Source organism: Heloderma suspectum, chromosome 4, assembly GCF_057233095.1.
Source record: "Heloderma suspectum isolate Gila_16-S chromosome 4, 16-S_ref, whole genome shotgun sequence".
In the NCBI taxonomy this organism is placed as follows: domain Eukaryota; kingdom Metazoa; phylum Chordata; class Lepidosauria; order Squamata; family Helodermatidae; genus Heloderma; species Heloderma suspectum.
In genome coordinates, this window is record NC_139461.1 from 312,931,259 (window position 1) to 313,037,395 (window position 106,137).

The 106,137-nt window shown below is 47.7% G+C and overlaps 3 protein-coding genes across 4 annotated transcripts; 1 reads left to right on the forward strand and 2 right to left on the reverse strand.

Moving 5' to 3' along the window:
- Positions 1-410: 410 nt before the first annotated feature.
- Positions 411-761, reverse strand: LOC146349072 (uncharacterized). The gene has a single exon (XM_084851823.1). It carries the CDS (start codon positions 759-761, stop codon positions 411-413), a length of 351 nt encoding a protein of 116 aa, XP_084707949.1.
- A 3,450-nt stretch (positions 762-4,211) lies between these two features.
- Positions 4,212-49,904, forward strand: BPIFB2 (BPI fold containing family B member 2). Of its 2 annotated transcripts, XM_084854858.1 has the most exons (18): positions 4,212-4,580; positions 16,986-17,069; positions 18,026-18,161; positions 19,457-19,516; positions 19,772-19,877; positions 23,578-23,682; positions 24,920-25,066; positions 31,564-31,621; positions 32,712-32,772; positions 34,622-34,713; positions 34,820-35,008; positions 35,439-35,492; positions 36,656-36,832; positions 37,367-37,434; positions 38,362-38,407; positions 44,899-44,962; positions 45,330-45,406; positions 49,533-49,904. In XM_084854858.1, the coding sequence occupies exons 7-18, from the start codon at positions 24,978-24,980 to the stop codon at positions 49,572-49,574; spliced, it is 1,017 nt and encodes a 338-aa protein (XP_084710984.1). In that variant the 5' UTR covers positions 4,212-4,580; positions 16,986-17,069; positions 18,026-18,161; positions 19,457-19,516; positions 19,772-19,877; positions 23,578-23,682; positions 24,920-24,977; the 3' UTR covers positions 49,575-49,904. The 2 variants fall into 2 exon arrangements, with proteins under 2 accessions (XP_084710984.1, XP_084710985.1); XM_084854859.1 differs by lacking the exons at positions 4,212-4,580; positions 16,986-17,069; positions 18,026-18,161; ... (4 more) ...; positions 31,564-31,621; positions 32,712-32,772 and adding an exon at positions 34,186-34,499.
- A 3,676-nt stretch (positions 49,905-53,580) lies between these two features.
- On the reverse strand, positions 53,581-77,790 carry LOC146349074 (BPI fold-containing family B member 4-like). The gene is made up of 15 exons (XM_084851824.1): positions 77,694-77,790; positions 76,876-76,981; positions 74,639-74,743; positions 72,797-72,952; positions 70,109-70,172; positions 69,014-69,077; positions 68,394-68,485; positions 67,252-67,428; positions 64,969-65,025; positions 62,567-62,734; positions 62,352-62,419; positions 61,591-61,633; positions 60,200-60,263; positions 58,245-58,321; positions 53,581-54,552 (listed from the first exon to the last, which is right to left on the reverse strand). Exons 1-15 carry the CDS (start codon positions 77,788-77,790, stop codon positions 54,529-54,531), a joined length of 1,362 nt encoding a protein of 453 aa, XP_084707950.1. The 3' UTR covers positions 53,581-54,528.
- Positions 77,791-106,137: the final 28,347 nt, after the last annotated feature.

Below are 106,137 nucleotides of genomic sequence, written 5' to 3' on the forward strand. Positions count from 1 at the left end.
AATCCCACGCCCATCAGGTGGCGCTGGTGCAGTTCCCCCAGCAGGGGCTTTGTCAGCACATCTGCCACCATTTCTTCAGTCGGGCAATACTTCAGTTCAGTCGCCTCTTGCTTTACTAGGTCCCTTATCAGGTGATGCCTCAGGTCAGTGTGCTTCATCTGTGGCCTCAGTTTCTCGCTTGATGCCAGCTTTAGGCACCCCTGATTGTCTTCATGTAGCACTGTGGCTTGTGTGTTATCCAGTCCCATGTCAGTGAATAATTGCCTAAGCCAAATCACTTCCTGACAACACGCACTGGCTGTTGCCACATACTCCGCTTCTGTGGAAGACATGGCCACAACTGCCTGCTTCTTACTGGCCCAACTGATAGTCCCGCCATGATATGGGAACAGGTTCCCTGATATGGACTCTCAGTTTGACTCGTCGCCCACCCAGTCTGCATCCACAAACCTGACCAGCCCTGCACGTGTGCTGCTGAGCAGTTTGAGCATTTTGTGTGTGGTACCCTTCAAGTAGTACATCACATGCTTCACTCCATTACAGACTCGTTGAGATGGCTTGGCCACTTTCCTGCTCAGGATGTCCACAGCTGCAGCTGTGTCTGGTCTGGTAACTGTTGCAATGAAGAGCAGCTTACCAATGGCCCTTTGATACTGCTGATTATACGGCAGTGGGGCATCGTCATCTCGCCCCTTCAGGTGATCCGTGGTCATGGGAGTCGTGACCCCCTTTGCCTCTGCCATTCCAAACTCCAGCAGCATCTCCTCAATCTTTGGTCTTTTATTTATTTATTTATTTCATTTCTATGCCGCCTAATAGCCGAAGCTCTCTGGGCAGTTCACAAAAATTAAAACCAAACAGCACACAATAAAACAATTAAAAATATCTTTGACTAAGGAGGAAGCTCCCACTGTCCCTCTTCTCGATCTGTATAATCAAATAGTGTGCTATTGGACCCAGGTCCTTGATGTCAAAGTTCTGCTTCAGTCTGAGCATAATTTCCATGCCATTGCTTTCCCGCTCATAGCTCAGGACCAAATCGTCCGCATACACTAGTATGTATGCCCACCTGCCCCTCTCTGTCGGGTATAGAGGCAGGACTCTGCTTTCCCCTTGCTGAAGCCCAGATTTACTAGGACTCCATTAATTGTCTCATTCCAGGCCCTGGCAACCTGCTTCAGTCCATAAATGCTTTTGTGCAGTCTGCACACTTTCCTTGCCCCTTCTGGATCTACAAACCCTTGTGGTTGCTTCATGTACAGATCTTCCTCTATTTCACTGTACAGGAATGCTGTTTTGACGTCTAGATGTCTAACTTGCATCTCTCTGCTGGCTGCTACACTCAGCATTGCTCTAACGGTGGTGTGCTTTACCTCCAGGGCAAATGTTTCATTGTAGTCCTCCCCATACGTTTGAGACTATCCCTTTGCTACTAACCTGGCCTTGTAGCATTCTACTTCACCATCTGTGTTGCACTTCACTTTGAAGGTCCACTTGCAGCCAATTGCCTTGCGATTGGGGGGAAGTTCAGTCAGGGTCCAGGCCCCTTTTGGTGTAATGAGTCCATCTTTTTCTGTGCTGCCTTCTCCACCTGTCTTCCTCATCCTTGGGCAAGGAGGCATCCCCACTAGGGATGGCATGGGTACCCGATTCAGTCTGGGAATCTGGTGGACTTGTTCCTGCCCGCACCCCCAAGCCCTGCTCACTGAGCCTCTGCTCGCTCCCTGCCCGCGCTCGGTGAATGGCCTGCACTCACCCCGGCAGCCTTGTTGAGCTTCACGGTCACCATTTTCTGAGAAATAAAATGGCAATCGCAAAAATGTGCAAATTTGTGCACAAGGGGAAATGCACATTTTGCGAATGCGCATATTTGTGTATGCACGAAAATACGTATTTTATTAAAAATGCACATTTTCGTACACACACTAATGTGTGCCTTTGCAAAAATGCACATTTCACACATGAGAATATGCACATTTGCAAAAATACACATTTCTGCGCATACAAAAACATGCCCATTTTTGCAATTGCCATTTTATTTTTTTAGAAATGGCAACCATGGAGCTCAACGAGGCCACTGGGGTGAGTGGGGCCACTCGCCGAGAATGGGAGGGGCTTGAGTGCAGTCCAGGTACCAGCAAGAGGGGGCAGGGGCTGGGCAAGGGTCCAGAAAACCCAGATGGGGATGCGTTCACACATCCCTACTCCCAACTCGCTGGGAGTATGCCAGCAAAGAGTAGGGACGCAAATGGTGTCCACTATGCCATTTGTGTTGCTACTCTTTTTGGGCCTAGACTCAGTAATGGGCTGGATGAGGGCCAATAAACTGAAGCTGAATCCTGGCAAGACAGAAGCCCTGTGGCTGAGTGGTTCCCGGGTTTGGGAGATAGGCTCATTGCCTGTTCTGGATGGGGTTGCACTCCCTCTGAAAGATCAGGTCCGTAGTCTGGGGGTGCTCCTGGATCCATCCCTGTTGCTGGAGGCCCAGAGGGCTGCTGTGGCTCGGAGTGCCTTTTACCAGCTTCAGCTGGTTCACCAGCTACGGCCTCTCCTGGACAGGACAGCTTGACCACAGCGGTACAGGCATTAGTAACCTCAAGACTGGATTACTGCAATGCGCTGTATGTGGGGCTGCCCTTAAGGCTGGTCCGGAAGCTGGAGCTAGTGCAGAATGCAGCAGCTCGGCTGTTGTCGGGAGCTGCTCCTTTTCAGTGTGCAACTCCTTTGCTGAGGGAACTGCACTGGCTGCCTATTGTATTATACTAGTGTACAAAGCCCTAAACAACTTCGGACCAGGATACCTGAGAGAGCGCCTCCTTCCCTACCAACCTGCCCGGTCACCGAGGTCATTGGAGGGTTTGCTCCTGGTGGTTCCACACGGACCTATGGCCCGGTTGGAGTCCACCAGGAGAAGAGCCTTCAGTGTGGTGGGCCCCTTCCTGTGGAACTCCCTGCCTTTGGAGGTCAGGCAGGCGCCAACATTGTGTTCCTTCTGGTGCCTCCTGAAGATATTCGTTCAAGAGGCCTTCCTTGCATGACCTGCTGTGGTTTGTTAAACTCCACTTTGTTGGGGTTTGTCTTTTTAAAAAAAAATGTTTTAACTCTTTTAACCAATGTTTTATTTTTTTATCATGCTGTTCACTGCTCTGAAATCTTCTGAAGAGGAGCGGTATATAAATATTGTAAATAAATAAATAAATTAATTAATATTAACCCTTCAAGTTCAGGTTAAGTGACTCATGCTCTGAGTCCCTCCAGCGTATGCATTTCGATGCAAACCACCCTTCCTGGACTTATGTGCCAATTGGAACACGTAGATCCAGTGAATTTTGTATGTCCTTGGATTTTGTGATGCAGCTCAAAGAAGTGCCAAAAGGCATATAAAAACTGTAGATTGGATAAAATACATCTAGAAATGCATATTTTGTGAGAAGATATTTTCCAGAATACATATGCCAGTGTGGTGTAGTGGTGAGAGTGTTGGACAAGGACTCAGGAGGTGCAGGCTCTAGTCCCCACTCAGCCATGAAGCTCACAGGGTGACTTTGGGCCAGTCACTGACTCTCAGCCCAACCTACCTCACAGGGTTGTTGTGAGGATAAAAAGGCAGAGGAGGAGGACCAATGTGAGCCACTTTGGGATCCTGGCAAGAGGGAAAAAGGTAGGATATAAATGTAATACTGCTACTACTTTTAAAATATATTTGAATATGCATTTTCCTACAGTTTTTTTTAAGTCAAAGATAAATGCAGAAATGAGATGTGTTCATTTGTTCATTTATGAATGAACATGTGTGAAACTGACATGGACCAGAAATAGACTGAACCTACATGCAAGATACGAGTGCCATGTATCGAAATGTCGTAGTCTGATTGCTATTGCCATGTGTGCACTTTTTGGAGGAGGTAGGTTTTACCCATGATCTAAAAGGCCTCAAGACCAGAGCAGCTCCCAACCTCATTGGGGTGATCTGCCCATAGCCTTGGAGCAGCTGTGGTGTTCCTTTTGGCAACAACATGGCCATAACTACAAAAGTTTTGTTGTTGTTGTTCAGTCGTTCAGTTCCCGAAATGAGTTGGTTGTCCAGAGATTATGTCCCTCTTGCCTGCCAGTGACCTCAGTAAAGGCACGCTAATGACTCACCAAACCAGGTTTGCCCATGTACAGGAAGGGAAACAAAGCCTCTTGTTTGCCTTCAGTGTAAACACTCTGAGTTGAACATTTGCCCCTGTTGCTGTGTTCACACCCTGTCAGAAAGGAGCTGTGGTTTTTAAGTGCTTTGTGCTTACTAAAGCAAGAAAGGACCGGCTGTCCCATCCCACCCTCGATTTGAATGGAGCAGATAGTCCAAGGAATTTTAGCGAGGGTCAATTCACACAGCCAAAATGGTGTCATGAAAAGATGAGTTGGAGAACTTGGAATACCTCTCCCCAACACATGGCATGAGCATTATGAAGACAACATCCATTTCCTGCTTGGTTGCGCAACCCAGTTCCGGCACCTGCAACTTGACCAGCTTGGCACTTGTTGTGAGGGAAACTGGCGCTCAGATTGGGTCTCTCATGGCCTGAGGCTAAGAGGTTGGTCTAGTGAATGTCCTAGGACTGTATGTGCTCAGTCCCTTCAACCCTCTTTATGCACACAATGGAATTCGAGTATGGAACATCAGCCCTTGCAACTGGCAAAGATGTATCAGGGCTCTGGCTTGGGAGTCCTGGTATAAATATGAGGAGTTTCTCTGCCCATTCACTGACAGGTTAGTAGGTGACATGGCTGGCCTTATGTAGCTAAATAATACTTTTCGTGAGAATGAGATGGGAAACAGCTCTGAAAGCAAATAAACTGTTTATTATAAATAGATGCTGAATGTCTCATGAACTCATGCTAAGAGGTAAGTGGGTTGCAGGAAGCCCAGGGGGCCGCCCTTTATCCTTCTGATTGGCTGTGAGCTCACCAGGTGCTTCTGAGAGCTCCAACTGAATTGGGGAGGGGGTGGCCTGAGTACTCCCAGCAGCTGACTGGGCGGGAAGCTTCAGTCTGTTTCCCGCCTCCCAGCTGAGCAGAGCAGAGCAGAGCAGGCTGCTCCAGCTGGTCTAGGGACTACAGAAGCAGGCAAGCTCCCAGAGAGCGAGCGAGCAGAGCGAGCGAACAGGGGGAGCAAACAGGAGTTGGCCAGGGGAGTTGCAGTGGTTGAAGAGACAAAGGAGACAAAGGAGACAGAGGCTAAGAGGTAAGTGGGTTGCAGGAAGCCCAGGGGGCCGCCCTTTATCCTTCTGATTGGCTGTGAGCTCACCAGGTGCTTCTGAGAGCTCCAACTGAATTGGAGGGGTGTGGCCTGAGTACTCCCAGCAGCTGACTGGGCAGGAAGCTTCAGTCTGTTTCCCGCCTCCCAGCTGAGCAGAGCAGAGCAGAGCAAGCTGCTCCAGCTGGTCCAGGGACTACAGAAGCAAACAAGCTCCCAGAGAGCGAGCGACCAGGGAGAGCGAACAGGGGGAGCAAACAGGAGTTGGCCAGGGGAGTTCAGCAGGGGAGGTCAAGGGGGAGGCCCCTAACATTTTTTTAAAATTATTTTTATTTTTTATTTTAACTAACTTTTTTCCATTTATTTGTCTTGTAACACACACTTTCACACCGGTGGGACTCTGCTTTTAACCTCTACTGAGTAGAGGAGCAGGCACAGGCTAGTCTAGAACAATCACAAAGCTAGACACAAAAAGGGAAAAGAGGCTATGGAAGGACAAGACTCTCCAGTGGTGGTGACCTGCAAGGTGTGTGCAATGTTTGTTTTCTTGCCTGAGAACAACATGGCCTACACCTGCAACAAGTGCAAGTTGATCACGCTGCTGGAGGAAAAAGTAAGTGGACTAGAGCGGCGACTGTCGACCCTCCGGGGAATAAGAGAACACGAAGAGTTCTTGGACAGAATGGGGGAACTACAGCAGCAAAGGGCAGACCAGAACTTGAAGAGCAACAGCAAGATGAGGCAGTGGAAAATGCTGAGGTGAAGAAAAATGGAATAGAGGATACTCCTTGGAAAAGGGTGACAGTTAGGAGAAGGACTAGACGCCACTCTGCACCAGTGGAAGCAGTGGAGCTGTGGAACCGATTCCAGGTACTTGCGGATGAGACTGGAGGACAGCCTGCAGAGGAAGAATCACAGGGGAACCTGCATGAGAGTGAGCAAGAGGCTAAAGGTCAGTCAAACAGAGGCGATGAAACCCAGACCTAAAAGAAGAAGAAGAGTGGTAGTAGTGGGAGACTCCTTGCTGCGTGGGATCGAGACCCAAATATGTCGCAAAGACCCATGGACTCGCCAGGTATGTTGTCTCCCGGGAGGACGAATTAGAGACGTGACTGAAAGGTTGCCTGCACTCATAAAGCCCACTGACAGGTATCCCTTTCTTCTCATCCATGTGAGAACAAATGATACCGCCAAGCGGAGCTACGAAGAGATCACGTCAGACTTTGAAGCTTTGGGAAGGAAACTCAAGAACTTTGGGGCCCAGATAGTTTTCTCATCCATCCTTCCAGTAGTTAGAAGAGGGATAGAAAGGGAACGAAAAATACTCCGGGTGAATGACTGGCTACGAAGGTGGTGCCGACGAGAGAGATTTGGATTCTGGGACCACGGGCTATACTTCCTGGAAGATGGGCTGTTGGCTAGGGATGGGTTGCACCTCACAAAGGATGGGAAGACTGTGTTTGGCCACAGCATGAAGAACTTCATCAGGAGGGCTTTAAACTGAATCCTATGGGGAAGGGAGATGTAATGTTGGGGGTAACAATGGACATAGGCGCATGCACTGCAATGGAAAGAACAGCTCTGATAGCGCCCAATAATAGTCTTCAGACACATGTAGGAAGAAAGCCAGACTATGAAGCACATGGTCTTCGATGTCCATATACTGATGCCTAGAGTATGGGAAACAAACAGAACAAACTTGAACTCTTAATACAAGAGGGAAATTATGACTTGATAGGTATAACTGAGACTTGGTGGGATGACTCTCATGACTGCAATACAGCAATTGAAGGATATAACTTGTTCAAAAAGAACAGGAGGAACAGAAAGGGAGGTGGGGTTGCACTGTATGTGAAAAATACATACCTCTGCACAGAAATACAGGAGGATGAGCTTGGTAGCCCCATCGAGAGCATCTGGGTTGAAATAAATGGAGCAAAGAATAAAAGGAACCTGGTGGTCAGAGTCCACCCAATCAAGGAGAAGACAAGGATGAAACTTTTGAAAAGCAAATAGCCAATGTTTTAAGGAAGCATGATGTAGTAGTAATGGGGGACTTCAATTTCCCCGATATTTGTTGGGAGACAAATTCTGCAAAACATGGCCCCTCCAGGAAATTCCTGACTTGTGTGGCGGATAACTTCCTCCTACAGAAAGTAGAGGAAGGAACTAGAGGATCGGCTATCCTTGACTTGATCCTAACCAACAGAGATGACTTAGTGGATAAAGTAGCAGTTACAGGAACTCTGGGGGAAAGCGACCATGTTGTACTTGAGTTCTTGGTTCTAAGGGAAGCAAAAGCTGAGTGTAGTGAAACGTATACCCTGGATTTTAGGAAAGCTGATTTTCATAAACTCAGAACAATGATCAGTAAAGTCCCATGGCAAGCGATGCTAGCGAGAAAAGGAGTCCAAGATGGGTGGGAGCTTTTAAAAAAGGAAATTCTCAAGGCACAATCACAAGCAATTCCAACAAGAAGAAAAGGTGGAAGACAACAGATGAAGCCAATGTGGCTTCACAAAAAGCTTAGGGATGACCTGAAAACAAAAAAGGACACATATAGGAAGTGGAAAGAAGGCCAAGTAACAAAGGAAGAGTACAGGCAGGTACCACAGAATTGCAGGGATGGCGTCAGGAAGGCTAAAGCTGAGAATGAGCTGAGGTTAGCGAGGGATGTTAAAAACAACAAAAAGGCTTTCTTCAGCTACGTGCATAGTAAAAGGCAGAGGAAAGAAATGGTGGTTCAGCAATTAAATAAGGATGGCAAAATGATAACAGAGGACAAAGAAAAGGCAGAGGTGCTCAATTCCTACTTTGGCTCAGTCTTCTCCCAAAAGAGGGTCTATGACCCCGCTGGCAAAGGCGAAGTACAAGCTGAAGGGGCAGGATTGCATCTTGAGATCGACAGGCATATGGTCAAGGAACACCTCATTACTTTGAATGAGTTCAGATCTCCTGGGCCAGATGAACTGCATCCTAGAGTCATAAAGGAACTGGCAGAAGAACTCTCAGAACCGCTGTCTATTCTCTTTGAGAAATCATGGAGGACGGGGAAGTGCCAGATGACTGGAGGAGGGCTAACGTTGTCCCTATCTTCAAAAAGGGTAAAAAGGAGGAACCTGGGAACTACAGACCAGTCAGTCTGACATCAATCCCTGGGAAAATTCTGGAGCAGATGATAAAGCAATCCATCTGGAAGCACCTTGACAACAATGCCGTGATTACTCGAAGCCAACATGGATTTGTCAAAAACAAGTCCTGCCAGACAAATCTGATCTCATTTTTTGATCAAGTAACCTCCCTTGTAGACCATGGGAATGCTGTAGACATCATATACCTCGACTTCAGCAAAGCTTTCGACAATGTGCCCCATGATATCCTGATGAGCAAACTAGCTCAAAGTGGGCTAGATGAAACAACGATCCGGTGGATCCACAGTTGGCTACAGAATCGGACTCAAAGAGTGCTTATCAATGGGACCTTCTCAAGCTGGGGAGAGGTAACGAGTGGGGTACCGCAGGGTTCAGTCCTGGGCCCAGTGCTCTTCAACATTTTTATGAATGACTTGGAGGAGGAGGTGCAGGGAATGCTGATCAAATTTGCAGATGACACAAAATTGGGAGGGATAGCTAATACTTTGGAAGAAAGAAACAAAATTCAAAGTGATCTTGATAGACTGGAGCACTGGGCAGAAAACAACAGAATGACATTTAATACGGTCAAATGCCAAGTTCTGCACCTAGGAAAAAGAAACCAAATGCACAGTGACAAGATGGGGGATACGTGGCTCAACTACACTACAAGCGAGAAGGATCTTGGAATTGTTGTAGATCACAAGCTGAATATGAGCCAACAATGTGATGTGGCTGCAAAAAAAGGCAAATGCTATTTTGGGCTGCATTCATAGAACCATCGCTTCCACTAGTTCCCCTCTACTCAGCACTGGTTAGGCCTCATCTGGAGTACTGTGTCCAGTTCTGGGCACCACACTTTAAGAAGGATGCAGACAAACTGGAGAGGGTTCAGAGGAGGGCAACAAAGATGATCAGGGGACTGGAAACAAAGCCCTATGAGAGACTGAAAGAACTGGGCATGTTTAGCCTTGAGAAGAGAAGACTGAGGGGAGATATGATAGCACTCTTCAAGTACTTGAAAGGTTGTCCCAGAGAAGAAGGCCAGGATCTCTTCTTGATCATCCCAGAGTGCAGGACACGGAATAATGGGCTCAAGTTACAGGAAGCCAGATTCCGGCTGAACATCAGGAAAAACGTCCTGACTGTAAGAGCAATACGACAATGGAACCAATTACCTGGGGAGGTGGTGGGCTCTCCCACACTGGAGGCCTTCAAGACGAGGCTGGACAGCCATTTGTCAGGGATGCTCTGACTTGGATTCCTGCATTGAGCAGGGGGTTGGACTCGATGGCCTTGTAGGCCCCTTCCAACCCTACTATTCTATGATTCTATGATTCTATTCTAACTCAGTGGGAAGAATGTGTACAAAGGAACACACTATTCTTGCAACTGCATCTGGGCTTCCCAGCGTATCTCAGAAATCATCAGCTAACCACCTTCCTCATAATTCCCAGGCTTGCATATAGGATTGCACCTTAATTCATGTGACCAGGCATGTCATATGACACACACACACCCTTGCTCTGCTTTGAGAAGGTTGTTTTGAAAATAAACTGAGTTTTAGCTATGTCTGTCCCATCCTGCCATTTGCTTTTTCTACCTTCTGCCGGAAAGCATGACCTTTCTGTGCTAAGAAATTCAGATTTATACAACAGTGGGGTTTGGCATAGACATGTTCATTGCTGGATGACTGCAACATTTACAGTGCAATCCAACAACTGTCTTGTTGTTGTTGTTCAGTCGTTCAGTCGTGTCCGACTCTTCGTGACCCCATGGACCATAGCACGCCAGGCCTTCCTGTCCTGCGCTCTCTCCCGGAGCGTGCTCAAGTTCATATTCATTGCATCCGTGATGCTATCTAGCCATCTCATCCTCTGCCGTCCCCTTCTCCTTTTGCCTTCAGTCTTTCCCAGCATCAGGGTCTTTTCCAGGGAGTTTTCTCTTCGCATTAGGTGGCCAAAATATTGGAGCTTCAGCTTCAGTATCTGGCCTTCCAATGAGCACTCAGGGTTGATTTCCTTTTGGATGGACTGATTTGACCTCCTTGCAGTCCAGGGGACTCGTAAGAGTCTTCTCCAGCACCACAGTTCGAAAGCATCAATTCTTCGGCGCTCAGCCTTCCTTATAGTCCAGCTCTCACAGCCATACATTACTACTGGGAAAACCATAGCTTTGATTAGACGGACCTTTGTCGGCAAGGTGATGTCTCTGCTTCTTACTATGCTGTCTAGGTTGGCCATAGCTTTCCTCCCAAGGAGCAAGCGTCTTTTAATTTCATGGCTACAGTCACCATCTGTGGTGATCTTGGAGCCCAAGAAAGTAAAATCTGTCACTGCTTCCATTTCTTCCCCTTCTATATGCCAGGAAGTGATGGGGCCAGATGCCATGATCTTAGTTTTTTTAATGTTGAGTTTCAAACCAGCTTTTGCACTCTCCTCTTTCACCCTCAACAAGAGGCTCTTGAGATCCTCTTCGCTTTCTGCCATTAGGGTGGTATCGTCTGCATATCGGAGGTTGTTGATAATTCTCCCGGCAATCTTAATTCCGACCTCTGATTCATCCAACCCGGCATTTCTCATGATGTACTCTGCATATAAGTTAAATAAGCAGGGTGACAATATGCAGCCTTGTCGTACTCCTTTCCCAATTTTGAACCAATCGGTTGTTCCATGTCTGGTTCTTACTGTTGCTTCTTGACCCTCGTACAGGTTTCTCAGGAGACAGGTAAGGTGGTCTGGTACTCCCATCACTTTAAGAATTTGCCACAGTTTGTTGTGATCCACACAATCAAAGGCTTTAGCGTAGTCAATGAAGCAGAAATAGACGTTTTTCTGGAATTCTCTTGCTTTCTCCATGATGCAGCGAATGTTGGCGATTTGATCTCTAGTTCCTCTGCCTCTTCTAAACCCAGCTTGTACTTCCGGTAGTTCTCGGTTCGCATACTGCTGAAGCCTAGCTTGTAGGATTTTGAGCATCACCTTGCTGGCATGTGAAATGAGCACAATGGTGCGGTAGTTTGAACACTCTTTGGCGTTGCCCTTCTTTGGAATTGGAATGTAAACTGACCTTTTCCAGTCTTGTGGCCACTGTTGAGTGTTCCAGATTTGTTGGCATATTGAATGCAGCACTATAACAGCATCATCTTTTAGGATTTTAAATAGCTCGGCTGGAATACTGTCATCTCCGCTAGCTTTATTGTTACTAATGCTTCCTAAGGCCCACTTGACTTCACTCTCTAGGATGTCCGGCTCGAGTTCAGTGACCGCACTATCATGGCTATCAGGGACATTCAGATCTTTCCTGTATAGTTCTTCTGTGTATTCTTGCCACCTCTTCTTAATCTCATCTGCTTCTGTTAGGTCCCTGCCTTCTTTGTCCTTTATCATGCCCATCTTTGCACAAAACGTTCCCTTGAGATCTCCAATTTTCTTGAAGAGATCTCTAGTCTTTCCCATTATGTTGTTTTCCTCGATTTCTTTGCATTGTTCACTTAAGAAGGCCTTCTTGTCTCTCCTTGCTATTCTCTGGAACTCTGCATTCAGTTGGGTATATCTTCCCCTTTCTCCCTTGCTTTTCGCTTCCCTTCTTTCCTCAGCTCCTTGTAAAGCCTCATCAGACAGCCACTTCGCTTTCTTGCATTTCTTTTTCTTTGGGATGGATTTCGTTGCTACCTCCTGAACAGTGTTATGGACCTCCGTCCATAGTTCCTCAGGCACTCTGTCTATCAGGTCTAATCCCTGAAATCTATTCCTCACCTCCACTGTATATTCATCAGGGATATGATTTAGGTCATACCTGAACGGTTTAGTGGTTTTCCCGACTTTCTTCAATTTAAGCCGAAATTTTGCAAGAAGCAGCTCATGATCTGAGCCACAGTCAGCTCCAGGTCTTGTTTTTACTGACTGTATGGAGCTTCTCCATCTTTGGCTGCAAAGGACATAATCAATCTGATTTCGATATTGACCATCTGGTGACGTCCATGTGTAGAGTCGCCTCTTGTGCTGTTGGAAAAGAGTGTTTGCTATGATCAGCATGTTCTCTTGGCAAAACTCTATTAGCTTTTGTCCTGCTTCATTTTGTACACCAAGGCCATGCCTGCCTGTTATCCCGGTGATTTCTTGACTTCCTACTTTAGCATTCCAATCCCCTATGATGAAGAGGACATCTTTTTTGGGTGTTAGTTCTAGAAGGTGTTGTAGGTCTTCATAGAACCGATCAACCTCAGCTTCTTCGGCATCAGTGGTTGGGGCATAGACTTGAATTACTGTGATGTTGAATGGTTTGCCTTGGATTCGTACTGAGATCATTCTATCGTTTTTAAGATTGTACCCCAGTACTGCTTTTCCCACCCTTTTGTTGACTATGAGTGCTACTCCATTTCTTCTAAGGGATTCTTGCCCACAATAGTAGATATGATGGTCACCTGAATTAAATTCGCCCATGCTTGTCCATTTTAGTTCGCTGATTCCCAAGATGTCGATGTTCAATCTTGCCATCTCATGTTTGACCACCTCCAGCTTACCTTGATTCATTGATCTGACATTCCAGGTTCCTAAACAATATTGTTCTTTACAGCATCGGATTTTCTTTTCACCGCCAGACACATCCACAGCTGAGTGTCCTTTTGGGTTTGGCCCAGCCGCTTCACTCTTTCTGGCGCTACTTGGAAATACCCTCTGCTCTTCCCCAGTAGCATATTGGACACCTTCCGACCTGAGGGGCTCATCTTCCGGCGTCATATCTTTTAGCCTTGTGATACGTTCCATGGGGTTTTCTTGGCAAGAATACTGGAGTGGGTTGCCATTTCCTTCTCCAGTGGACCACATTTTGTCAGAACTCTCTGCCATGACCTGTCCGTCTTGGGTGGCCCTGCACGGCATAGCTTATGGCTTCACTGAGTTACGCAAGCCCCTTCGCCACAACAAGGCAGTGATCCATGAAGGGGAACAACTGTCTCTCTGTTGACAACAACTGTCTACTCAGAAGTAAGTTCCATTGAGTTCAAAGGGGCCTATTCCCAGATATGTGGGTACATGACTGAAATGTAAATGATGGGATGTATGTTTGAAGGGGCCATCACAGACATAATGCAACAGAGAGAAGTTGTATATGATTTCAAGCACCACGCTTTTCAATGGCCTTCACGCACACTTAGTGGCGGATCATCAAGGGCTGCATCACACATCCATGTACACCTCTAGTTTTCTCAGCAGTTCTGTGTATATTGTAGCATAGCTGTGATGGCCCATTGACACATTTATTTATTTATTATTTTATTTATTTGTGACACTTATATACCTCTGAATATAATAAAATCTCGCAGCGGGTCACAATAAATATTAAAATCACATTTAAAACACAGAATTAAAAACACAACATTAGAACCCTTCCAACTAAAATAAAAAAGCAATTCAAGGAGCAGTAAAACGGAGCGGCAGGATTCTTTTAATTACAGCCCAGGGAAAGCCCGTGTGAACAAGTGTGTTTTCAGGAGGCACTTAAAAGACGCCACATTTTCTTTCCGTGGAACTGCACGGGGAGGGTTTTCCAGAGGGCGGGTGCTGCTAGAGAAGGCCTGCTGCTGTTGGGGTTCTTCGTGGAGACATCTTGGAATGACCAGCAAGGCCTCCTCTGATGATCTCCAAGGTCACCTGGGTGTGGATAAGGACATGCAGGACACTGCTGGATGCAGCAATAACCAAGTAATGTGTGGGCCAGGCCTAGTGTGCTTTCATCAAATGCTCTGCGTACAGAAGCCAGTGCGATCCCTTGGAAAGGGGTCTTTTGGCAGCTTCACTCAAAACTTGCCTCTGCCACAGACTCCATGTGCAGATCTCCAGCATGCCACTGTGACTCAGCCTCAGTTTGCCTTCTGTGAAACGGGAATCATATTGATCCATGTCGTTCGGGCAAACACAATCAGAGTTGTAACGTAGCCTAGTGGAGAATGACTGTGGTGGAATGCCGAAGAGGTTGCCCTGAACTCACTCAGTGCAAATCAGTCTCTCTCAGACTCAGTCCTCCATTTGCAATGTTGTTGTTCAGTCGTTCAGTCATGTCCGACTCTTCGTGACCCCATGGACCAGAGCACGCCAGGCCTTCCTGTCCTGCGCTCTCTCCCGGAGTGTGCTCAAGTTCATATTCATTGCATCGGTGATGCTATCTAGCCATCTCATCCTCTGTCGTCCCCTTCTCCTTTTGCCTTCAGTCTTTCCCAGCATCAGGGTCTTTTCCGGTGACTTTTCTCTTCGCATTAGGTGGCCAAAATATTTGAGCTTCAGCTTCAGTATCTGTCCTTCCAATGAGCACTCAGGGTTGATTTCCTCTAGGATTGACTGATTTGACCTCCTTGCAGTCCAGGGGACTCGTAAGAGTCGCCTCTTGTGCTGTTGGAAAAGAGTGTTTGCTATGATCAGCGTGTTCTCTTGGCAAAACTCTATTAGCTTTTGTCCTGCTTCATTTTGTACACCAAGGCCATGCCTGCCTGTTATCCCGGTGATTTCTTGACTTCCTACTTTAGCATTCCAATCCCCTATGATGAAGAGGACATCTTTTTGTGGTGTTAGTTCTAGAAGGTGTTGTAGGTCTTCATAGAACCGATCAACCTCAGCTTCTTCGGCATCAGTGGTTGGGGCATAGACTTGAATTACTGTGATGTTGAATGGTTTGCCTTGGATTCGTACTGAGATCATTCTATCGTTTTTAAGATTGTACCCCAGTACTGCTTTTCCCACCCTTTTGTTGACTATGAGTGCTACTCCATTTCTTCTAAGGGATTCTTGCCCACAGTAGTAGATATGATGGTCACCTGAATTAAATTCGCCCATGCCTGTCCATTTTAGTTCGCTGATTCCCAAGATGTCAATGTTCAATCTTGCCATCTCATGTTTGACCACCTCTAGCTTACCTTGATTCACTGATCTGACATTCCAGGTTCCTAAACAATATTGTTCTTTACAGCATCGGATTTTCTTTTTACCACCAGACACATCCACAGCTGAGTGTCCTTTTGGCTTTGGCCCAGCGCTTCACTCTTTCTGGCGCTACTTGGAAATACCCTCTGCTCTTCCCCAGTAGTATATTGGACACCTTCCGACCTGAGGGGCTCATCTTCCAGCGTCATATCTTTTAGCCTTGTGATACGTTCCATGGGGTTTTCTTGGCAGGAATACTGGAGTGGGTTGCAATTTCCTTCTCCAGTGGACCACATTTTGTCAGAACTCTCTGCCATGACCTGTCCGTCTTGGGTGGCCCTGCACGGCATAGCTTATGGCTTCTCTGAGTTACGCAAGCCCCTTCGCCACAACAAGGCAGTGATCCATGAAGGGGTAATTTGCAATTGTTATTACCCATTTTGTAATTTGCAATGGTAATTACCCATTTGCAATAGGAGGACAATAATACTGTCCTACATCTCAGAGGCAGTGTGAGACAGCATCATGTAGTGGTTAGACTATACAGTTAGATCTAGGGAGACCCAGGTTCAAATCCACACAGCTATGATGCTCACTGGTGACCTTGAGTCTGCCACTTGCTCTCTGCCCAACCTACCTCACAGGGGTGTTGTGAGGAAAAAACAGGGGAGGGAGCCTAGAGTGGCCAAGTGGAAAGAGGGCAGGGCTCCTGCAACTTTAACAGTTGTGTAAAAGAGGGAAATTCAGTAGGGGCAGGTTGCCATGTGGACCTCACTTGCTGAAATCCCCCCCACTGCACAGCTGCTACGCTGCAGCAGCCCCAACCTCCTTTTTATCTGGCTGCCCTTTAAGTCAGCGGTCGACAACGTGTGACCCTCCAGAACCCTTGGCATACAGTTCCCATCAGCCCCAGCCAACATAGCCCATGGTGAGGTATGATGGGATGGGAGTTGTGGGCCAACACATCTGGAGGGCTACAAGCTGCTCACCCCCGCTTTAGGTCCTTCGAGGAGAGCCGGGACATCAATGTAATGTGTAAAAATGCTGCAAGGGTTGCCAACATAACGCACATGAAGCGATCTGAATGCTCCAGCATGCGGAGACCTGTCATTCCAGTACTTTGCAAACTAAAAATGTTCTACCAGTTATGTGCACTCTTTCCTGGATCCTGACCTTTGGCTTGATGGTGTCATCCTGGTGTTCTTGTCACCTTGGGCCACCCTAAGAGCAGGAAATTGATACTATTGTTATTTTTCACATTTCTATACCGTCCCATAGCTGAAGCTCTCTGGGCAGTTTACAGAAGTTAAAACATTAAAATACAATATACACAATTTAAAAGCCATTTACATAAAAGCAGCCAGACAATGTACACAAACAACATATAACCAAAACCAATTTTGAAGTGTCAATCATAACTAAGGACACATCCGGGACCGATTAAAGCTCATCATGTGCTGCCAAAAGCCTTTATGCATTTTGTCCGGCAGAATGGCTTTATGACAACAATTATTTGCACCCCAAATGTACATTGAGGATTGTGTGCAGAAGAACCCTGCCCATTTTCCCAGGATGTTCTGAACCACAAGTAAATGCTCTACACCCTTGTTAAACCTGAGCATGTCATCTCTCCTGATCTCCAGCTTTTTGTCCATCCCAGTGAGCTGTATAAAGTCACAGTTCTTTCCCCCACAGTGGCTAGCCCAAGGAAAGGAGTCGGGCCAGACGGTACCACCACCAATAACTCTGGGCCCTGCCATCGCATAGCAACAGAGTAAGGTAAGCTCAGCAGCCGTCTTGGTTTTTCTAAGCCACTGCATGGGCGATGGAGCCATGTTGTTCTCTTAGTGTGGTGAGACTGTAGCTGACAAAGGTTGCATTTTGGGCCTTCAGTCCAGTAAAGTAGACAAAGGAGTAGCTCATGAGATAGGCAAGAAGCTTGACATGGAGCAAGCTAATCAGGTGACCTCGACAGATGCAGCTGTGACTGAAACCCACAAATCTGCACATTGTACATTCATAGGAAGATGCCTCGTACTGAGCCAGACCCTTGGCCCACCTGGCCTGGAGTTGTCTGCTTGACCAGCATGAGCTCCACTATGTCTCAGGCAGAGTCTTTCCCAGCCCTTCTGGCTTTAACTGGAGAGTCCAGGGACTGAACATGGATGGGATCCTCTGCATGAGAAGCATCTCTGCTTTCACTGAATGGTGGGCCTTCGGTTCAGATCAACACATTATAGTTCCCTGGTGGTCTAGTGGTCAGGATTCAATGCTCTCACCGGCATAGCTCGCAGTTGTGAACAGCCCAGAGAGCTTTGGCTACTGGGCAGTGTAGACATGTAATAAATAAATAAATGATGATGCTACAGCCCAATGCAAATGATCCATCAAAAACCTGTTCTCACCCTTTATCTGCCCCTTAAACAATTGTGCTTAACATGCACATCTATTTGCAAGCAATTTTCCTAACATAATGCATTTTAAAGTTATTTTCATGAATGTATGCATTTCTGTGTGCACTATCCTTTAATATACACATTTTTGGATGCAACTGTATTAGAGGTCTCCACTGCAAAATTCGGAGACCTGCAAACGTTGAAGGATAACTGAGTTTCGGTTTGCATATTGGTTCGAAAGTGTGAAATTACGTAAGTTTGCATTAAAATGCAAACCTAATGAACATCTGCCCCACCCCTACTGACACTTGCCCTTTCTTCTCTTTCTCTCTTTCCAAGCTGCCCAACGGCTCTGCAGTAACACAGAAGATGCTCAAGGTTTGTACTTTGAGCATCCTGCTTTGCCTCCTTGTCCCTTCGCAGGCGACCATCCCAGGGACTGTGGTAAGGGTTAATCAAGAAGCACTTGAGTATGGTAAGTGTGCACGACTCCAGCCTTTGCATCTCTTCGAGGTCTGGACTAAATATTAGCTAATTTTTAATCTGATTTCAAAATGAGCATATTTGATCCAGCTTAGCAGCCTCCAGCTCTGGATTTCCTGCCTTGCAGTTGGACTAGATGGTCTATAAAAGCAGTGGGTGGAAAGTAGATCTCCAGATGTTTTGGATTTCAACCCCCACCCACCTGACCATTGGCCATGCTGGCAGGGGCTTCAGGGTGTTGAAGCCCCAAACATCTGGATATCTATCTTCTGCCCACCCCTGGCCTGCAAAGCCCCTCCAGCTCTTTGATTCTACAATCTGGTTTTCTACATGCAGAGAATGGTTTTGTCTGCTTGTTTGTATGGAGTTGTATTCAGTCACATGGGAACCACTGTGCAGTCCAAAGTGGTACCCTCTGGAGAAAAGGTTTATCGCTTGATTTGCCATTTCAGTGATCCAGGTTGACAATGATGACAATGACGATGGTCATTATTAGCATTTGCATTTTATGCCTTACTACCTATCAAAGAGAAATGCATGGGCTGCTGCAGACCCATCCTTCTCCAGGAATGCTCAGTCAGCTCTCTGGTCATCTGTAGTAGCTCTTAGCAATGCAGAGGTTAGCTTCATGTTCGTACCTAAAGGGTTGCCATACAGAGGAGGGCCGCAACCTGTGTTCTATCATTTAAGACTGTAGGACACGAAATAACAGGAAGGCAGTTTACAGGAAGGCAGATTTAGGCTGAACAGCAGGAAAAACCTCCTAAAGCAGTCAGATAATGGAACCAGCTGCCTAGGGAGGCGGTGGGCTCTCTGTCGCTGGAGGGCTCCACGCAGAGGCTGGACGGCCACCTGGCAGGGAGGCTTTAAAATGGACTCCTGCACTGAGCAGGGGGCTGCACTCAATGGCCTAAATGGCCCCTTCCAACTCTAGCATTCTATGATGCCATTCGTTTAGTTTATATCCCACCTTCTTGCCAAAAATGGCACTAACAATAAAATACGGATTAGAAACAAAATCTTAATGGGAACATAATATAAAAACAAATAAATTAAAAAAAATAAATTAAAAACACAGTTTCTTCTCTTAATAGTAATACTTGGCATTGATAAATCCCCTACAAATGTTCACAGTGTTTTAGGTACATTGCCTGGACTCCAGGCCACAAAAGTTTATGCCTTAATAACTGCATTCATCTTTAAGGTACCACAAGACTCTTTCTTTCTTTCTTTCTTTCTTTCTTTCTTTCTTTCTTTCTTTCTTTCTTTCTTTCTTTGATACAACAGACTAACTTGGCAGCCCCTCTGGACAGTACCTTTGTGTAACTCTTACAACAACCCTGTGAGGTCAGTCAGGGTTGATATTCCCATGTCGCGGAGGGTGTATGTGCGGGGGGGGGGGGCTTTCCTGGTGAAATCTTACCTTTCATGGCAAAGGTAAGATTTGAACTCGGCATTTCCTGATTTGTAACTCAGTCTCTCAGCTAGTACAATGCAGCAATGCGCCCGATGCTCAGACCACAGGGAAGATGGCCAGGCCAGCCCTTCTTGGCACAGCTGGAGGAGGCTCCTGCTGAAGCAACCCATGTCCTTTCTCCACAGTATGCCAGGAAGGGAGACCATCCCTACTGCGAGGCCTCAGTATCATCAAGATCCCACAATTTGTGGGCAGTGGAAATATTTTCCAACCAATTCTGAATGCCGTGGGGTAAGTCACATCTCCTGCTCAGTGCAGACTTGGGTGGGCAGCCGGGTGGCAGTGCATTCTGTTTGGCCAAGGTGCGTGCATGTGTAAGAAAGGGCTGGTTCACCTTCCCAGTTCTTGCACTGCCCAACCCGCTGCATGTTTACTGGAAGGACACCCCACTGTCTTCAGTGGGGCTGACTCCCATGTAAGTGTGCACAGAACTGCAGACTTTCAGTCGGTGGTGGAGTGGGTGGGGTGGCGGAGGCAGTGCATCTCTGGGACTCTTGTTCAGAGCAGGAGCAATGATGCCATGATGCTGGGGCACTTGGGTAATAGTGGACCCTTCTTGCTCTGGCCAGTGAATGAAGGCTTTTGAGCTTAGCAAGGCTTATAGCAAGGCTTTCGAGCTTAGCTATATTGTCTGGTGCAGAGAATGAGGGGCATAATCAAGTTGAGGCTGGGTCCTGCCTTCCTTTTCTTTGATGGGGTTTCTGCTTCTCACCAGCAGTTTAAGCGCTAATGCTTCTTTGTAAGATGGCTCGCCTTTCTGCCTGAAAGCTAAAGGTTGCCTTTCAGCTGGCTGAAGAGCTTTTGTTCAATGTGTTTTCCAAGCTGAACCTCTGCAGCTGAAAGGAAGCACCCCTGAGTTCAATGGCACTTACTCCCAGGTAACTGTGCATAGGGTTGCAGTCATGCCCATCAAATTGTGAGTCTTGATCAGTGGCTTGCTTGTGTAGTTGTTCATTTTGGATGTCTGAGTATTATGGTTACGTTTTTAACCAGAGTATTACCTCCACTGAGTATAAATAATAGAAAAGCTGTCTGTCTGTCTGTCTGTCTGTCTGTGGGCAGGGATGTAGCGATGGGCAGGGCCAGCGTCAAGGGTCGGCCTGGTCAGGCATCTTCCGAGGGCCACCCGCAGGCAGGGGCCGCTGACAAGTCCCCCCTGGAGTTGCTCCTCCTCCTCTTCCCCATGGCAACCTCCCTCTCCCTCTGGTCCAGACAGCGGTGGCGGCTTTGAGAAGGAGGAGCAGGAGATGCCACACTGCTGGCTCCCTGCCCCTCAAGCAGGCAAGTGGGACCCATGATGAGAAAGAGGACGACGAGCAAGGGCAGCTGGGGACCCTGGCGGCGAGAAGGGCGACTTGCGGAGGGAGGGGCCCACAGAGCGGGTCTCACTCCAGGGCCCCCAAAACCTGGAGCCGGCCCTGGCTCTGGCGGCAGTCATGATGAGCTCCTGCACTTCAGAGCTGACCAGCACCCTCCTGCTTGCAATGCGATCCATGCATGTTTACTTGGAAGTAATTTCCTCTGAGCTGAATGGGGCAACACGCAAGCAAGTATGCTTAGGACTGCAGCCTCCCCAAGCTTACACAGTAAGAGGAAGAAGCCTTTTAAGCCCTTCTCGGTCAGGGTGACTCCCCACCCTTGTTCTTTTCTTCTTTTTAAATACTTAGCTTTCCCATTAAATGAGATGTTGACTGCCTTTTAATGGAAAGGGACTTTTCCTTTGGTGACCCGCTCCCCCCCCCCCGCTTTTTACCACCTTTGTCAAATACACTAATGAACAGCACAATCCTGTGCACGTCTACTCAGAAGTCAGTCCCACTGACTTCACTGGGATGCACTCCCGGGTAAGTGGGTATAAGGCTGCAGCCCTGGCAGCTCCCCAAGCTGTGACACAAACTGTTCTTCTAACAGAGAAGGGTTGGGCACTGTCCAATCTTTTGCCACATTGAGTGTGGCAAAAGACTGATTTGCCACAGCTATCAGTAAGTTTATCACCAGACCCTTATCTGTCTTCCTTATTTGTGTTCTTAACTATTCCACGGCAACCATTAAAACAAACAAACCCAAACCAAGACAGAGTAGGCAGAGTGAGCTCCACAGAATACAGTGGGACTTGATTCTGAGTATACACATATGGGATTGCACTGTACAGAGACCAAAAAATAGGTCTGCTGAACTGCACTATACAAACCCTCTGTGGCCTCAATCCTACATATGATCAGAGTAGGGATGTACGAAGGTTCCGCCACAGATCTCAGGGAGGCCAAATGCCAGCGCATTCGGCCCCCCGAAATCAGTGGTGGAATGGCCCGCCCCCCGCCCCCCCCCCCCAGGACAGGACTTACCTTGGGCGGATCTTCGTGGCGGCAGCGGCTCCGGCGGCGGTTTGGCAGCTGCGGCGGCTGCAGCAGCTGGTCTTCTGACTGGCCGCCACCGCCACCATTTCTAGGTTAAAAAACACACAAAAAAAACGTGATAGGCTGTGTAAAGATTTACATAGCCTATCATGGCTAGATTTAAAAAAAACACCGTGGTAGGCAACGTAAATGTTTACATAGCCTATCACGGCTGACTTAAAAAAAACAACAACAACCGCGTGTACGCAAATGGCAGCGGCCATGGCCGCTGCCATTTGCGTTCCTTATTTTGGCATGTCTTAGTTTACGTAAACATTTACCTAGACTAAGACGGTGAAAATAAGGGGAACGCAAATAGCGTAGATGCTATGCTATTTGCGTTCCCCTTATTTTCGCCGTCTTAGTCTACGTAAATGTTTACGTAGACTAAGATGTGCCAAAATAAGGAAAGCGAATGGCGGTGGCCATGGCCGCCGCCATTTACATACGCACTTTTTTTTGTTTGTTTGTTTAAATCAGCCGTGATAGGCTATGTAAACATTTACGTAGCCTATCACGGCTGACTGCAGGGACGCAAACGGCGGCGGCTACAGCCGCTGCCGTTTGCGTCCCTGCTAGCCAGCAGCTGGCTGTCTGGCTGCTGGCGGAGCCAGCCAGCGGCTCCGCAGAATCGCTGCAGAGCACAGCCGGCTGGCCAGGATTCCGGAGGGGGGGGGGAGGAACGCCTCCCCCCCCACCATCAGCATAATCCCCAAAAGGTAAGTGATTTTCGTACATCCCTAGATCAGTGAGAAAAAGTACTACATTCCCAGCCTACCCCAACCAACCATGCTGGGAGTTGTATTTTTCTTTCCTTCTAAACTAAGGAAGTCAGAGAATTCCGCGATGGATCTTGGTGAGGCCGAATGCACTGGCATTCCGAAATAACATTCTGTTATTGAGTTTCATTACCTCAGCAGTTTTGATTTGGGGACTTTCTGAATTGTAGCTCGTTCTCTCAGCCATTGTGCTGCACCAGCCCACAGATAGCGCCTTGTTTCCAAGAATTGGAGCAAAGGCAATAAATTGCTACTGATCTTCACAGTTACGCAGGCTGCACAGTATGGCGAATGGCTTTTGAAACGGGATTTTCAAAGCAGTTTGGGTTAGGGGGCGTTGTGGGGGTGGGGGGGGAATGGTGGTTTGCTATTCAAAGAAAGAGAGACAACATGCCCTCTGGTTGCACGCAAGTTCTTGAGCACTGCTGAAGTTGTCCCTTGGATGCCAGGCACTGGGCCAGACTAAATGTGCCATGGGAGGCCCATGAGGCATCTCCCAAGACTTGTTGGCTTTGCACGTAGAGGCAGCCTTGGAGGGAGGCTTAGAATTGGATCAGAGCAGCAGTGGAGTGGCGATCAACCCCTTCCTCATTTTTTCTGATCAAACTCACACCCACTCCAGCTGCATTTCTCCTCTCAGGGGAGAAGATCCGTGGGGCCCAGTTTTACTTTCAAGTGCTGTCATTTGCGTGCATCGTTGACACACAAGAGCATTGACTGCCATGCCATTATTCCTTCCCCCACCCATTTCTGCAGGATCAGCATTCTGAAGGTGGAGCTTCCTCATCTCTCCGTGAAACTTATACCCCAAACGGGCATCCAGCTGTCACTCGGCAGCCAGTTCCACATCAGAGTCAACCTGTGAGTGAGTGAGCGGCTTGTTTTGGCCTGATGTGGCGCAGGGGTGGGGGATACGAGGGGGCACTGTGGGATACCCCACTGCACAACAGATACCCATCCCATCCAGTGCCAAATTCGAGCATTCAGAGATTCAGAGAATTTTCACTATGGACATTCGAAGGAAGGGAAGCTGAGGAGGAATTTGGGGAGCAAATTCATTTCAGCTGTACAATGTCCCCGTTCTTCCTTTTGACTTGTCTCTTTGGAGGGACAATTAAAAACAAAAACAGGCTCATAGCATGGGCATCCCTTTCAACCAGGAAGAGTTGTGAGGCAGTGCCTCTGGCCACTCAGTAGCAGGCATGGGTGAGAATTGTGTTTGTGTGTGGTTTGCATTTTGATGCGAAGTTACCTGATTTGCACTAGGGATGTACAGATCGGGTAAAATCTGTTCCGTCGGTGATTCACAGAGTGTCAGGCACCTGTTGTTCTGTTATCCGTCTATCATTGGAATCGGATTTTTTTAACAGTTTCCAAATTTGCACAAATTCACTTGTGCAAAAATGTGCAAATTACCCCCAAATGTGCAAATTCCCCCCCAAATGCACATTTTCATGCTTTAGCATATGGGGGAAATGCACATTTTTGCCCAGGTTTTGTGTGTGTATTTTTCTACAACAAAATGTATGCAAAATTCCCACAGATTAGAGAAATGGTCCACAAATCTGTGGAATCTGCGCAACAGGGGAAAAGTTAGTCCACTCTGGAATCCGTGGGTCAGACTCATAAAAATCTGAACCCATTTGGTTCCACTGCAGATTTCTCTGACATCCCTAAGTTGCACCCCCTGGACTTATAAAATGAACCACAGCACAGGTGCACTCCAAAATCGTCACATTTCCAAACACTGTGATCAGGTTTGCCAATTAAAAAATGTGCTTCTTAGGAAAAGTGGTCACAAATGCCCATATGAGGAGGAAGTGTGCACAAAATGACTCTGTACTATGAGTGTGGGGGTGGAATTCTATACATTTTTTAAAAATCGTGCAAAATCATATATATTGGGACTGGAAGAAATGAGCACACACACAAATAACATGTATACATTTTCACGATGGTTTTCTAAAACTAACTTTTTGCAAATTGATGTGGAAGGGACAGAATGAAGTTAATGGTGAAAATCTGACACACTGAACAAAAGCAAAACCTTTGACTATCCCTAGCTCTCAGTTGTTGACTTCCTTGCCCCTGTATGTAGTGTGCTTGCACCCTTGGAGCTGAAGTTGGGATCCTCTATCGTGCTTGATGTCCGTGTCATGCGCAGTTCACATGGCTTCCCGGTCTTGAGAATAACAGCTTGCAAGTCCCTTCTAGGAGATGCGCAAATTATATTTCGTGGAAACAAGTAGGTGGCAGATAGCTTTGTGCATGTTTGAGGTTCACTAATGTTTTGATATAAGTGGATGACATGTAATATTGCCAAATGTCACTTTCCTTCCACCAAAAATAGGGTTTTATTCACCAGTCTGGATCATAGAATCATAGAATAGTAGGGTTGGAAGGGGCCTATAAGACCATCGAGTCCAACCTCCTACTCAAAGCAGGAATCCAGCATCCCTGACAGATGGCTGTCCAGCCTCGTCTTGAACGCCTCCAGTGTGGGAGAGCCCACCACCTCCCTAGGGAATTGGTTCCATTGTCATATTGCTCTAACCGTCAGGAGGTTTTTCCTGATGTTCAGCCGGAATCTGGCTTCCTGTCACTTGAGCCTATTCTTCCATGTCCTGCACTCTGGGATGATCGAGAAGAGATCCTGGCCATCCCCTCTGTGACAACCTTTCAAGTACTTGAAAAGTGCTATCATATCTCCCCTCAGTCTTCTCTTCTCAAGGCTAAACATGCCCAGTTCTTTCAGCCTCTCCTCATTAGGCTTTGTTTCCAGTCCCCTGACCATCTTTGTTGCTCTCTTCTGAACCCTCCCCAGTTTGTCTGCGTCCTTCTTAAAATGTGGTGCCCAGAACTGGACACAGTACTCCAGATGAGGCCTCACCAGTGCTGAGTAGAGGGGAACTAGTACTTCCTGGGATTTGGAAGCTATGCTTCTATTAATGCAGCCCAAAAGAGCATTTGCCTCTTTTGCAGCCACATCACATTGTTGGCTCATATTCAGCTTGTGATTAGGGATATATGAATCCCCTACCTGCCAGTCTGGGGGAGGGATCCGCGGGGGGGGGGAGGCAATCCGTTCCTCCCCCCAGAATCCTCGCTGGCTGGCTGGCTCCGCTCTGTGGCAACTCCACAAAGCCACCAGCTAGGTCAGTATAGCAAGCGATATGGCAGCCATTGCCATGCCATATCGTTGAGCACTCACTGCAGGAAGGGATTCAGACGCAAATGGTGTCTGCTACGCCATTTGCGTCCCTGTTTTTTCACACGATAAGCTACGCATTTCTATTTACACAAATATAAATGCTTAGCCTATCGTGTAAAAAAACAGGGGTGCAAATGGCATAGTGGACGCCATTTGCGGCCGTAAAGCTGTTAGATTGACCTAAATGCAGCCATTCACAGCTGCATTTAGCTTAATCTAAGAACTTTACGGCAACAAATGGTGTAGCAGACACCATTTGCGTCGGGATCTTTTCCTGCAGTGGATAGGGATGTACGAATCCCTTACCTGGTTCCGTTCCAGGGTGTCTGCGGTGTGGGGGAAGCAATCCGTCCCTCTCCCCAGAATCCTCCCCAGCTGGCTTTGCTCCAAAGCAAGGCTGCGGAGCCGCCGGCTGGGGCCAGCCGGGGCCGGCCGTCCAGCTGCTGCCGGGCTGCTGTGGCCACAAATGGCCGCTGTCATAGCAGCTGCTATTTGCGTCCTTGCATTAGGCCGTGGGCTACATAAGTATTTACGTAGCTTATCACAGCAAAAGGCAGGGGCGCAAATGGCGGCCACTACACCATTTGCGTCTCTGCCTTTTGCCATGATAGGCTACGTAAATACTTACATAGCCTATCATGGCAAAGAGCAGAGGCGCAAATGGCGTAGCAGCTGCCATTTGCGTCCCTGCTCTTTGCTGTGATAGGCTACGTAAGTATTTACGTAGCGTATCATGGCCTAATGCAGGCACGCAAATGGCGGCCACTACGACGGCCGCCATTTGCAGCCGTAGCAGCCCAGCAGCGGCTGGAAGACGAGCCGCATCCACCGCATCTGCCGCCAGGTAGGTCCATCCTGGGGGCTTTGGGGGGGTGGCAGTGGGGGGGTAGTCCTTTCCGCCATGGATTCTGGGGGGCCAGATTCCAAAGAATCCAGCCTCACTGGAGTCCGTGGTGGATTTCTCCAACATCCCTAGCAGTGAGTGCTCAGTGATACGGCACGGCAATGTCGGCCATATCGCTTGCTGTACGGAGCCGGTCAGTGAGGAGGATCCGGCTCCGTGCAGGTCCGGTGGCAGGTGGAGGTAGGAGGACCCGTTCCACCACGGACTCTGGAGGCTGGATTCAAAAGAATCCGGCCTCAATGGAGTCCGTGGTGGAATTCTCGGACATCCCTACTTGTGATCGACAACAATTCCAAGATCCTTCTCACTTGAAGTATTGTTGAGCCAAGTATTACCCATCTTGTAACTGTGCGTTTGGTTTCTTTTTCCTCGGTGCAGAACTTGGATTTATCCCTATTAAATTTTATTCTGTTGTTTTCTGCCCAGCTCTCCAGCCTATCAAGATCACTTTGAATTTTGGTTCTGTCTTCCAGGGTATTAGCTATCCTGCCCAATTCTGTGTCACCTGCAAATTTGATCAGCATTCCCTGCACCTCCTCATCCAAGTCATTAATACACATGTTGAAGAGCACTGGGCCCAGGACTGAGCCCTGCGGTAACCCGCTCGTCACCTCTCCCCAGTTTGAAAAGATCCCATTGATAAGCACTCTTTGAGTCCGATTCTGTAGCCAACTGTGGATCCACCTGATCGTTGCTTCATCTAGCCCACTTTTTGCTAGTTTGCTCATCAGGGTATCATGGGGCACTTTTCGAAAGCTTTGCTGAAGTCGAGGTATATGATGTCCACAGCATTCCCACAGTCCACAAGGGAGGTTACCGGATCAAAAAACTAAGATCAGATTCATCTGGCAGGATTTGTTCTTGACAAATCCATGTTGGCTTCGAGTAATCACTACATTGTTTTCAAGGTGCTTACAGATTGATCGCTTTATCATCTGCTGCAGAATTTTCCCAGGGATTGATATCAGACTGACTGGTCTGTAGTTCCCAGGTTCCTCCTGTTTTCCCTTTGTGAAGATAGGGGCAACATTAGCCCTCCTCCAGTTATCTTGCACTTCACCCGTCCTCCGTGATTTCTCAAAGATAATAGACAGTGGTTCTGAGAGCTCTTCTGCCAGTTCCTTTATTACTCTAGGATGCATTTCATCTGGCTCTGGACATCTGAACTCATTCAAAGAAAGTAGGTGTTCCTTGACCATATCCCTATCGATCTCAAGCTGCAATCCTGCCCCTGCAGCCAGTACTTCGCCTTTGCCAGGGGGGTCATAGACCCTCTTTTGGGAGAAGACTGAGCTGAAGTAGGAACTGAGCACTTCTGCCTTTCCCTTGTCATCTGTTATCATTTTGCCATCCTTATTTAATAGCTGAACCACCATTTCTTTCCTCTGCCTTTTACTATGCACGTAGCTGAAGAAAGCCTTTTTGATGCTTTTAGCATCTCTCGCTAACCTCAGCTGATTTTCAGCTTTAGCCTTCCTGATGCCATCCCTGAAATTCTGTGCTACCTTCCTGTACTCTTCCTTTTAGCTTGGACTTCCTCCCACTTCCTAATACGTCCTTTTTTTGTTTTCAGGTCTTCTCTAAGCTTTTTGTGAAGCCACATTGACTTCTTCTGTTGTCTTCCGCCTTTTTTTCTTGTTGGAATAGTTTGTAATTGTGCCTTGAGAATTTCCTTTTTTAAAAGCTCCCACCCATCTTGGACTCCTTTTCTCGTTAGCGTCGCTTGCCATGGGACCTTCCTTATCATTGTTCTGACTGTATTAAAATCAGCTTTCCTAAAATCCAGGGTACGCGTTTGGCTACACTTGGCTTTTGCTTACTTTAGAACCAATAACTAAAGTACAACATGGTCGCTTTCCCCCAGAGTTCCTGTAACTGCTACTTTATCCACTAAGTCATCTCTGTTGGTTAGGATCAAATCAAGGATAGCCGATCCTCTAGTTCCTTCCTCTACTTTCTGTAGGAGGAAGTTATCTGCCACACAAGTCAGGAATCTCTTGGAGGGGCTATGTTTTGCAGAATTTGTCTCCCGACAAATATCGGGGAAATCGAAGTCCCCCATCACTACTACACAGTTCTTCATGCTGTGGCCAAACGCATTCTTCCCAGCCCTTGTGAGGTGCAACCCATCCCTTGCCAACAATCCATCTTCCAGGAAGTATAGCTTCCTCTGCTCTGCTCAGCTAGGGCTCTTTTCTCACCCTCACTGTCAGGAACCTTGAGGTCCCTCCAAGAGAATTCTCATCATCTACACAAACATTTGACAATGGGACCTTACAACCCAACATTCCAGTCTCTTCCCAGGCTGTAAGGGTGCCTGCCAACCTGGAACAGCACCTTATACTGTTATTTGGGGATCATATTGGGACCAGATGCTGGAGGGGAAAGCAAAATACTCCTTTTTTCATTCCAACCCTCCTGAAACCTTCCTCTGCTAAGCTCTAAAGCTCTAAAGGGCTTGGCTTTGGGACCAGCTGCAATCCCCAAACTGGGGAATATTATTACTATATGCCAGAGGAGGGAGGTGGTTTCTGAAGCATGGATAAGATGTACTTCCTTTGCCTTCCCCTGCACTTGCTCTCAAGGATCTTATTGGTCAGGACTCAGTTTTGGAGAAGAATTCCAAACTTTCCGAAGGATGGAGGGGGGTGGAGGAAGAGGCACAAATGCCAGGAAGCCAGGAAATGACCGGTGGGTGGTCAGGGGAACATTGTTGGGGCCAGGGGAAGGGGGACGCCCAGGTGGCTGGATCAGGACCCCAGGTAGGCCAGGTTTGGCCCCTGGACCTGGGGTTCCACCACTGCGATCAATGGCTGTCAGTGGTGATGGTGCAGTGGAGCCTCCGGGTGCCGCGTGGTTTGCCCCTCAATATCCGATGCTGGGAGGGGGGCAGCAGGGGAGGGCTCCTGATCTCATGCACTGCTGAGGGGCTGCTGGGGGCCTCTGAGTGGCCACTGTTGGAAAGAGGGTGCTGGGCAAGAGGGAGCCTTCAAATCTGAGCCAGTAGGGCTGTGCTGAGGGCCTTATGGGGAGGGGAAGTGGCATGAAAGGAGATGGCTTGAAGGTGGAGAAAAGAGGTGCTGTGGGATCTGGGAGCTGGCTGAGTTTTCCCGTGTGCTCTAGCCCTCCAGCCAGGGTTCCCTCTCTCTCTTCTGCATCCTCATCTTAGATGTCCTTCAGGTGTACCAGAAGTTGCGTAGCAGTCGCTCTTTGCATACTGTATGAAGTCCTGGCAGACCCAATGTGAGTGGGGCCAATTGTATGGATCCTTCCTACCTGGTCCTGCATGGGCCTGATTGCGTGAGAAGAACTGATGTGCTGGTCCACAGTCCCATGTCCCATGTGTACAGGACCATCACATCAGTTGGTGATGAATCCATGGCCAAGGGGCTTGCATGCTGCTGCTGCAACATCTGCAGGTCAGCTGGCTGAGACATCTCAGGGCAGCTTCAGAGGAAGGCCAGAGCTGCCCAGGGAAGTGTGTGCCTGCTCTTCAACATTTTTATTAATGACTTGGAGGAGGAGGTGCAGGGAATGCTGATAAAATTTACAGCTGACACAAAACTGGCCGGGATAGCTAATACTTTGGAAGACAGAAACAGAAATCAAAGTGATCTTGATAGACTGGAGTGCTGGGCAGAGAACGACAGAATGAAATTTAATAGGGATAAATGCCAAGTTCTGCACCGAGGAAAAAGAAACCAAATGCACAGTTACAAGGTGGGGGATACTTGGCTCAACCACACTACAAGCGAGAAGGATCTTGGAATTGTTGTCGATCACAAGCTGAATATGAGCCAACAATGGGATGTGGCTGCAAAAAAGGCAAGTGCTCGTTTGGGCTGCATTCATAGAACCATCACTTCCAAATCCCGGGAAGTACTAGTTCCCCTCTACTCAGCACTGGTTAGGCCTCATCTGGAGTACTGTGTCCAGTTCTGGGCACCACATTTTAAGAAGGATGCAGACAAACTGGAGAGGGTTCAGAGGAGGGCAACAAAGATGATCAGGGGACTGGAAACAAAGCCCTATGAGGAGAGACTGAAAGAACTGGGCATGTTTAGCCTTGAGAAGAGAAGACTGAGGGGAGATATGATAGCACTCTTCAAGTACTTGAAAGGTTGTCACAAGAGAGGAAAGCCAGGATCTCTTATCAATCATCCCAGAGTGCAGGACATGGAATAACGGGCTCAAGTTACAGGCAGCCAGATTCCGGCTGAACATCAGGAGAAATGTCCTGACTGCTAGAGCAATACGACAATGGAACCAACTACCTGGGGGGGGGGGGGGCTTTCCCACGCTGAAGGCATTCAAGACGAGGCTGGACAGCCATCTGTCAGGAATACTGTGACTTGGATTCCTGCATTGAGTGGGGGGTTGGACCCGATGGTCTTATAGCTCCTTCCAGCCCTACTACTATTCTATGATTCTATGATTCTAAGGCTGCCTTGGGGATCTGATACCATAGCTTAGGACAGGGGTGGCTAGGATCACCCCATGGGAGCTGTTCCAGCTTTGTTCTCTTTCTTAGTACACATATCAAAGCTGCATTAATGGAGGAAAATGGAAGGTGTTCTCTTACATTTGCCCTTGTTGATCTTGTCTCTTTGTGTCCGGCCTTCCTCAGCTTGCTTGGTATCCCGAAACTCATTCAGGACCACATCCGTGCAGTCTTGATGAACAAGGTAAAGTGTCCCAGAAGTGTTTTCTTTGCCCAGAGAATGTTCCCGCCCTCTTCTTTATGAGGAGTGCTTGCAGTTGAGCCTTGCGAGTGCAATGCAATCACGATTGGGGAATGTTTTTCCAGTTGTTTTGTCAATAGGCAGTGGCTCTTTTTGAATATTCAGAGGCAATGAACACATCAGTGGGTGAAGGAAAGACGTTTATTGAGCTAAAACAGGCTAATAAAGCAAGACAAAGCAAGGCAATACATTCAAAACATAAAGCATGCATTCCTTCAGTCACTGGAAATCCCATCCTCTTATCAGAGATCAGCAAATCAGATGAGAGCCGTGACGAATGGCTCCAATTGCCTGACCTGCAACACCGGTCTTGGCCTATGGTGAAGTTCTGAACTGGGAGGGTCCGAGGGAATCATACTCTCCCCTTGGTCCCTCCCATCCTGGACATGGTCCAACCCTTCAGACTGCTTCATACATTCTTGGAGATTGGAAAACAACCAGCCTCAACGATTAGCAGGCAGGCAACCCAACACAGAGAGCTCCCATCTCCGCTCTCAGCTGGCCTCGACAGTCTGCCAAAAGCCTTATCTACAAGCCCTGAATATAGCATCAATGAATGATTCTCTGGGAACTCAACAAACAGGCACAATGGCACTCTAGACATGGGCAAGAGAACTGGAGCACTGCTAACTCCTCGAAATACAGTGGTCTTCTGCATTTCCACTTCAGGGAGGGGCCATAGCTAAGTAGTAGCTTTGCATGCAGGAGGTCCCAGATTCAATCGCCAGCAACATCTCCAGGTAGGGCTGGAAAGACCCCTGCCCGAAACCCTGGAACAGCTGCTGCCGGTCGGTGTTGGCAATACCGGGCTGGGTGGGCCAAGAGTCTGACTCGGTGTAAGTCAGCTCCCTATGTTCTTGTGATCTGCACTGCTGCCCTCATCACTCTTTGTGTTGGCATGAGAGAGAGAACAGTGCGGGACAGACGGGTTCTCAGACTAGTTTCCAGAGCAGGTGCAGTCTGGCTGCTTCATTCGGCCCACTGTCGCTCTCCACCGACCCGTCTCCCCTCCTCTTTCTGTGCACCCGTGCAGATGTGTCTGAGCATCTCCAACATGGTCTTGGGACTGAACGTCAAGCTGGGCACTTTGGTTGGTAAGTTGCAGCTTGAAGGTGTGGGTGACCTGGGGTCTCAGTCAGGACCACCCCAGTCAGGTAGTGCAACTGGGGAATTGCTCCAAACCGCTCTACTCCCTTGGCTGCTTCTTGGGGGTTTCACTGCTTTTAACCAGAGCATTCTCAGAGCAGCATTCACAGTTATGCACCATGCTGGGCACATAACTGTGGACAGGCACCATGAAAATTTTGTTATGAACCACACTAATAACAACGTCAAAGTAGAACAAGATCCCCACCTGCAGAGGGTTAAAGAAATAGCCATATAAAGCATTTCAGTGCATTTTAGCCTGTCCTGTTCACTCCAGTGCACTATGGGAGCAACCCTAGTCATGGGACTCCTTCACACTAAGCCTTCATCCTGTGATTGAGATGGCTCCTTCATGGAAGTTTGTGGGCTCTTTACATGACGCTGTGATCGTTCAAAGTGTCTCCTGCGCTAAATGACCTTTGTTCCATTTTGAAATAGATTGCAGATTAGGGATGTCATGAGCGTCTGTTTGGGGGCTCGAGCTTGGCGGGTTCCCACCAGTTCAGACCCCCAGACACCAGTCTGAGACTTCCTGCTCTTGCCCGACTCAGCACATGCCAAGTCGGGCAAGCACAGTGGCCCCCGCTCCTTGCCCAAATGGCTATGGTAGGATGGGAAGCCTTCCCATCCTGCCGCTGAGAGCAACTGCGCCCCTCTCTGCTGGCGCTCAGCAGTTGCTCATGGCATTGACAGCAGTCGCTAGGCCCCTGTGAACCACTAGCCAGCTCACATCCCAGCACGGTCCGGGTCCAGCAGCGGGCAGGGTTCCAGCGAATGGGTCGTGGGGCGGACTCATGTGAGTTCACACAACCCTTCTGCAGATAATGAGCTATCGAATTACCCGTTGTGTTCCGCTTCAGTTCCCTCTGTGAAAAGAGGAAAAGCGGCAAGAAGAGGAGCGAGGCCCATGAAAGACAACGGAAGACTCAGATACGGGGAGAAGTGGGGGGGAGGAAGTGCGTGTAAAGGGAGTCAGTTGTGACCCTGCATTTAAAATGGAAGCAGAAAGCCCCGTTTTAAATGCAGGATTTGGAGCTGGTGTAGAGATAGATGCCCATGGTGGTGTCAGACTTGCTTGCTTAAAACCAGACTTTTTCAGGCACATATGTGACAGGGAGGGCATCCCTACACCAGCCTAAAATCCTGAGCCAAGGGAACCCATCCATTTAAATAGGGACCAATGTATGGGCTCATTCCACCTGTGTGGAGCAGCTCACTTCCTTGTACGGAGCAGCAGAGTGCCAGGAGTGGGAGGGAAATGGAAAGGCGAGTAGCCGTCGCTTTGCTGGACTTGGTTGCAAGGGCTGGGCGGAGAAATCTACCCACCAACAGGTCTGGGGGGAACCTGCAGTGTTGGTGCAAGACAGATATCAGTATATTTCTTTTCAAGAAGGTCCAGAGCCCTAGAAGGACATCCCACTTTGCTATTCTGGGGAGTCAAGTGTTTGCCTTGCATGGCCCGATCGTTGCTGTGCACTGTTGTTTCTTGACCTCTTTTCATGGGAAAGTTAAATATACTTTAGAGGCTGCAGAAGGAAGAAGATCAATATTCTCCAGCCTCTGCTGAGTCAACAGAAGAGAAGATGGCGCTTCCTTCCACAAGAACCAGGAGCGGAGGCATCAAGGGATGCCTTGATGGAAGCTGAGGCGTGTGGCCAGCCGCTTCGGAAAGAGTGTGTGTGTGTGTGTGTGAGAGAGAGAGAGAGAGAGCGAGCGAGCAAGCATGTGTTTGCAAACTGAAGTATGCCTGTCTGAAATACTGATGTGCTCTTTTGGATATTATTTTACCCCCTGCAGGCCTGAGTACCATCAACCCCATGTCCCACCTCCAGTACTCCATGTTGGAACCTCCTGAAATCACCAGCGAATACATTGATCTGGATTTGAATGTAAGCCCCCCACCCCACCCCCAATCTTACAAAGTTCTGACCAGGGATCTGTGGGGCTAAGGGTCCAATATGACATGTTCTTCCTCTCTCTTTAACATCCCCGCAGGCTGCTTTTGCACTGATGGGGAAGCCAATAGACGTGCCCAGCCCAGCCCCCCCTTTTTCCCTGCCACCGCAGGCGATGGCTTCTGAAGGCTCCATGGTGAACCTGGGCATCTCGGAACATCTGTTCACCAATCTGTTTGCCACCCTGGAACAATCCAGAGCCCTCAATCTCAACATCGGAGGCCAGGCGGTCAGTGGGGTGGGGTGGGGTGGGGAGGTTCTTCTACCCAGTCCATTTCCCCTGTGCATGATTTGCACAAAAATGCTCCCATGGCAAATCTTGCTTGTCCCCACTGTTCACAGCCGAACTCCTGATTGCCCATGGACATGCCATGCAGGAGAGGGAACAGGCTCAGGGCTACGAGTCATGATAGCTTTACGCTACCTCCAACCAGGATCAGAGGAAGCTGGTCTCTGAACACCAGCCGCTCAGAGACTACAGCAGGAGGAGACTATTGCCCTCTTCATGGGCTGCTCATAGGCTTTTGTGGGCATCTGGTTGTCCACTGTGGGAAGCAGGACGCTGGACCTGAGACCCTTTGGTCAGATCCAGCAGGTTCTTATGTTCATTCATGGCCATTGCCAAGGACCCAAACGGAGGATTCTTTCCTTCTTTTCAGAGTTCTGGAGGGTACCACCTCACCACGGCCATGCTGGAATCTGCTATCCCCTCAGTAAGTGATGCCCATTTGGGGGTTCTCCTCTGTGACTAATCCACTGAGTGTGCAAAGCTGGCTTCAGATATTTTAGCACCCTCAGGTGAAATATTATTAGTTACTACATGTGTGTCCTGTTCTTGATCCAAAGTGGAGCATTAGCTTCACAATGTCCCTGTGAAGTAGGTTTAGTGGAGAGGTTGTGACCCCCTCCCCCAAACCATCCAGGAAACTTCAGAGCTGAGTGGGGGCTTGAACCTGGATTTTCCACATCCAGACCTTCCCGCTCACTCATGCCAGTGCCTGGATTTTAATCCCAGGGCCATGGCTCGGGGACAAAGTGCGCCCCTTGCATGTAGAACATGCCATGCTCAGACCCTGAATTCTCCGGTTCACAGGATCAGGAGTAGCTCTGGGAAAAGGCCCGTCTCTGCCTGAGACCTGGGCGAGATGGAACAGTGGTCTGACGGGCAGTCCAGCAGCTTCGCAAACCTCAGCCATTGTGTCACACACACTGACCGATGCCTGGGGTTCCCTTCACCTTGTCCCCTGCAGCTGTTATGTGCAGTTCTCTGTCTCATGCACATCTTTGGCCAGCTGCATCCCAGGCAGGTTTTAGCTGTGATGCCCACACATGCTTGATAGGATTTAGCCCCTTGGACATTTTGCCCAGTCTGTTTTTGTCAGCAAAAGTAACCCAGTCTTGCATGAAGGTAGCACAATGCAAATGTCTTCCACAAACATCTTGCTAGGCGAACAGGCAGCCTGTTCTCTTTCTGGCCCATCTGGGTTCTTGTTGAGGCAAAGTGAAAGGTTGCAGGATTGATGTCTGCTTCTTCTAGTGCAGCCTTCCCCAACCTGGTGCTCTCCAGATTGTGTTGGTCTACAACTCCCATGCTGGCTGGGGATGCTGAGAGTTGTAGTCCAACATAATCTGGAGAGCACCAGGTTAGGGAAGGCTGCTCTAGAAAGAAAGAAAGAAAGAAAGAAAGAAAGAAAGAAAGAAAGAAAGAAAGAAAGAAAGAAAGGAAGGTGGAGAGCCACTGCCAGTCACCATGGGCAATAACTGGCTCAATGGACCAGAGGTATGATTCAGTATAAGGCAACTTCGGATGTTCCGTGGCCTCAACGGTCCAACGAACCACCCTCCTTTTTCTCACTTCTTCCATTCCTTCGTACAGATTGCACAACAGTATCCACAGGATGTTGTCTTCGGGCTCAACGTGGCCTTCAGTAGACACCCCATCGTTAGCTTGCAGGAGGGCGGTGCGCTCCTGCGCCTCAGCCCAACTGTCCGGGTGGTCACGGCTGATTCAGGATCTTCCTCGCAGGCTCAGCCCCTCTGCACTCTGGGTGTGGTGAGTAAAAATGTGCTGCTTACTCCCCTTGCCTTTTCTCCTTGTTCTGCTGCTGCAGTGCTCTGCCTCTGGGAGAAAAGGGGGGGGACTCCCCAGGCTGACAGCTGGATGGTGGCGCTCTCATCCTGCACTTGCCATCATGCTCTGTTTCATCTCAGGGGGGCTCGAATGGATGCTGCAGTGCAAATGCACATCTCCGGGCAAAGCTGCATTCCCATTGGCCACACATGCCGGAGGATACTTCTATATATGGGTCTCCCATACAGGATCAGGCCATTTTTCTTCATACACCCCAACTGCTCTGTAAAACAGTTCCTTTGGGTGGGTGGGTGACTAGTTTCAAGCCCTGCCCACTTTGGCTCTGGCTGTGCCCACTGCTGGAATACAGCCCCCAGCAAGTTCCACCTGATGTAATGTGGACCTCAACAGGAAAGCAGTCTCCACTCCTGCCTTGTGGCACAGCTCAAAAAGCCAGAGCCTCTAGAGGCCACCTCCTCCTAGCAGCATCACAACCTCCCCGACTTCTTTTTGCAGGACCTGAGCTTAGCTCTCAAGTTGGATGTCAAAGCAACAAGCCTGAAGGTCTCGGTTGCCTTGCAAGGGTGAGTTCAGTCAGGACCAGCCCTCAGGTATTTTGCTATCCGAAGGAGAGCCCAAATGCCACCCCCTTGTTCGGCCCCGAAGTGGAAGTGGTTTCACTGCACTATTGAGAAGCCAATTCCGCCCTCATCCATCGCCTCATCACGATGCTGCTGGGAGCAGGTGGCTTCACCTTGCTGCCAAAACTGTCTCGATCCATTGTGTGTGCTCCAGGCATCTTGTGGGGGCTCCAAGTGCCCGCTGCCACCTTCACAGCTGCCTTTCTGCCCACAGCGGACTGCTAAACTTACCTGGGACAGGAGAAGGGGAGGTGGCGGTGGTGAAGCAGGTGGTGAGGAGCTCCAGCTCCTCAGTGGAGCCTCCTGTTCCCACCGAGGAAGGCCCAGGCCCAGCTGTCTCTGTTATTTAATTTTGAACAGAATGGAACAAGAGCAGATAGAGAGAGCAGGATTTTTTTAAAAAAAATCAGGAGCTTTACTGAGCAATATGAGCAGCAGCAACCCCAAGATGAACCGGAAGTGGGACGATAAGCAAAAGCAAAATGAAAACATCGTCTTACCATGAAGAGCAGAAGCACAACATGAAACAAGGAGCAGACACAGAAATGTAGGCCAGCCTTCCCCTAGTTGGAGCCCTGTGTGGGAATGCAGCTCCCATCCTCCCCAGCCAGGGAAAGCTGACATAGGCTGAGGGCACAATTTAGCAGGCCGTTTTCTGCACCAGCCAGAGAGAGCTGAGGAGCAGCCATGTCTGCGTCAAGGTATCAGAGCAGGGCTGAAGAGAACGCCCCAAGGTACACCTCTAGATTCTAACCTGCTCTGCCTCTCTGGTTACATGTGGGCCTCCTGAAGGACCTATTTGACTCATTTTTTTCCAAGCTGTTGGGGTCTTAATAGCAAGTGCTCATGTCATCCTGGTTTCTCTTGCAGAGAGATTGGCCTGGAGGTGGTTTCTTCCAGTGTGGAAATAGCAGAGGTAAATGTCTCTTGCTCCCCCTTCTTTCCAGAAATCGCAGCTGTCTGGACCATGTTTATGCTCATGGGGAGGCCAGGTTTCCACAGCATCACAAACAGATGCCAAATCTATGGCAAGGTCATGTAAAGCCAGACTCTTTATTCCTGCAGAGATTTCCACCTTCTTGCATGCTGGCATTGCATGTTTGGGACACTTAAGGGCCAAGCCTATGCATGTTCAGATGGAAAAAGTCCCACAGGTCTTCACATGCCCCAGCTCCCAGGATGCTGTGGCATGCTTGGATTTGACACAGTTATCTGAAAAAGTGAATATGCAGTTTTTGCAGTGGAGAACCAAATAGTTCTTTGTATGCATTTTCGTTAGGGATGGACGAAAGGGACTTACCTTGTCCCGCAGCTTGCTTCACGGTGGGGGGGAGGCGCTTCGGTTCTCCCCCCGAAGTTCAGGCAAGGGGGGGAGGCGCCCTGCCTCGCCCGGCCAAAATTCAGGCCGGGGGGGGGGAGGCGCCCCATCCCTCGCCGGCGAAATTCAGGCCGGGGAGGAGCACCCCGTCTCCCCGGCCGCGAAAAAAAAAGTAAACAAAAACCAAAAAACACACACCCGTGATAGGCTACGTAACGATTTGCGTAGCCTATCACGGCTAGATTTCCAAAGTCAGCCGTGACAGGCTACGTAAATCGTCACGTAGCTTATCACGGGTGACTTTGGGGGGGGGGAAAAAAAGCGCGTACGCAAATGACGGTGCTCCATGGGCGCCGCCATTTGCGTTCCTTATTTTGGCACGTCTAGTCTACGTAAAGTCTGTTTCCCGCCTCCCAGCTGAGCAGAGCAGAGCAGAGCAGAGCAAGCTGCTCCAGCTGGTCCAGGGACTACAGAAGCAGGCAAGCTCCCAGAGAGCGAGCGAACAGGGGGAGCAAACAGGAGTTGGCCAGGGGAGTTGCAGTGGTTGAAGAGACAAAGGAGACAAAGGAGACAGAGGCTAAGAGGTAAGTGGGTTGCAGGAAGCCCAGGGCGCTGCCCTTTATCCTTCTGACTGGCTGTGAGCTCACCAGGAGCTTCTGAGAGCTCCAACTGAATTGGAGGGGTGTGGCCTGAGTACTCCCAGCAGCTGACTGGGCGGGAAGCTTCAGTCTGTTTCCCGCCTCCCAGCTGAGCAGAGCAGAGCAGAGCAGAGCAAGCTGCTCCAGCTGGTCCAGGGACTACAGAAGCAGGCAAGCTCCCAGAGAGCGAGCGAACAGAGCGAGTGAACAGGGGGAGCAAACAGGAGTTGGCCAGGGGAGTTCGGCAGGGGAGGTCAAGGGGGAGGCCCCTAACATTTTTTTTTATTTGTTTTTACTAACTTTTTTTCATTTATTTGTCTTGTAACACACACTTCCACACCAGTGGGACTCTGCTTTTAACCTCTACTGAGTAGAGGAGCAGGCACAGGCTAGTCTAGAACAATCACAAAGCTAGACACAAAAAGGGAAAAGAGGCTATGGAAGGACAAGACTCTCCAGTGGTGGTGACCTGCAAGGTGTGTGCAATGTTTGTTTTCTTGCCTGAGAACAACATGGCCTACACCTGCAACAAGTGCAAGTTGATCACGCTGCTGGAGGAAAAAGTAAGTGGACTGGAGCGGCGACTGTCAACCCTCCGGGGAATAAGAGAACACGAAGAGTTCTTGGACAGAATGGGGGAACTACAGCAGCAAAGGGCAGACCAGAAGCTTGAAGAGCAACAGCAAGATGAGGCAGAAGTGGGAAATGCTGAGGAGAAGAAAAATGGAGTAGAGGATACTCCTTGGAAAACGGTGACAGTTAGGAGAAGAAGAACTAGACGCCACTCTGCACCAGTGGAAGCGGTGGAGCTGTGGAACCGATTCCAGGTACTTGCAGATGAGACTGGAGGACAGCCTGCAGAGGAAGAATCACAGGGGAACCTGCATGAGAGTGAGCAAGAGGCTAAAGGTCAGTCAAACAGAGGCGATGAAACCCAGGCCTACAAGAAGAAGAAGAGAAGAGTGGTAGTAGTGGGAGACTCCTTGCTGCGTGGGATCGAGACCCAAGTATGTCGCGAAGACCCGTGGACTCGCCAGGTATGTTGTCTCCCGGGAGGACAGATTAGAGACGTGACTGAAAGGTTGCCTGCACTCATAAAGCCCACTGACAGGTATCCCTTTCTTCTCATCCATGTGGGAACAAATGATACCGCCAAGCAGAGCTACGAAGAGATCACGTCAGACTTTGAAGCTTTGGGAAGGAAACTCAAGAACTTTGGGGCCCAGATAGTTTTCTCATCCATCCTTCCAGTAGTTAGAAGAGGGATAGAAAGGGAACGAAAAATACTCCGGGTGAATGACTGGCTACGAAGGTGGTGCCGACGAGAGAGATTTGGATTCTGGGACCACGGGCTATACTTACTGGAAGATGGGCTGTTGGCTAGGGATGGGTTGCACCTCACAAAGGCTGGGAAGAATGTGTTTGGCCACAGCATGAAGAACTTCATCAGGAGGGCTTTAAACTGAATCCTACGGGGAAGGGAGATGTAATGTTGGGGGTAACAATGGACGTAGGCGCATGCACTGCAATGGAGAGAACAGCGCTGATAGCGTCCAATAATAGTCTTCAGACACATGTAGGAAGAAAGCCAGACTATGAAGCACATGGTCTTCGATGTCTATATACTAATGCCCAGAGTATGGGAAACAAACAGAACGAACTTGAACTCTTAATACAGGAGGGAAATTATGACTTGATAGGTATAACTGAGACTTGGTGGGATGACTCTCATGACTGGAATACAGCAGTTGAAGGATATAACTTGTTCAAAAAGAACAGGAGGAACAGAAAGGGAGGCGGGGTTGCACTGTATGTGAAAAATACATATCTCTGCACAGAAATACAGGAGGAGGAGCTTGGTAGCCCCATCGAGAGCATCTGGGTTGAAATAAATGGAGCAAAGAATAAAAGGAACCTGGTGGTTGGAGTCTACTACCGGCCACCCAATCAAGGAGAAGACAAGGATGAAACTTTTGAAAATCAAATAGCCAATGTTTTAAGGAGGCATGATGTAGTAGTAATGGGGGACTTCAATTTCCCCGATATTTGTTGGGAGACAAATTCTGCAAAACATGGCCCCTCCAGGAAATTCCTGACTTGTGTGGCGGATAACTTCCTCCTACAGAAAGTAGAGGAAGGAACTAGAGGATCGGCTATCCTTGACTTGATCCTAACCAACAGAGATGACTTAGTGGATAAAGTAGCAGTTACAGGAACTCTGGGGGAAAGCGACCATGTTGTACTTGAGTTCTTGGTTCTAAGGGAAGCAAAAGCCGAGTGTACTCAAACGCGTACCCTGGATTTTAGGAAAGCTGATTTTAATAAACTCAGAACAATGATCAGTAAGGTCCCATGGCAAGCAATGCTAGCGAGAAAAGGAGTCCAAGATGGGTGGGAACTTTTAAAAAAGGAAATTCTCAAGGCACAATCACAAACAATTCCAACAAGAAGAAAAGGTGGAAGACAACAGAAGAAGCCAATGTGGCTTCACAAAAAGCTTAGGGATGACCTGAAAACAAAAAAGGACACATATAGGAAGTGGAAAGAAGGCCAAGTAACAAAGGAAGAGTACAGGCAGGTAGCACAGAATTGCAAGGATGGCGTCAGGAAGGCTAAAGCGGAGAACGAGGTGAGGTTAGCGAGGGATGCTAAAAACAACAAAAAGGCTTTCTTCAGCTACGTGCATAGTAAAAGGCAGAGGAAAGAAATGGTTGTTCAGCTATTAAATAAGGATGGCAAAATGATAACAGAGGACAAAGAAAAGGCAGAGGTGCTCAATTCCTACTTTGGCTCAGTCTTCTCCCAAAAGAGGGTCTATGACCCCCCTGGCAAAGGCGAAGTACAGGCTGAAGGGGCAGGATTGCAGCTTGAGATCGACAGGCATATGGTCAAGGAACACCTCATTACTTTGAATGAGTTCAAATCTCCAGGGCCAGATGAACTGCATCCTAGAGTCATAAAGGAACTGGCAGAAGAGCTCTCAGAACCGCTGTCTATTCTCTTTGAGAAATCATGGAGGACCGGGGAAGTGCCAGATGACTGGAGGAGGGCTAACGTTGTCCCTATCTTCAAAAAGGGTAAAAAGGAGGAACCTGGGAACTACAGACCAGTCAGTCTGACATCAATCCCTGGGAAAATTCTGGAGCAGATCATAAAGCAATCCATCTGGAAGCACCTTGACAACAATGCAGTGATTACTCGAAGCCAACATGGATTTGTCAAAAACAAGTCCTGCCAGACAAATCTGATCTCATTTTTTGATCAAGTCACCTCCCTTGTAGACCGTGGGAATGCTGTAGACATCATATACCTCGACTTCAGCAAAGCTTTCGACAAAGTGCCCCATGATATCCTGATGAGCAAACTAGCTCGAAGTGGGCTAGATGAAACAACGATCATGTGGATCCACAGTTGGCTACAGAATCGGACCCAAAGAGTGCTTATTAATGGGACCTTCTCAAGCTGGGGAGAGGTAACGAGTGGGGTACCGCAGGGCTCAGTCCTGGGCCCAGTGCTCTTCAATATTTTTATTAATGACTTGGAGGAGGAGGTGCAGGGAATGCTGATCAAATTTGCAGATGACACAAAATTGGGAGGGATAGCTAATACTTTGGAAGACAGAAACAAAATTCAAAGTGATCTGGATAGACTGGAGTGCTGGGCAGAAAACAACAGAATGGCATTTAATAGGGACAAATGCCAAGTTCTGCACCTAGGAAAAAGAAACCAAATGCACAGTTACAAGATGGGGGATACGTGGCTCAACCACACTACGAGCGAGAAGGATCTTGGAATTGTCGTCGATCACAAGCTGAATATGAGCCAACAATGTGATGTGGCTGCAAAAAAGGCAAATGCTATTTTGGGCTGCATTCATAGAAGCATCGCTTCCAAATCCCGGGAAGTACTAGTTCCCCTCTACTCAGCACTGGTTAGGCCTCATCTGGAGTACTGTGTCCAGTTCTGGGCACCACACTTTAAGAAGGATGCAGACAAGCTGGAGAGGGTTCAAAGGAGGGCAACAAAGATGATCAGGGGACTGGAAACAAAGCCCTATGAAGAGAGACTGAAAGAACTGGGCATGTTTAGCCTTGAGAAGAGAAGACTGAGGGGAGATATGATAGCGCTCTTCAAGTACTTGAAAGGTTGTCACAGAGAAGAAGGCCAGGATCTCTTCTCGATCATCCCAGAGTGCAGGACACGGAATAATGGGCTCAAGTTACAGGAAGCCAGATTCCGACTGAACATCAGGAAAAACTTCCTGAGTGTCAGAGCAATACGGCAATGGAACCAATTACCTGGGGAGGTGGTGGGCTCTCCCACACTGGAGGCCTTCAAGACGAGGCTGGACAGCCATTTGTCAGGGATGCTCTGACTTGGATTCCTGCATTGAGCAGGGGGTTGGACTCGATGGCCTTGTAGGCCCCTTCCAACCCTACTATACTATTCTATGATTCTATAAAGATTTACGTAGACTACGGCGAAAATAAGGGCAACGCAAATAGTGTTCCCTTATTTTCGCCGTAGTCTACGTAAATCTTTACGTAGACTAGACGTGCCAAAATAAGGAACGCAAATGGCGGCGCCCATGGAGCGCCGCCATTTGCGTACGCGCTTTTTTTTTTTCCAAAGTCACCCGTGATAAGCTACGTGACGATTTACGTAGCCTGTCACGGCTGACTTTGGAAATCTAGCCGTGATAGACTACGTAAATCGTCACATAGCCTATCACGGGTTTTTTTTTTTTTTAACTTTATTTTGTAATGGCGGTGGTGGCAGCCGGTTGGGAGACCGGCCGCCGCCCCCGCCCTCGCCGAAACGCCACCGAAACGCCGCCGGGACCCGCCGCCGGGAGGGACATTCGCTGAAGTTAAGTCCCATCCCGGGGGGGGTGGGGGGGCCGATGGAGAATTTCCCCAGCACTTTCGGGGGGCCGAATGCGTCGGCACTCGGCCTCCCAAAGATTCGTGGAGAAATTCTCCGCCATCCCTAAATTTTTCATATCCATAATTGGCTGAATTGTTTATCATCTTGCACATCCAGTTGCCGTTTTCTCTTTTTAGTGGATCTGATGACAACATTCTTAAATTTGCTGTCTGTTTGGGGTATTGATCCACAACAGTGGTTTTTTGCATCAGGAAGGGGAAATCATTGATATTGTTCACATCTCTTATCTAGGGCAAAAAGTCATCTTTGCTGTTGTTTGGGTCTCGGTTTCTTTCCTCTTTTCCCCTTTGGTCTGTTGTCCTGTTGTAAATTGGTTCCCTGGCTGTTTTACTCTCCATCATGAAATGGAGCTTCTCTTGGAAGAAGGTTGTTTCTTTCCGGCGTGTCCATCTTCCTGTACTCATATGCTTGGTATCAGTGGGCTGAATAGCTCAAGCCTCCCTCCCTTCCTCATGTCACGATCCTCTACGTACCACAAAGGCCTTGCTTCTTCTCCTCTGGCAGGTCTCCCAGCTGAGAATGGTGGTTGCCTCCGTGCTGGAGAAGGCGCTCCTGGCTCACCTGAATGGTAAGGAAGGCAAACGTGCCTTCGAATCAGACCCTGTAGCATGGTCCACTCCCCATCTGACGGTACAGTCCCAGTTCTCTGTGAATCAATTCAACCACTGATTGGCTCACAGATGCAGGGCTTCTCCGTCCTGGATAGGATTCCCACCCAGGGCAGGGCTTGACGCAGCTGCTGCCGCCAGTGTGCATAAGCGCCTCCCCACGTGGGTCGGCATTGTCACAACAAGTGTCTCTACAGCAGGTAGATTCTTTGGGTGACAGCAGCAAGGATCCATGGGAGAGTTCTAGTGTGTGCAGAAGAGGCCCCGTGGTCTACACATGCCATGCAGGGGAGGGAATGCTGACTGCGGTGCTGTTTCCCTTTCCAGCCGTTCTGAGTGTCGGGATTTCTCTTCCCAAGCTGAGCAACGTGCAGTACGTCGATCCCCAGATAGAGATTCATGAGGTGAGACTCTTGACAGAGCTGCTCCCTTCTCCTCCTCCAGCTCCATCCGTGCCCACATCTCTCCTTTGGGGAATGGCTCTGCCGATCTCTCTAGGCCACACCTTCGCTCGCTCCTCCACCACCAGGTGCCCCTCCCCAAGCCCAGCCTTGCTGCACCTGTGCCAGTCTCGCTTCTTCCTGGACTTCTGTGCAAATGCTAGAAGCCCCCGAGCCAAAATGGGAGGGTTGGGGTGCTTGCTTTTAAAGGAAAACCTGAATATAGTGGGCATTACAGAAACCTGGTGGAGCGGAGAGAACCAGGGGGATACGGTCATCTCTGGATGTGAACTCTATAGGAAGGACGGGGAAGGGTGTACTGGGGGAGGTGTTGCCCTGTACGTCAAAGAGGGCATAGTGTCGAGCAGACTAGAACACCTTAAAGAAGTAGGCTGTTCCACAGAAGCACTGTGGGTGACAGTACCAGGCTCCAAAACTAATTTAGTGCTAGGAACATGCTATCATCCCCCAGACCAGAATGCTCAGAGCGACCTTGAGATGGAAAACAAAATGAGGGAGGCCTCCAAACGAGGAAGTGTTGTAATAATGGGCGACTTCAATTATCCCCACATTGGTTAGATGAATTCATGTTCCAGCAACGACAAAGGGGTTAAATTTCTCAATGCCCTAAACAATTGTTCCCTAGAACAGTTGGTCATGGAACCGACCAGACAGGAGGCGACCTTGGATTTAATCCTAAGTGGTGTCGCCCAGGACCTAGTACAAGATGTAAATGTTGTTGAACCAGTTGGAAACAGTGATCACAGTGCTATCAGATTTAATATATATTTAAGTGGAAAATTGCCCAGGAAGTCCAACACAGTCACATTTGACTTCAAAAGAGGAGACTTCTCTAAAATGAGGGAACTGGTGAAAAGGAAGTTAAAAGGGGGAGGCAAGAGGATTAAATCCCTTCAAAATGCTTGGAGGTTACTCAAAACCACAATAATAGAAGCCCAGCTAGAATGTATACCACAGATTAGGAAAGGTAGCACCAAGTCATAGAGGTAACCGGCTTGGGTAACAAGCAGTGTTAAGGGAACTATTAGAGAAAAGAGGGCTTCCATCAGAAAATGGAAGTCTTGCCCAAGTGAGGAAAACAAAACACAGCACAAGCTTGCACAAAGGTGATGCAAGCAGACAATAAGAGATGCAATAATAATAATAATTGAAGATCATATCACTAACAACCTCAAGGCCAACAATAAAGAATTCTTTAAATACATTAGAAGCAGAAAACCATCCAGGCAGGCAGATGAACCATTGGATGACAATGGAGTTAAAGAAATACTGAAGGAGGACAAGGAGATTGCAGAGCAGCTGAATGAATTGGTTTCATCCATCTTTACAGAAGAAGATATAGGACAGATACCTGTGCCTGAACTGATGTTTTCAGGAAGGGAGTCTGAGGAACTGAGGCAAAAAGTGGCGTCAAAAGATGGAGTTCTCAACCTGATTGATAAATTGAAAGCAAATAAATCACCGGGGCCAGATGGTATCCATCACAGAGTTCTCAAAGAGCTCAAATCTGAAATTGCTAATCTTCTAATCAAAATATGCAACATGTCCCTAAGATCAGCCTCTGTACCAGTGGCCAATGTAACACTAATTTTCAAAATTGGATCCAGGGGGGATCTGGAAAATTACACGCTGGTTAGTTTAATGTCTTGTTCCAGTTAAATTGGTTGAAGGCATTATTAAAGGTAAAATTAGTAAACATATAGAAGGACAAGCCCTGCTGAAAAAGAATCAACATGGCTTCCACAAAGGTAAGTCTCGTCTCACTAACCTTTTAGAGTTCTTTGAGACTGTCAGTAAACATGTAGACAGGGGTGATCATTGTTTACTTGGAGTTCCAAAAGGCTTTTGACAAGTCCCTCATCAAAGTCTCCTGAGCAAATTTAGCAGTCATGGAATAAGAGGACAGGTCCTCTTACGGATCAGTAACTGGTTAAAGAACAGAAAGAAGACAGCAGGAATAAATGGTAAATTCTCCCAATGGAGGGATGTAAATAATGGAGTCACAGGGATCTGTATTAGGACCAGTGCTTTTCAACCTGTTCATAAATGATCTGGAATTAGGAGTGAATAGTGAAGTAGCTAGGTTTGCTGATGACATCAAATTATTTAGGGTGGTTAAAACAAAAGGGGATTGTGAAGAGCTCCAAAAGGATCTCTCCAAACCGGGAGAATGGATGTCTAAATGGCAAATGCAGTTCAGTGTAAGCAAGTGTAAAATGATGCATGTTGGAGCAAAAAATCCCATCTTCAAGTATCGTCTGGTAGGATCTGAGCTAGCAGTGACCAACCAGGAAAGAGATCTTGGGGTTGTGGTGGACAGCTCAATGAAGATGTCAACCCAGGGGGTAGCTGCTGTAAAAAAAAAGCAGACTCCATGTCAAGTATAATTAGAAAAGGAATTGAGAATAAAACTGCCAATATCACAAGGTCCCTATACAAATCTATGGTGTGACCACACTTGGGATATTGTGCACAGTTCTGATCACCACATCTAAAAAAAGATACTGTAGAGCTAGAAAAAGTGCAGAAAAGGGCAACTAAAATGATCAAGTGGCTGGAGCATCTCCCTATGAGAGAAGGTTACAACAGCTGGGATTGTTTAGCTTGGAAAAAAGGAGGATAAGGGGAGACATGATAGAGGTCTACAAAATTATATATGATGTGGAGAATGTGAATAGGGAAACATTTTTCTCCCTCTCTCAAAATGCTAGAACCCCGGGGCCATCCTATGAAGCTGATTGGTGGGAGATTCAGGACAGAGAGATCCAAGACAGATAAAAGGAAGTCCTCCTTCATACAGCACATAGTTAAGCTATGGAATTCGCTACCACAGGATGTAGTAACGGCCACCAATTTGGATGGCTTTAAAAAGGGGTTGGACAAATTCCTGGAGGAAGAGGCTATCGATGGCTACTAGTCCTCCTTATGACTCTGTGCCACCTCTAGTACCAGAGGCAGTGAGCCTATGCACACCAGTTGCTGGGGAACATGGGTGGGAGGGTGTTGTTGTGCTCATGCCCTGATTATGGGTTCCTGGTCGACAGCTGGTTGGCCACTGTGTGAAGAGAATGCTGGGCCCTTAGTCTGATCGAGCAGGGCTCTTCTTATGTTCTTATATTCTTCCCTGTTTATTGTAAGCATGAGTATATCAACATGTCTTTTGGGCAGTTGGGGCTAAAACCATGTTAAGGGGTTGTGAAGATTTGAGCCTACAGAGGCAAAGGGAAAAAAGGTGAGGCTTAGAGGCCTGAGGTTTTTTGTTGCGAAGGGGTATCCCTGAGAGGAGTAGTTTCATTTCCCTGGTTAAGTTTCACTTTCATTTCCCCAGTTAAGTGTCATTTCTTCAGGTATGAATCAGTACTTTCAGTTTTGAGGGAGGAGGGCATATAAAGAGAATGCGAGAGCCAATAAGAGCAGAGTCAGAGAGACCAGAGCCTGAAGAGGGAGCAGGAAGAAGCAGCCTGGAAAAACCTAAGTGCAACTAGGGCAAAGGAACTGCGATTTGCAACTTTTATTTTCTCTTAATATCTTTTGTATCACTCCACTTTAATGTGTAAATACCTTTAGTTGTGATTTGCTTGCTTTAATTTACCAGTGAACTGTTGTGGTTAAACCCTGTGTCCAGAGTGTCAATCACCCCATGCCTACAGCCTAAAGCCCCACGTTACTGGGAAGGGGAAGTTTAAAAGAAGAAAGGTGGGACTCTTAAGGAGGCAAGAGATCTTTACAGAGTTGCTCAAGGGGTCCATGTCCTAAGGTGAACCCTGACAGGGGCAATCGCTCTCTGTATTACAGGAGCAAATCTTCTGGGTTCTCCTGTTTTTCCAGTGAAGTTGTTCTGGTGGTGCATTGGCCCATGGACTGAAAGTTGATGCTCTCGTCTAATGTGAGGCCATAGATTCCCTGCACTGCCTTCAGGGACCCACACCCAGCCCCCTGGCCTCCAGAAATAAACTGCTGCTGCACAGGATAATTTGAGCACCCTTCCATCACTCCACCCCAGATCCCTCTAGGCAGGAGCATGGATGGATTGTGACCATTTTTCTTCTGTTGTCTTTTAAACTTCCAGGGTTATGCTGAGGTCAGCTGTGACCTTGACTACTTGCCTTGAGCTGAAGAGAGGAGCACAGAGTGGGTTTAGCCGGCCCTCTTGTGAGAGGCACAGTGACTGCTCTATGCATCTGCAAATTCTGTGACAAAGTATGAAGGGGAGCCACCATTTCTTTGCTGCATGGAACAAGAGGTGTGCTGGGTGCTTTAGCTGCAGGCTGTGAATGTGGATGTAAGATCTGGAATTCATTTAATCAGAAGTAAGGCCCGTTGATTTCAAGGCACTTGCACCTTAGCTTGGAGTTTTGCCTTCTCATTCTTTTCTTGTAAATGTTGTCACGTCAATAAATACACAGCAATCTAGGCTGTGTTTCCACCAGCGATTTACTCCAACCTGGCTGCACAGTGAGGTCTCTGTGTTTCCATGACATCATGGCTATTCAGCCCCAGCACCGCAGTTTATCGCAGAAAAACCGCTTCTTCTGAGACGGCTTATAGTCCAATATTTCCTGCATACTTCGGCTCCATTACTGAGCTGTTTCCACAACTGCACTGGGTTTGGTATCGTAGTCCTGCCCCTGGGGCGTGTCGCCCGGCCCTTGTGGGCATGTCGCTCACCTGCCCCTGTCCGCACCAGAGGCAGCTGGGTGTGAAGGAGTGGGGGAGAGGATCCTGGAGGGAGCAGCCAGGCAGAGATGAAGATGAAGAGATGACTCATAGCCCCCACGGCATACAAGTGCAGTGTCCACCCACCTGGCCCATCCTGGGCGTCCCTATGAAGCTCCCAGTACAGGTGGGGGCAGGGGAATCAGGACAGCTGCGAAAACGGCTTCGTGGAGAGTAGGGATGGCGGAGAAATACGCCACGGACTCCAATCAGGTCGGATTCTTTAGAATCCACCCCCCCCCCGTCCATGGTGGAACGGACTACCCCCCCGCCACCCCGCGACATTTTCCCGGGTCGGACCCTACCTGCCGCTGGCCGGTCCGGGTCTGTCTGCTGCCATCCATTGCCCCGGTCTGCAGACGCAAATAGCATCCAGCATAGCAGCCGCCATTTGTGTCCCTGCTTTAGCCGTGATAGGCTACGTAAATCTTTACGTAGCCTATCTCGGCAAAGAGCAGGGACGCAAATGGCATCCGCTACGCCATTTGTGTCGCTAATCTTTTTATGACAGGCTACGTAAATATTTACGTAGCCTATCACAGCTAAAGAAGGGACGCAAATGGCGTAGCGGATGCCATTTGCGGGATGCCATTTGTGGCCGCAGACCGGCATTGGACGGAAGTCCGGCTGCAGATGGGTCTGGCCAGCGGCTCCGCGGACTCGCTGTGGAGCAGAGCCGGCCGGGGAGGATTCTGAGGGGAGGGACAGATTGCCTCCCCCCCCAGGAGACGCCCCAACCGGACAGGTGAGTGTGTTTCGTACACCCTTAGCAGAGAGACATTGCGAGTCATTAAGTTGTTAAGCTGCAACCCCGCTTTAGGGGAAGACAGTGTTTAAAAGGGGAGGAGATGCTGCACACAGCTTTTTCGCTCCTTTGTTAAAGTGAAAGCGCGCTATAAAACTCACTTTAAAGGAAAAAAGAAACAAAAGGGCTGGAGCGGAGCAGAAGGTGGGGTGAGGGAGGCAGAGATGAAGAGATGCACAATTAGTATGACATCCACTTTGTCCCACTGTGTGTGGGCATGTGCTAGGGGGTGTTACTTCTGAGTACACTTATTGGCTGTACGGCTTTCCTTTACTGGGAGTAAGTGCCATTGAAATCTGTGTGGCTTGCTTCTGGGTAGGCATGCATAGGAGGGCATCCCCTTCAATACATTTACTTGGGGTCTCCCTTCTCAGCCACACAGGAGAAAGGCTTGACAGTTAGGATTTCAATGGGTATTAAAACTGCCTTTGATTGGGAAGTCAGCCAGCCACTACTACTTCTAGCCCACCTTGCAGGGTCGTTGGGAAGCCAGAATAAGGGGGGAGAGCAACAACAGGAGAGGGGGGAGGCAGCCACTATCTGGAGCAGAGCACAAGGGGGCGAGGGAGGGGGAATCGGCAAGAGGAGGAGGCAGGAACACGGATGAGGTAATCAGACCCAACCCAGACTGCACCTAGACGCCACCCAGCCATCAACAACATAATTTGATTAGAGCTCAGTGGAAACAGCACAGAGCCCCACGCCACTGCGATAAGCCAGGTCTTTAAGGACTGTGGAAACAGGACAAGGAGAAGAAGTGATTGGGGAAACATCCCAACAAAGCGGCAAACAAAGTGAAGCCGAAAGCATGGAAACACTCTGCCAGCCAAAGCAACGCACCCTGATTTCAGTGGAATGCTCAGTTCTCTTGCAGGAATTAGTGGAATTTACAAGTGCTTCGCTTGAGCTGTTTCCTGCCCACCATGTGTCATTCATCCACCATCTTTGCCTTATTCAAACGCTCTTTCTGTTCTAAATTGCCTGGAGTGAATGACTGGGGTTGTAGGTGTTTTCCAAGTGGAATACTGCGTCACCCTGAGCAGTCCAGCAGTTTCCCCACAGGTCTGCACAATCCCACATCCAGGATCCAAGGCCTTTGGTGGCCTCAGCAGGGAACAGTCCAAGAGGTGGATCCTCCATTCCCTTGCAGTTCTGCAGAGGATGCTCAGAGGCGGCTCTTGGGTTGAGCATAGCCCCGCGTGATCCCCAAGTCGTATCCCAGCACCAGTTTATGTTCCACGTGGAACTCGTTCTCTCCATATATCCATCTATCCCCCTGCCCCCTTGTCACCTTTAAAAAGCACAAGACAGCATTTTTATTCCCCAGATGTTTAAGGGGGTTCAGACCTTTCCCCCGTTAACTTCTAGCATTTTTTACTGTAGGCTTTGGCCAGATCTACACCTGGTGTCATCTCATTACCATCCCATCATGTTAACACTATATCCCTCTTGTGCATTTAGACTTCGTAGGACACACAATGACATTTGTCGCGGTATTTTGGATAACATGGAATAAAAAGCAGGAAAGAACGCTACAGGTCAAGATCTTTTTCCTCTCCCTGTACTTTAGCATTTTAGCTTCCTAGTCTTTTAGCTTTGGTGTTTTAATCTGTATTTTAAACCTCTGCATTGCTGCTAGATTTTATTCTGGTTGTACTGTTATATTGCGGTTTTAATGCTTTCATATTTTAAATTGTTTTATCGTGTGCTCTTTGGTTTTAATTTTTGTGAACCGCCCAGAGAGCTTCGGCTATTGGGCGGTATAGAAATAAAATAAATAAATAAATACAAAATGGTATATTGAATGTGTAATGTGTCCCAGCAGTTATCAGTGCACTTCATACCACTATAAAGCAGTAGTGTAGATCATAGAAACATTGAACAGTAGGGTTGGAAGGGGCCTATAAGACCATCAAGTCCAACCCCGAGATCTAGGGTCCCTTTACATTAAAGAAAAAACCCACAGAGCTACCGTTGTGGAGCCTTTCCTCATTTGCAGTGGGCTCCCAGATGGCGACCACGTGATTGCTGAGAGAGGAAGTTTAAAATTTTTCAGGTTCCATAGAACTCAATGGAACACTGACATCTAGTGGCTGTTTTAATAGCACAACAATCCAAGAAATTTTGATACTTCGTTTTCTCCAGATCTTTTTAACATGGAATAACTGGGAAATACCTCTGGATGTGCCCTGGAGGTTGACAATGTCATGAAAAGGACCCACAAACTTCCATGTGTGAGCAATCTCAATAGCAGGATAAAATCTCTATGTGAAGAAGCCCTTAGCCTTTATTTAACCAATGTGTGTGCCAACTGTTGATGGAAGGACTAGATAGATAGAGAGATAGATAAATAGATAAATAGATAAAATATTATTAGTAATATTGTATTAAGTATAGCAAAGGGAGTTTGTAGTTTAATACCCCCTGGAGTCACTAGTTGGGCGTGTAGCTCTTCACAGAGGCCTGAAGCAGATGCTTCATCGATACCTGATAGCACCAGCCCAGAATACTGAATCACGCTCTTGTTGCTGCCTGACCAGAGCAACTGCAAGGGATCATGGGAAGTACCACAAAATGGACACACCCTCTGGCTGTTGAGAAAGCAAACATGTTTATTGTGAAGAGAGTTACCATGAGCATAAAATGTCACCCATACTCTAAAAAAGCACCTACATTTGTACAGCCCACCATGGGACAGAGAAGCTTACTTAACAACCCATTTGAATAAGGTCATTTATTTGGTGCATATTAAACTATTGTTTTTCCTCTCAGGGCCAATTTATACAATCAGCAGGCATGTGTGCTAAAGCTTTTGCTGGATTTTATCTCAGGCTGCAGGTGGAGGGTTGCATTTTTGAATACTTCCCCCTACAGCAACACACCTCCCTGCCTGCACATAGAAATATAGCATGCCAGGAAGAAGGAGAAACTGACCTCTTCTCCAAAATATGCTCTATTTCGATGCCTAGAGAGTTACTGGGTTTTTTTTTTCCATAGGGGAACACTCAAATATGAGATTGTCTGCCTACAGGCTGAAGTGGTATAGTGTAGGAAAAGTCTTACCACTTGATTCTGGTAACTGTATAGACCAGTCCTTGGACTCATGTTCAATCTTATGCTGCTTCTCATGGTCTCTATCCCTGCAGCCTAACACAGTAAAGCACATTCAGCCACTGAATTCTAATGATAGAACTGAAGTTCAGAATTGCGGGTGGGGGCTTATAATGACAAACTTCAGAGTCCTCCCCCTTATAATCATACCTATTTATTTGCACACACACCCATTACATTAAAAAGGAAACACCCAAGGCCCAACTAGTCACGGACTATCCAAATACTCCCATCTCCCTCTCTGCTATTTGTACTTGTGCAAATTATGCCTAACTTGCCCCCAGACCTGAGACAAAGTGTTAAATCAAGTTAGGAAAATAAAGGATCATATAGATGTTGATTCTTCTTTCTTGCTAAGACATTCCTCTTGACTTCCTCCTGCTGCAGCTGCAATCAGCCAGAGCGTGTTCGGCCGTGAGGTCCCCTTCATCTCTCACACGCATAACACGAGCATCCCCTGCAGAAATAAAGAAGTGAAAAGTCTAGTGCCTTGGCTTCCATCAGGTGTCAGCATCATTGCCACTGTGAGGCCTGCGTCTCATAGGAAGAAGTGAGGGGCTGGAGGGAGTTCCAGGCAGGGAGTGACATGGCCACAGCTAGTAATGGCCATGCCCTTATTTTAATCCCCAAGCAGGGAGTGACATGGCCACAGCTAGTAATGGCCATGCCCTTATTTTAATCCTCTCTCTGCTGGAACTGAGCTGTGTTACGTCTGGTGGTAGACCTACAAGGGTGCTTCTACTGAAATCCAAAGGCCTTTCTATGCAGATAGACTGCTCCTACTAGCAGCTGTTTGTAAAATGCTTGTTGCTTAAAACAGCATGCTCAGGGCAGCATTTCAGGAGCAAGGGGGCCTGGGGCACGTGGTTCCATTGACATCTACGTCTGTTCTACGTACTTCCTTGGCAGCTATATTTCCCAGGGTCCTTGGCACCTGCATGCAGGGTCCAAGGCCTCAGGGAAGGAGGGAGCCCTCACAGAGGCAGCTCCCGTTAGGCCTCCTTACTGCTGCACTCATCATTGGATAAGTGGGATGAGGAGGGGTGGCTATGATGAAGGAACATGATGGGGCTAATGAATGACGGGCCTGAATTCTATCTAGGGATGTACAAAAGTCACTTACCTTTCTGCAGATTATGTTGATGGTGTGGGGGAGGCGTTCTGTCCCTCCCCCCGGAATCAACGGGGGGGGGGAGGCGCTCCATTCCTCCCCCCCCGGAATCCTCCACGGCCGGCTGTGCTCCACGGCAGCTCTGCGGAGCAGCCGGCAAGGCCCAGCCAGGCCAGAGCCATCCGCAGTCGGATTCCCGGCTGCGGAGGGCTCTGGGAAAAAACAAAACTGCGTAAGCAAATGGCGGCGGCTATGGCCGCCGCCATTTGCGTTCCTTATTTTTGGCCGTCTTAATCTACGTAAATATTTGCGTAGACTATGATGGCGAAAATAAAGGGGAACGCAAATAGCGTAGTGGGAGCTATTTGCATCCCTTTCTGATTCACCATTTTAGCCTACGTAAATATTTACGTAGGCTAAAACGGCAAATCAAAAAGGGACGCAAATCTTTACGTAGCCTATCACGTCTTTTTTTTTTTTTAACCCAGCCATGATAGGCTACCTAAATCTTTACGTAGCCTATCACGTCGTTTGTTTTTTTTTACAAGAGACTGTAAATGGCGGCGGCGGCAGCTGGTCGGAAGACCAGCCGCTGCCACCGCCGCCACCACCAAAGCCGCCGCCGGAGCCGCTGCCGCCCAGAAGATCCGCCCCAGGTAAGTCTCATCCCAGGGGGGATCCGCGGGGGGGCGGGGGGGGCAGGCCGTTCCGCCACGGAGTTTGGGGGGCCGAATGCACTGGCATTTGGCCTCACCGAGATCCATGGTGGAATTCTCTGACATCCCTAATTCTATCGTACTTTGGGCTCAGCTTGTAAAGAGTATTTTTGCAGGGGGGAGGGTCTCTTACTTTTAGCGTTATGAACACCTCAGTTCTGAACTTGGCAGTATTATTAAAATGCAGCGGCCGGATGAGCTTTAGGCTCAGGGACAGTGAGAAACTGTGGTGATGCCGCTCTGCCTGACCGGCGCCTCAGTTAAGCCTCTGAGCAGACAGATATCTGGCTCTTCACCTGCCATCTTATACATGGTGTGAACAAAGTAGATAGAGTGTGTTTTTTCTCCCTCTCTCTCATCATACTAGAATCTGGAGTCCTCCAATAAACCTGAATGGAGGGAGATTCAGAACAGGCAACAGCAAGTACTTCTTCACACTGAATAAATGAGCTATGAGAAACGCCGGGCTGGATGAATCACAGGTCGGAATTAAGATTGCCGGGAGAATGATCAACAACCTCAGATACGCAGACGATACCACCCTAATGGCAGAAAGCGAAGAGGATCTAAAGAGCCTCTTGTTGAGGGTGAAAGAGGAGAGTGCAAAAGCTGGTCTGAAACTCAACATTAAAAAAACTAAGATCATGGCATCTGGCCCCATCACTTCCTGGCAAACAGAAGAGGAAGAAATGGAAGCAGTGACAGATTTTATTTTCTTGGGTTCCAAGATCACCGCAGACGGTGACTGCCGCCATGAAATTAAAAGACCCTTGCTCCTTGGGAGGAAAGCTATGGCAAACCTAGACAGCACAGTAAGAAGCAGAGACATCACCTTGCCGACAAAGGTCTGTATGATCAAAGCTATGGTTTGCCAGTAGCAACGTATGGCTGTGAGAGCTGGACTATACAGAAGGCTGAGTGCCGAAGAATTGATGCTTTCGAACTGTGGTTCTGGAGAAGACTCTTACGAGTCCCCTGGACTGCAAGAAGGTCAAATCGGTCAATCCTAAAGGAAATCAACTCTGACTGCTCATTGGAAGGACAGATACTGAAGCTGAAGCTCCAATATTTTGGCCACCTAATGCGAAGAGAAAACTCCCTGGAAAAGACCCTGATGCTGGGAAAGATCGAAGGCAAAAGGAGAAGGGGACGGCAGAGGATGAGATGGCTAGACAGCATCACCGATGCAATGAGTATGAACTTGAGCACACTCCGGGAGAGAGCGGAGGACAGGAAGGCCTGGCGTGCTATGGTCCATGGGGTCACGAAGAGTTGGACACGACTTAATGATTGAACAACAAATGAGCTATGGGATTTGCTGGATGCGCCTGATCTCGTCTGATCTCGGAAGCTAAGCAGGGTCAGCCCTGGTTAGTACTTGGATGGGAGACCACCTCGGAATCAGGCTTCCTGCACTGAGCAGGGGGTTGGACTTGATGGTCTTGTAGGCCCCTTCCAGCCCTATGATTCTATCTATGGTTGCCAACTTGGGCGGCTTTAAAATAGGACTTGACAAATTTATGGAGGATAAGGCTATGAAGGGCTACTAGTCCTGATGGCTCTGTGCGATCTCCAGTGTGAGAGACAGTAGGCCTCTCAATACCATTTGCTGTGGAACATGGGCGGGAGGGTGCTGTTGCACTGATATCCTGCCTGTGGGCTTCCCATTGGGGCATCTGGTTCACCGCTATGGGAAACAGGATGCTGGACTGGATGGACCCACCTCGGTCTGACCCAGCACAGCTGCTCTTGTCTTGGAAACATACTTAATTATTCCATGGTGAAAAGAAAACATTGCATAGATTAACGTTGTTATTTGTCAATACACATACACTGCATTTACTGCCCATTTGGTGCCCATATCCAGGGCAGGTAATTGTGCTTCTGGTACTGAAGGTTTATCTAGGAAGGAGATCTGCCTGGAGAAGCACCCTGCCACGCATCTCTTTGGCACAGCTGCAAGGGCACATTGCAGTCTGCGGTGCGATGCTCACTCAAGACCCATGGAAACGTCTGGCTGTGCCTTTTGATATGTCTGGGCAGGTGCCAGAGCTACCACGCCCAACTAGTTTTCCAAATCTCAAGCTCGAGCTACGCTTTCCGGAACGATACCCTCCAGGGGAGCTTTGCATGAAGAAAATTACTCTTGGAAAGAAAACTGGGCGGGCAGTCGTGGTCCAGCTGTTCTGGCCCTAGCATGCAGAACGCCCTTAAAAGAGCGTCTTACGTGTGGGACATGCTAGCAGGTACAAAAAAACCGGGCAGAGGGAGCAGACAAATGTGGAGGGCTGGAAGGCAGCATTGTTTCACCGGAGGTCTTACCTGCATAATCTGAATCACTGGGTAAGCCATGGTGATGTGCAGGATAGAAGGCAGCGGGATTCCGACACTCAGACATTCTGAAACAGGGAAAGAGAGCAGGCAGCAAAGAGTGTAGCACTGTGTCTGGTGATGGCGTTGTCCGACCGCTGAGTCCTGCCCAGGCTGAGGTCTCTCATTTGCAGTGACCTGACTTACTTTGGAGAATTGGCTCATATTGCCCAAAGCATCAGAGAAGGAACTGAATATCCTGGGAGTCCACGTCCCCTGACCTCCAGACACCCGACCCCTCTAGCGCAGGGGCGCACAACATTTTTGGCCGTGCGGGCCACGTGTGGCATTGGTTGCCCACATGCACACAAGGACGCGCTTACGAGCATGCTCACATCCGCCCCCCACCCTACACACGCATGTCTCCCCACCGCCACACACTTTCCCTTGAAACCCGGAAGCCGCCCTGTGCTAATTCCGGGAGCGTCCTCCGGGGAGCCGGCCCGCTTGGTGTCCGCGGCAGGTGGCAGTTCTGGCCTGGGGAGCCACAGGCTGTGCTCCTCTGAGCTAGAGCTTTGCAGCGCCAGGCAAGGAGAGCCAGGCGGCTGTGTGCTTCTGGATAGCGTGCTTCAGCTAGGTGGCAGAGGCTTCATTGGCTGCACCACCGCTGGAAGTCCTCAAGACACCTTATGGCGCAGCCCTGTCCTCAGACAAGCCCTTTTAACACAGCCCTGCTCCGCAAGCAGCAGGCCAGGGAGCAGAACACCCAGCTCCTCTTCTTCTCTGGTCACTTTCTGGCTTCTGCACCAGACTTCCCCAAGCCGCCGCCCTCCAGACGCGTTGGAGTGCACTGCCCCTCATCCCCAGCCAGTGGGCCTCACCGGCTGGGAACGATGAGCATTGCAGTCCAATGCATCTGGAGGGTGGCGGCTTCGGGAAGGCCATTCTGAGCCTTGAATTCCCTTTAGGATATCCAGTAGCGAGGGGCATGGGGATGCCAGCTACAGAATGGGGTGAGCAGCCTTCAGGGGACGCTTGTAGTGGGGCCATGCCTGCTTGCTCCCAGCCCCACTCCCCTCCACGTTTCTACCGCATTCGTAGGAGGGGCCCCAGCGTAAAGGGCGATCACTGCTTTGCATGTAGAGCATCCCAGGTTCAACCCCTGACACCTCCAGTTAAAGGAGCAGATAGGAGGCGATGGGACCTCTGGTTGCAGCAGCAGTCAGAGCAGCAGACCACGCTGGGCTAGATGGGCCAAAGGCCTCACTTGGAATAAGGGCAGCTTCAGATGTTTCCAGTGCCGGGAAGTCCAAGCAACGGCTCCACTGTGTCACCCGAGATCCCCTGCATGCCTCACTAGCTGAGGGGACGCCTCACCTGCCACCTCGCTCACCAAATCCCAGCATCCCGTGAGGCCCACCAGGACTGCCTCTGGGTCAATTGCTATTACTTTTTTCTATCTGAGATCCTCTTTGGACATAAAGATTAACACAAGTGTTCTCCTAAACATATAAAGTGTAGATGAAAATATGCATGTTTGAGGCCTCATAGTAGGTGAGCTGGTCCCAACTCAATAGGAGAAAAATCCAGAAAGGTGGGAAGAAAATAAAGGGACAGAGTCTCTGTGTTGGGAAAAATATACACGGACCAGCTACTAAGGCCCCTTGAATTTGGCCAGCCAGTTGCATGTGTCCAACTCATGCCTGACCATTCCAGCATTAGCATGACAGACACTTGACCATTTTCTCCTTCCATACCCCATGTGTTTTAGAGCAGATTCACATAGTGGTTTGCTCAGTGGCTCACAGCTGAATTCCCCGAGAAGCTGAAAATCTCTGCAAAAATAAAATTTTACAAAATATACCCTGGAGAGGGTGGATTGGTAAAAGAGGATTCTGGGGGAAAGGAAAAGATCTGAGATGCTCTAAGAATGGGGTTCTCCAGAGATGGCAATTCACTGGCCTTACCATTGACATGTGGCACAAAGGTTTCCACTATAAGCCTCTGTATCAGCTTCACAAGACCAGAGATCTGAAAGATAAAGTAGGGTGATCCAGTAAGGAAAATGGCAGAAGATGTACAGTATGTGCCTGGATCTGGATCATGCTCCACAGGGGTATTTTAACAGGCAGAAGTCTGTCCATGCACAGCACAGATGCTTCCTGTGGGTCATGCTCTATGTCAGTGAATGGGTTCTCTTTCATTGCTCCAATACCTGTGGAGAGGCAGGGCCACCTCTGAAGGGTGAGCTGAGATGTGCCTCTTATGAAGGACAAGATGTAGTGATGGCTCTCAACATGGATGGCTTTAAAAGCAGATGGGAAGAATTCATGGAGGATGGCAACAGCCACTAGTCAGGATGGCTATATATCACCTCCTGTAGCGGAGGCAGCATGCCTCTGCATGCCAGCTGCTGGGGAACATCAACAGGAAGCATCCATTTCCTGGTTGTGGGTTTCCAGAAGCCTCTGGCTGGCCACTGTGGGAACAGGATGCTGGGCTAGAAAGGCCTTTGGTCTGATCCAGCACGGCTCTTCTTATGTTCTTATGCATGCAAGAGGAAGTAAATGAGCTGCTTGAGGGTTGCTTCTTGAGTTGGGTTGATTAATTAGGACCTGATCTCCATGGAGGATGCAAGTCCTTTATTGTTTGCTATCTGGAAGCCAACACTTTTCAAGTAGATATGTACTGTAGCAAACAAAGGTCTCCGCTGGAGGTAATTCTGGGAAAGCAGCTTTACCATCCATGCCTTTGTAACCTTGATGGTAGGCTGCTGAAACGCACTGTTAGTGGGTCCACGCTGGAAGGCTGTTCTTTGGCTGGTGGTGGGTTGCTGTGAATGTCTTACACCAGTGGGACAGAGTCACCATTGTCTTCCAGGCACAAATCAATGTTATTTTTAAGCTAGAACACTCCGAAGGCCTTGGCCTCTTCCTACCCTATGCCCCATTACAATTTCTTTCTGTGAAGTTCAAGCAACCCTGGGGTTAAAGAGAGACTTTCTCAAAGGCAGCCCCATGCCCCAGGTCGACCCAGGATATCAATGGGAGAGCTGTGTCCCAGCATCCTTTGCAATACTGCAAAGGATCCTGAGGTGTGCCTCTGCATTGGCACCCCTATAACTATTCCCCTCCTAGGAAACCACTTGTTTCATGTTGCCCGGCATGGCTGTGGAACTCTCATGGCCCCACCTTTCTATCTTGGCTGGCTTTCAAGGGATGAGATGAAGCTCTCTTTCAGGAGTCTCCTGTTTTGTCATACAAATAAATGTTATTTTAATATTATACTCTACTCTTGTCCTGATGGATGGGGGAAGCTTACAATCAACGAACCAACCACTGAGCCAAAAGGAACTTACTTCAATAGGCCCAACGTCTGAAGAAAGCAGGAGCAGTTCAAGGCTGTGGAAAGAGATAATGGACATTAGGGTCAAGACATTAGAACACCCTAAGCTACGTGCTGATGGGAGGATTCATGGGCAAACATTCATGAGAAGGACCTCTCTTTTGCATGGAAGGAGAAAGGCCCAGGCCAATGCCTGGGTGCCTAGACGACTGGGCCATTCATCCATGTTCATTGAATGGCCTGAAGAAGAGATGGTGGTGAAACTCAGTGGGACTGGGCCCAGCTACAAGCTTTGGGGATTTGTAATGCTTATTGCATACATTTCCTGAGGGCCACTGGGGCCTTTCTTCCTGGAATCCTGACAACATGCTGGAGAGGAAGGGAAGGAGAGGTCAGGCCTCCCCTCTTCCTTCAGCTGAAGGGGTACCTCTTCTGCCCTGGGAGGGGAGCACTAAAGAGAATGGGGTAAGAGGGCTTTAAGGACTGGGTAGGGGGCCGGCAGTGGCACCTTCTGAAGTCAGATTGGCTACGGAATATATGCCAATGTCTGTCAAATTGGTGTGTGTGTGAGGGAATAGCTCTGCTTATTTTCCAAAACAATCAGAAGTAAGCCAGGTGGAAGCTGCCCATCTCTAGATGGAAGCAGCTCCTGAGGCAGAAGCATCCATTGCCTGGTTCAAAAAAAGGGTTATTTAAATTTGTGCCATTTCTTTCTCCTCCGTAACATCTAGCCTTCCCCAGAGCGACACATCATGTAACAGCAAAGTGTGATACCTGGTCAGTTTTGCGGAGAAGATCAGTTTGCAATCGTGAACAGAGGCCTGGATACTCAGTTTTAAGTTCTGCAATCAGACAATGGGGAAGATGTCTCAGGGGAGGCTGGATTGAAAAGGGCCCCAGCTGTTCCCCTTCACACACACGCCCCCAGCAGCCGCCATTCAGAAGTCTTGAAAACAAGCCATTCAGAAACCCCTTGTTTCAGTACTTACAGCTTTCAGGACGAAGAGGCCCGTGAGGGCCCCAGATGGGCCCTTTGCTAATATCGCAATCTCAATGGAAAGCTCAAGGATGGCCCTCTTGGGCTCCAGCGTGATCCTCTTTGCTCCAACCAAAGTGATGGTGATTTTCAGTGGCGACTTCCCAGGACACTTGGGGCACTGTAAGAGTTGAGGACACAAAGACGGAGCTCAGACATCGCCCTGTATCTCTGTCTGCCCCAGGGACAGAATGTCACGGTTTCATGTTGAGGGATCAGAGGAAGGAAAATAGATTCCCCATCCATCTAGTGGCCCCAAATTGGCAAACAGCAGCCTCCTCTTGTATCTACCCCATATGCACTGTGTTCAGCACCTGAAGTCCTGTTCCCCCCGCTCCTTCTAGACAGAGTGGGTAGACAGAAACAGCAGCGCCTTCTTAGAGCTTCTCCACACAGAGGCTTTTTATTCTGTGGCTTTACTGGGGCTTCTGCTTCTGTATTCTTTGTGGGATTAAGGTCACCCCTTTTCATGCACTTCCGCCTCCCCCCCCCGCACATCTCCCCCGGCTCCCCCCCGGGCCGTTCCTTTATCTGCAAGCTCTATATGTTTCATCATACAGGCAGTAGATGGTGCTGTATTGCGGAATGCATTGCATTCTGGGGGAATTAAAATTGCAGCAGTGTGCAGAGGGGGCTCACACGTCTGCTCCGCTGTTGGGCCCTCTGCCCCACTGCACTGCCACCGCCGCCACGTCCTCTTTTCACGGATAAATTCAACTCAGCATATTTAAACAGCTCATTATCCATGGTCTTAATGAAACCAGGATAAAGGTCAGAAAGCATGGGAGAGGCCCTGGAGCTTGATGACATCATGTAAAGGACCAGCAAACTTTTGTGAGTAACCAATCTCGATTGCAGGATAAAAGCCCCGTGGGGACAAGTCCTCCGTCATGGCACCAACCTTACGGAACGCTCTCCACAGGGAGGCCTACACAGCTCCTCGTTGCATTCTTTCACAGGCCTGGTGCCAGCACATGTCATAGTTGGGAAAACGATTGCCCACGGTTACAGACCCTGGGCCTGGTGCAGGCCCCTCCTTCCACATTTCCCCGTGCAGAGAGGAGCACGAGGTGCACGCAGCTGGACCTGTCCTGCCACTTTTTAATTTCTCCAGAATGCAATGCATTGCATTCTGGGGGGATTAAAATGGCAGCAGTGTGCAGAGGGGGACACAGGTCTGCTCTGCTCTGCTGTTGGGCCCTCTGCCCCACTGCACTGCCGCCGCCAATGAGCCGCCTGCTTGACAGGCACAATCCGGCAGTAGCAATAGTGGCCGCAGCGGGTGTCCAGCAGTGCAGACGGGAGCGCCGGGTCCGTGCAAGTGCACCTCCTCCCTGTGCCATTTCCCCAGGGGCTCATCCTGGTAGCTCTGCTGGACGCTTGATGCCGCTGGGCCGCTCACTCCCCCCAGAGCAGGAACAAAGGGTACTTTGCCCAGGGCCTCCTCCTCACACCTGGAGGCAGGCCTTCTTTTCAAATGCCTGGCAAAGATGTGGCTGAGTGTTTCAGCCTCTGGGGTGGGCTGAGGGTGGATTTGCAGGGAGCCCCCCCCCCCCCCGCTGCTGTGGCGTGGCTATGCCCTTCATGGATTCCTGCGCGGTTTCTTTCTTTTCCTTTGAAGAATAGGTCACACCTGCTAACAGCCAAGCATATTGTTCTACCTCACTGGGAAACAAATGAAACCCCAAATATGCACAGTTGGATTCAAGATCTATTAACCGTGGCAGCCCATGAAAAGGTGTATCATGCCAAATTGCCTAAAGGTAATACATTCAAATTAATTTGGGGACTTTCTCTTGAATTGTATGCAGAGTCATGCGCTCCACTGTAGTTGCAGTTCAGGCCAGCAAAAAGACAAGCCTGACACAAGCCTTTTGTTCCTGAGGGCACAACCCTATGCATGTTCAGACAGAAAAAATGGCTGGCTGGGGAATGCTGGGATTGTAGGACTTTTTTCTGTCTAAACATGCATAGGATTGCTCCCGTAATTTATTTTTTCTATGTAACTATTAATTTATCCAATTTCTGCTTAATGATTCTACTTACAGACATGAAACCTTTATTCTTTAAATACTGGATGATATGAAGTAGGGAAGGGGAAACTTAAAAGGGAGCATGAGTGAGGGAAGGGTTTACTGTTTGTATTGTATTGGGAAATGAAAAATAATCTAATAAACTGTTAATCACAGCACCAACGAATGTATTATGGCTGCTAGATGTCGCTTGGTTGCAGTGTTATTTTATTGTGCCATTTGTATTTTAATGTTCATGTTTTGTTTTTCTTGTTAGCTGCTTTGGTTTCTTTTGGAACCTAAAAGGGGATATACATTTCTTAAAAACAGACAAAACACTCACCTTCTGATGCGAAAGAAGACCTGCGATGGCGTCTGTGAGCTCAACAGCACCAGAGAACTGTTGGGACAAAATGTTACTGAGTTGGAAATCACAGGTCTGGTTTCTTTAAAAGCAAGTCTGGAGGATGCATTTCATCGCCCTTGTCGCCCCGCCACCCCACCCCCTGGCCTCTCCCACTCAGTCTGGCTCTTTAGCGGGTGGGGTGGCTTGTGGGCTTTGGTGTGCCAGAAATTCCCACCCCAGACAGCCCGGATATGACCCAATCTCTTTCTTGCCGCTAAGGGCCCAGGAGAGAATTTTCCAAGTCGCAAGGCCGTATTCCAGTCTGGGCACATTCCCCTGACTTTGGCAGAGCACCGAAACAGTGGGCCAGCAGCACCACACCCGTGGTTACTCTATAAGATCGTCATGTGCCCCCCAGCCCACCCAAGTGGAATTTGCTCTGTTGGGGTGGGGCGGGGCTGTTACCTGTCTGACTTATTTCCAAGTTTACGCTTTTCACAAACACAAGCATACACACACATTTACAGCAGGAAACAAATAGCAGCTCCTGCGTTTTATGGTTTTTATGAGATGTTGATCGAAACTGGGATGGAGCAAGTTGCTAATTTTGTGAGTTAGGCTGTATTTCCTTGAGGGATATCAATTGGTGCCACAGGCACTGCTTTTCCAAAGGGGCTTCCGGGCCGTTTCTTTATAGTGCCTCTGCCATTGTCCCATTCATGGAATTGTGTGCGCACGCATGCGTGTGTGTCCACATAATGTTGTCTTCCACATAATGTTGTAACTCCCCCTAGGTTTTCCCACTACTTCTTCTGTCATTTCACTAACCGCAGAAAGTCAGAAAAAGACTGAAAAGCTGAACAGCGCCTTCTCTGTGTTGGCACCAGGAGACTTCCAGCTGGAAGCACCCCAGGGGATCCCAAGAACACATTTTTCTGTGCAGGATAGGTGGGCTAGGAATAGTCCCCATATCTATGTACATGCAACCCAGATATTCATCCCCTGTTTCACCCTGCTGCCAGCTTTCTCCACTTTTTCTGTTGTCTTCCTATGTCAAGGTTTAGAGTTTAATCTCCTCAGGGCAGGGACCTGGCCTCTGGTTGTGGAGTGCCGTGCATAACAACAACAGCAACAGCAACAACAAATATTATTATTATTATTAGTGGTAATAATAGCAGTCTCTAAATAATTGTTGATACCCACACCAAACAATAGTTTGTTTATTGCTATAATTACTTATATCCTGCTTTTTAAGGATTCAAAGCCTTCCAAGGTGATCAGCAAGAAAAATCAAAACGCAATAGTTCCCAGGACTGCTTGTGGGAAGCCATGACAGTTAAACTGGAATACGGCTGCAGTGTTACACCTAGAGGGTATCTACATGGGGCTTTTACTCCAGTCTTACTTCGCTCCCAAGAAAATCGTGTCAGATGCTGCATGCCCCTCCCCGTAGCTAATGCGGTGTTTCTTGGTGTTCCTAAATCTGTTTTTTTTCCCCTTCCTAAATTCATTTTGTGACAGATTTTATTGCCACAGCGGCTTCAGTGCAGTTTGGGAGTCTGTGTGACCTCAGCTGGCTTCGGCGCAGGCTGCTGGAAGTGGCGCTAAATGGCGGAAGGGAAAGTTGCATGGGGTGTGGTGACAGAAGACTAAACATGTCTACCCAAATGTAACTCATTGCCTTCAATTGCACTTTGCTGAGTACAGGAGCAGAGAGTCGGGAGAATTCCTTTGCCTGTTGTTGGAACGCGGGGGCGGGGGGCAGCCCTTTTCTTTAAAACTGCTCTGTGCCGTTAGCCCCATGCAACCACGTTTTTTTAAAACAAATGTGTACACCGCACTACTGACTACCGTTTGCCCCAGGAGGAGCTAACCTGATTTCATGAAAATCAGTATTTCAACAGAATCGCTTCAACAACCGTCTCTGTGTAGATTTGGCCCTCCTTAGCTGGGAGTGAACTCCATGGAATTCAGTGGGGACTTACTTCCCATCAAGCATGCACAGGATTCTGTTACGTTAAGCCAATCTAAATCTGCACAATCAGCTGTCCTTTGGTTGCTTGCTTCTTACAAAGTGTGGAGTCTATCGGCATTCTGACATCCAGGAAAGCCCACATGGGCCTTGCCTATAGTGAGGTTCAGAGACACAGGAGCATCCTGAGGTTCTAAGTACTGAGGAACTTGACATGGTGACGTTGTCTTGGGCCCCTACCTGTAAATTATGATAAGCCAAACTGGCATGCAGTTCTTCTCTATGAGACATGCATCACCTCCACTCACCACAGCAGGTGTGCAAATGAATTCTTGCACGTGAATCTGGACCAGAACAGATAAGATGGTGTTTAGGCTGTTCTGAGTGATGCCCAGACTAATAGCGTTGTCCCGCAGTGAAGGCACAGGGGCTGGGACATTGCTGACAGGAACGCTAATGAATCGGCTTCCGGCTCGGAGAATAATCTTGAAAGAGAAATGGAAATACAGAGTGGAAAACACAGTGTTCTTCTTGTTAATAATAACAACAATAATAATGTTAATAGTAATAATAATAATAGTAGTAGTAGTAGTAGGTTCTTTATAGCGCTTTATGCTGCACACTTACGGCCTATTGAACTTATGGGACTTACACCTGAGTAAATGTGCATAGGGTGTTAAAAGTGGAACATATAATGTTATTTCAGTAAGCTGTGCAATAACCTGCTAGGCCAGGTGTCAGCATTATTTGCACTCTGTGGACAGCATGTTGGGCTTGGAGCAGGGAGATGTGATGGGTTCAAATCCCTGCTCATCCAAGAAGCTCTTTTTGTGACATTTGGGTCAGTTGCTGCCTTTCAGCTTATTTCACAGGGCCACACCATGTGTGCCTAGCCTACCTTGAACTCCTTGGAGGGAGAGTGGTTTAAAAATGGAACACTAGCCCCCATGTTGTAGAGTGGGTGAGGGGGAGGGTTCAGGCTGAGAGAAAGGTTGATTGACTGAAGCCCATTTTGGAGGTGCTCCACCAACCCCCAGCCTAGGTGTGCACAACAGGTTTTGAGCCCATGGGAGTATTTGAGCCTGAGAGAAGAGAGTCCTCACTCTGGAAGGTCCTAATTGCAATGTGTAATGAGCAATGAATTCCACAGATTAGTTCTACATTGAGTGAAGGGTGGTCTATTCCGTGCATAGTTCTCCTCTTTGATCAGCCTTCATTCAGGGAGAACAAATTCCCTTGAGGATTGTTTGATAGACTCCAGGCTGGTTATAGGGTTTGTGGTCAAATATTTGATTGATTGATTGATTGATTGACTGAAGACGTTTCTCTGACCCCCTCCATCTACAAGGGAGCCCAGAGCAGTGTGCATATTATTCTTATATTAAAAAACCCAAGCATGTCACAAAACCAGTGCCAATTGATGCAATACGAGAAGAGTGATGCTGCTTACATGGGATTCCAGTGCCACGTAGCCTGAACCAATCAATGGCAGAGTGGCCAGCTGATACTGGATAGTTGCTACTGTGCCAATGGAGACAAGCACTGTAAGGGAAAACACACAGCCGTGTCACTGTAGCATCACAAATGCATGCACACACACACACGCACGCACGCACGCACGGACACATACAGGCAGCCTTCCCCCCACTCATTCTCACACTCATATGCACACGCACACACGCCATCACACATGCCCACTCAGCCTTCCCTCCCTCCCCAGTGTCAAAAAGCTGAGCGATGGGAGGGACAGAGGGGCCTGCAGGCCTCATGGAAGCCGGCTGAGTGCTGCATGGAGTCCGCAGGCTGCCCAGAAGTGCCCTAGAGCCGTCTGTCCGTCTGTCTATTGATTGCTGCCTTGCAAACTTCATTTACGCAGCTCACCAGATAAGTTATTGGGAAGGGAAGCTTCTGTCGCAACAAGCACTGAGTGCCCAAGGTTTCTTTGTGGCTGCTCTTCCAGAGGAAAGAAGGGGACAAGGATGATCAAGAACAAGATTCCAGGGAAGGGACCAGGACCCAGGTGGAGAGGGATGGCTTGAGAGCTACCAACAGCTCATCAAAGAAACTCACCATTTGTCGTATATAGAATATCGACCCTGGCCAGCCTACCGACCAGCTGCACCACTGCACACAGCTGGAATGCAAGAGAAGAGGAGCTAAAGTGGAAATGCGGCCCAGTAATTGTGGGTAAAGCTGATCTACGGGGGCCACCCTCCCCAGCCTGCTGCCCTCCAATTGCCTTGGACTGCAACTCCCCCCATCCTCAGCCTTGGCCGTGCTGGCTGAGGACTGTGGGAGTTGTAGTCCAGCACATCTGGAGGGCACCAAGTTGGAGAAGGGTGTGCGGAGACACCTCTTGTGAAATAGAGGACCCAACCAGAGAAAGGAACAGGTAGTGCCTCCACGCGAACCCTTTTCTTCAGCATTTGCACTTCACCCTCCGAGCCAAATTGCACATGAAGCAGGAGATCTGTGAATGGATTTTCCAGCACCTTTTCCTTTTGCTAAAAGTGGATCTAACCCTTCCCTCCCACCCCACAACTGTGGTCCAAATCACCTCATGATTGAAATCACTCTTAAAAGAAGCTGAGAGGAAAACACAATGCTGCTTGTACTACACCTGGATGTTTTCCGCTCCCCAGGTAATGGCAGCTTGGGCAGGAGATTAAATCAGGGAAATAGCACAGGGAAAGGGTTAACCCTCTCCCTCAACACCATGCCCCCTGCCCCGTCCTGCTACCTTTAACCAAAGAAAAAAAGATGTTGGTAAATCAAATGTCAGTTGTTTATTCCTGAGAAGCCAGATGACATTTCTTCTCCACATGTCTCCCCTTACTCACCATTTTTCTAAGCTAAACAGTTCCAAGCTTTGTAACCTTTCCCCATCAGGGAGTTGCCCCAGCTCCCCAGTCATTTTGCTTGCCCTTTTCTGCATCTTTTCTAGCTCTACAATATCCCTTTTTAGAGGGGCCAACGAGAACGAAAACGAGTATTCCAAATATGGCTGCACTGATGATTTATATGAAGTACAATACTGGCTGGCAGTTTTGCTTTTGAACCCTTTCATACGAATTCCCAAGGCTGATTCTGGGTTTTTCATTGCTGCCACACTTTGGCATTTTAAGCTGGCATTTTCACTGCACTTAATTTTTGCCAGTGACTCACCGACTTGGGCAGTGATGCTGCAAGGACGGTTGTTACAATGGGCCTCACTTTGTTCACCAGCAAGCTGCAGAAACAGGCAAAGAAGAAGAAAAGTATTGAAAGAAAGAAAGAAAGAAAGAAAGAAAGAAAGAAAGAAAGAAAGAAAGAAAGAGTCATCCCCATGGCCATCTGGGTAAGGCAACAAAGAGAGATTTCCCACCAAGCACTATAACACCTCCTGAACAGCAAAGGTGATATGCAGCTTTCCCTACAGAGCCATGACATCTGATACTGTGTGAAATGGTCCATAATGAACACACACCCAAGGTGCTATTTGCATCAGAGGCGAAGTCTCCACTAGAGATGTTGGAGGAATCCATTGGGGGGCGGGGGGAGTTTGATGAGCTTTCATCAGCTCGGCCACCAGATTTCGTTCTGTTTTCTACTAACTGGCCTGACTCAGTCTGCAGACTGAGGTCAGTTAGTGGATTTTCCATCTTTTTGAACTTGTGCAAATTATGGCCCCAATTTGTGCAAATGTCAGCCACAATTTGCATAATTTTGGCCGCAATTTGCATAAGTTGTTCAAATTCTGCTACAATTTGTGCAAATTTTGGCTGTAATTTATGAAAATTCTGGCTGCGATTTGCACAAAATATGCAAATTTGCACAACATTCAGCTGCAATTCACACAAATCTCTATATGCACAAATTGCAGCCCTGATTTTTTTTTAAAAAGCCACAAAAGTCCCTGGGGTTCAGGGAAAACCCATGGCTTAGCTCACAAATGCAAGCTGAGTTGGGTGGGTAGCAGAAATCTGTCAAGCCCAAAAAAGGGACAGATTTCCAAACGACGGACATCATTAGTCTCCACTGGTGCCAATGGCCAGTTGGGAAAGTGGGCATGAGTGTGAAAGGGTTAAACTGTCCCTCCCTCCAGCATTCCTGATGCTTGGCCCTTGGATCTAGGGCCAACTTTGGCCCTTAGTCTGCTGCAGCAGAAACCACAAAGGTACCACAAGTTGCTGGGTTGTTTCCAGGCTTAGTCCTACTTAGATTAGACCCATTCAATTCAGTTTTCCACTGAACCAGGGCAAATGCTCCATAGCATCAGCAGCTCCCCTGCTGTCAGGGGAAGGATGATTAAGTCCCACTGATTTCAGTTTATTTATTGATTTGATTTATACTCCACCTTTCCAACAAAAAATGGCACTCAATGTGGCTAAAAATAAAGCCAAGATTAAAACAAACAATTAAAACAATGATAAAACAAATACATCAAAAGCACAGTTAGAAGCTCAGCAATAAAGAAATAAACAACACCCAACCCAAATGAACCCCCTTACCCCCCAAAGCCCTGCCTGAACAGAAATGTCCTTGCCTGTTGGAAGAAGGATAACAGAGAGGGGGCGCCAACCTGGCTTCCCTCAGCAGGGAGTTCCAAAGCCACTGAGAAGGCCCTGTCTCACGTCCCCACCAAATGTGCCTCTGATAATGGCATGACTGAGAGAAGGGCCTCCCGGAAGGACATGACAACGCGGCAGGCTTGTATGAAAGAAGGCGGTCTTTCAGATAGCCTGGTCCCAACTTGTATAGGGCTTTATAGGTCCTAACCAGCATTTTGATCAGTAGCTGGTGAAGCTGTTGTAATACGGGAGTCATGTGCTCCCTGTCAACAGTCTGGCTGCAGCATTCTGGATCAGCTAAAGCTTCCAAAAATTTCAGTGGTCTGCTCTAAGTATGACTAAATCTGCTTCCAGCCCATAGCAATCTTACCACATACCTATCACGTGGGAGAAGCAATATCCCAAGAAAGAGACCCCAAAAGCCATTTTTCTGTGGCCAAAATAGTGATCCATGACCAATAGTATCTATGTAATAATCCCAAACTCAGAGGGATTGTGCAGTGCTATTGCAGAGTACTTTCCATAATCATAGGTTATGAATATGATGTCAAATTAAAGCACAGGACATGTAGATTTATCAATAAGAATGATTTTGCAGTAGACACACACACACACACACACACACTTAAAAAAAAGGACAAAAGCTGAGGCAAAACAAACTTGCTGTTACACACCTTTCTGAAACCCTCCCAAAGTTGTGACTGAGCTACTGAAATGACATAGAAATCTGAAACCAGAATTCTGGCTTCCAATTATTGAAATGAGACGATGTGAATTCTAGGCATGCCCAGCTGAAGCAAAGCGTGAGAGTTCCAAGCTGAGGGAGACCCAGGATGTAGAATTCATCATGCCTCAAAAATTATACTCAAAGGTTTGAAGCACTTTGAAAAGAACAGCATGTTGAATGAAATAGATTGTTTCATCCACCTGTTCTGTGCCTCTATGGACCAGCACAGGTGGAGACGCCTTTACCATGTTCAGTGGTAACATTATTTGTGTCTTGAATAGAAGGAAAACCTAAGTAACCAGAGTTTGGAAGTTCAAGTGGGAAGATGTTCATAACCCCCACCACATGCATAGCTCTAATGCTCCCTTCTCATGACCTCCTTGTGCCATTTTTGCACCACTGGGAATGTCAATATGTTTCCACCTGATGGTGCTATAATACCACCTTTTGGCAGTGAATCTTATCTCAGGCACTTGTGATGTGGCTGGGAAGGAGTTTGATTTCCTGAATGTATTCTGGTCTGGGGCCATGTTTGGCAGTTATGTACACGTGTGGATTTAAGGAATACGCACTTACTGTGAAGGGCAGACTATCTTCACAATTTTGAATTCACTCTTGCATGTCTCAAACTTGATATCAATGATACCCACGAAAAAGTCTACAAATCTGAATTCTGTTTTTAGGTCCACATCCACAATGATATCAATCCGTTCAAAGTGTTTGCCAAAATAGCTAAAAGAAAAATATGCGTTAATCAGAACAACTTTGATACTTCCCCACCGTGCTCTAAAGTATTTATACTATCTTTTATCACTACTCACACCAGTGTACTTCTGGAGAGAAACAGATTTTTACTGGGGGAAAGGAGAAATCTTCTTTTTTTAAAGCCAGCAGAGAGCCTCAATAATTTGTTTTCTGTAGTTTGAGTCCAAACCTTCCAACAGTCAGATAAAACTGCCTTAGGCTGAACCCGGAACTTTCTTCATAAAATGTATGTGCTCTGCTACTAAGCTATGTCCCCTACTTCCCAAATAATTGTCACCCAATTAAATGTGTTCAACCAATTTAGCTTGGACCTCAGAGGCAGTATATCCCTGAATACCAGATGCTGGAGACAGACAATGGCCCTGTTCAGACATAACGCTAAGCCATGATGGTTACGTATTTTGAGCTAACTATGATGGCTTAGCATGTTGTCTGTGGGGCATTTTTCCTAACCATGGTGGCTACATAACCATGGTGTAGCCACGCTCACTAACCACACGCTGCAGTAGGGTTAGCAGCCTCTACTGTGGCTTTGCATGTTGTCTGTCAGCCCCATGGTTAACTGAGTGCTACCATACAGCTCTGTGGCAAGAGTAGCCCCAAATGGCCCCACCGCTCCTGCCAGTGCACAAGATTTCCATGGTCAAAATCAGCCTAGCAACACATGGCGGGCAGCCAAGAGCCAGCCTCCCTGCTCTCTGTCCTCGCCCACAGTACAAAATTGGAGAAGCACAGGGGAACAAAGATGTTTTCGATCCCAGCACAGTGACCTCGAGGGCTCCACACTGCAGAGGGCAAAAACATCCCCGCCCACCCAGCCGATGGCCAAGCAGCAGCATCCTTGCCTCAAAGCCCCCCAAGCTGCAGACCCCCCACTGCCAGCAAGGCCAAGCCCCAGTATGCGCCCGGGCCCTACACACTGCAACCCAGTGAAGGAATGGCTGCTGCAGTGCCAGCCCAAGATGGCCACCCAGGGCAGCCCCAAGATGGCCGCTTGCTCCACTGAGGCCACGTGTGGTGGCCTGGCCAGAGGACTGTGGGGTTTTGTGGGGCGGGGTGTGGTTGGGGAGTGGTTAGGCTAACCACGCTGCAGGCTGTGGATCTGTGCACATGTGGCACGGCGTGGTTAGTGGTAACCACCATGCACTGTGATTAGCCTAATCATCCTTCCCCAAGTTATGTCTGAACAGGGCCAGTGTGAGAGGACTGACACATCCTGTTCTGCATGTGAACTTCTCCAAAACAGCTAGCTAGCCACCATGGGAAACCAAATGCTGAAATAGATGGGCTTTGGTCTGCTCAATCAGGGCTCTCTTTTTGGCCGTCTGTCCCTTGTGTCTATGGCACGTTCCCCAGCATGGATAAGATGCTTGCTTGCAGCTATGAGCATGTGAGTATTATGCCCCCGTCTGAATGGAGAGAATGCCATTTGGAAAGAGCACTTCCCTTCTTTTTTTGGCAGGGGAATAATGTTGAACAAATTCCTACAAACCCTTTTGTTCCATTCTGCAGCTAATATAAACACATTGGACCCACAGTTTCTTCCAGCCCTTCCCTACAATATCCACAGAGGTCAACCTTAATTTGGGGGGATGTCCCTGAAACCAAGTCATCTGATATTCCTGTGACAGCCAAAAGTGCCCAGGGACTCACAATTTAGCACTGAAATGTAGTCTGGCTTTGATACACAGTATGGCAAATCCGTTCTCTTGCAGCTCCAAACTGATGGTAGGAACGAAGACCTTCACAATGTGCAATCTGAAGATTGAAAAGCAGGAGCAGAGAGACATTAGGTGGGCTTTGGATGGTCAAGCCTACATATGCTAGAGCTGAAATAAATCTATGGGGAACGGATGCTCCTCACTCAGATTTGGGATGTGCATAAGACAATCTGCTTTACTGCCTGGGGTGAGCTGAACAGCTGCTGCAGTCCTCCAGCCAGGGCTCTGGCCACTATTTCCCTGCCCTACACAGGCAGCATTGCCTTTGTGCTTCAGGGAAATGCAAATAAATCCCATGCAGGGAGCCACAGAAGAGCCGTCTTTGCACTAGGATCTGTCCTTCCCTTCCTGGGCAGTTGAGGGAAAGCACAGGTCTGAATCTGACCAACCACCAGCCCCTCCAAGAAGACACTGATTGTGATCTTGCTCAATTATGCTCAGGAGGAAAACACAGCTGAAAAAAGAGCTCCAGATTATTTTTTTGTACTGCTGTCAACCTCATAATTGCCCTTAAAGCATGTCATGAAATCTGAGATCAAAGAGAGTTTGGGCTTGGGAGAAATGATTGTGTACACAAGACCTAAAGGGATCCTTTATTTCAGGCAGGAAGTTCTGTGCCAAGTTCTGAGTGTACCACAGGTCAGATTAACCCCTTCAGGAGCCCAGGGCTGGGCAGCTCTTTCCTTATCTTATCTTTGTGGCGTGGCAGTCCGTGAGCCCCTGGAGATATGTGATGGTCCTTGGGTGGCCTTTGAGGCCACGATGAAAATAGAGAGAAATAGTCAAGGCCTTTTCCAGATCAGATAGTAGCATGTGCTGGATTGAACTCCACCCTTTCTGCACTTTAATGCAACTGTGTTGAACATGTGCAATGAAGGGAACAGGTGAAGGATTGCTTGGGCTGAAGCGACATGACCTGAGTTTTCTAAAACTGTGCAAAGTGTGGAGAAAATGGATTGCAACACATTTTTCTCACTCTCCTATAATGCTAGAACATGGGGTGGCCCAATGAAACTGATTGGCAGCAGATTCATGACAGGCAAGAAATATATCCACCATATGCGTCATACAAGGCACCAGTAACTGACAGAACTGGCCTGCCACACATCGCCGTGAGGCCCCTGCTGAGATGGCCTTAAAGGGGAATCAGACACATCCATGGGGGACAAATCTTGCCAACTGTTTTTCGTTCATTGCAGATGGAACCTCCGGTATTAGAAGTGGTCAGCCACTGAATACCAGACTGGGGGTGTGGAGGGCAAAGAGTGGGGAACAGACATCGCCTGCAATTTAGTGGAGCGATGGGAATTCAACAAACCTAAGGACAGAGTGGAAGACAGAATCCTTTCCATGCCAAGAAATTTCATGAATTGGGGGTGGGGCAATACATACTGTCTAAGACAGCTTTCCCCAACCTGGTGCCCTCTAGATGTCCTGGACTTCAACCAACTCCCGTTATCCCCAACCAGTGCAAATGAATGACAAAGAAGAAAATAAATCATGATCAGCCCTGGGCTGGGCTGGGCTACAATTTTCATCAGGACCATCACATGGGGAGGGGCAGGGTTAAATCTCCTTGCTGCCCCCTGCAGTCCCAGTCCTGATCAGCCCCTCCCTGCAGCCGCTGCTGGCATTTCTTAAAACACTTTAGAGTCACGAGGAGTTTGTGGCATTTAGAGTCACGTGGAGTTTGGTCCTTAAGCATAGGTTTCTCTGGGCCACATTCAACATGAACCATTGCATCATTCATAATGTGAGCCCAGTGATGTCAGACCACATTTATCTTGAGGGTTGTCTCCTGTATTTTTTTATGGATGATGTGTGTGTCTGTTTCTTTGGCCGTTAAAGGTCATTTTAGATATCTGCAGTGTCCCTTTTGGTCATTGCCTAGTGTTGAGCCTGTGCTAATAAAAGCCAAGCAAGATTAAGGAGGCAGGTGGTCAAACAAAAACACCCATACCCAACTCTGGCAAGTGCAGTTCGAAGCCAGCCAAGAACCCAATGTGATTATCTTTAAAATGATGGGATGTTCCCTGCTGCAACACCAGGTGAGATAAAAGCCCGCTTGGAACCAAGACAAAGCATCCTTTGGATCCAGCTCCTTTCCTTGACTCCTCCAGTGGTGGGGTGGGAGTGGGGAAAGCAGCAAATGCATCTTCTTTTACTTACCTCTTGATCCAGTTTTCAGGGTGTCCTTTGTGAGGGGAATCTGGGAACTGAATGGCCAGGATGTGACTTTGGAGAAGGCCATGGCGAAGAAGTGTGGTGGCAACATCTGAAAGACAAATGAAATGAATGATGAAATGAATGATGAAATGAATGATGGAATTAAATTATGTACAGCGTGGAGAATGTGGGTAGGAAAACATGTTTCTCCCTCTCTCATAATACTAGAACCCAGAGTCATCCCATGAAGCTGACTGGTCGGAGATTCAGGACAGATAACAGGAAGTCCTTCTTCACACATTGCAGAGTTAAACTACGGAATTCGCTACCATAAGATGTAGTGAAGGACACTAATATGGGTGGCTTTAAAAGGGGGTTAGACAAATTCCTGGAGGAGAAGGCTATCAAGGGCTACTAGGTTCTGTGCTACCTCCAGTATCAGAGGCAGTGAGCCTATGTACACTGGTTGCTGGGGAACATGGGCGGGAGGGTGGTGTTGCGCTTGTGTCCTGCTTGTGGTTTTCCATGGGCCCCTGGTTGGCCACTGTGTGAACAGAATGCTGGACTAGATGGGCCCTTGGTCTGATCCAGCAGGGCTCTTCTTATGTTCTTATGGCACTCACCATAGCTCAGTGGTAATGCTCATGCTTTGCATATTGAAGGTACCAAGTTCAACCCTGGCATCTCAAAAAGATCAGATAGCAGGTGATGTGAAAGACTCTCTCTCTCTCTCTCTGCCTAAGACCCCAAGAGAGCCACTACCAGTCAAGGCAGACAGGATTCATTTCATCTGATCTGGCATAAGGCAACTTCTTATGCACCTGCAGAGACCTGGTTTGGTATATACGTTTGTCCAGCTTGCAGTGTTTGGCTGTAAAGTGAATCAAGTGCCATTGCTCTTGGAGGTTCTTCTAACATGGAGCATTTAATGATATTCTACACATGCAAAACCTACTGCTTTGTAGGCATATGCACAGCAGTTCTTCAGTTTTAATCCCTTAGTCTCAATGAAACTATTGTAGGTTGCTGAGAAATTACACAAACTGATAAAATTGTTCACCACAACTTCAGTTACACCTGTGGCACCCAACCTCTTATAGTTTCCAGGGAACAGTGCAGTAATGCGGATGTGCATGATGATGTATGTGCCGACATGACAAGCTGGGACTGAGAATGCTAGAAAACCTTTGAGCATTTTGTTGCTGCTTGCCAAGAAAGCTGGTAAATACTGAGCTGATTGTATATCCGGCCAACCCATCATGATGTGAGACCGTGAAATGAAAACCCTCCTCTGACATTATGGTGGATTGCAGGGCTATGTGAGATGCCACACCATGTCGGCCATGGCATCCCCATTGCCCAGCCTCACTGGAACAGTTTTCCCAGAGGTGCATTTGACTTGCTTGTAACTCTTTTTGACATGACAAAGCCTCACAACTTTTGTCATTCCTTCTTCACTTCTCAGTCTGTCTCTTCCAGATGCAAGAAGCAGAACACTCTAAGAGTAATCAGAGCCATCCCCAAATGACCTTTGTAGGCAGGCCCAGCCAAAGGCACTTTGCTGCCTGAGGGGGACAAGATGGCGCCTCCGCACCATTCCATGTACAGAAAGTGACAGGATGGGCATCGAATCCTGCTTCAACACCGGCAGTGGGACAGCATCTTCTGCTGCGCCCACAGGCTAGCTTAGGAAGCGCACGGCCATCCACATGGCCCACATGTGTGTCCTCCAACACCTTACTACCGCTCCCCTCCCCTGGGACCTGCCAGTTCATGCAGTTGCCTCCCTCTGTCTAATGGTAGGGTCAGCCTGTTTGTAGGGCTGGACTGAAATGCCCCCCCTCCCCCCCCCATTCTCAGCCCCATTCCATAGAGGTTGTTGGCTCTGATTTCAGCAGGGCTGTGAATCCATTCTGGGTTTCAGTCAGAACCAGCAGGAACTCTAAAGGAGCTATCCAACATGCTGAAACCTATCCCCAAACAGGTTCAGCACCCTGAGTAGCTCCTTTAGAGTTCTCACTGATTCTGACTGAAACCCAAACTGGATGGACAGCCCCACCAAAATCAGAGCCACCAGCCTCCACTGGTCCCATCCTCAGGTCCATGACATTGGTGTGTTCTGGCACAAAATGGGGTGCTTCCTGGAGCCTCTTCACTCCAGTTGGCCGGTGTCTGCCATCGTTCCCTCCCCAAGTGCCCCATTCTGAGGGGAATTATAGGGGAGAAATGGTGTCTACCCCCCTCCCAAAAAATCATGTACCCTAGCCCCAAAATGTGAAAGAGGGGAGGCAACCCAAAATTTCAGCTGAACTTTCAACAGTCTCAAAGTTTGGTCCAACCTAGCAATGCTTTAGGGCCAAGAACATGCTTTCAGCTACAGGCCTAGTTTCCTTCTCTTCCTCTGCCATAACTTAGCACCAAGCAAGGCAAGCTGTTGGAGATCTGTGACTGGCTCGTTCCATCTCTTTACGTTTAGTTTATTTATTTATTTATTTATTTCATTTATATCCTGCCTTTTTTCCTCCAAGGAACTCAAGGCAGCATACATAATCCTCCTCCTTCTTCCATTTTATCCTCACAACAATAACCCTGTGAGGTAGGTTGGGCTGAGAGTCTGTGACTGGCCCAGAGTCACCCAATGGGCTTCCATGGCTGAGTGGGGACTAGAACCCGGACCTCCCGACTCCCAGTCCAGCACTCCAGCCACTACACCACACTGGCTCTCTAACCAGTTCTAAAAACGTTCCTTTTAAAGGCAACCACAGAGTATCCAGACATTTCCTTTAACAGGGCAAACAGCAGCTTTTTTTTGATAGTGTGGTGGTGGGGAGATTTACACTGGGAAAACAGTGCAGGGGAAAAGATTAACCCCCTTTCCTCCAACACTGCACTCCCTACCCCCATTTTTTTTAAAAGAAATGTGAAATGTCATCATGGACTTCCACATCTTACCTAGTTTTGCCTTTACTGATATACTAAGGGCTTTTCTAACCTGCCACTTTACCATGGCTTCTGCTTCTAGATTCTTTGTGGGATTAAGATTGGATCTTAATCTTAAATCTTGGATCCTGGATCTTAAAAAACACATGTTTTTTTGTGGCGTTTTTCCTTCTCTGCCTTTCTATATGTTCTGCTATAAATAAAGAAAATATATAAATTCTGCTACGTAACTGCTAGGTAGCACTGTGGCATAGCAGAATTGTGCAACTACACTAGCATTTCATTCCACCATCCCCCCAAATACTGGACTTTCTCCAATCAAAAAACTCCCGCAAAAAAGTTTGGAATGCACGGGAGAGGTCCTGGAGGATGATGTCATCTAAAGCACCCGTAAACTGCCATGAGTGAGGAATCACGAGAGCACAATAAATGCCTCCTCTAGAAAAGCTCTTAGGCTCCAGGACTGATTTCATGGTTGTTTACCTTCGATTGCAGGGGTGGTGAATCCTCTTTCCTGTCATAGGCTGCATTCCCTTGGGGATAATCGGTTGGAAGCCACATTCTGGTGGTGAGTAGGGCCAAAGCCAGCAGTGGGCAGCGCCAGAAAGAAAAGTGAGCTGGACCATCCCTTCTCTTCCTCTCTTTCTGCCAGTCACTTCTCTCCCCCCCGCTCCCCCCACTCTTGCTGGGTCTGAACTGATCCCTTGGCAGAGGGCTTTTTAAATTAGGCTGGGGCTGCAGGTTGCCTTTCCCTGCTCAGTTGAATCCATATGACTCACTACATACCAAGAAACAAACACTCCAATACCAATTTGGGGGCTGGAAAGGCCAAATGCAGAACATTTCTGCAGCCATATCTTAACATTCAGAGGAGGAGGAGTAATAATGCTGTTGTTGATGTTACTTTGATTTGTATGCTGCTTCCCTACACAGGTGTGTTCAAAGTTGCTGACAACACGACCCATATACACAGCACTCATATTATTTAGAATCATAGAATGGTAGGGCTGGAAGGGGCCTACAAGGCCATCGAGTCCAACCCCCTGCTCAGTGCAGGAATCCAAGTCAGAGCATCCCTGACAGATGGACAGAATCATAGAACAGTAGGGTTGGAAGGGGCCTACAGGGCCATTTGCTGAATTGTTCCTACTTCCAAATGCACTGTTTGCTTGGCAGTGTCAGGGCAGGGGGCCATTCAGATGCAGCATTTCTACTCGCAGACTTGACCTCTGGAGGGACTGTGTGTGGAGTGGAAAAGGCTGGGTTGGCATGGGTTGTTTTTGCTATGTAGCTACTCCCGCAAGAACTTTAACATTTTAAATTTTACTTACTGATATTTTTAATACCACTTCCTACCACCAAAGCAACACCTAAATCAGAATTTTCCTTACAGGTTCATCAAAGAAAATGTGAAATGGATCATTCATCTTGGGCTAGATCTGCACCAAGTGCTTTTTATCCATATTGACATGTGCTGATAACTATCAGGGCACATTATGCATTCTGTTTACCATTTTTCTAGGGTTATTTCCCACTTTTTATTCCATATTATGCAAAGTACCGCAACAGATGTCACTGTGTGCACGATGAGGTATGACTGTGCTAGAGGGATGCCATCACCATGATGGGATGGTATCAAAATGACACAAGGTGTAGATCTGGCCCTGATCACGATGTCACTTTCCCATAAGTTAATGCTCATGGCAGCACCTCAGACCCAACGTGTAGTCAGGAGACCTGGGAGAGTGATGAAGGTTCATTGGCTTCTTCCTTGTTTTAGGCATAGGTTGCTGAGCTGGCAGATGATGTGGTAGAGGCATTTTGGCAGTGAACACTGGGGGCAGAGGGGACGGGAGGACAAATGGAGGGGGTGGGGAACAGACACTTCTGGCTCCCAGCATGATCCTATCCACATCTACCCAGGAGTATAGCAGTGGTGCAGAATCCCCTGCCTGCAGGGCAAATCTGGCACACCCACCTCCCCCATCTGGCCCATGGAGACTCCTGGGGTTCTTCCAGAGGTGAAACTTGGCCTCCAAGCCCCACCTCCTGGATCCCCCCCCCCAGAATCCCCCATGTTATTTCCACTCTGAGGTCAGAGATTCCCCTGCATACTGGCCCCTGGACAGCGGGGGACAGCTGGCCCTGGGAAGAGCAGTCACTCTTCCCAGTGGTGGATGAGCTTTCCTTTGTGCACCTCTCACCACTCCTGATGGGGACATTGAGGGGCATGGAGGAGATAACTGACTTGGCTGACACTGAAGAAGGCTACTCCTCTCAGTTCGCACGCCACTCCCATCCCCATCAGGACTGCAAGGGGCACAGGAACCTGGGGACTCGAGCCACGCTGGGTGGAGCAGCTGCTCTTGAAAGTGCCAGCCAAGTTGGGATGTCCATCGCTGGGAAATCCAGCCCTTTGGGGGCTTGCTGGACTTCTGAGGCGTGCCCAACTCAGCTTGCATTTGCAAGCTGAGCTGCGTGTTTTCCCCAAATTCCAGGGACTTTTTATGCATCTTTTTTTTGGTCTCAGCCATAATTTGCACAAATAAGAGATTTGTGCAAATTACGACTGCCATTTGTGCAATTTTGCATAATCTGCACAAATTACAGCTGTAAGTTGCGTGATTTGTGGAAATTATGGCCGCAAATCGTGCAGTTTGCTCCTGTAATTTGGGTAAATTCAAAACCACCAAAATCTGCTAGCTGGTCTGACTCATTGCAGATCAAGCTGGGCCAGCTAGCAGAAGACAAACAGAAGTCTCGGGGGCTGAGCCAATGAAAACTCATTGAGCTCCACCCCCCAACCAGATTCCTCCAACTTCCCTATAGACAAGCTCTTTCTCCATCATGAGGGAGGCATGGAACATCTCGCCGCTCCTCAGCACAGAAGATGTGGAAATAGGTGGGGGAAGGGGTGTGTGATGGCCTCAGTGTGTGTGCCCAGCCCACTGACACCATCTGGCCCAGACAGGGCCTGGTGGGGGCCATTTGGTTCTCCCACCAAAGATTACTTCTGTGCCCCTGGTGTAAATGCTGCTGCAGCTGCAAGAATTACGTAGGAAAGCATTCATTGCTCAAGCTATGTGATGGCCCTCCTTAAATCCTCACTGGCTTTCCTGTCCATTCCTGCACCAGCACAAATGCAAAATGGTGCATAGCATTCCTCACTCCCTATATCCCTCTGCTCTCAGGTCCCCAAACATTCCTTCCCTCCCTGTGATGCTTACTTGTTCAGCTCAACCAAACTCAGCCATCTGAAGATCTCTTGTACTCTCAAGTGACTTGGCCCTTTCCTCCAGTTGACCTTTTCCCTGGAACCGCCTCCCAGAACACACCTCTCTGACTTCCTTCAAATCCCACCTCATGGCTCACCTTTTCCATGAAGGCTTTGGCTTAACCCCATAGTCCTTTTCGTTGTTCTTCTGTCAAGTGCCATGCATATCGATGGCGCTAAGAAAGTCAGTGACAACCACAGGCAGGAAACACCCCCTTCCTGACCACACCAATTGACGCATCCCTTTGAACATCACAAGGTTTCTTTTGTATGTTTTGATGTGGGTCCAGAGTAAGTGGGACAATGAGGCAAAAGGGAGTGCCCCTTTCATGTCCTTATCGACAGGTCATGGAGCAGTGCAAATCCAAGCCAAGAAACATTCTTACACTTGCTAGCGGCTGCTTGGCTAATGACAGCCACGATTCCCGGCGAAGTTTCTTTTGCAATTCCTTGCAGGCAAGCCAGGCTGCAGAACACCATCAGACCCAGGAACGTCCACATATTTCAGCCCGGAGACCTGCTGGGAAAGTTGCATCATGTTGTCAACACCGTGCAAGCAAAGCAGTAGGGCAAAACCGCCTGCTGAGAGAGAGGCAGACATTTTGGGCCAAATCCTAGACTCTTTCCTTTTGCAGCATTGAAGTAATTGAAGATTTGATTTGTGCAAAGGCAGATTTAAAAATTGAGGCCAAAATAGGTCAGATCAGAAGTTTAATTATTTTTGTGTGAGAAGAACCCCTCCTTTCCCAAAGCATTTTAGAGACAGTCCTGACAAACTGTTAATTAGTCGGATATAGACAAAATAATGCCTCTTTTGTCAATAAGCTCTTCAGTCAATAGCCCTTTTCAGATGAACAGCTTGTGACACAGGCTCTGCCCCGCAACCTATGTGCATTCATTTGAACAGGGATCCCCAATTTGGGGGGCCAGTGGGCACATTTGGTATTTTGAGAGCACGTTACATGCATTCTTATAAAATGGCTGCCATGGTGGGTGTGACCAGTCACAAAACGCCTATTTCCCAGAAGACAAACAGGTGAGGCTAAAAGACAAGTAACTCGCCAAATAGTCTAAGTACAAGGCACAGGTTTTGAACCAATGGTTTTCTGCTCCAACAGCCATTTCACAGAAGGAAAACCGTCCTTTGGCTAAGAAGCTGAGTACAGGATAGGGGTGGGATCTGAGCCCCAAATGCCAAATCACATATTTGACTCCACAAAGCACAATAAAATACCCATTCCACAGATGTCCAACTGGTGATGCTCAGAGAAACACACATAGACAAAACACCCATACACATCACACACCCACACTGCTCCAAACAAAAACCCCTCCCAGGCAAACACACACAAAAAACAGGCAAAATCCACACCTCACCATAAAGCATGCACACACACAACAGGCAGCACACATACCACATGTATAAAACCAGGGGAAACACACACCACACCAAAACAAACAAACCAACAAACAAACACACTAGTATACACATACACTTCCAAGCACTCCCCAGTTTATGCTGTTCTTTTTTCTCTGGGTGGCTCGACACACTTCAAAATAGGGTGGCCGTTAATGAATTGCCAAAAAAGAGGAAATGCATCATGAAAAAAGAGGACAAAAGAGGACACACATGAATGGACACATGCTAATGTATATCTATAGATGCAAATTTAGAAATTATTATAATAATTTAAATAGGAATATGGTACATCTCACCATGGTGCAAAAGACTATGGCCAGAAGACATGTGTGCCTGTCTGTTCAGTCTGCTGTCCAGGTGCCACTTGGTGACGGATATCAGTTCTTATGGTTCTTTACCTTTAAACTCGGATTGGACTCGTCAGCCCCTCAAAGAGAGAATGCCTTCAAACAGAAGATGGTCCTCTGTAAAAGGGGACACCTGGCCACCCTACTTCAAAACAAAGGACTGGGCTGCAGCCACCCACCATTTTTATTTTCGAAGACTCCCTCTGGGCTCTCAGTCAGGACCAGAAGCATTCTTGGAAATAAAGATGGTGCTAGAGGCCGGTGCTTCCCTTTGCAGCATTCCTTTAAAAAAATCTGAAGGGGTAGGGAGCCTCCTTATTTTCTTTCCTCTGTACAACTAGGGATGCACAAAACCCTACCATGAATTTGTTGCCAGTTACAGCTCTCCTCGCAATTTAACAAATATTTCGCAGAAGCAGAAACTTCCTTTTTCACATTGAATTTTGCCTCTGGGGGAATTTGATGGCTACTCTGAAGTGAAACACTTTGATAATGGATTTCCTCCATGAGACGCTTAACACAGGAAAAGGCTTGCTGAAGCATCATTGGAGGAAACAAGAAAGCTCAATTTTATCAGCGAATGTTTTGGCATCTCGGCTGCGTTCTGACCTTCACTTGCACAGAAAAATGGATCTGCTTCTTAGCGGTCAGAATCATCACCATTGCCACCACCTTTAGCATACCAGGTGCTCTACAGCTCTCATCTCACTGATGAGAGCCAGTGTGGTGTAGTGGTGAGAGTGTTGGACCTGGAGCCGGGAGATCTGGGTTCTAGGCCCCACTCAGCCATGGATGCTCCCTGGGTGACTTTGGGCCAGTCACAGACTCTCAGCCCCACCTACCTCACAGGGTTGTTGTGAGGATAAAATGGAGAGAAGGCGGATCATGTAAGCCGCCTTGGGTTCCTTGCAAGAGGAAAAAAGGCGGGATATAAATGCAATAAATAAATAAATAAAATGTATTCTTTCCATAAATGGGCTAGTTGCATTGCAGAGCCATCCATGAAGACTTCTCTTGATTCCCCCCTGGTCTCTTTGCTCTGTTATTGGAGCTGCCCATGCCTGGGTTGGTGCCCCATTACTTAGATGGTAAAATATGCCAACAACTAACTGAACAACATAATTCAGTTTAATGCATGGGCATTGAATGAATGTTTTAGATGGATTATGTGAACCCTTCAGATCAAAGCCTTTACACAGAAAGAATGAAAGCATCTTGCAGTCGTGCTGCTTCTCTTACCAGCAGTGCACCTGCTAAGGTTGCATTCCAGCCATAAACCATTCCCCTCTTTTTCCGCAGGGGCCAATTCAGTCCCAGCCACTTTCCTTACCTTCTTCCTTCCCAGTTGGTCTTGAACCTCCTGGCTCTCCCAGGCTAGGGAGAGCATTTTCATTCAACAGCTTTATATAGCTACTACAATAGGACCGATACAGTGATAAAAATCAGTCAAGAGCCCCTGGCACCATTGTAAAGGCTTTGGAGTGGATCAAAATGTCACTTGTTGCAGGCCCTATGTAATACAGCATGGTCTACATTGTTCTCCAAGGCCCCTAATTATCTCAGTTATTGAGCTGAAGATTTGAGTAAAATATTAAGCCACCGATGCCATTGCAGATGGCCTTCATCTGAAACATCTTAAATTGCTAGCACAGTTGCTTGAAATGGGGTGTACTGCATTTGTTCCTGATGCTTCAATAATAGCCATTTGGCTGATGGACATCGAAAAGAATATTTTGGAATTCTACGGATGATGATATTCATCTAGAGTGGTTTTATAGGGAGACACACACACACACACACACACTCACACACACTTCTACCTTGTTTCTCCAGCCATTTGAGGCAGTTTAGAAATGTAATTTAAAATAGGAGCTGCACTTCTAAGGGTGAGAGCAACACATACTGACCAAGTATAACATACTGAATCTCACCCACCTCCTGTTGGAAATGGAATGATGGACTATATGTTTGTATAGCGAATGGCAGAGATCATGCTGCAAAAGGGAGCAAGCTAAGGGTCCACTTGTTATTGGAGCTTTTAAAGCAGTTAGTAGGTACAATGGCAGGTGTCACTCAGGGTGCTGAGCTAACCTACAGCTCTGGGTGCATCAAAGAGCCTTGGGGTCACAAGGATCAAAAGGGGAGGGGAATGTTGCCTAGCAGTCAGGTGGAGCCAAAGACATTTCCTTTTATCTTGGCTTCATTTGGGCTGGTGCTTAGCCAAGGGACTTTGCCTATAAACTATTATTAACAGCAGTCTTATTGTGACAGTTTTGTTTGATTCAGTACAGGGACTCACAGAACGAATCCTATACATGTCTACTAAAAAACGAGACCCACTGAATTCCTGGGTTAAAAATAGTGCAAAGGCGGCCTTGGTCAGCTGCCCATAGCTGCACAATCCTCGTCACACATTTTAAAGGGAGGTAAAAGGGCCTAGGAGAATGATAGAGCCAAGCATCTCCTATCACCCCACCAACCACCAGCTGGCTCCACCTCCCGAACATGACCTCCCCCTGCCAATACACCTGGACGGAGGCCTACCAAAAACAGGGCAGCCCGGCCTAGATCAGTGTTCCCACCACTCGGAAAGGAGAGACTGACGACTCCTGAGGCATCTGCTAAATACATAGCCAGTGTAATGTCCAAAGAGAGAAGTCCAGTGGAGAGCAGCTGATGCAGGAACAAGTCATGCATCTTGTTGTTGTTGTTTATTCGGTCAGTTGCTTCTGACTCTTCGTGACTTCATGGACCAGCCCACGCCAGAGCTTCCTGTCGGCCGTCGCCACCCCCAGCTCTCCCAAGGTCGAGTCCGTCACCTCCAGAATATCATCCATCCAACTTGCCCTTGGTCGGCCCTTCTTCCTTTGGCCTTCCACTTTCCCTAGCATCAGCATCTTCTCCAGGGTATCCTATCTTCTCATGATGTGGCCAAAGGACTTCAGTTTTGCCTTTAAGATCATTCCCTCAAGTGAGCAGGCTGGCTTTATTTCCTGGAGGATGGACTGGTTTGATCTTCTTGCAGTCCAAGGCACTCTCAGAATTTTCCTCCAGCACCACAGTTCAAAAGCATCTATCTTCCTTCGCTCAGCCTTCCTTATGGTCCAGCTCTCGCAGCCATAGGTTACTATGGGGAATACCATTGCTTGAACTATGTGGACCTTTGTTGTCAGTGTGATGTCTCTGCTCTTCGCTATTTTATCAAGATTTGTCATTGCTGTCCTCCCAAGAAGTAAACGTCTTCGGATTTCCTGGCTGCAGTCAGCATCTGCAGTAATCTTTGCGCCTAGAAAGACAAAGTCTGTCACTGCCTCCACGTTTTCTCCCTCTATTTTCCAGTTATCAATCAAGCTGGTTGCCATCATCTTGGTTTTTTTGAGGTTGAACTGCAACCCAGCTTTTGCAGTTTCTTCTTTCACCTTCGTCATGAGGTTCCTCAGCTCCTCCTCGCTTTCAGCCATCAAAGTGGTATCATCTGCATATCGGAGATTGTTAATGTTTCTTCCAGCGATTTTAACTCCAGCCTTGGCTTCATCAAGCCCAGCACGTCGCATGATGTGTTCTGCATACAGGTTGAATAGGTAGGGTGAGAGTATACAACCCTGCCGTACTCCTTTCCCAATCTTAAACCAGTCCGTTGTTCCGTGGTCTGATCTTACCGTTGCTACTTGGTCGTTATACAGATTCCTCAGGAGGCAGACAAGATGACTTGGTATCCCCATACCACCAAGAACTTGCCACAATTTGTTATGATCCACACAGTCAAAGGCTTTAGAATAGTCAATAAAACAGAAATAGATGTTTTTCTGAAACTCCCTGGCTTTCTCCATTATCCAGAGGATATTGGCAATTTGGTCTCTAGTTCCACTGCCTTTTCTAAACCCAGCTTGTACATCTGGCAATTCTCGTTCCATGAATTGCTGGAGTCTACCTTGCAAGATCGCTTCATGGATCACTGCCTTGTTGTGGCGAAAGGGCTTGTGTAACTCAGTGAAGCCTTAAGCTATGCCGTGCAGGCCACCCAAGACAGACAGGTCATGGCAGAGAGTTCTGACCAAATGTGGTCCACCGGAGAAGGAAATGGCAACCCACTCCAGTATTCTTGCCAAGAAAACCCCATGGAACGTATCACAAGGCTAAAAGATATGACGCTGGAAGATGAGCCCCTCAGGTCGGAAGGTGTCAATATACTACTAGGGAAGAGCAGAAGGTATTTCCAAGTAGCGCCAGAAAGAGTGAAGCGGCTGGGCCAAAGCCAAAAGGACACTCAGCTGTGGATGTGTCTGGTGGTGAAAAGAAAATCCGATGCTGTAAAGAACAGTATTGTTTAGGAACCTGGAATGTCAGATCAATGAATCAGGGTAAGCTGGAGGTGGTCAAACATGAGATGGCAAGATTGAACATCGACATCTTGGGAATCAGTGAACTAAAATGGACAGGCATGGGCGAATTTAATTCAGGTGACCATCATATCTACTACTGCGGGCAAGAATCCCTTAGAAGAAATGGAGTAGCACTCCTGGTCAACAAAAGGGTGGGAAAAGCAGTACTGGGGTACAATCTCAAAAACGATAGAATGATCTCAGTACGAATCCAAGGCAAACCATTCAACATCACAGTAATTCAAGTCTATGCCCCAACCACTGAGGCTGAAGAAGCTGAGGTTGATCGGTTCTATGACGACCTACAACACCTTCTAAAACTCCAAAAAAAGATGTCCTCTTCATCATAGGGGATTGGAATGCTAAAGAAGGAAGTCAAGAAATCACCGGGATAACAGGCAGGCATGGCCTTGGTGTACAAAATGAAGCAGGACAAAGGCTAATAGAGTTTTACCAAGAGAACACGCTGATCATAGCAAACACTCTTTTCCAACAGCACAAGAGGTGACTGTACACATGGACATCACCAGATGGTCAGTATCGAAATCAGATTGATTATGTCCTTTGCAGCCAAAGATGGAGAAGCTCTATACAGTCAGTCAAAACAAGACCTGGAGCTGACTGTGGCTCAGATCATGAGCTGCTTCTTGCAAAATTTCAGCTGAAATTGAAGAACGTAGGGAAAACCACTAAACCATTCAGGTATGACCTCAATCATATCCCTTATGAATATACAGTGGAGCTGAGGAATAGATTTCAGGGATTAGACCTGATAGACAGAGTGCCTAAGGAAGTATGGATGGAGGTCCGTAACATTGTTCAGGAGGCAGCAACTCAATCCATCCCAAAGAAAAAGAAATGCAAGAAAGCCAAGTGGCTGTCTGATGAGGCTTTACAAGTAGCTGAGGAAAGAAGGGAAGCGAAAAGCAAGGGAGAAAGGGGAAGATATATCCAACTGAATGCAGAGTTCCAGAGAATAGCAAGGAGAGACAAGAAGGCCTTCTTAAATGAACAATGCAAAGAAATTGAATGCAAAGAAATCGAGGAAAACAACAGAATGGGAAAGACTAGGGATCTCTTCAAGAAAATCGGAGATCTCAAGGGAACGTTTTGTGCAAAGACGGGCATGATAAAGGACAAAGAAGGCAGGGACCTAACAGAAGCAGAGGAGATTAAGAAGAGGTGGAAAGGATACACAGAAGAACTATACAGGAAAGATCTTAATGTCCCTGATGGCCATGATAGTGTGGTCACTGAACCTGAGCCGGACATCCTAGACAGTGAAGTCAAGTGGGCCTTAGGAAGCATTACTAACAACAAAGCTAGCGGAGATGACAGTACGGACGGAGATGACAGATGGAAGTACAAGCTGGGTTTTGAAGAGGCAGAGGAACTAGAGATCAAATCACCAGCATTCGCTGGATCATGGAGAAAGCAAGAGAATTCCAGATAAACGTCTATTTCTGCTTCATTGACTACGCTAAAGCCTTTGATTGTGTGGATCACAACAAATTGTGGCAAATTCTTAAAGTGATGGGAGTATCAGACCACATTACCTGTCTCCTGAGAAACCTGTACGAGGGTCAAGAAGCAACAGTAAGAACCAGACATGGAACAACCGATTGGTTCAAAATTGGGAAAGCAGTACGACAAGGCTGCATATTGTCGCCCTGCTTATTTAACTTAAATGCAGAGTACATCATGAGAAACGCCGGGTTGGATGAATCACAGGTTGGAATTAAGATTGCCGGGAGAATTATCAACAACCTCTGATATGCAGATGTTACCACCCTAATGGCAGAAAGCGAAGAGGATCTAAAGAGCCTCTTGTTGAGGGTGAAAGAGGAGAGTGCAAAAGCTGATTTGAAACTCAACATTAAAAAAACTAAGATCATGGCATCTGGCCCCATCACTCCCTGGCATATAGAAGGGGAAGAAATGGAAGCAGTGACAGATTTTACTTTCTTGGGCTCCAAGATCACCGCAGACGGTGACTGTAGCCATGAAATTAAAAGACGCTTGCTCCTTGGGAGGAAAGCTATGGCCAACCTAGACAGCATAGTAAGAAGCAGAGACATCACCTTGCCGACAAAGGTCCGTCTAATCAAAGCTATGGTTTTCCCAGTAGTAATGTATGGCTGTGAGAGCTGGACTATAAGGAAGGCTGAGCGCCGAAGAATTGATGCTTTCGAACTGTGGGGCTGGAGAAGACTCTTACGAGTCCCCTGGACTGCAAGGAGGTCAAATCAGTCAATCCTAAAGGAAATCAACCCCGAGTGCTCATTGGAAGGACAGATACTGAAGCTGAAGCTCAAATATTTTGGCCACCTAATGCGAAGAGAAAACTCTCTGGAAAAGACCCTGATGCTGGGAAAGACTGAAGGCAAAAGGAGAAGGGGACGACGGAGGATGAGATGGCTAGATAGCATCACCGATGCAATGAATATGAACTTGAGCACACTCCGGGAGAGAGCGCAGGACAGGAAGGCCTGGCGTGCTATGGTCCATGGGGTCATGAAGAGTCAGACACGACTGAACGACTGAACAAAAAACCCCTATCACTGTTGCCTTTTGCTTTCCTTCTTTCTTGGGCTGCTTCCAGTGTCTCAGCAGACAGCCATCTTGCGTTCTTGGTTTTCTTTTTCTTTGGGACGTTTTTGTTGCCGCCTCCTGAACAATGTTGCGAACTTCTGTCCATAGTTCTTCTGGGACCCTATCTACTCAATCTAGTCACTTAAATCTATTCTTCACCTCCAGTGCATATTCATTAGGAATATTAGTGAGCTCATCTCTAACTGATCTGTGGGTCTTTCCTATTCTCTTTAGTCTGATTCTAAATTGTGCAATAAGAAGTTTGGGATCTGAACTACAATCAGCTCCAGGTCTTGTTTTTACTGACTGCATAGATGTCCGCCACCTTTGGCTACAAAGGATGTAGTCAATCTGATTTCGGTGTCAAACGTCTGGTGAAGTCCATGTATAAAGTTGTCTCTTAGGTTGTTGGAAGAGAGTGTTTGTTATGCACAGTGAGTTGTCTTGGCAAAATTCTATCAGCCTATGTCCCACTTCATTTTGTTCTCCCGGACCATGCTTGCCTGTAATTCCAGGTGTCGTTTGACTACCCACCTTAGCATTCCAGTCTCCTGTAATGAAAGTAACATCTTTTTTTTTGGCGTACTATCCACTCCAGTAGGTGCTGCAGATCCTCATAGAGCTGATCTACTTTATTTATTTATTTATTTATTAAATTTATTAATCGCCCATCTGACTGGTCACCCAGCCACTCTGGGTGACTGGTCACCCAGCCACTACTTCTGCTTCTTCAGCATCTGTGGTTGGGGCGTATATTTGGATCACTGTGATGTTAAATGGCTTACCCTGAATTTGAATTGAGATCATTCTGTCATTTTTTGGATTGTATCCAAGCACTGCTTTATCCACTTTATTTTTAGTTATGAAGGCTACTCCATTTCTTCTGCAGTCCTCTTGTCCACAGTAGTAGATCTGGTGGTCATCTGATGTGAAGTGACCCATTCCAGTCCATTTCAGTTCACTGACACCCAAGATGACTATATTTAATCTTGACATCTCCCCAATAACCACATCCAATTTGCCCTGGCTCATAGATCTTACAGTCCAGGTTCCTGTGGTGTGTTGGGATAAAATGTGCAACTTCCTGTTTCAGTGTTGCACTAGAAGCACAAAGAGCAGATGTGCCACATCCCTCACAAGCACATCCAGTTATCTGGCTGAAGGTTACGGCTGAAGCTAACCAAAGAAAAATGCAGGGTTGGATTCCAAACATCAATGAAATTTTCAGGAGAAAACAGATTGCATTGCAAGAGGAAGTGCGGAAGGCTGGAGGGAAAAAGAAGCCCATTCCCATTGGGACTTCTCCTGAGTAAACCTGCTTAGAATTGGGCTGTAAGGCAAGGAAGGTCTCAGCCCGTACACACTTGCAGCAATAAATGCTCAGGCCTTTCTGGGGTACTTAACCCCTAGACAAATGATGACTCCCATATGAGCCTGCCTGGTTCTTAATATCTTCTGGACAGGCCCTTCTTTTGGGACTGGCACCTACAGAGGCATGTTTGGTGGCAACCCAAGAGAGGGCCTTTTCGGTGGCTGCTCCCGGGCTGTGGAACGTGCTTCCAAGGGAGGCTAGGGTCCCTCCCTCTCTGCTGTCCTTCCACCAGCAGGCAAAGACTGATTTATTCAAGAAGGCTTTTGGCCTGTAAGTGGGTCTGTTGCGCTGGGTTTTCATGTTTTAATTCTGTAATTGTTATGTTTTTATTGTATTTAATGTATTTTATTGTTTGAATCTCTCTTAATTATGCCTGTAAGCTGCCTTGAGTGCCATTTTTGGTAGAAATGCAGGGTGCAAATAAAATCAGTCAAATAAATAAAGTGTGCCAGGCCCTTCACTTTCTCGATTCAGTCTGCTTTATTCAGCCACTTCTCCTAATGCCCTGACCTGGTGCCTCCATGTGCTGGACAGACAATGGGAGGTATAGTCCAACTCATTTGGAAGGCACCAAGTTGGGAAAGGCTAGTCTAATTCATGGATGCTTAGATCAGTATACTGCCTCACTTGTATCATGGGAAGCAACAGTTGTGGTGGACAGCTGAGAATTTGGTGATAGTCTCCACAGATGTCTGTGGTTCCAATGAAATGCTCACCCTCTTATACTCATTGTCTCTGGTGGCATTATTGCATAGCTCCTCAGGTTTAGCAATATCTCTTAATTAAGTCCTAATTAGCACTTTCATCAGCTCTTTAGCCAACTAACCAGGAGATATCTTGATCAACATTTACATGAGAAATCATGTTTCCCTTTTATCATTCAGAGATAAAGCATGGAAATAAGAAGTCCTGAAATATTTCAGGGCAGAGTCCACTGAGCTGTTCTCCTGTGCATGCCCGACGGGAATGAAGGGGAGTTACACAACAGTGCCACAGAGTTGTGCCCTTTGTTTCTAGCATGCGTTGAAGCATATCACCCAAAATATGGCATGTTTTTATTGTGGATTTGATCTCTTGGTTTGAAATGTCTGTAACTGAGACATTTTGCATTTTCTGTTTTTGAATGTTTTAACTGTGGACTTCTTGTATTTTAAAATGTCTGTGTAACAAAGCCAACAGTTTCAGCCCAGGTTTCCATGACACAAAGTACTCTGGGTTCCTGAGATCACTATCACCTCCATTGCATCCAGCACTGTCTGTGATGTTATCGTTACTGTTAATCCTGCAAAACCACCACAGAAACAATGGGAGGGGCTGTGACATGGGCTGTGATGATCCACAGGGCTACGCAGTTCCATGCGCAGAGGTGGAATCTATGTGCGCAACCAGCAGGGTGAGAAAGGGACTCTGGCATATGATGGATGCCGCCTGTGTTGCCTCCTGCAGGGCTTCCATATATGTCAAACAGAGGTGCAGAATGAGGTTGGCATGGGGGCTGGATTACTCCCTCCCAAGCCCTCCATGGGGCAATGGGAGAGAGAGCACCGTGCAGGAGAACCCCCACTGTTATTCGATCGGAGATAATAGTGGGGATTCATCGGGGGGGGGGGATTTCCTCCAGGGGGCATGGCTTGGAGGAGCCTGGATCAGGCCCTCAAGGCGGGGTGTAAAGGGAGCCCTAGTGCAAAAATACCTCTGAGTGATTATGGCCATAGCTTGATGCTGGTGGTCCTTAGGGCCGGCCCGGTGGGGTGGGAGGAGATAGATGGGCAGGAATTGCTGACTGGATGGATGGTGCCCTGAGCTGTTTTAACACATCGGCCCTGGCAAGGGTGGGATGCCACATGGATGCCCAAGTCTGATTCTTGAGAAGTGCTGCTTGCTGGCTTTTGGCGGGGGGGGGGGCACACCAGTGGGAGGTGGTGTTGCCGCTGGCACTGCAAGTTATGCCAGAGCTGGGAGGGCTGAGCATTCCACTGAGTTGGCTTTTTGAGGAGAATTTACCAAAATTCACAAGTTTCTTCATATTCAGGATGAAAAGAACTTGAGATTTTTAAAAAATCAGATATGGGAGAAACCAAAACTCTCAGATTTCTCCCTCCAGGTCCAGGGCTTCGGGTGCTCAGCTGTCAAAAGTCTGGCTCACTCATCTGAGTTCAGCTGGGTCTGTGGTGCCAAATTAGGGCTGCCAGCCTTTTTTCCTGACTGGCTCCTGCAGGTGGGTACAACTTGGTTCCTCTCTGTGGTGGGAATCACAGAATCATAGAATAGCAGGGTTGGACTTCTGGTTTGGGACCGACCGATATAGTCCTGGCAGTTTCCACAGACTTTCCGTGGAGCTTTCTCAAACAGCTTTTTGAAAGGTTGAAAAACCTTTTCATCTCCCCCCTAGAAATGAAAGGGGGGCAAGGCAAATAGCTCTGGATTTTTGCCTGGAGTAAGATAACCCCCATGCAATAGTGGAGGAGCTGGATGCTGGGGTTTCCCCCGGGGCTGTACCAACGCGAAAAGCTGTAATGAGACTCCTATTTTATAGAAGAAAACAGGGCAGGTGTGTTCTATAACAATATATCCTGCAAGAAAAATCAGCAACCTATGAGAGATGATTTAAGAACTTTGAACAATATTTGAGATCATCTGAGGACCTGTAAGATCTATTGGAGAAAACTATGGCTGAACCGAGGAGGCGAAAAGGGCTTGCTTCAACACCTCCCACAACTCCTGTGTCAAAGGTGCCGAAAACAGAAGATTTAGCAGACTTATTTACGATGATGAAAACCCTATCTTCGCAATTTTCGGGACTAGTTCAAAGGCTGGACTTAATTCAAAATTCCATCACTGATATGCAGAGAGCTGTGGATTTAATTGTGTCACAGAAAAAAATGGGGTCCAAAATTAATGCGCTTGAAGACCGAGTGGCAAGAAATGAAACTACGATACAAGTGATTTGTAAAAATATATCTGACAGAATCTCTCAATTGTAGGCCTATACGAAGAGAGCCAAAGTACATATAGTGGGGATTAAAAGCTTGTCTAATGTTGTGAAATTGTCTACTTTTGTGGATAAACTTTTGCATAAGATACTTTCTATATCCTCTGATTATTCTCTTGATATTGAGCAGGCATTTCGTGTGCCAAATCCTAAAGGGAATGATTATACAATTGTAGTTCAATTTGCAAAAGTCTCCACAAAGTGTTATATCCTGAATTTGGCAAAACAAGCTGGAAGCCTTTCCTGGAAACAGGATAAAATTATGCTGTTCCCAGATTACATCAAAGAAGTAGCGAATAAAAGAAGGCAATTTATCAATGCAAAGAATCTGGCAAAACAATGAACTTACAATATTACTTAAAATATCCTGCTACACTTTGTATTAAGTCTGAAGACCAGATGAAGACGTTTACGAATCATGAAATGGTGGAGGCTTGGTTGAATGCTAAAATGTGTGAGAATGCTGTCACAATTCCATGAAATGGAATTTCTAAACAAGTACTGTTAACTGCTTTTGTGTAGCTTTCATGATCTAGGCTAACTCAGAAGAAATGATTTATATTTGTTTACCTTTATGTATTCTTTTAAAAGTATTTTTTCTCTTTCTTTTTATGTATTTTCTTCTATTTTATATTTTAAAATAGACAAAATATCTAGTATAAAAATATTATTGATTGTTGAAGATTTATCTTAAGTTTTATTATTATACAATACTATACTCTTTATTATTATTACTATTATTATTATTACTAATATTCAGGCTTTGGGGAATGAAGTGTAGAACTGTTGCGTTGATATAAAAGATTGTTTTACTAAATTGTAAGATTGTATAATAGATATAGATTTTTAAAATAGAATATCATTGGAGGTTGGGAGATGTTGGAGTTTATTTTTCTTTTTTCTTTTTTCCTTTCTTCTCTTTCTGTTATTATGATGTCCTAACTAAAATATTGTATGGATGAGAATTGAAGTATTGAGTAGGTTGTTGGTAATTTTGGTAGTGTTATAAAGATAAAATAAATAAAAATATATTAAAAAACCCAAGAATAGTAGGGTTGGAAGGGGCCTACAAGACCATCAAGTCCAACCCCCTGCTCAGTGCAGGAATCCATGTCAGTGCATTCCCGACAGGTGGCTGTCCAGCCTCATCTTGAATGCCTCCAGTGTGGGAGAGGTTTGTCTGTATCCTTCTTAAAATGTGGTGTCCAGAACTGGAAACAGGACTTGAGATGAGGCCTAACCAGTGCTGAATAGAAGGGAACTAGTACTTCCTGGGATTTGGAAGCTATGCTTCTATTAATGCAGCCCAAAATAGCATTTGCTTTTTTTGCAGCCACCTCACATTGTTGGCTCATATTTAGCTTGTGATTGACAACAATTCCAAGATCCTTCTTGCTTGTTGTATTGTTGAGCCAAGTAGCCCCCATCTTGTAACTGTGCCTTTGGTTCCTTTTTCCTAGGTGCAGAACTTGGCATTTATCCCTGTTAAATTTCATTCTGTTGTTTTCTTTTTCTTTTCTCCCCCCCCATTTTTTTATTGCGAGTTTTAACAAAACAAAACAAAAACAACAAAACCAAAAAAAGAACACAATTAAGAAAAAATGCAACATATTCTAAAATCCCCAGTTTCAAATATTACAATAAGAAAGAAAGAAAGAAAGAAAGAAAGAGGGGGAAGGGAAATAGGTTACACATATACGTCAGTAAAAGCAGACCAAATATCCACATATCAGTCCATCTGCAAATTACGCCTATATACCAGTTGTTCAAATGTTGCTAGTGTTATTAGGCTGCAAATGGCCCTACGCCCCTACGTAAATACTTACGTAGCCTATCACGGCTGCCTGCAAGGATGCAAATGGCGGCTGCTATGATAAGCGTTGCCCTTATTTTCGCCGTAGTCTACGTAAATCTTTACGTAGACTACAGCGACCAAATAAGGAACGGGAATGGCGGCTCCCTATGGGGGCCGCCATTATCCGTACGCGCTTTTTTTTTTTTTTTTAAGTCACCCGTGATAGGCTACGTGACGATTGATGTAGCCTATCATGGCTGACTTTGCAAATCTAGCCGTGATAGGCTACTGATAGCCTGATAGGCTATCAGGGGGCGTTTTTTTTTTTTCTTTGATTGCAATGGCGGTGGCGGCAGCCGGTCGAAAGACCGGCTGCCGCTTCCGCCCCGCTCAAACACCCGCCGAACCACCGGCCGGACCCGCCACCGGGAGGGACATTCGGTGAAGGTAAGTCCCGTCCCGGGGGGGGTGCGGGGGGCGGGGGGGGTTCGGAGGATTTCTCCCCGAAACTTGTTCGGGGGGCCGAACACATTGGCGCTCGGCCCCCCGAAGTTTCGGGGAGAAATTCTCCGCCATCCCTAGTTGTTACTAATGCTTCCTAAGGCCCACTTGACTTCACTCTCGAGGATGTCCGGCTCAAGTTCAGTGAGCGCACTATCATGGCCATCAGGGATATTAAGATCTTTCCTGTATAGTTCTTCTGTGTATTCTTTCCACCTCTTCTTAATCTCATCTGCTTCTGTTAGGTCCCTGCCTTCTTTGTCCTTTATCATGCCTGTCTTTGCACAAAACGTTCCCTTGAGATCTCCAATTTTCTTGAAGAGATCTCTAGTCTTTCCCATTCTATTGTTTTCCTCGATTTCTTTGCATTGTTCGTTTAAGAAGGCCTTCTTGTATCTCCTTGCTATTCTCTGGAACTCTGCATTCAGTTGGGTATATCTTCCCCTTTCTCCCTTGCTTTTCGCTCCCCTTCTTTCCTCAGCTACTTGTAAAGCCTCATCAGACAGCCACTTGGCTTTCTTGCATTTCTTTTCCTTTGGGATGGATTGAGTTGCTGCCTCCTGAACAATGTTACGGACCTCCGTCCATAGTTCCTCAGGCACTCCGTCTATCAGGTCTAATCCCTGAAATCTATTCCTCACCTCCACTGTATATTCATCAGGGATATGTTTTAGGTCATACCTGAATGGTTTAGTGGTTTTCCCTACGTTCTTCAATTTAAGCCGTAATTTTGCAATACGAGGCTCATGATCTGAGCCACAGTCAGCTCCAGGTCTTGTTTTGACTGACTGTACAGAGCTTCTCCATCTTTGGCTGCAAAGTACATAATCAATCTGATTTCGATATTGACCATCTGGTGATGTCCATGTGTAGAGTCGCCTCTTGTGCTCTTGGAAAAGAGTGTTTGCTATGATCAGCATGTTCTCTTGGCAAAACTCTATTAGCCTTTGTCCTGCTTCATTTTGTACACCAAGGCCATGCTTGCCGGTGATTTCTTGACTTCCTACTTTAGCATTCCAATCCCCTATGATGAAGAGGACATCTTTTTGTGGTGTTAGTTCTAGAAGGTGTTGTAGGTCTTCATAGAACCGATCAACCTCAGCTTCTTCGGCCTCAGTGGTTGGGGCCTTGATATGCTGATAACCTAATGCTGTCAATTTAAAGTGAGGCTCCAGACAAGAAGATTCCAACACTGACCAAGGTGGAAAATTTGATCTGAGTGGAAAAGACCAAAATTTAGTAGAGGTCAGCAAGTAGGCCTGAGGGTACATAGTTAGATCCGGAAAACCGAACCCGCCTTCAGTAATTGGAAGTTGCATCCTTTTTAAAGATATTTTTGGTGGAGAGGAACCCCAGAAGAATTTATGAAACAAAGCATTGGGTTTTTGAAAATATTTGCCAGGTATAAGTACAGGAATCCCATGTATCATTCTGTTGTTTTCTGCCCAGCACTCCAGTCTGTCAAGATCACTTTGAATTTTGTTTCTGTCTTCCAAAGTATTAGCTATCCCGCCCAATTTTGTGTCATCTGCAAATTTCATCAGCATTCCCTGTGCTTCCTCCTCCAAGTCATTAATACAAATGTTGAAGAGCACTGGGCCCAGGACTGAGCCCTGCGGTACCCCACTTGTTACCTCTCCCCAGTGTGAGAAGATCCCATTGACAAGTACTCTTTGAGTCCGATTCTGTAGCCAACTGTGGATCCACTGGATTGTTGTTTCATCTCGCCCACTTTGAGTTAGTTTTCTCATCAGGATATCATGGGGCACTTTGTCGAAAGCTTTGCTGAAGTCAAAGTATATGATGTCCACAGCATTCCCACAGTCCACAAGGGAGGTTGGTTACCTGATCAAAAAATGAGATCAGATTCGTCTGGCAGGATTTGTTCTTGACAAATCCATGTAGGCTTTAAGTAATCACTGCATTGTTTTCAAGGTACTTACAGACTGATTGCTTTATAATAGCTATACTTATTGAATGTGGCCAGTGTGGCTGGGTGAGAATCACGTTTTGTTTCAGATTATTTATCCAAATTTGCATTTCTTCATAAACTGAATGGAAAGAACTGTATTTAAAAAAAGAGAGAAAAAGATTGAATGGAGGAGAAAGTGAGAGGCCTCTGATATAACTACCAAAGAATCCCTCCTACTGTTTGAATGATCGGCATCAGATATTTGTTCTATGGATGATATGTCGACATTAAAGTGAGCAGTTCACTTTAGGGTTACTGCGTCTGCTCCCTTTCCCAGCTGCTGGAATGGGAGTTCTTGTGTAATGTCCATGTGAGGAAAAAAGGGTGGGTGGGTCTTGCAGCTTAAGTGAGATTGTGGCATTGTTTTAAATCTACTGAGACAGAGAGAGATGAAATGGGAGCCTAAGATGGCTCCTTATCACACTGAAATGTTTTTGATGTACAGAGTATGCTTAGCCTTTACAAAAGGATACTGAGTGATCGTATTACCTGCCACAAAAGCATCTTTAGTGCTCTTCAGAATGTTCTTAAACCTCTGTTAATTCTAAAATCTCAAAGTCCTATCAGATAAAAGCACAAGTCTTCCAAAGTGGAATTTAAGCCAGACACCAAGTGTGTGAGTTGCTAAGAGGAAGCAGAATGCAAAAGTCGCTGTGGCAACATTTGGACTACCACAGTGATTATGTCATGAGCGTCTGTAGGCGACTCGCTGTTTTATCAGAGGCACAACAGACTGGACTAAAGGTGGAAGGTGTATATAGAGAGAAAGGTGTGAGTTATCGTCCAGTGGAGGATAAAACCAAGTAAGTGAAAGGGGGAAGTAAATATAATAGGAATACAAAATGAATCCTAATTGTTGGAGGATAGAGATAAAATGCAATCTGGACCCTTGCAACAGAACCACCTATAATGAGAATATCATCTGGAGGTACATGTTGCAGTTCAAGGAAGATAGGAAGCTGCTCTGTACTGAGTCAGACCTTTGCTCCAGCTATCCAAGTATTGTAAACACTGACTGGCAGCAACAGATCTCCAGGGTTTCAGGCAGGAGTTTTTCCAGCCCTACCTGGAGATGCTGCCAGGGATCGAATCTGGGACCTTCTGCATGCCAAGCAGGGGCTCTACCAATGACCTACAGACCCTCCCCACGTTCTGCTGCATACACTGAAACAATCTAGCCCTGTATACTACTGGGGAACCTTAGTTCACTGCGCTCCCCCGAGGAAGAGCAGATGGAGTGAAAGCACCTTGTTCAGGCCGTAAGGAGCAGCATCATTGAACATTAAATGGGGGAGCTATTTCATGTGCACCCATTTACATGACCAGGCTGGAGTGGGGAAATGTGAGCTTCTCTTCTCCAAATTAGATGCACCTTGTGGAGGCTGCCTGAAACTTTCCACCCTCTGGGGAATGGAGCTGGGGAAGGTAAGCCACAGCTGTGGAGAGAAGCCAGTTCATTGCCATTGGCTGGTGAACACCTTGTGGGTAGTCAGTGCAGAGCACATGTCACTCAGAGCAGTACTTCCTCCTAAGCCTCAGGCTCTTCCTCAGGCACCATTTCTCCTCTTAAGCCCTTCTTCAACTCATTCCAGAAACCACAGCATCACCCACCGAGTTTCTGTGGAAGCCCCTTCTGCAGAATACTGAGCCGAGATATTGCCTCTGCAGGCCTCTGGAAGCGTCACATGATCCCTGGCACTCACTGACCTGCCCAAATTTTCCAATATGTCAGCAAAAATATTTACCTTGGAAGATGCTCCCTGTGAGTTCGCTTCACATCCCAACAGTTATCAAAGCCCTGAATTGGTTCTTTCATTCGTGGTGTAGGTATATAATAGCTGGCTCTTCCCTATCTCCAAAGAGAAGATTAGCAGGTAAGGCTGTGACTGCTCCTGTGGAACCTCGCCTTCTTCAGTCCAGCTGGACACGTAAGTGAGTGATGCAATGGTCCAAAGATGCCTCTGATGCAGGGAGAGCTACTGGCTGGGGACCCTGAAGACTGGAGTCTTTCAGCCGATCACGATCACATTCTGTGTGGCTAATTCCAATTTACTCCTAAGGCTACTGTAAGTCCAAAAGCCTTGTATGTGACTATCTGCCACTCACAATTTACCCACTTCTTGTCAGTTAAGAGTAGCTGTTTAAATCAGAATCTAGCTGTTTAAATCAGCTGTTTAAATCAGAATCTGGCTTGATAATTTTATTCCAATGGATGTTATAAGGAGAAATTGGATTTCAAATGCTCTGTTTCTTTTGCTAGGTTTACAAAAAGCCCAGTGGTGTGAACTTTGCCTTTTGCACTTTGGGAATTCAGTGCTGAGGCCAGCCTGATGGGATAGGTCATGGATGTGGTTGCTGGCCTGTGCCTGCACCCCCAACAGAGGTTGGACAGCTGTCTCTCGGGGATGCTCTCTCTGGATTTGCAGCATCAACCAAAGGGTTGGGCTAGATGGCCAACATGGCCCCCTCCACCTCTGTGACCCTATGAAGCAATTGTGTTCTAGGAGGCAGGGGGTCCAGGGGGTCCACCTCTCAGCACGCAGATGCTTCCGCATCTTCTGTCACATTGCAAGGGTTCTAGGGGATACACCCCTGGGATCACATAGTACAGCTGCTGAGACAGCAAAGTGCCCAGGGCTGTGCCCTGCTACCCTTCCAGTGTGTTTTCACCATCAGATCGCAAAACAAATCAGGTTCCCCCCCCCAGCTAATGGAAACAGTTTTCGCTAGCCTATTATAGACATTTCCTAATGCACAGTATAGCCTTTACTGAAACCCTCCACCACCACGATCAGTGCTGGCTTCAGGTTTTGGAGGGCCCTTGGGCAAGACATCCTCCAGGGGCTCCCTCCCGCAGTGCGCCCACCTCCTCACCGCCAGGGTCTCCAGCTGCTCTTGCCCCGCAGCCTCCTCTACACTGTAGCGACCACTTCCGTGCCTGACTGGCAGTGCGCCAGGGAGCAAGCTGGCCGCCTCACCTCCTGCTCCTCGCCACCGCCATTGCCTGGCCAGAAAGGCAGCTGAGCAAGCAGGGGTGAGGAGGAGGGGCAGGTCCAGGGGGCGCTTGTCGGCGGGCCCTTGCTGCGAGTGGGCCCTCGGCAGGTGCCTGACCATGCCTGCCCTTGACGCCAGCCCTGTCCATAGCCACGCCCTGGGGGAATCCATACTAGTGCCTGCAGAAGACAGACAGACAGACAGACAGACAGACACTGCTTTTCTATTATTTATATTCAATGGAGGTAATGCTCCCGCTAAAAAATTCACCATAAATCGCAGATATCCAGAACAAACAAACACGCCATGGATGAAGACTGACAGTGTTATGGGGCATGACTGCAGTCCTATGTGGATCCTTGGCAGGTGCCCAGCCACGCCTACCCTTGACGCCACTCATGACAACAGCCGTGTGAGGTAGACGGCTACTGTAGAAAGGGAACATGGGCTGAAAGACAGCGGTGTGTGCAAGGACAGGTCTATCGATAGCTACTGCTAGCCCTGAGGACTGTGTGGGACTGCAGATTCCAAGGCAGCACGGCACAGAATACCAGTTGCTGGAGGGCAAACGAGGGGAAAAGGAGGCTGGCTCGTGTCCAGTTTGTGAGCTTCCTGGAGGCATCTGACCCCCCTACTGTTGGAAACACAGTGTGGACTAGATGGAGTCTTGGTCCGATCCAGCCAGGAGCTCTTGTTAGGCCATGATTTGTACATAGTGGACCTGTGGTGGGGGGGCTGGATTGGAAGCCAGGTCTCCGTTTTAGCGGTGTAAAAATGAGCAATTATTCTTGGCGCTCTGGAAGGCTATCTGTTTAAAACCATTTCTAGCATAATTGTGTGACAATGCATTTTTGTGTTCATAATATATGCACCTTCTCCAAGCTGGGCTCATCCTGAGTCAGCATTCTGGGCCCAAAGAGCAAGCATCCCTGCCCACAAGGGGTATTTCACATTCATGGCCCATTCTAGTCAACGGTCCAGTATACAGCAATGCTCGGCTTCATGGTTTTTATGGCTTATATTAGGGATCAGGGAGAATTCTGTTTGGATTGCAGTTTAATGCAAACGTACCTAATTTCACATATTTGAACAAGTACATGAACTGAAAGCCCTTAGGGGTTTGCACTTCTCCAAATTTTGCAGTAGAGCTTCCCAAACAAACAATGCATCTATCAATGAAAATAAAGTTAAAAATGCACTGTCTTAGGAAAACTATTTGAATTTTAGGTAAAATTGCATGCAAATATGCAGGTATTAGGAGAAATGTGCACAAATATTCATATACCTTTTGGTGCAACAACAAAGAATTCTCAAAGTTCGGGATGAACCAAACGTAATACTGGGAAAAATGAGAAAAATGAGAGAAACCGAAATTGACAGATTCGTCCATTCCTACTTTAGGCATTGGTGCTGGTGGTGGTGTGTGTGTGTGTGTGTGTGTGTGGATCCATAGCTCAGTGGAAGAGCAGAGGCTTTGTGTGAGAAGGGCCCAGGCTTAATCCCTGGCAGCATCTCAAGTTAAAAAAAGCCCAGGCCTCAGGTGGTGGGAAAGAACGCTCTTTACATGAGACCCTGGAAAGTGCTGCCAGTCGGACTGGGCTGGATGAGAAAATCCTGCAGTGGCGGCTGGTGGCTCCGATGTCAGTGGGGCAGTGTATCCACTCCAGGCTTCAGTCAGAACCAGTCAGAACTCTAAAGGAGCTCTCCAAGGTGCTGAACCCTGTCCCCAAAATGGGTTCAGCACCTTGGGTAGCTCCTTTAGAGTTCTGACCGAAACCCAGAGCGGATTTATTGCCCCACTGACGTTGGAGCCGCCAGCCTCCACTGAAATACTGTGACCTGGTATAAGGCAGCTTCCTAGGTTCCTAGTCCTGCACATTTGTGTGGATTTTGACAGCGGTACCTCGCTGTATAGTGAAGACCCCAGAAGTACATGTTATGACTCCCATGCATTTTGTTTTAGAGGATTTACTCCTGGGTTTTCTAGCGTAGCCCTCCCCTTCCCCTTCCAATGTCCCCCTTTTAAAACGGACTTCAGGTGGATAGTCTAGTGTGACTGTATTGCATAGGCCCAGCCTTGGGAAGTCACAGCCAGAATATTTCGAGTTGGACCACTGGTTCATCTAGATCAACCTTCCCCAACCTGGTGCCCTCCAGATGTGTTGGACCAAAACTGCCAGGACTACAACCCCCATGGCTGGCTGGAGGATGCTGGAAGTTGTAGTCCAACACATCTGGAGGGCACCAGGTTGGCGAACGCTGCGATAGGCTCGCAGTATTCTACATAAACACCGTCTGACAAGGACACAGGGGTCCTGTCATTGTTCGGTGAAGAGCCTCCCCCTTACTACTGCCAAGCGGCACTAATGGCAGTCTCATATTGTACAGATAACATTGGGCTTATTATTAACGCTTTTCCTGGGAAAGAAAAGGCGGGTAGCCTTCGTGCCTGCGCATCCTCTTCAACGTTGCGGCAGTTGCACAAAGCACGAGCGCCGCCCATTCTAGAAGGCAGGTCCAGAATACCGCGGTGCTGACGATGTTTCTGTGATTTAGGCATTTAATGAGGAAATGCCAGTAACACGTGTTTTCAGTGGAGGCTGGTGGCTCTGAGGTCAGTGGGGTGGTGAATCTGCTCCTTGTTCCAGTCGGAACCAGTCAAAACTCCAAAGGAGCGCCCCAGG

Excerpts from the sequence above, each read along its gene's own strand:
- LOC146349072 (XM_084851823.1), bottom strand. The coding sequence starts at position 761 with ATGCTGCTGGAGTTTGGAATGGCAGAGGCAAAGGGGGTCACGACTCCC.
- BPIFB2 (XM_084854858.1), top strand. The coding sequence starts at position 24,978 with ATGCGCAGTTCACATGGCTTCCCGGTCTTGAGAATAACAGCTTGCAAG. Across the intron at positions 32,773-34,621 it reads CAAGCTGGGCACTTTGGTTG|GCCTGAGTACCATCAACCCC; the intron begins GTAAGTTGCAGC and ends TACCCCCTGCAG. Across the intron at positions 36,833-37,366 it reads CCCTCTGCACTCTGGGTGTG|GACCTGAGCTTAGCTCTCAA; the intron begins GTGAGTAAAAAT and ends TTCTTTTTGCAG.
- LOC146349074 (XM_084851824.1), bottom strand. The coding sequence starts at position 77,790 with ATGTTAGAAGAACCTCCAAGAGCAATGGCACTTGATTCACTTTACAGC. Across the intron at positions 62,420-62,566 it reads GCCTCTTCGTCCTGAAAGCT|AACTTAAAACTGAGTATCCA; the intron begins GTAAGTACTGAA and ends GTCTGATTGCAG. Across the intron at positions 54,553-58,244 it reads CAGTGATTCAGATTATGCAG|GGGATGCTCGTGTTATGCGT; the intron begins GTAAGACCTCCG and ends TTATTTCTGCAG.